At 36.9% G+C, this 142,789-nt stretch overlaps 3 protein-coding genes and 1 long non-coding RNA gene across 10 annotated transcripts; all 4 read left to right on the forward strand.

Annotated features, from left to right (window-relative positions):
• The first annotated feature begins 242 nt into the window (after positions 1-242).
• LOC100888960 lies at positions 243-12,367 on the forward strand. Of its 2 annotated transcripts, none has more exons than XM_031000461.1 (12): positions 243-485; positions 2,014-2,270; positions 2,840-3,262; positions 3,655-4,582; positions 5,496-5,622; positions 6,088-6,294; positions 6,624-6,921; positions 7,733-7,923; positions 8,684-8,815; positions 9,502-9,636; positions 10,504-10,623; positions 11,199-12,367. In XM_031000461.1, exons 2-12 carry the CDS (start codon positions 2,066-2,068, stop codon positions 11,328-11,330), a joined length of 2,898 nt encoding a protein of 965 aa, XP_030856321.1. In that variant the 5' UTR covers positions 243-485; positions 2,014-2,065; the 3' UTR covers positions 11,331-12,367. The 2 variants fall into 2 exon arrangements, with proteins under 2 accessions (XP_030856321.1, XP_030856322.1); XM_031000462.1 differs by having other exon boundaries at positions 244-373.
• Positions 12,368-13,867: 1,500 nt separating this feature from the next.
• LOC594694 (tRNA methyltransferase 10 homolog C) lies at positions 13,868-17,332 on the forward strand. Its single transcript, XM_003723982.3, has 2 exons — positions 13,868-14,655; positions 15,905-17,332. The coding sequence occupies exon 2, from the start codon at positions 15,945-15,947 to the stop codon at positions 17,256-17,258; it is 1,314 nt and encodes a 437-aa protein (XP_003724030.1). The 5' UTR covers positions 13,868-14,655; positions 15,905-15,944; the 3' UTR covers positions 17,259-17,332.
• A 4,171-nt stretch (positions 17,333-21,503) lies between these two features.
• Positions 21,504-47,489, forward strand: LOC593489 (protein bicaudal D homolog 1). Of its 6 annotated transcripts, XR_973971.2 has the most exons (6): positions 21,506-22,019; positions 28,440-28,781; positions 29,512-31,233; positions 39,578-39,655; positions 42,322-42,337; positions 45,537-47,489. XR_973971.2 is itself a non-coding variant. In XM_011684718.2 (5 exons), the coding sequence occupies exons 1-4, from the start codon at positions 21,783-21,785 to the stop codon at positions 39,608-39,610; spliced, it is 2,334 nt and encodes a 777-aa protein (XP_011683020.1). In that variant the 5' UTR covers positions 21,506-21,782; the 3' UTR covers positions 39,611-39,655; positions 45,537-47,489. The 6 variants fall into 6 exon arrangements, 5 of the variants coding, with proteins under 5 accessions (XP_030828895.1, XP_030828894.1, XP_011683020.1 ...); XM_011684718.2 differs by lacking the exon at positions 42,322-42,337; XM_792961.5 differs by lacking the exon at positions 39,578-39,655.
• A 7,608-nt stretch (positions 47,490-55,097) lies between these two features.
• On the forward strand, positions 55,098-113,364 carry LOC115919182. Its single transcript, XR_004061740.1, has 4 exons — positions 55,098-55,280; positions 83,153-83,253; positions 91,378-91,454; positions 113,201-113,364. It is a non-coding gene; the product is annotated as an uncharacterized LOC115919182 (long non-coding RNA).
• The last annotated feature ends 29,425 nt before the right edge of the window (positions 113,365-142,789 follow it).

Here is a 142,789-nt window from a genome sequence, read left to right on the forward strand (position 1 = left end):
GTTTTGGTTTTGATTTCTCTGTATAATAAATAATGAGTCATGACTTTTTTTCAGAAGAAATGGTTGCAAATAAGATTTTTCCAAATACATTTTATGCTGGAGAATTATTGATATTATTGCAAAGATATATTTTTAAAATAATTGCACCCCTGTAAATAATTGTCTACTCCGTATTTACGATGATGTCATTCTTAAATTAATACACGTGCATGCCCTCTACTTCCAACCGCGACAAGTCTCGACGGGATTGCACAACTCCATGAAACTGATCGAAGGGAGAAAATACTATAAATCATGGATGAAAATAGATATATCAACCACTTTACAGAACAGAGGCATAAGAGGCCCATGAGGAAAAAGGACGGACGGGAAGGTAAATCTTACAACATTGTAAGTTTAACGTGCAAGAAAGAATCTCGCCTGTCTTGAGAGCAGAACGGGACAACTCGGCGAAACCTTGCCAGCCCGAGGCCGAGAAGACCGAGGTAAGTGCCCAGAGATTAGGCTAGTGGAAGGGGGCGGGGATCAGTCAAGAAGTACACCATGGGCCATGTAGACGTAGGCATACCAATTTTCGTATGATCGTCTGTCACTGTGACATAATAAGTCATTTTGGGGAAGGGGAAATGTGTTTTCTCACATGTTTTGTCTGTACCTTGTACCTTGTGTTTGTCTCTTCCGAAAGGTCCGCTAGGAACTCTCACTGGAAGTATAACTTGGCGTGACGACATGATAGTCACTATACCCACGTATTTTGTCTTTCATGCATGTTTTATTATTAATATTAAGCTACCTGGTAGTATATTGAAGGCAAAATAACACACTTAAATTAAAACAAAATAATAATAATAATAATAAAATTTAATTTTTATATAGTGCTTAATTAATACAAATGTCTCTAAGCGCATTACAAAAGACTTCTTCCCTAACTCAGATCAGTTTAAATTCTAAATTCATTTTAGTTCTGATAGAAATCAAGTTATAAAAGAAACCCGTACCCGGTCAGATTCCCAGACATACAGCATAGATCTATAGTCTAATCACATAAACCCGTTAAAACAATTCGGTCTCTGACATCGACGGTGCATTGTTCCGCTTAGACCGAAAGCTTCAGTCTCTGATAATAATAATAATACTCAGTTCTTTTATAGCGCATAACACATTACAGGATAGCATGTCCCTATGCACTTCAAATAGAAAGGAAAGAATTACAAGAAAAAGTCATACACATTAGAAAATCCACTTAGAAACAAAGAAGTACATGTAGTGTTGGACGCTGAGTTCATGAGTGTACAATTTTAACATTGAATAAATACGTTTTAAGAGAAACCTTAAACTTGTTCAAATTATTGTGATTTTTCATGGAATCTGGAAGTGAATTCCATAAGACTGAGGAGGCGTGCATAAAAGAACGTTCACCGTATGTTTTTGTTGAGGTGGGAGGAACAATAAATAATGATTTTGAGCTTGATCTTAAAGTACGAGTAGGCCGATATAATGATAAAAGTTCACATAAATAAGAAGGGGCAATGTCATGAAAGCATTCGTATGCAAAAACTAATAGTTTAAACAAAATACGGGAGTGGACAGGAAGCCAATGCAGATTTCGTAGTACAGGAGTAATTGATTCGTATTTCCGAGTTCGGGTCACTAATCTTGCCGCTGAATTTTGAATAGTTTGCAATTTTTTGATTTGTCGCTGAGGAAGACCGAAAAGAAGACTGTTACAAAAATCAATGTGGCACAAAACAAATGCATAATGACGGTTGTAATTCCGCTGAGATTGCATCTGGCTCCTCTGACCGCCTCTATACAGATGGGGAAGTTTGACAAATGTCAGTTTTATTAAAGAATTTCCCATACCGCATTGTTATTTCTGTCTAATAATCGCAATTAACTCAACTTTCCCAAGTTATTGTATTTTATCCACCTCTCAAGTCTTGTGATTTACTTTATTATGAAATGACATGATTATACCCTATATTCAACCATTTTCTCTTTTTTTCCTTTCAGACTTTACTCTTAGGTACCTTTTGTCAAGAATTAGTTACCTTCATATCACATCATGGTGCGCCGAGAAGGGACCCGCTTTGGTATAAATACCAATCACAACATCAAGCGTCTGCCATTTCCATACAAGAATGTCTACGCACAACAGAATGTTGTTGTTGAGGCAAAGTTGGATGCAGAAGGTTGCCAGTCAAAGAAACAAGCTGAGATGACTCTCAAGAAACAGCTTCAGAAAGACACATTTAATACCCAACCTGGTGGTAAGATATGAATTTAGGATTGAAATACTTAATATTTACTTCCATTAATCATAAACAATCAAAATGATTCTTTTCATGTGACAACACTATCAGAAGGAAGTGGATACCTCGCTAGTGGGGTTTATACCTTGAATGTACTTTTCATTGATTGCCAGAACTAAAGTAAGAGTAATAGCTTCCACTTTTCTTTGGAAGAGCTTAAAGACATTTATTCAACAACAGAACATCATCATTATTGTTATACTTCTACTTCTACGACGATACTCAGCAGGATCCATAAGTCAGGATGTAGTGCTGAGGAATAAACTATCTAGTTCTTGGTCTAGATGCTTGGTGGAAGCGCTCCCTTGAAGCCCTCCAGTGAAGTAGCGTCAAGGGTGATCTTTGAAAGAACATATATATATATATACTGAAGGCACAGTAGAAGTCTGCTTATGGTGAACTCTGGTAAATATTGGTTATCTATGAAAGGCAATAAATTATAATTAAATGTTAAATCACAGGCAAGCAAAAAAGTTGCTTTATGCGTTTAATGTAATAATAACATTATGTTTTTTCAATTGAATTAGACAAGACATCAAGGACAATCCCGTTCTCTCTGAACAAGGCCAAGAGATGGGAAGTTATTGAAGATATCAAGGAAGAGAGTCACCATGGCAACCATTACATCATCCGAGAGCATCACATGCTTGAAAGGTCATCTCGTTGGTATGCTTCTCACGCCTGCGTCCAAGTCTTTGACTCCTCAGCTGAGACTCCGCTCAGATCACCCAAGAAGAAATATGCAAAGGCTACCGACCTCATCAAGATGGACAAGACTGAGGGAGTGGTCAAAGAGGAAGCAGATTTCGGAAAGAAGAACTGCAAGCGATCAAGAAAGAGGAAAGCACGTCAGGTTGAAGAGGAAGCTGGAAGTTTAATCCAATATGATGTCAGTCGGGCCGCACCAAGAGAAACCTATCAGGCCTGTGCTATATCTTCCTCTAATTCAGGTAGGTGTCATTACTGCTTCAATGTCATGCTGAATGTTCGACACATGCACTGGTCATAAGTGGTCATGGTCTAAAATGAACCCTGAACCTAAAACTACAACTACACCCAACTCTAACCCTAAACCTACCCTATAATTCATTCAATGCTTTGGCAATGTAAAAAAAATGACGTTAATATTGATATTGATATGAATTTCATTGACCTATGATACACAATACTTAAAAATCTAGTTTCCTCTAGCATACTCTCCTTAGTAGTAATGGGAAAAGAGTTGCTAGATCAATGTTGTTACCTTTGCAAAAATCTATGGATAGTTAAGAACTTATTATATAGAAGCTCGTACAAAAAATGTAAGCTCACCTTATCTCTATATTTTAACTTTTTTGTACAGGTTGCAGACATAGAAACAGCAGGAATCGATCAAAGAAGTTAGATCAGTGCAAAATGAATGACTCCTTCTGCGATGGTTTGTGGCAACTCTCTGATAATTTCATAGATGAAGAAGAGGAGGAGGAGTACTTCCAGGTGGAAAACGAGGATGTACCTTTTCAGATTACCATGGAAACCAAGGAGGCAGAGTCCTATGATGTTGCCATGGAAGCCTTGGTGAGTGGATCCATGAGTTTATCAGCTGTGTGTTACCTGGACCATGGAAGACCCTCACAGTGTAAGCCAGTGAAGTCTACCAAGAATCGGGTGTTCCTTGTTGATGAGAAGGATGCGTTGGCTGCTATCCAATACCAGATCCCAAATATAGAGAAGAGGAAAGAGACGAGAGCCGCGAAGAGAGCCGCTAAGAGGCGAGCAGCCAAGAATGCCAAGAAACATGCCGAGGTGGAGTCAGTGAAGGAACCAGTAGAACCACCACCACCACCACCACCACCACCACCACCACCACCTACTGTCCCAGTGAAACCAAGTGAAGTCATCACTGTACAGGCCGATGATGTCACTGAGGAAAACCTGAGAGGAAAGTTTGGGGATCGCTTCATAAAGGGTCAATGCATGCCTCCTCGTTTTGCCATCAACATCAGCGAGAGTGTCATCGAGCATCTAGCAACCAACCCTGGCAATCCTGCTCTATCTAAACTCCTCCAGCAGACTGGACACCACATCTTCACCATCCTGGAGTGTTCACTAGATCCCTGGCAAGTGATGAGACATGATGGGAGACTGGTGGAGAGCATCAGAATGAAGGTCTCTGGGGTCGATGAAGGACAGGAGACATTGACAGGTGCCTTGTCCCGACTGAAGAGTGATAGAATCACAGACGTGGTTGATGCTATAAGCCAGTCAGTGGCACTGCTACCAGCCGACAGGTAAGATTAAATTTCAGTTCAGGGGCCCGTTTCATAAAACTTATTACCGTATCTATAACAAATGCTTAATTTCTATGATTAATTTGCTCTCAGCCAATCAGATGCCTTAATTTCAGTAGCTTGTAACAGTAGCTAACTTGTTATTGATATCAAGTTTATGTAACAGGGCCCTGGTTGGTTACTGGTGAGGGCGGAACTAGATTAACAGAGCTGCCAACCATTCCGTTTTTGCCGGAATTACTCCGTTTTTCCCTCCAAATTACGGCATTACATTTTTTCTTCATAAAATACGTTTTTTAATTTTTTTTTTTTTTTTTTTACATACCGCCCGTCAAACAACTGCCCTAAAATGGTGATTTGATCACAAATTCAATAGAAAACTCAATTTAAAACATACCTGAAAAAGAAAAATATTCTCAAAAAGAATGAAATGCCGATAATACCAAAATAACCACCAAAAAAATTCCTCCTTGTATGGAAAAAACAGCATGATGATTGAACATTTCTTCATTGGAAGTGTGTCGCGCGTGGTTGTAACTTTCGTTTTTATGAATTCCTTTTTTTGGCTTGAAATTCCTTTTTTTTGCCATCATGATTCCTTTTTTTGGTCGCACAAGTTTGGCAGCTCTGGATTAAAAGCATTCTTTCAAACTCAAATTCTTTTTAACATGAACAAAAAAACTTCACATTTGGCACATGTTGTTGTGTTGTTGTTTTAGTTTTTATAGCATGTATCATTCATTTATGAATATTTACATGTGATATGTTGTGTTAGGTTTGGCGTCAAGATAATCCAAAATTCCAAATTGTGCAAAAGAAGTGAAAATCTACTCTAAATGTTTGCCATACAGTGAAACCATTCTATTTTGTAAAGTGCTTGCTGACATTTTTCAATTGTATTTATTTCTTTCAGCTACCTCATAGAAAAAGAAGTTTCCTGTTATAGCACCAAGCCTACCTTAGTTGTTGGTACTGTGCAGACTACGCTTGGCTGGCATTACCATACAACCAATGCTAATAAAGCTATTCAAACAGCACAGGTAAGAATCATATATGTTTGAATGTCATGAAAAGAAAAATTAACCCTCCATATATATTTTGTCTGATTTGAAAGTACAGAAAAGGTAGTAAATTGATTCACATAAATGTGGAGATTATTGTAAGAACAGGAAAAGAATAACATTTATTTGGAAATGTGAGACTACTGAATTATTTTCTCTCTTTGGCAATATAATCAAAATGTAAACAGGTATAAATATCACACAATGAGATATCTCCCATTTGTTGTGTATGAAAAAATATTTTAATTATCCATAGCTTTCTTAATGCTTGTCTGAATTTTCTGAAATGTATACTTATTTATTCTTTTATTGTTCCTGCTCTCATCCTGCTCAACTTTCAATTGGTTTATTCCTCTTGTCGCTAAGCGACTGAGTTTAGCATGGCATTTTGTATGAATAATCATTGTGAACTATATGCTTCTTTTCCATTGCCCTGACTTACAGATAAATGACGAGGAGCCTGAAGGTTGTTTGGTGTCTTGTGGGGCATCCAATTCTTGTGAGTCATGTAGCATCTGTTATGAGGAGCTGAATGAAGACTACCGGCATGGTACTGCTCTTGTTGCCTGTAATCATTGGTTCTGCGATGAATGTTGGAGGAGCCATCTAATTACTCAGATCAACCAAGGAAATATTCACATCACATGCCCTGTAAGTATTGCCACAGTTTCTGAAAAACTTTCACTGCAAATGGTGTAGAATCAAAAAGAACTTTGATGTAAAACACTGAGTTAGATGATTTTGTAGCCTTTGAAAATAGAAGATGTAGATTATGCTTCCTATACACTGCATTAGTATACAGGTACTGGTACTTGTGGCACGTGGTTCTTGGGTTAGTCCAATAGAAATTATTTTTTTTAGGTATTAAGTAATTTTCAACATTGACAATTTGATTTTTAAGATTAGAGGTCTTATTATAAGAATTTTTTTTTTTTTTTACACACTTTGTTGATGTTGATGTCTTTGTTATTCCGTTGTAGGAGTATAAATGCACCGCGTCTGTGGACAGGGTCACCTTGATGTCCTTGGTGCCTTCGAGACTCTTCTCTCGTCACCATACCAGCCGGATGAACAGTGCCCTCATGAGGCGATCTGAGCTGCATTGGTGCCCGAGTCCGTACTGCGGTCGATTACTGAGTCTGTCCCATCCAAACAGACTGGTTGCTGTAAACTGCGAATGCGGTACATTCTGGTGTTCCGGATGTAAAGAAGAGGCTCATTGGCCGGCTTCATGCAAACAGGCTAAGCTCTACAGACGCGAAGCAAAGAATTTGTTCAGTACGTATCATTAGACATTCTTCAGAAATCGGGTCATTTTGTTGCTTTTTTGGTAGACTAACTAGTATGATTAAAGGCAACTTTTTCAAATTGTGTAATCTTGGTACTAGATATAATTAAATGCTTTATTACAATTTCTTAACTTTATAGAACAAGGTCAATAATAACTTTTATAAATGTAATGCTTCCTGGGAGAAATTTCAATAGTTTAAATATATTTGTTGCTTACACCCAGTAAATATGATCGATTGATCAATAAAGGTCAATAATGTTATATGTTTTGACAGTGACTGATGATGAATACTATAAAGAGCGTTACATTAAAAGCATCATTTAACAATGTTAAACCTGAGATGCATGGCCCTACATGGTATCAGTGTCTGTGATATGGTGTAATATTGAAGCCCTAAAAAAATGCGCTTCAAAATGATCATGAAGTGCCTCAAAAAATACAACTTTTTGAGTGACCGGGTTTACCTACACATTTTTCCCAATAGACCGTAGTGTAATCAAAACTGTTCGGAAAACGCAAAATGAAATTTCGATTTTTAATCATGAATATTTTGATAATCAGACAGGGGATCGGCTTGTAAAAGTCATGGGGTTCCTGACTGACCTAAAGGTTTATTTTTATCATTGCCACATGAGCTAAATCCATGATTTTGTTTCAGAATCTGAGACAAAGTTACCAGATCCCTTTTTAAGGTTTGGACCTAAGACCAGTATGCCATTTCACCGAATCCATGATAATGCCAAACACTGTTGTCTTGAAAGTTAATTCATTGTTTTTGATATCATTTTGTTGATGCAGAGAAGAAAGTCGAAGATGGATGTATTCGTTACATCAGTGCTAAGCCTTGCCCTCGATGTGGTTACCCAATTGAGAAGTACTATGGCTGCAATGAAATGGTATGCAAGTGTGGACACTCTTTTTGCTGGGATTGCGGCAAAGCCTTTGATTCATCTCACTACAATTGTCAGTCAAGGAAATGGCTAAATAAGGTATGAATAAGCTAAGTGTATATTTTCCTTCGAAATAACACGATTTTGATCGTGCTTTACATCTGCAGATTCATATTTTCACTGTGTGTTTTAAAGGCTGTCTGTACTAGTTTGGCTAGGATGGATTAGACAGCCAGGGCGGTCACTCACAGGTGGCTATCTCACCAAGTCAGCTCTAAATTAACATAAGAAAGAGAGGATCATGGGGGACCAATGGTCACCGATTAAAGGCATTGTTTCTATATAGATGGAGCAAGTAGCTACAAGTAGTACATGTACAGTGGGGCTTTAAAATCTTTTTGATTTTTGTTTCCCTTTCTTTTAGGCATGCAACAGTAGAGTAGTCTGTAAATGTAACTTGAAATTTGGAGGTTGTGGGTTCAACTGAGCCTTGTATGGCACTCATGATCTTTCACAAGATGTAAATGTACATTTGTCACTTTGTCACTTATAATTTAGGTGTAATGAAGGTATATGCTGTGTGATGTGAGCACCACAAATGGTAGCCTAGCTAAAGTCATTGTAATGTAATGTGGGATGCCCCGAATGCTGCACAGGAGTCGTTAGTGACATCATTATTTTTCTTGGTTTTAATAGTATGATTTATAGCGTTTCCTTAGTACAATGCCCAATATTTAAAATGCTGATGATAATGAGTAATAATCAATATTATTTAACCTCTATGAAACTAATGTACCCATGTTTGTTATCAGGTTAACAAACTCACAAACCAAAGGACATTTCCTTTTTTTCGTTTCAGGTATATTCCATTCAGCCTGAAGACATTGTAGAAAAGACTGCCGTTGAGCTCGCTATGCTCCATCACAGAGAGAGGACCAGCGCTGCCTGCCATCGTCGTATCAGAAGTGCAAGGAAATTGGCAACCAAGATGGTGAGTTTAAAACCACTTTATCCATGTAGTGTGTAAATCAATCAATATCTCTAAAACTATGAAATTTGTGCCAAAATGTCTTCACCAGAAGCCAGAGGACATCTTTCATGTAATGTCTTTGGCTGATACGTTAGATTTTCAAAAAATAATATCTTCAATATCAACAATATTTAAAAGCTTATCACTAATCTATGCCATATGAAGAAGAAAAAAATCTCTCTCTTTGGTGTTTTTTTTTTTATTTGGTTTTCATGTTGTTGCTAAAATGCTTGTCATTAAAATGCTTGTCATTTGCCACTACTGTGGAATAGGAGAAAAGTCAATAATAATAATAAAATAAAAACATGCTTATAAAGCGCTTACCACCAAAGTCTCTAAGCGCTATAACAGATAAAATACAATGATAAACAATTACATATTAAACAAACCAAAAACTTACAAATAAACCTACAAATTACAATACATATAAAATATACACCAATGTGAACAGAGTGAGTTCATCATCAAAAGTGATTTTTGAATAAATGTGTCTTAAGACAAGTTTTGAATTGGTTGACAGTCTGACAGTGTTTGATATGTTAAGGTAGTTTGTTCCGAATTTCAGCAGAAGCTTTGCAATGATTTATAATTGATTTGTATTCTATAAGCAGAATGTTAATACTCTCTGATAATTAACTGCATTTCAGTTGAAGACTGAGAGAGACCAATCAGGGAAGGATTCAGAGAGTACCTCAACTGTGTCTATGACCACCAGTGAATCCTGTCGTCAACTCATAGAAATGAAGCAAACTCTTGTTGAGGTTGCCAACTTTGTCTCAGAGGTAGGTTGTCATAATTACTGAAAATATGAAGTTCTGGGGTGTTTCACAAAGATCCTAAATTTAACTTATCTCTAAGTTGGACTTAACAGTTATGGAAAGCCATTAGCATCTTTGAAAATATTTTGTAAAAATTATCTTAAAAGGCATAAAATGTTGATTCAAATCACTCATATTTTCTATTATCAAGGAGATTTCATGTTCTTGTTGTAGAATTTATGAAAAGTCTAAAATACTTCAATTTTTGCCTTTGAATATATTTTATTTTAAGGCTACAAATGGCTCTCCATAATGTTTAAGTCTAACTTAGAGTTAAGTTTGACTTAGGATCTTTGTGAAACACCCCCTGGTCTTTGTTGGACAAATTCAAAGAAAGCAGTTTGAAGAATAGAGATGAGTTAAAATAGTTGTAGGTATTTGATTTCATCACTGTTTTTTAGAGAGGTTCTTCAAATTTGTCATTTTACAAAGTACCGGTACAAGTTTATGAGATGCACAGAGAAATCCAAATCATATCCTGTCATATCCCCTTAAAAAAGTAACCTCAAGTTGTTATGATTTTACATTATTAAACTTTTTGATATGAACTTTTCAAACTTGGGATAAAATTTAATTTCATTCATTAAATAAGCAATAGACACACAAACAGCAATATTTTGTTTTATATCAAGAAAAGAAAGACAAAATAAGTAAAAGAGAATAAACTGCTCATATACAAATTATGTGAAAAATATAAAGATTGTAATAATAGGTCATCTGTACATATTGATTATTACTGATAGATTGAAATCACATAAGAACTCTCCCAATAATGGTATAAATGTTGCAAGACATTATGAATATGGTTTCTCCTCTGATTTGTCATTTTAGGCTGAATTTGTGTTGGAGCATCTTGAGATCTTGCTATCAGGTTCATCTCGTGATGGCTACAGGAGGGCACTCCTGGAACACAAGACTAGGCTTCTCTTTATTACAGAGAGACTTCAGAAGGTAATTGTTTTTTTCCTTTTACTTTTGTTATTATAATTTTGTATGGACAAAACGAAAAAGCTCTTGTTTTTTAAGTTGTGAAAATACTGTTTTTTCATTTCCTCCTTCATGACTGTTACACTGTTCTGACAAATAAGTTGATTTAATGTCATGAAATGCATCTAAAAATTGCAATTTTTTAAAAGGCAAATCATGTTTTCGACTATTTCTAGCTATTTTTTGAGGTTCTACTTCCTCTCTCCATTTTTACAACCGTTTAAAGAGTGCAGTGCTCATGGCATTCATGCACATTTTGTAGTTAATGATCAAATTATTTTACTAAAAGAGAGGAAGGTTGTTCTTTAGCGCTTGAAGAATATATTAACGATATTGTTGGTCATTGTTGCGTGCTCATTGACATAATTAATGATTTATTTGTTAAAATGTCATTTAAACTAGTTATGAAACAAAAATTTCAAGACAAGGACAACCAATTTTTACATTGTGTACTTATAACAGATAGAGATGCGATTGTAAAAATTTATTTCCATATTTTTATAACTTATCTTTTTCATTGTGACTTTTTTTCTATGCAGATTTTCAAGCAAGGGGTTACTGTTGATGTTGCAGATGTGGAGCATCTGTTAAACTGTGGGAAAGATTGCTTAAGATGGATTGCATTGTCAACCGCACAACTCACCAGAAGCATCGAATCAACTGAACAGTGAATGACAAGCAGTGAACACAATATTTCTTATACTCTCGCCTAGGTGAGGTTTTGAGGAGGCGAGTTGGCTCAGTCGGTAAAGCGTCTGCCTGTCGAACCAAAGGTCAAATCCAACCCAGGCAGATGACTGAAGCCTGCGTTGTGTGTTAACGTGCCCCATTCCTTCTTTTATAGCACAGGCTATCCTAAGTGGAAAACACAAACACTTCGTCTCTCGGATAGGATGTTAAATGGAGGCCCCGCGTAGAAGAGAGTCACCACCTTTGCACGTTAAGAACCCACGTATAAGAGTAGGGGAAACCCTGGTGTAGTGGTCCACTTGCAAACCTCCAATCAGTTACACTGGGAGGAGAGACCCAAGGGTTACAGTGATTCAGTTCGCATTTCGCCTTCCAGGCACAGGTGACGCCAAATACTTAATAATAATATAAATCATGCCTTATGAATTGTAACAACAGACAGAAAGATGTGACATTGAAGGCGCAATTTGTGCAATATTTGTTCTACATTGAGACATGATGAGATACAATGAATGTATTCAAATTATTTCAAAAATGTAAAACTTCAAGATACAAAATAAGCAATGAAATGTATATACTAGAAGAAACAAGAGAATTGTTATATGAATAAATGTATATAGTCAAACACCTTATTTAAATGCTTTAGAGATTGGACGATATATGAAAGAAACAGAATTGTGTAGCGTGTGACTGCATACAGTGATTCTTTACAGTTTTAATCTTGTAGCATTGGATTTGTTAAACTTTGTAACACTGTTCATACATGATGAAATCTATATTTCTTATATTTTTATATTGTACTTAAATGTCTTTCATAAATTCATATAAACATGTATATATGTATATTTGTATAGATATATAATGATTAAAACAATTGAAATACAACCCTTGAGAGTCACTCGTAGAAGATAACTCTCAAGGATTTTTATTTCAGTAGTTTTAATCGTTATTTGTATAGTACTATGATGGAAGATTATCCCAATTAAATTATTTTTTAATATATATATATATATATATATATATATATATATATATATATATATATATATATATATATACAGTTAACAATTAAATTATTAATACCACTTGTGAATTAGATGTTTTTTTTTTTTTTTTTTTGTAACTCAAGAATGGAATGGTTGAATTAATGCCTTTGTTGAATATCTTTAGATGTAAGCTTTTATATGTCACATGCTTAGGAAATGCAAAACAGGACGAATACATTTTATAAATGCAACTTTGTAATTCAAACAAGAAAGGAAAACTTTAGTCCCATGATAAATTGTGCTCAATACAAGCAGAAAAATCAGATTAAATAATGAAAACATTTCTAGTAAAACTCAGACAACTGTTTATGATATAATGAAATTGTATATCAAATGTATGTATCTACCAGGCACAGTAGTTGTAACATAATCATGAATTTGTGATGTCATTCCCTTGTACTACTCAACTGTTTTGTTTTTGCACATTTTATAGATATATATATTCCACTACTCTAGAAAATGATTTTTCAATGCCTTCACTGGAATTATGTCAACAATGACATATTTTGCTATTTGAGCTCAAAAAGAGAACATGTTTCAGAAAAAAAAATTATTAGCTTGTATATTTAGCCACACATTTGTATCTATATACAGAAGAAAATAATAGTGGATATACCAGATCATCAAAATATTTTTTCTTCATCATATTTTTGAGAGAAAATGCAATATTTGTATTACAACTTGGGCTAGAGATTAGGAAATTATTTTCTTTTGGACAAAAAGGGACAATTCATGGTTTGAAACGGGAAACTACTGAAAAAATGACATCACAAACTCAGGAATAAATCATAACTTCTCCATCAGACAGCAATCTTCATATCGTTCTAAAAGATTTAACTTTTTATTATCAGTTGTCAGTTGTTTGAGCATATCTAGCAATGTAACTTACCAATAAATTATTTTTTTATATGAAATGAATACATTCATTGTTGTCAATTTTCATCTTTGTTAAGCATTCATTGTCCTTATAATAATTGATATTAGAGAGTTATAGGCTGCTATCTCCTTGATTGAACCATGCCATTTCATGCTAACATGATTATTACACAGAGTACCTATTACTCAAGTTTGAGTGTGGTACGATCGAGTGCTGAACATGATAATCACAAAAGAGAGAGGGAGAGTCCTGTTCCCTAAAAAAAAAAAAAAATATCCATCATATTTATCATTTTCTTTGAGTTTGAAACTTAGTAGTGGCTGTGACGTGACAGTGGTAGTGGTTGTGGTAGTGGTAGTGGCAGTGGCAGTGGTAGAGGTAGTGGATAGTGGTAGTATCAGTGTAGCCTCCATTTAATTAATGCTCAGATGCAAATCAACTAAGTGTGTCCTTCTGCTTTGCAGAGGTTTCATAAACATCTTCGTCTTCCTCTTTTTTTTCTTCTTTTTTTTCCATTTTTTTTTTTTTTTTTTTTTTTGGGGGGGGGGGGGGGCACACAACCCCACGAAACATTGTTTTCAAGCCTGTATTTTCAAGAAATGACCTGGAGGGTCTTTACCTATGAAGATCATAGAAGTATAATATCCATTTGTATGTGTCGGTTTACTCTCACCTCCCTGGTTTATCCCATATTCTTGACGGGGGTATGCCTTTCATTTCACATGAGCAAAGAGCTTACATTTCGAAGGCTATGCGATGATCCACTAAACACGCGTAATACGAGTAGCAATCCATCGCAGTGTACCTTTTCTTTGGGGGTGGGAGGAGGGTTGACGGTATGGAGTCGATTGCTTGTGATCTTCCAGGGCCTTCAACATTTGTTCATAATTCTAAATTGCTAGATAAACCCAAGTCACAGCTTACATGATTCTACAAAAAGAAATACCAGGGAAATGATATACAATCAGTTTTCCTATTCACTTATGGGTCATTAATCGAACAGATGAATTTTGTTTTTCAGTGTACGTTTAGCACTTTAGGGTTTTTCCCACAGATCAAAAACATGAAGAGTCCTTGACATTTAAGGTGTTTTTTCGTGAAAATCATGCTCTTGAAATGGGTTCCAAACCATCCATCTCAGCTTGTATTTAGTAAAAGAAATATACTCGAAAAGAAGACACAGCTGTTCTACGGAAATAAGAAGAGTCATTTCTCTCTGACAAGTATGCTCTTATGCGATATGCACGCATGATAATTGCACGTGGGTAATGGATTGGAATGGCAGCCGTCTACGTCAGGCTGCATTGACCAAAAAAACAATTTCCAAGATCAGATCACTGAAAGAACATCAACTGTAACTGTAATTTCAGGATAGTACCATTGGTAAGTAACTCCATTATTTACCTCTTAACTTTGCATAGTTTATACTTAAAATAGATCCTCACTAACAGACTAAATAACTTGTTTTCCTCGCGTCATACTACTCGTATTGTCGTTCGGTAACTCGTCGGAGCTCCGCCAGAGCTTAGGCGCTTCATTGCAGCAGTGCTCCACTGATTCAACCGGGCAGGGAACCGGTGAGAGCTGAAGCTTGCAGCTGGACACCTTCAACTTCCAAGTTGGAACTGTGCTCCGATTTACATAAATTACATTGTCTGTGTAGTTGCAGCTGTATACTTTGTTTTAATACACTTTTCTTTATCAAAAAATTGTTTGTTTTTTCTTTTCAATTGTACGAAAGAATCTATACTATATTTAAGGCATATTTATTGCAAGTCTTGTCTCTTGACAGACTTGTCTTGAGATGAGACAGACTTGAGATAGAGATAGCATTTGCAACATGTTATGACATGAGTGAACCAACGAACTAGGAAATCACCATGTACTGTAATGAGTGTAAATAAGCTTGATATTATATCCCCTTCATTGAGCCTGCATAAGTGCTGCTTCTTTCATGAACTGAAGTTCGGCCATTTCATAATATAATTATATTTATAGCCAAATATGCACATTGCATAATTATTAACCTATACAGTGAAGTTAGGCAAAAGCATAAGGACGTCGTTTCTAGCTTGGGCATGACCATGAGATGGAAGAAAATGAGAGAATGGTGAACTGAGACTACTGAGTCTTGATAAAGTTGCAGATTTCTCTCTATTTAACAAATTCAGAGTAAATATGTGAACATCATATATGCATAACCCATTTTTGTTTCTTTTTAAATCTCTTTGTGACTCTGTTTAAGATTTTTGTTTAAAGCTTCTTATTTAGGGGTCAGAGTAAGGCCAAGTCAAGTCAATTCCCTTTCCTCCTGCTGCCTAATTTCTATTGTTTGTTATTTTTGTTTAGACATGATAAAAGATAAAAATCTGGAAATCTAGGCATTGAGGTACCAGTGTGACGAAGTTGGTGCAATTTGTAATAGTTTTTAATTGAATGTAGTGCCTGAGTGAATTGAATGAAATATGAAATAAAAATATTTGGATTAACCTGTGGTATTTGAAATGTACAAGTCAAATATTATGTATCAAATAAAATGGAACTTTACTGGGAGTATAATTATCATTGACCATTTTCTATATTTACAACATTACAAGATGTTATACATTTTCTTCTTCGTCAATTTTTTCAGGTACCAACTTTCCACTGAGACCTGATGAATTGCTTGAAAGATGTTGCGATTACTACTTTCACACTGCAACAAATTGAGAAGCACTCAATGCCGTATGCTGTACAAGACCAGTGAGTTCACAGGACCAACAAATCTCTTCTTCAAACGTGATGTATGTCTGCTACAGAGATTCATACATGGGGGAGTAGTGGCGAGGAATGAGACCCATAGCTTCATCGATGACAAGTCCTCTCAGGTTACAGATGGGCCGAGTGAAAGTGAGGACATCATAGAAAAGACGAGAAAGGAAGTTGCAGACCTTTTAGCCATAGGATGGCAAGCTCCAGAGAAGATTTCAGATCCAGACATTGAACATTTCTTGACTCTCACCTCAAAGAAAGGTCGGAAGAAATTTCTGAAGTTCCTGTGCAAGAAGGAACTTATGAAGAAGAAAGACAAGATGAAAAGGGAAGAGAAAGCAAGAGAGAGAGCTTTATTCAAAGAAACACAAGACCTTGATGACGACAACGATGCCTTTCCAAATCGCTTCTTGCTTCGCATCCATAACAACACAATCTCACAGTTTGATAAGTGGAGACTAGCTGCTGGTATGAAGTTTGGTCCTAAGATAGCATTTGATTTCAGCTATGAAGACCTGATGAAAAGACAAGAGGTGATCAGTCTTGTTCAGCAGCTTATGCATGCAGTGAATGCCAATAAGTATGCCAAAGACCCATTTGACATTCATTGGGTTGGCCTAACTCCCGAGACCCAGTCCTTACAAGAACTAAAGCGCTTGCATACAGTTGCATTGGAGAACGCCATGGTAAACGACACAGAGAAGGATCTCTTGGAAGTCTTTCCTAAAAAGGACATTATATACCTGAGTGCGGACTCTCCAAATGTCTTGAAGTCTTATGATAGTGACAAGGTGTACGTCATTGGAGCATTAGTGGACAGGAATATAATATACACAGGACAATCCTTAGCGAGAGCAAAGCGGTTCGGTCTAGATCACGCACGTCTTCCGCTGGACAGACATCTTCAGTGGGCGACAGGAGCCAAGAACCTGACCCTGGACCAGATGATGAAGATCATGATTGAGATGAATACGTCCGGTGACTGGGTCAAAGCCTTTCAGCATGTACCAATCAGGAAACATGCTGGTCTTCGATCAGGTCCACATTGGGACAAAGACCAGGAGAGCAAGCGTCCTACGAAACCGATGAACGGTGATGGCATTCAAAGGAATCCATCTCATTTTGTGTCTAGTCGAACGAGGCAGTTCAAGAGTTCAACAAGCAGATCTGGTGCTGAAAGCAGGCAAAAGAAAAATCTTGAGGCAGATGATGACACCAGTAGTACAATTTTTTGAAATAAAGAAACCTACATTATTAAAAACACTACATACTGAATGTTGTCTTCAACACATATCCATCTATCAATTATTTTAAAAAATAGTACTGAGAAAGTGTTGTATCATAACCATCAAGTTATTTACCATCACTGTCAATATCTGATTCCAGAGGTATCAACTGTCGCCACTCATAATGTTGGTTCCCATCTCACTATGGCTTGAATACCTATCGATTTAGTATTAAAGAATATTTGGTTGCTTAAGCCCCCCTTTCCCCTGCATCCTTCTGCTGTGCATATTTCTGTTATTGGTTCTCATCAATACTGTCCATATTATAATTTGTGTGAGAATCCTTTGTTCATATTTCATAGATATATGTTTCATATGTAATTTCTTTTTAGAATCCATTTGATAACCTATGTCAGGATTTTTCTCCAAATGTAGTATGAATCATCAATGCTTTTTTCCAGATTAAGTTGCTTTCTACTATTGTATATTTTTCTGCTGATCTGCTGCATTATGAGATTCCCTTCAAATACAATTTCATTGTCGGAAGTCGGAACTCTTATCATCTTTAACCTGAAATCTCGAGAACTATTTTAGACCTGAATTACAACCTGATAATTTTATATTGTTATGGAGAGATAGACAAATAGTCTTCTGTTTAACTCTCCTTCGTGACAAAAACTAGAGAATGTACCAATGTTGTAGGGACTTCATCTTCCTAAATTACATAAACACAGGGATTGGTTAAAATTTTGTGAGGTCAAGCTTCCGCACGTCACTGATATCCTTTGGCAAACACTAGTCTACATTTGCCACTTTCTACACAGGTGTATTAAGGGAGTACTAGCCCACAGGTAGCAAAGATGCGTTCAATAGTGGCAGAATCTAGAGTTGGGTTTATGAATTCCTGATTTCAATACAGTGTATATTGAAGCATGCAGATACTATACTAGATCAGTGGCGGATCCAGGGGGAGGGGGGCCTGGCCCCCCCCCCCCCCCCCCCCCCCCTCCCCTCCCTGGGAAAAAAATGCCTGCAGCCGGCAGTGGCGGATCCAGGCCCTTGTGGAAAAAAACGTGTAAAAATACATTAATTTTACCTTTTTTTGGAGATAGGCCCCCCTGGCACTCAAGGGGGGGTGCAATTTCAAATTTTCGAGGGCCCAAAACAAATAAGTGCTCTCTACCCCACCCCCCCCACCCCCACTGCGAATTTTCGGCCAGCGCCAAAAAAATGTTTAAAAATATTGCTCACTACCCCCCCCCCCCCCCCCCCCCCTACTGAGCAAAATATTGGCCGGCACGATTTTCATATTTCAGCACACTAAATTTCAAATTGATTTCAAATTTGGGCCCCCACCCCTAAGAAATCCTGGATCCGCGCCTGTACTAGATCATAATACAGTCAAACCTGGCTATAGCGACCGCCCAAGGGAAACACAAAAAGTGGTCTTTGTAGACGGATTCCTTTAGTAAAGTTTTCAATGAGAAACCATTTTCAAGGGAAACACAAAATGTGGTCTTTGTAGACAGGTGGTCACTTAAGCAGGTTCGACTGTATTGTTATTTTTGTAATTGTTTTATTACAGATCAGTGAAAATGATGCATAAGTTTCTGTTCAGAACATCAGATGGATTGGAATGCGATTTGCAAGTTTGAATAAATTAAATATTGTTATTATGCAAGTTTATGGTAGCTTACTTGTGATAATTTTTATCCTATTCTTTATCTTCATCAGAACAAGATTTGAAATGGAAACAAACCATGGTTGCTTTCATAAGTGTTGAATAATGAGTATTTGATGCAATTATGCATGTATGCACTGTGCACACTCTTTTCTTCTAACATCATTCAACCAATATTTAACTGTTCTCAGCCCATGTTCAGTTATGTAAATTAAAGGGAAATGTAACCTTAACAGACAACTACTCTAAAAAAAAGCGGAAAAATCAAGAGATGCGGACTGGTGAAAGTTTGAATTAAATCCTTCTCCTTCTCCTTTTCCTTCTTCTCATCCTTCTTCTCCTCCTTCTCCTTCTTCTCCTTCTCCTTCGTTATCCATAATATCACAAATACATGTTTGATGATGTGTTGCTGTTGGGCTACATCTGGTGAACAATAAGTATTTGGGCGAAGTCCCACACACACACACACACACACACTCCGGGGTCTGAAGGACCGCATTCGTGTTCCCTAAATCTCCGGTAAAGGGGTACTTTTCACACAACAAAGTCCAGCCCGAGATTTGTTTTTAAAAAGGGGATTTATTTGACTTTTCACCCGGTGATTTTTTTTATAAGGGGGTATTTTTTCTCCCGCTCTCTTTTGAATCCTGAGAAATTTAAAAAGAGGGTTATGAAATATTAAAAGGGGTGTGTTTTTTTTTTCTCTCTCTCTCTCTTTGGACTCCTGATTTTTTTCTTTAAGGGGGTTATAAAATATCTTGAATATCATAGAAAGGGGCGTACATTGAGCAGTGTTCCGGACTATTAATATTAACTAAACAAAATACTAAATACTTTAGTTTCAAAAAATTTTGCCAAGTTTTCACAGTTGCGAAATTAAATCAGAGCTTCATGTGATATGTGGAAATTGGCCATTTAACGCCTAGCTTTTAAAAAATGTAAAACTCAAAGTAACAGTTTTTAGATTTAAATGCCTTGTTGTAAAACATTTTATGACATTTCGTGAGATAAGACGTTTATCAAATTGAAGCTGAAACCTTGCTCTTTCCTCAAATATAAATTATGTCATATGCCGAAAGTTTTTTTTTAAAGTCTTACTGTTTGAGATTTAATTAAGGGCTCAAACCGGCAAATCGAGGGGGGGGGGGGGCTTAACCGCACAGATATATTGTACATTATACATATACATGCAATACTGGCCAAAATGCATTTGTTAGTTTCAAGGCCTTTAAAACTATCGTATGACATTACAACTAAATAATGACTTACACCATTTAAAAACTGTAAAGTTCGTTTTACTGTCGTAATTAAGAGGGAGATGCAAGGGGGGGGTAGAGCGAGAAGGTACAACCCATCCCATCCCCACATGCTGAGCCCACCTCTTAACTAGAAAAGTTTTCTTTTGGCATTACAACATTACAGTTTCGTATTTTGTAAGATCGTAAACTTTGGTTTAATTTCCACATCGTTTCTTCACTCAATCGGATAAGGCAGTGTCGGGTACAATCAGCTCGGGTGATTATATTTCGGAAGGGGAGGGGGAGGACATGCAGGACGATTTAAATAATCAAAAAGCGACTTCCTACCACATTGTGTATGATAATATCGAGATTTAAATACAAAATAAAGTTTTACACAAACTCTGTAATTATAAATTATCCGTTTATACCTATAGTATTACCATAATTGCTATAAAGTGATTTCAGTTTATAAAATATAAGAAATTTAAAACTCACTCGGGAATGGGACATCGGACCACAATGAAAGCAATATTTAGAACCATATACAAAATGATCCTTGATATTGTATTAATTATTATAGCGCCGTTTTATTCTAGGAACTTTTACCATTATCTGTAGATATACCACCATTAAGAATACCTTCTTTTTGTTGGTACCGCTCTCTGGCACCCCTTTCCTGTAATAATAATAATACTAATAAAGCGCACTTACCTAATAACTTGCTCAAGGCGCTATATCCAAAACAAACTACACAAATTATAAAAGCTGTTATGAATAAAGTCACACCCTTTAAGATATTACATTCTTGATATTAAATGTATATATATTTAATATCAAAATATTAACAGCGTCAGATTGATTCTATGAAATATGCCAGGCAAAAAGAAAGTATAGAAAGAGAAAACTGCATGGGGCAGAACCGTTATCTATGAGAGCCACGCCCATTCCACCAGGCTAGCCAACTTTTATGGTGCATCGGACATATACCATGGTGCTATGTAGCTTGCCAATTCTTAGGAGTGCCACATCTTTCCTGAATTGACAGGATTCAGCAAATTCCACACAAATGTTATTCCAATAAAAATACAAGGAGTCCATTCTATAGGAGCAGCATTGTCTCCTTGTGGGACACGCCCATTCCAGCAATACCCGTCTTCTTCGCATGCGGTGACCTCACGCCGATGCTAATTGACCTGTGTACGTGTGCGTGTATATTGTTGAAAAACGTACGGATACACTATGCGCAGTTTTCAAACGTGCGCTACATAGTTTTGTATCTGTGGACATAGATTGCTGCGGCTGTAATAAAACGTTTTGCGCTATTTATGCGCGCAGGAAATGTTCACGACGTTCCCGTATGTTAACGTTAATGAACATTGTCCCCATTGCAGAAATTTTAAAGAGCTAGAGAGCTTTAACCTTCGGCCTCGGATTACACTTTTTGGACACCGGTTTATTTGGAAAAGACAAACCTCAACCTCTGGATTTAAAGGATGAAAACAAACAGGGACAATTTACTACGCTGGAATCATCATTAACAGTGAGGATCAGCTGTGAGACCAAGACTGGATTTCCACTGCAGGCCGCCGTACCGGGCTTAGCCACTTGAAAATGCAGTCCAACACATTCGCCATGTTCGACTCAGACGATGGTTCGGAAACCATCGAAGAGTTGCGGGTTGAAATTGGCCGATTGAAAGAGGAACTTGCTTTGGCCAGCAAAGAGAAAATACAGGCTGCTGAATACGGTTTGGGTGTGCTAGAAGAAAAACAGTCGATTAAACAGCAATATGAAGATCTGGATTTACTCTATGAAACTTCTAAACAGGAGCTTCAGATGGCAAAAGAGGTAAACTTAAGTTAAAATAAAAAATGGATCATCAGATCATGAGGATTGGGATCGTGTGTCCGGACTCCTAATAATAATAAGATTAATTAAGAGTCCTACTCAGAGTCCTAAGTCCTAACCTATCAATTATCATGTTACTTTGTTAATGTAAAGTTGTATTGTGCCATGAGATTTTATGAAAAATATTAACCAAACAACATTGAATACTGTAATATTGTCAACATGGCTTGTGAAAGAATCGATGCAAACTTTACTTTTTACCTTTAGCTTTACCGCAAATACTGGAAGAATGCTGAGACAGCAGTGAATTCTCCAGGTCTATCTTATCTTGTTCAAACTAGCCTTGGCTTAAAGACCAAGTCCACTCCACTGAAAAGTTGAGCTGATTAGATAGACAAAAATGTAAGAAGCCCAAATATAACTTGGTTTTGGAAAATGGTGCTCGAACTTATTTTTAATTATTTTTAATAATTTTTTAATGAGCGAAGAACATGCTAATGATCGAGCCAGTTCTCCCCCACAATGGATTGTGGGACATTTTTTGTGACGTAGGGTCCTCACACAGACGCCCACGACTCGACTAATATACTAGATTATTTCTGTATACATGTACAGCACATGCACATTCGAACGTGTCGCGCGGCCAGTTTTTTTTTAACGGTGTCTTAAAATCGGCCCTACATGCTAGGAAAATCTTATCTTAAATTAGCGACTGTTTTTAACCATTTCTCAATGGCGGTGTGTGAGGAAATTTAATTAAAAAAGAAGTTGGAAGTTGCAATTGTCTTTTTTAGTAGACTCTTCTTTCTACAAAGCACTTTGAAATTGGTTAAAAGTATACACAAATACACTTTGGGCGACCTTCCACGCAAGCCGCCGTAAGTGGCGCTACAGTTGGGGGCAGCTGGGGGGCTTCTGGATAGCACCTGAATGGGAAAGTTGAATGAGCGAGAGCTCGTTCGTACTTATAGGCCCGCATCTACTGGCGGTGTGGTGAGAGTGCCTCCGTACCGTAAGATCGAACTCACAACTCTGCTCCAGCTAGCTAAAATTCCTTGAATTATTTATATTCTAACTCTAAATCATTCCGTCTCTCACTCTCTTCAATTCAATAAAATCATCTGCATGTTAACATACACGATAATGAATATGTGGGACACCGTTACAACGGCGTCTCCCAAACTTCGATTGCCGAAAACGCACGCAAAACTCGCCAATGACGGACATCATCTACCCATTCATCCATCGTAAATGAAATAAATTTAGACAAAATGAAGTTGAAATGTCCGAAAGCGGCAAGGAATAATAAGTGGTTTTTCTGTGAGAAAGCAATGATCGTTGCATGCAAGATGAAAGCGCAAGCTGATAGAAGCCCCCCAGCGTGTAATGATAAACGTAGAGGGCTCACATCCATGAAAATTCGCCCGTATCGGTGTAAAGTATAACCACAAGTTTTTAATTTGATATACACGTATGAGTGAATAGCAATTTGCTTACCTTCCATGTGTTTCTGATAATAATGAGCTACATGTACAGCATGCGATTTAAAATTACAAAAACACTGCCTCTGACCACACATAGGAGCATCACTATCCTGGCTGTGTAGTAAAAGCTGTGCTTTTGATTCTCAACATTTCAAACACCACTGTACAAAACTCAACTGATTTCACTCAAAATCGGTACTATAGAAAGCCATTTATGTAACTTCGGCAGACTCACAGTGCCGACGATCTCCGACCTGAGCGGAGGAAGGATACAAGAAAGAGAGAAAGAGAGTGACAATTGATGACACCTAAATAGCAGTAAAATACATTTTTGTCAACTTACAGATGTTTAAAAAAAAGAATAATTAAAAATTTAAATTGTAAGTCTACTGTCAAACTTTGATTACAGCCGCATCTGCAATATTGTGTGGTGTGTATATTTGTGTATAGGTCTAATAATACCTGCCTCACAGCAAGTATGCAGTGCTAGAGGCCAATACGCATTAGCATTGAGTCTCTATGCTTTGCTGGAGTGCCTCTGACTAGAGTTTGCAATTTTGGTTCTGCAGTAAACGCAAATACAATGTACATGCACATGCAGTGTCCACGAAAATGCCTGATTTTGCATTACCAATTTGATGCAGATTTTATATAATAGCAATAGTAGTATGCACAGCACTTTTAAAGGTGTTTGCATGGAGTTCACTGAATTTAGCAAACTCCTTGCGAATTGCCCGCACCTTTATACACTAATCGCAACTGTATTTTAAGGATTGACTACAGCAAAAATTTACACGTCCCCAAATATATATCTATGATTCTATGACTAGATCTACATCTAGGTACATGTAGGATTTAATTTAGATATGTACATGTAGTTTCACCTCTTTCCATTCTAAGAATTTCACAAATGTCCATTTTCTCCACAGAAATATCTTCCTTGCACCTTGTTAGGTAATAGTATTGGACACACATTATTTTATGTCTTCCTGTATGTAATACATACATTATACATGTAGATTCCTTCAACAACCAATACTTGGTACAAAACAAACTGAGTGTCAATCCAAGAGAAATCATATCTAGTGGTCACTTTGTTTTTTGATTGACCCTAACATATATCGCTTAGATGCATTGTGCAATCTTCATAGCAATCAGGGGCGGATCTAGGGGGGGGGGGGGGGGGGTGTTTTGGTGGTTTAAACCCCTCCCCCTCCCCCTTGGGCAGCCAAGTGACAAGGAAAACAAAAGTAAAACAGTAAAACAGCGCGATTTTAGGAAACAAATTTGGTCTACCCCCCCCCCCCCCCCCCCCCCCATTGGCAAAAAGCTAGATCCGACCCTGGCAATAAAACATAGTCTTATTAGTTTTTCTGAATTTCCACAAACCTTACATGTTTCTTCTGATTTTCAATTTCATTTGCTAATCATGTTTAAAAAGCTAATTTTTAGCTTTGGTATGGGTAACGTATTTTGAGAGAAAATCGCTATGATTTATTCTGGATTGTTTATCTTGCAATAGATTGGTTTTTTGAACCAGTGAAATATCCAGGGCAGAATCAAGGCATTATCTTTGATAAATACCACTACCGGTACTCCATTTGCACATACTGTAGGGAGTGTCTTTAGTGACCTGTGTTAAGCACATGGTGTCGGGCCTACTTGGTACTTACCCGGATTTCCTTATCTTTCTATGCTCATTATTCAGCCACCATACATTTTCTTTAACATACATTTATCATCTTCAGAATGAGGAAGTATTATTTGATGCAACATGGTTTTTGATAGTACTGAAATTAAGCTTCCTTGTCAAATGAAAGTGAGAGCTAATTTCTTTTATTTGGTTAGTTTTGCTAATTAAGATCCAATTTAACACTCAAATGAAAATGAGGGTGTAGGGTTTATTAAAATGGGAAGACAAATTTGATAAACGGGTCAGTGAAAATTTGAGCAAAAACTGATTATTTTTTATTTTTTTATTTTTTTTTTAAAGTTATGAATGAATGAGCAAGAATCCTCAAGTTAAAAATTGAATAAGACCCATAAGACTTTTCCTATTTACATGTAGGGACAAAGTTCATACAAATCTTCTCACTGGCTTATTCAAGTCATAAGTTTGAAAAGGTTAAAAATCAAATTATCCTCAAGTAGTGCAGTATACATGTAGGATGAATGTGTTCTTGCTGTGTGTACATGTGTGTGTGAAGGTCGATACACAGCACTTTAAGCTATAGGGATAAGATGAGTCATTCGCTTCTAATGAAAACGTTCTTAATTTTACATGCAAACTCATTTCTCTCCACAGCTGTATTACATGATTAGTGTAAAGGTTGCCATACACCTTATGACCTTCCTATGACTGGATTGAAGAAGAAAAAAAAAAAATTATTAGATGCTAAAAATGTATGAATTTTTTTGTATCGATGTCCCAAACTGTCGTATGAATAGTAAATGGTACATATGATATTAAAATTGCAGGGAGCTGTAAGCTCTCTTAGTGTGAGAAAAGGCCTTATTAGCTGTAAGTCATAGTGACATCAATGATCATTAGGTTAATGATCATAGTTCATACACATGAACCAGAACTTTGCAAGACACGCCATCAACGGAGTCGGGCTAACTTGGACCCGGGGACAGCTCGGACCCATTAAGAATACGGGGCTGAGTTGTCCCGGCATGATTGAATTTTTTAATGAAATTTTGTAGGGTTAGGATTAGGGAAAGGTTAGGGTAGAGTAGAGTTAGGGTAGGGTTTTAGCATTAGGGTTAAAGTCTGAGTCTAAGCTCGCAAAAAATAGAAACAAATATACCCGTAGGTTAGGGTGTTTGTGGTACTTGATAAGTTTTAGAGTAATGCACAAGTGATATTCTGTAATGAATTTGGGATTGGGGTGATGAAAAACCTTTTATTTCTGAAAAGGATGCAGTGACTGAAAAAAAGGTTAAAAAACGCTGTTCTACACAATTTATCTGAACCTCAATTATATAATTTATGAATACAATACCGTTGTTACATTATATTTAACAGAAGCCCATAGTGATGTGTGTAAGACATGTTGTATCAAATGGTTTGATACCTGCACAAATGACAATTGACTGACCACATGGACTGTACTGGTGACCAGTCCATTTTTAAAAACATGTTTCTAAGAAATAAAGTCAACTTTTGGTAAACACATTTATGTAGGATCTTGTAGTGCTCATTAAAGCCTGATCAAGGTTTGAAAGAATTATAATGGTATCATTCAGTGATGTTTACGTACATGTACATGTTGTACATCATGAATGGCCAATACCTTGTTCATTTAAATGTATATTTGGGAGCCCTGTGTCGGTGATCCAGCAGATTTTACTTGCAAATAAACAAGAAATACTTGTGTATCACCCTTGCTTCAAATTTTCACATAATTTATCAAAATTATACAAATGTGGCATCTGAAGTTTCTAAAGAAATGTGCATTATGTTTGGAAGAATCACAGTAAGTGTAATTTTTATATTAATCTATGTCCGATCCTTCTCAAAATGTGAGTCCATAAAATGTGAATATCAGGTCTTCACTTTATCATTAAATGTGAATTGCCCAGACCAGTAAAATCTTTTCATGTGTATTTCACGAATGTTACCCACTTTTGTCGACGAAAGAAATGGTCCTTGGTTAGGCTTGGGAAGCTGTAAAAGATTGCAGACTTGTCAACAGAAGTCCGCTCATTATATGATAATTACATCACACGCTTGACCTACTTGTCACATGGCTCGTAAATAGCTTTTGCGTTTGGAGCCCTAGCTGCGACCAAAAAGTTCAATTTTTAATGACAAATTGTTAACAAATACACAGAAGAATGGGAATAAATTCAAATGCATTTGATGTGTTCAGCATATATAAAAAATCTTTTTCTGATATTTAAAAACATAAAAATCCTGAAATATCAGCACATTAATATTGATTATTATTACCCGTATCAGACATCTGAGCTGGTCATTTACAAAACCGTATTTGCCCTAGTTTCCACTAGCAGTGGGAACGGAGGGGTATATTCTTTGTATTTTCCTTGGTCTCCCTGCGCGTATTGACTTTGCGTGTAGAGACGAGTGAAAATATACCTTGGTATTTTCCACGGTCTCGCATCCAGGCATCTCTTATTGACCGGGCCGTATTGTTTCATTTTCATTTCGCATCTATTATGCGTACGAGAACCTACGCACTTTGCGCGCACTCTATTGTGACGTAATAATCACACCAAATGCACACTGTTTGCAGTGTATCCAAAATTTTGTCAAGCACTGGATGCACAGTGCTGGTTTGACAAAGTTTGTTCAGTTCTTGAGATTGTCATGGTGGATTTCTGTATTTGCTCTAGATGTCTGATTTGGATAACAATAAAAATATTGACTGGCTTTACTTTCGGGGGATATCAGAAATATTGACCGCGCTAAGACCATATTGCCCTCGTCTTTCGACTCGGGGCAATATGATCTGAGCTTGGTCAATATATCTGATGTACCCCTCAAGGCCAGTCAATATTATATAAATATAGGTAAGACTGATGATTTACCGGTATGCTTATTATTAGTGTTTGTTCTATCTGACTTGCAGTTATGTGCATTTGGAGACTTCGCAAGCTCACAGACAGAGAATCTAGCCGTACATGTAGATGTAAAATTATAACAAAATAGAATTATGTTCTCTTTGAAGTTCACAACAAAACCTGTGCCATGGACCAATGATGGCCTGTTGGTAGAGTTGCTGCCCGGCAAGCAGTAGATGGCAGGTTCAAATCTTGCTGGCTCCAAGAATTTTTCTGACTTGTTTTCAATTACAGATCGATCAATCAAGCTTATTTACTGGGTGTAAGCCAATTGAAACAAAAATTGAAATTTCTCCCAGAAAGCATTACATTTATACCAAAAAACTGTTTTGTTTACACTATTTTGCAGGCCCTGGAATCGAAAGCTCAGTGGCAGCGGCGTTACTCAGAACAAGAAGTTAACCATGAACAGAGTCTCCTGCAAGAGAGTGCCACCCGTGAGGCGGACCTCACCGAACGGCTGGCTGAGCTGGAGACCGAGGGGCGTCACATGAGGCAGGAGGTGAGCCGGCTCCGGGTGGAGAAGGAGAGGCTTTACTCCAGGCACACTGAGATGAACACCTCCCTCGAGCAATCAGATAAAGAACGAAAGGAGGTGAAAGAAGAACTGAGGGAGATTAAGTTCAGGGAGAAGCGTCTTCTAAGAGACTACAGTGAGCTGGAAGAAGAGAATATTGCTATGCAGAAACAGGTCAGTATTGATTAACTCACATATTAAAATTCAAGGGGTCAGTGACACAAAGGCGTAATTCTGTTTTAGTCATTTTGGGAAAAAGTGGTTTATGTGTCACTGAGCACTTGGGCCTTAAGGAGTTACTGTAAGGCTATGTTTCACAAGCCATTCACTTCAATGGGGTGTTGGATGGAGTTAGGTCTTTGTGTTTCCTGGAAAGCCCACATTTTACTGAACATTTTGATATCAAATACTCATTTTGGCAAAATATGGAGTTACGTCTTTGTGTCACTGAACCCTCGAATTGTAAATTTCATGTGAAATGTATTTGAGATTAATAAAAATTAAACATTTGGCATATGAATATTGGAAAGTAGAAAGATGTTTAATAATTACAACTTCACTGGAATTTCCATCCATTGGAAGGAGTACAGTCTAGTTTGTACATAATATGTTGTTTTATGATTTAGGGGACCATTTTAAGATGGGTATGCTTTTGCTTTAATATGGTAGAAATGGGCAAAATGTTTCTAAGTTTAATCACCATAAATCAATCATTTCTAATATTGTTTCAGAGTAGGAAAATGTTTCTAGGTTGAAGAAAGTTTACCAGCAGAGCTGTATTGTAAAATTACATATGTGAACAAAGCAAAGCTGTTTTGTAGGTGTGAACACGAAACTGTCAAGAGGAAAGGGGACCATACTTGAATTAACACTCCTTTTTATTTTTATTTTCCATTTCTTACAGAATTCGTCTCTGAAGTCATCCCAGATAGAATACGAGTCTTTCAAACATGAGAATCGACGTCTTGCAGAGGAGATCCAGTACCTGAATTCCAACATTGAAGACCTGATGCGATTGCGAGACATCTCCGAGAAGCAGATTGAAGAAACCATGCAAGCCTTAGAGTGTGAAAGAGATCAGAAACATCAACTCAAGAAGCAACTAGATCAGGCTATGATCTCGGAACTGGAAGCTATTAATGTGGATCTGGAAAATAATTCTCAGTTCCATTACATGGAAGAGGACTATGAAGATGAAGAATGTGTTGGTCATCCTCTACTCCGGCGTTATGAACGACAGATGAGAGATGACAACGGAGGAGAAGAAGAAACCAATATTGGTCAAGAAGCATCGGATTTGTTCAGTGAACTGCAATCCATGGAGGTGCAGAATTTGGAGAAGCAGCTCAAACAAGTTGAAAGTGAAAAGAGTGAACTATCAAAGCACTTGGAGAAATCCAACTCAGAGCTGGAGACAACCCGCGATGCCCTCTCGAGCTTATCTGATCTCAACATATCCCCAACAGAAGGTGAAATAGATCACTCTCAGTATCAGCATCTTGATGAAGCCCATCAAAAACTCTACCAACTGGTGAGTCTTTACAAGATCCAAGAGAAGAAATACGCTGGTGTGCTAAGTAAGAACAAGGATTTGCAAAGTGAACTGGAGGCGTTGAGATCTAAAGTTAGTGATGCAGGGGCAAAGGTCGAGCTACAGAAGGAGGTTCAACTCATGACTGACAGGAACAGGAAACAACAAGATACAATAAGAGATCTCCAAGGACAGCTCAAAGGCATCCATGACATGGTAGGAGATGCGCACGGCCAACTTAACTTAACTCAAGATGAATTGGCTAAAGTAAGTGAAGACATTGCTCAGCTCTACCATCATGTGTGCATGGTAAATGGGGAGGCTCCTAATCGCATCATGCAAGATCACCTCAAGGTCACCAGGCAGAGCAGGAGAGACGGCTTCCGTGCTGAGATTGCTAACCAACTCAAAGAAGTATCAAACGAAAATGGCCAAGAGAAATCAGGAGACGGTTTGGGTGCCGCTTCTCCTTCCGGTAGTCCTTCCAAACGATCCAATGAACATGCCAAATTTAATGGAGACACTGTTACATGTACAACCCTGGTCTCAACCGTCAGAGACCAGATCAAATACCTGAAGCGATCTGTGGAGCAGTCAGTAGAAATGTCCAGGCAACATGGCACTGAAGGTAGTGGTGCTGAGAATGAAGATTTGCGTGACGAGGTTGTTCAACTGAAGGGTCTTCTCATGACCAAACGTGAGCAGGTGGTCACACTCAGGACTGTACTTAAAGCCAATAAAACGACTGCAGAAGTAGCTCTTGCAAACCTCAAAAGCAAATATGAGCATGAGAAAGCTATAATCGCAGAGACAATGAAAAAGTTGAGGAATGAACTGAAGGCCCTCAAAGAAGAAGCTGCTAGTTTTGCTAGCCTCCGTGCCATGTTTGCCAAGCGATGTGATGAGTATGTGACGCAACTAGATGACATGCATCGTCAGCTATCGTCTGCAGAGGAGGAGAAGAAGACCCTGAACTCACTCCTGAGGATGGCCATCCAGCAGAAGCTTGCCCTGACACAACGCCTTGAGGATCTAGAGTTCCAGAACGAGATGAGCAGCAATCGTAGAGGTCCTCGCAAACACAAATCCTCCAAAGTGAGTGATAATCAAATGGCTTGGGTGACTAGTATGGGTCTACCAATACCCCATCATCATATGGGTCCTATAAGGCATATGGGACCTCCTCTTGTTCAGGTCCCTTTTAGATCCATGAGGCCACCGCCTCCACCACCACCACCACACCATCAACATCTTCCTATGAGAATGCCTCGCTTTCCTTACTCTAACCAACCCCATTTCTTGTAGTGGTGAGTCCAAGGTTTACTCTATCCTCCTTCTTCTTCTAATAAACGATGGAAAAAATTGGAGTCATGTGAAAAAATTCAACAAAACCACTCAGAATTGTGAATACTCATTGGATCGACATTGAACTCTCATTCCTTTGATTAAATATGTTGATTCCAAATTGTTAAATAATTGCTATTCATTTTTTCTTGTTCAAAATGAAAGCAGCACAATTTTCAGATTATTTTGTGTCGGTTTTTGTTTTCCTGTGTATTTAAGCCTGGATCCAATTTTTTCCATAGCGACTATAACTGTACAGACTGTACCAACCAATTTCCTACAATTTACATGTATCAATATAATCTCTGACAAATAACAATGCATTCACTATTAAAACAAATTATGTAGTTACTCATTTCATTTGACATTTATTCACATTAAAAAAATGGGTATAACTTCCAAGTGTCAACTAACACACGCATGTACCGGTATTGTAAGGTTGATGGAATGTACTAACCTGTGATAAACATTATGTAACCAATCATCAATTCTCACTATATACCTGTAGTACCCATGTGGTTGTTTTTTAAATATATTTTTTACCCAATTAATATAGATGAATTTCATGACCGGTATGGATGCATGGCATGTACTTGTAGCCCGTATTGGAATGTTTTGTAACTGGATGTAACATTCAATTATTGATCAGTTTACAACATTTGTTGGCTATCCAGGAATTTTTTTAAATGATTTTTTATGTGAGAATGCTCTATATTCTTTTGAAATATTTACGACCCCTTCCCCCCCCCCCCCTTCCTTAAAAAAAAAGTAGAGGAGAAAAAAGATGATCTCCACCATTGGATAAGTATTATTTGCATTGAAAGAGACTTAAATATTGTCTATAACTCCAAGAGAGAGCTTTGTTATCATTTGGAATGTGCAAGAATTGAAAGTGTAATATTAAGCCAAACCCATACCCGTTAGTTTTCAACTTTTAGTGGAAGCATGATAAAAAAAAAAGCTTGACATAAAGAAAGTCAACCTTTGGACAGGGTTTTAAGTATGGGCTAAAATCAATGCACCATATAGCAATACTTGGTCAGTGTTATAGTATTTCCTGAATAGTAAAGGTATACATTTAAGCATAAACAGTGCCAGAGGCCTGGTTAATATTTGACCTAATTAGGCATAATCAAAACAACACCCATGCTTTTAAAGCAATGAGATGCCAAAGACGGCCTGCAATGTTTTTAAACTGATTAAACTCTCTCAGGAGGCAAGATTTGATAGGTCACATGACATCCATAAACCAATTAGAAATCTAGAATCCCATCAACCCAGGATACAACCCTTTGATATGGAATACAATAGTTTAGTGTGCATCAGTGTGTGTGTTTAGAAATTATGGCCTACTGTTCGGGTGCACACATCCACGTGTAAAAATCCTTAATTTGTAATCGGATTTAAGAAAATGATTGGTTTAAGTTGGTGAATGACCTTTCTATTGCTGATCGGCTGGCGAGATGAAGAAGAGGCAAGCCTGGCCGGAGGAGGAGGAGGATGAAGTAATCTAGTCTGAGACCTGGACCTCTACATGTACCTGTCGCCAGATACATCTACATTTATAACTCCACCTGATGTTATTGGTTTTTAGGGTCAGAATTACTACTGAGCATTTTCACGAGAATATGCACCTAAGGGCTCGTTCAGATATAGCGCGATAAACCAGGGCTGCAATAAAGCTGACACATGTTTTTTATTTACTACTGAACATTTTCATATGAATTAATGTTCAGATACGACACAGTGAACTGCGGCTGCAATAAAGCTGACACATTAATTGTTTTAATGCGCGCAGTAGAGGTCCTGCAATTATTCACTGAGCCCTGTTTTATCAGATACAGAAATGTGAGGCATTTTACTGTTACGTTATCATGAAAATACCGCTGCAGATTTTTATCGCGTCATATCTGAACGAGGCTTAAGATTGCAGGGTTCAACACTAGAGGTTGTGTCGTTACCTTGGTAACCAAGAGAGACCTTCGATCCCGGTATATGTGTATTTGCTTATTCTTCCATTGAAAGAATTTGAAGATACATCATGATACACATGTGCACATTGCTATAAAGTTGATGAATTGAAGTACTGTACCTACACAGATGCTTCAAGCTACTTTAAAGCAATATTTTGTATTGACCCTCACACTGAAGCCACAATAAGTAATGTTTAAAAAAGTCTATATTTGAAAATGAAATGAATGACTTTCATGGACCTCATTTCTAAAGGTCATACAGGAGGTTGTTCTTCTTGAAATAATAATCACAAAAGATGACAATTATTGTGGCAGATGGTGCCTCGTGCTAAACAAGTTATCCAATAATATATACTACGTACAGCCTTTTCACACACAGCTAAAATTCATCGTATCTAGAGATGATTAGAATCACTCAACATGTTTATAGACAAAATTTCCCAGTGTGAACATCGTTTATACGATGTTGGGATAGATACGAAGTCGCGATCCATACGCCCCTAAAAGCAGGCTGCAGATACGAAGTTCGTATCTAGACTAGAGAGCTTGACATTTTGTGTGTGAAAGGAAATTCGTGTTTAAACGTGTTTAAACTGGATGGAGCGTGCGCTTTGATTGACATGACATGACCTTCAATGCGCAATGGCACTACTGCGCATTTTACGAGCAGTAGTTAATCACGAAACTATTAACGATCGCAACGAAATTTCTGTGTGTGAAAGGCTCGTGATTAGTTTAAACACGTTCGAAACACGTTTATACTAATCATGTTTATAGAATTTTAGCTGTGTGTGAAAAGGCTGTATACTACTTCTACTATAAACATTTTTTTAAAGTAATTATGTCTATGCCGGTAACATAGTCCTATGATGCATACTTAGGAAGAACAGGGTATTAATAAGCAATTGACCTCGGATCACTTTTGGCCTATGCATATGAGTACAAATTCAATATGGAATCAATCAAAGAGGATGTTGCTTTTAAATAAATGATTTAATTTTTTTTTTATAACTGTCTTGCCAAAAAAATGGTTATCTCACGTATTTCATGACCAATTAAACTTTGAAACATCAGTTATACCCCCCGATTATACCTTTTATTTTTTGAGACTTAAATTTGATGAAAGGGTTAGATTTGAAAATGGCATCGAGACTACCGGTATAATGATTCAAAATTATAAGGCAAGCCACAATGATATATTTATACAAAAAAAAAACCTATTGACACTTTGCCATCTCTAGTCCTATTTATATTTTGTTTTTAACTTTGTAACACCAAAATTTAATCAAACTACAAGAAGAAGTAACTACAAAGAATTGAAAAGCATGGTACAACATTAAAGAGGAATTTAATGTGTTGATTGTATTGGTTGATTGGACTGCATGATTGCATGATATATTATTATTCTCTCTCTCTTACTGTTGAGGTTTATTAAGTTTGCATTCAATCTCTGTTGATATTATGATTTGAGTTTGACCCTTGTGGTTGTGTTGTGGCATGTATTGTCACTACTGTATTGGGAGCTGGAGCCTGGATATATTAAAGCAATCTTGGGTTCTCATCATCAATGTCCATTTTTATTTTGTTAAAGGATAAAAGTAAATCTTTATGATTTATCATTAAATATGTGAGTTTTTCTTACCAGAAAAAATGTAAAGAAATTTCTAAAATTACTTTGACCATGCACAAAAACATACATGTACTGTACATGTACCGGTACTTTTGATACCTCAAATTTTCTATGCACGTTACTTAAACACAGTCCATGTACATTTATTATGTAGATAGTACTTACACACTATTTTCTGCTTAAATATTTTAAATATTTTATTTATTTGTAGCCTTTTATATTTCTTCTATGAATTCAAGATAATAAATGTTTTTTCATTCATCAAAATCAAAGATAACCTTTAACTAGAGGCGTAAAAGTCCTCATTATACATTTTCTTAAATCACTTGAAGATCAGCTAATTAGCAGACTTGAGTACATTACTTAATTTTAAGTTGATGTAGATGAAACTTGAGAATCAAATTTGATAATTGAATAGGAGCATAACATGATTGTTGAGACCCTATAAAAGGGAATTCCGAAGTTGATCAATTGTTAATGAAAGATATTTCTTATAAATTTGTACATTGTCAACCATTTGCAGAGATTACTAATTGTTTTACTACTTTAATTGCTTTTATTTCCACCTCACATCAAGGACAAGATGAAGAATAGTGCTGAGTTTTCAGTGATATCACGCACAGGGGGTCGCACATTTGGGGAGTTTGTAGTTTAATCTCTGAAATTTCTTGGTACTCTTTCTAATTCATGCATTACTTTGTTTGATTGAATTTTTTTTTAAATTGAATCTTGAGACAATGTAAATGTGCTAAAAGGATTCAGGATCAATTTAAAAAGATTAAGTGCTCTAAAATAAGGGGTTTCATTAACAACTACACTGTAATGAAAATGAAATATTTTATTTGTGCCCTTGCATTTTTCACACATTTTGTGTAATTGAGGAAACCAATTTGAGTTGAGAATATGATTGTTTTAAGGAGAAATATCCTGCAGTGAAGTTTATGTCCAGAAATGATTCGGGGGATTTCTGTCACAATAGATTTTGATATAACAATGGATAATCCTTTTCACAGAAAAAAACGACATGTATGTGTGCTTGAAAACTGAACTTAATTTTCAATTTGTCATGTTTTCCATCTCAAAATTAGACAATCATTTCCTATTAAATTTTTATTCTAGTATTAACTGCAGAAAGTAAATTTTCAGAAGAAAAGAGTAAACCGGTACAAGGTAACCCGTTATACTGAAAAAAGGATTGAGGATTTTTGTTTGTGTGCAAAGAATTGTTGGTTCAGGGTGTTAAACAGGGTTTATCATCAGACCAAAATTGAGCTGTATTTATTAAAGCTAAATACACACTGTGCATCTTCCGTCATCATTCTTTAAATTGAGATGAGTGAATATTCTCATGTAATATATTGATTTGAATTTGTTCATGTGAATTGCTTTTATAGTATATTGTATTTATGTATCTTTTAACAAGTCTTCATCATTTGAGTGACGTGTAATGGCATTCTGCACATTTTCTTCCTCTTGCCTCATTGTGGACAGTGAATATATTTACATGTAATTTGCATACGATGAATTGCATCGTATTTATACCACTTTTTTTTAGCTTATCGAAGCATTTGCAAGTGATTTTTTTTGTTCAATTTGGGGGAGGGAGGAGGGAAAATCTTCCATCTCTTGTCATCTCATTCTCTAAAATCTTGCATTGATTCCAGAATTCCAAGATTTTATTAAACTTTGTTTTCATGGTCTTTATGTAAAAATGAAAGATTCCATATATTTCAGCTTTTGGATAGTTCCATATTTGCGTATGATTCATTATATATGACTTACCAATTAGAACATGTACAACCATTTGTCATACATGTACTCTCTGCTCAGAGCCAAAAGCTCGTTAAGATATTTAAGATATAATTAAGACCCTTCTAGCTAATTAGACAGATGATACATAGTGTGAAGAATTTGATTTCCACTAGTGTCATAGCATTTCAAATAATTCTTGTCAAAGTTTACAAAAAACGTGTCTGTTTAAACAAACAGAACATTTGAACAAAATGGATGTTATCAATTTTCATACATAATAACCAAGATTTGGAAGCCCTCCTCCTATCCCCCATCCTTGTTTAAATTATTTTACAAAAAGGAATGTATTGCAATTTTGTATATATGATATACTTTGTTTATAAAATGAAATTGTGAAAGTTGGACAGATAGTCAAAATTGACAAAATGTGACATGATTCTTGAGATGAGCGGATCAAGGCTTATCCAAGTGAGAGGCTGTGATTCTTGTATTAAAGCATATTGAGCAATATTTCTCTGTTAACAAATTGAATATCTTGTCATGTTTCATGCAACTGTAATACTATATAAGTCAATTTTATTTAACTCAAGTGATACTTACATGTAAGTGATAAAAGTATGTTAGCATTGTAGAGCTGTGTCATATGTGTTCATTTATGCAATCGATGTGTATTGAAGGTATTTGTAGATGAAAGATAAGTATTATTTATTTCCTCTAAGGAGAGTAATCAAGAAAACGATGTAGACCGGCTTTCAGTAATGATTGTGAGAAGGTAATTACTCTTTTTTTTTTTTATTGTAAAAGCAGTAATTGTTGTGAGTTTATACACATCTGGAGCACTTCCAGTGGACAAGCAATCATGCAGTGTGAAATTTTGAGAAAAAATTTGAGAAAAAAATAACGATATTATATGCTCAGCACATGAATAATAATTGCAAATCTACAGCGCCTTTTTCACCGGTAATAAAGCACTAAGGTAAATCGCAACTATCAGTTGTGTTAAGATTACAGCTTTTATGATACTTAAATTTGTAATACCCAGCATTTTGAGAAAGAGTCTTGTATTTGAAATGGTTAAAGAAGTAGTGATGAAACTTTAGTTGTCATTTAATGTACATGTAAGTTTGTAGTACCGGTAATCAATAAAAGGTCTCGAATCCAGGATGAAAAAAGTGCATAAATGTTGGGTCATTTTTGTGAGAGATCTCCCTAACATAGAATTGTACTGCATTAAGTGTTTGCTAACATCATACCATGTTTTATTTACTCACTAATTTCATACATTAGCTATTAATACAATATATCAATTGATTTACATGTATTACATCATCATTATCATCATCATCATGGGAATTTAACTTTTGTGTATTATAGGGGGTGTTTCTTAAAGCTGTGCGTAAAGTTACAAATTTACAAATGATTTGAATATGAAGAGCCAAATGGGATGCCCAAAGTTTTTCCTGACATTTTAGCAAAGTGTGACTGTATTTTTTCATAATCTCAATTAAATTGTAGCCAAAAATACATTTTGCTTTAAACTGTTTTGTTGATAATGATAAGGTTAATCTACATCTGTATATTTCAACTTTAGCTTATGCAATTAAGAGGATTTGAGAATCCCATTTAGCTCTTCATATTCAAGTTATGCGGAAAGTCATGCGTAACTTTACGCACAGCTTTATGAAATAACCCCCTGGTCTAGTTGCAATCAGGGGAAATTACATGAAATAATATTATAGGAATTATTTAGAGTCATTTGTACCATCAAAATTAGATACATTCTTCATTTACTTCAAACACAGATGTCTTCATTGTCCAGAAGCATCTTGGATATTTAACTAAAACAGACCCATTTTTTAACAAACTAGTCTTATTTATTACCATTGTGCTATGGGAAATATATACAGGGAAAATGGTTCAAAGCATATATAAACAAAATCTGTTCATTTCTCCTGTTATACATGTATTTCATATGTTTATATTCATTCAAATCATTCTCTCTTAGTAAATGGACCAGTAGATTAGTAGTATTCATTCATACTAAAAACAAGAGAAACCATTCATTACTGAATAAACATGGGCAAAAAAATCTGTGCAAATTATGTCTTTTGGGCAAAGTATTTACATTTATATCATTCATATCACACTATACTTCTTATTTATTCAAACTATTCAAATTAACAATTTGACCACAGTGTAGTATTGACATGAGTGAGTAATGAATAAATGTGGTTTTAACTTCTTTTGTTATCAGCCCACGTTTCCAATGTAATCAAAATACTTTTCAGATCTTTTGTCAGTAATAGTTAGTGAGCTTCATACAATTACATATCTGTTTCTATTTGCATAGTTGAATGTCAAAGCTCAAATGATTGGAGTACATTTACATTGTACAGATCTATTATCTCTTTTTTTCTGACCAGAATGAAACACATGCAAATAGTTTAAAGGCTACTCACTGTAGTAAATTCGGGTTGAATTTAAAACAAAATTATTCAAGATTTAAGATAATTTATTGTCATGTTAAAAATCCATAACATTTGTTTTTGGACATTTGTAAGTGCATACATGTAAATAAACGCAAAATAATTTGTGGCTGAGATAGTGTGGACACAAGAAAAAAACTCATATTTACATCAAACCCATGGTCATATCCTACATTGTGGTCTGCTTTTTATTATATACATACAAACTATACATTCTGTAACAAACTTCATTTCTAATTATCTTTCCTATCCAGCGTCATTCCAAGGGGAAACTACCGGTACTCTGAGGCTAAGTACCCACCAAAGACCTTTATCTTTTTAAATGACCAATAGTACGTCTGGCTCTCATTTTATACGAGTTATTCCCTTCTTCATTAAAACATTTTCAATAGGCCATTTTTGTAATGTATTCAAATTTAATGCACAAATCTTTATTAAGTGCCTCGTTACAAATCATTTAATTCACCCGTTGTACGTACAATTGTATTTCAATAGTCAGAATGTGAATTGCTTATATTACATGTTGTTAGGTAGGACAAGAAATAATGTTTGTCCTACCTAGCAACAATAATGTATGCAGTTGGCATTCTGACTATTGAAATACAATTGTTCGTACAACGGGTGAATAAATGATTTGTAAGAAGGCACTTAATAAAGATTTGTGGTTTAAATTTGATTACATTACGAAAATAGTCTATTGAGTATGGAGCATAAACCTCCTCTTTATAAACTGTACTTCTAATCACTCAATAGAAAGAGATTTGTGCGAATTAGTCTTATTGTTACTCACCTACGATGTATTACATTTAAAAAAGAAGGGGGGACATTTATTTTGAAAGCCAGGACTTATGTCTTATTTCCTTACTTTTGCTTTATGGGTACTCAGCTTAGATCTGTTTTTCCTTTAACAAATATTTTCCTTTCAAAATGCTTCCTGACTTAGCCAAATTTATTATTATTTATTTTGCGATGGTTTCCTATAAAAATGTGGATAGTAATGATGGTGGTGGTGGTGGTTAGAATCTTTGACCTATTTTCATATGTGCTTTTGGGTAGATTAGAAGCATTTTATTATTTAAAATTACTCAAAATTTGGGTGGATGGAGTCCACGTGGTATTCCTCGTCCCTGTGCTTGACTGTCTGTACTTGTGCTTTTCCCTTCCTCCAATCCTACTCCCAAAAGTCTTTATCAGATATGTTGTAGTAATCCACGGCAAAAAAAAACATGTAAATGGATGGCAACTGCGCACTACAAAGGTCCTGGGCATATATATATACCTTTAGCTCTGTAATATAAGATACAGATGAAGCGTATCACAATTTAAGTCATCGTTTTAAAAAACAGCAACATGGTTTTGGCGCATCATATCTGAACAAGCCTTTGTATCCCGATGTTCCTCCATCCTACATACATCTCCTATCCCAAGGTTTGAAATTGAGGAGGCACAGTTGGTAGAGCAGTGGTCTCGTAAAGCCGTCGGTCCTTTGATTGCTTACTAACAAGCATTTGTGCTTTCTTAGCAGTCAGGTAAAATAACCACTACTACTTCTACCCCAAGGTTTGAATTTAAAGGGTTAATGGTTGTTGGGAAATAAGGACCCATTCTAACCAAATCCATCCCATAGCTGAACCTGACTTCTAAAGGTCCTAAAAAGATGCAGCTCAATGAAAAAGTAATAGGGGACCACTGGGTTAAATTTACCTGGATCGGTCGAGGTTGAACAACGGAGGATGTGTTAAAGTTGTTGTGCGAAGATTTTAAAAACTAATTTTATTTTCATTATTGCAAAGGAACTGAAGAGCTTGATGACACACATCTCAGCAGCGTTCGGAGAGCTCTTCAGATGCTTTGCCGGGGCTGTATTTTAGCATTTTGTAATCGATAATGATCATTACTTCGAATATTTCCGAGCATTGAATCCTGATAAAATTGTCCAATCAAAGTTTTACCTTTGCAATAGTGAAAATTAATTTAGTTTTTTTTTTAAATCTTCGCACAGCTACTTCAAATTTCTATGGTGAGAAAGGTAAGGTGATTCATCGATAGTTCGATGGTGTTTCATCAAGACAGATTATCATACTGGAGTGTCTCAATGAAACACCTATGAACCCCACTGATGAATATTTGCTTTCCAGATATCGTTCATTTGTAGTCCTGAACATGAAGAGGTACCATTTCATTTTGATCAGAACGCAAGATTATCTTTGCTCTAATCTCTAGACTCTCTCTCCTCTCTTCCTTTCTTTCTCTCTCTCTCTCTAGTTCTCTCATTTTATCTGTCCACTTTCTATCTCGTTCTCTGTCTATCTGTCCACTATTTGTATCTCTCTCTCTCTCTCTGCTCACTATTTTAACCTCCTCTTTGTGTGAAAATATGAACCATGATTTCCGGTACTGGATATCTTCTAATGGACCACAGTGAAACCTGTATATTCTTAAGAAAGACAAGGAAATTACACTATGAATATGACTGACAAAGAAAGCGGACAAAATATACAGTTCCTCAGGTAGATAAAGGAACATCCCTTCACTGCTATCATGGAAAAATGTGTTGAACAGGCATATGCATGTGACACCTGTTCTACACATTTTTACATAATAGCAGTGAAGGGATGTTCCTTTGTCTACCTGAGGAACTGTATATTTTGTCCGCTTTCTTTGTCAGTCATTTTCATAGTGTTAGCAGGTGGTCTTTATGTGAAAGGTTTCTTAGGTACATGTTTCAACGAGAGTCCACATTCAAGGAAAACCAAAGGTGTGGTCTTTCTGTACAGGTGGTCACTACAGCAGATCGGACTGTATTAAGAAAAATACAAGTAATGCTTTTTAGACAATTGGTCTACATTCAATAGCCTAAGACACTAACTGAATTCTAAAAAAACGAAGCAAGGAGCAATGGTTGCCAGACCAAATATCCGAGCCACTAAAAGGTAGTATATGAAACAGATGTTTATTCATCAGCAAATGTATTTCTTTCTCCTTCTTTATTTTACAGCATCGTTAAATAAAATGTAAGTTTATGCAATATTATTTCAATATTATTAGCTCATTAACAAATATGCTACATGTGTCTCCATTGTATAAATCATATATTGTCATTAATCATATATCACTAATAAAGGAAAAAGAATAAGATGGGGGAGGGAGGGGGTTGAAGGACTGTAGTCTCTCCCATTCCCCTGAGAATTCTGAAAATTCCTATTTTGGGGTAACTATCCGCAGCAGCAAGGCAGTCTCTTTTTCTTATCACAAAATTAAGCTCAAAAGCTATTAATGAAGACACTCATGATGTCCTTTCAATGAAGTGCCAAAAATGTGTCAGTAGTTCTAGTTGGAACTTGGAAGTTTGAAGATATCAGCTATAATTGATGTCCCTTACAACCTTATAAAAGACAATGGGGTTTACTTTTTTCAAGGTATAGGCATAGAGGCACATTTTCTCAAGGGGGCTGACAGGCCTAAAAATGTCTTGCCAAAATATCACTTTTCTCAGTCTGTTGGCCTTGATTTTGCAAGCAAGCGAACCAAGTAAGCATTAGTCTAAATACCCTATTTTGGTAACATTGTAAATCTGTAACCAACATATTGATATCGTTTTGTAATAAACGTATTGATATCTGTTGAGAGCCAAAAATGATTTTGAGGATACTCTTCTTACTTTCATCAGATGACACAATATATAATGTTTAAAAAAATAGACAACCTTGCTTCCTCAACATGGGATAACATTTGTATGAATGTATTTGTATGAATTTCAAAATTATTGGATGGTTCCACCACCCCCATGTCAAAAGAATGTGTAAAGGGGAATCCCAACATTATACATCACACAGGTGGAGTTTCACATGACCATCATAAGTACAAGTTCAACAACAACCCACTAAAATATTTAATATAACATGCATTTTAAAGTAAAGTTGGTGATTTTGTAGTATGATGGTTTTGTGAAACGATGCCCTAATCTATCATAAACCATTGTTTTCATGATAATAGAATTCACCTATTCCTGAAATGCATGCAGCCAATGAAAATGTTTGTTCTTGAGATTAATTCCAGTAATATTAATTTTGACAGCAGTACTTACCATTTATTAGAACCATTATTTTGTCAATACAATCATTATTAACTGTATTCTATATGTACCATGCTTTATTCATATCTGGTTTAATTAATCAGGGATAACATCATCACATATACTTGCATTGCTTTAATTTACTATTATTTTAAGTAGACCACTCTTGAAAAGAAGTAAGGACACATTAATTAGGCTTTTAAAAAACTCTTAATTAATGATTCCCTTATACAGCTGTGTCTAGATTGGATTTATCAAGATTGGAATTATTTCATCTTAACATAAATGCATTTGTTTAATTAAACCATGAATTTTACTTCAGTAATTTGATCAAACCTACAGAGTCCAAATACATTGCGATAAACTTGGTTAAAAGGCAGTACCGGTAAGTCCCTTTTGCAGACTTGTACAAACTCCTTGAAACTTGGCGAATGTTTAAGATATATCTTTCTGATATTGTGCATGAAATTTTACAGTCATAGGTTCTGAAACTTCTTTGTTGGAATGAAAATCTAGAGCTGTATTCATATTGCCGCAGAGGGAGCTATTCTCAAATCAACAGATACATAGGTCAAATTAATTTTTAATTACGTACAAATATTGTTCAAGTTCAGGAAAGAAATATCTGGAATTAGACATTCAAAATTTATTGGTTGAAAGCCAGTTTTCTAATATTTATTTCTCATTTGGTGGGAGGTTTCTAATAATATATAGACCTCTTCAATAAACCACTGGATTCATAGAACTTCAGTTTGAAAAGGGGACAAACCATCTTTAAAGTGTGGTCTACTTAAAGGCATGTACTTGAATACTCAAGGAAATTGCTTGACTTGTTTCAATTGAGTAAGCAGTGATGTTTATGTGCATGGTTATGTGATAAATCAGTGATAAGATTCACTGGGATGCTGATTTGCTCTGGAAAGCTGAAAAGACACTTGTAAAAATTAACAGAATATTAACATCATAAAAAGATCACTTAAGAATAAAATAAATCGTTAAATGAAAATAAGAATAAATAAATGTATAGAATATATAATAAATGCTACTGTACACTAAAAAGGAGCTTTTTGTTCTTCAATGGATTATGGGGTATTTCAATGAACATTATAATTTTCGTTATATACCTTCATTGGTCAGAATTAGATAAAATCAATACAATTTAAATTTGGGCTGTCAAATTAGCTGAGATGTTGGTTTGTGTGTGTGGGGTGGGGGGAAGGGGGGTTTGTTCTAGAATGTTTAACACTGTCTCGTATTAGGATAGCTTAAAGCCCTTTTAAAGTGGTTGGAGCCCCAACAATTTGATGGCAAAAATTTCACTAAAATTGTATCAATGTGAAATAGGATGTCATTTAATACACATTTCTGCATGGATTTTCAAAACAAATGTTTATGAAGTCAAATATTGGTGAAAGAATACGAAATTTAGGTTTTCTGCATACAACAGAAAACCAAAATTATGTATTCTTTTATCAATATTTGTCTTCAGACACATTTTGGAGGGAAATCTTTGCAAAGGTGTGTCTTAAATGTCATCCTCTTTCACATTATGGTACAATTCAAGTGAAAATTTGCCATCAATTTGTTTGTGAACTTGGGGCTCCCAACACTTTAGAGGGGCTTTAAAGCTCACAGGACGTTCAGAACAGCTATACAGATATGAAGATGGTCATCTAGTTTCTTGTGTGAAGCATGGAATGCTATAGTGTTGTACTAACATGAATTCATCTTGTCAACATCATGTTTCCATGGTAAATTTATAGTGAATGTCCTAAATTTGGTGAAAGTCCTATTATTATTATTATATTAACGCATTAACAAAAATATTGATACTTCTTATGTGCACCTATATTTGGTCTCTTTATATATTGTATAGAGGATTCCTCATTTGAAATAATTATCATACCAGCAGATAAATCAATATCGATATGAACTTGAAGGTGTGGATACATGCTTCACGCCTTCAGATGAGGAATTGAGCCAATTACAAACTCGACTTTTATATACACTATGGTTTATAAAGATATCAAGATTTTAAAAATACAGGGAATTAATAATATATTACATTTATAAAGCGCTTACTACAATGTTTCTAAGCGCTTAATTAATATTTGACATGTACTTCTTGTTTCTTGAAGAGTTGAGGAAGGTGGAGCCCAGAGCCTACAAGGAGCTAGTGATAAGATAGGAGGAGTTTCTCAACCAAAGTCTACATGGAACCTGTAGCTGAGGGAGTTTGTTGTCAACAGTCTACATGGAACCCATTATGAGATAGAAGGAGCTCCTAAGCTGCAATCTACATGGAGCCACTTATGGTACAGAAGGAGGCCCTAACACAAATTCAACGTGGATCCTGTAACAAGAAATAATTAGCTTCAAAGCCAGTCTACATGGAGCTGGTAATAGAAGGAGCTTGTAGTCCACATGAAGCCCATTATGAGATAGAAGGAGCTCATAAGCTGCAAATCTACATGGAACCCCGTGTGATACAGAAGGAGGAGGCCTTCCAGTCTGCATGGAGCCTGCTATGAAATAAAAAAAAAGCTCTTTAACCAAAGTCTACTGAGACTCATTGTTATGGTCCATGGTCTTTGCAAACCTTGTGATCCAACTATAACTGGAATTTAAAGGAAATTTCAAAAGGATGAGATCTAATAATATTTCAATTTCTTAAAAATCCAGTAATAGTCAGCTTGTAAGGTTTTGTCTGTTAGCTGAGGAATAGATGGGATAATCTGTATTCATTTCTAGATTTTACATTGGTGCTAGTGCTTACATTTTTAAACTGTCATAAATTATATATTATTTATTCATTATTCACATTATTTATATAAACTATAAAGTCATAAAAGTGCAAACATGACACTTTTGGTAATTAAAAAAAAAAAATTACTGCTACATTTTCACATGCCTCTGACATGACCTCACAAAAAAAGAAAGATGAAACCTCAGAGCTAACTGACAGTTTTATTACATTTCTGTTGCACTATAAATTAAAGTGGATATTCACACATCATGATCTTGAAATTGGTATCATGTAGTCAAATACTTTCATTTTTGATCTCTAAAAACATTAATCAGTTGAACGAAAATAACTTACTCAATTACAAATCCCTGACACGAATGTTGTCTCACATACTCAGGAAAAAATGTTTATTTTCAAATGGAGTTCTTTTTCATAGATTATATTCTACTAACATTGATTTTCATCTTTTGGGGCTTTTTAAAATTCCAACTATACATGACCCTTATGAAATGAACTTGCATACCGGTATATGATTACCAAAAAAGTTCCTTTTATCACATAAGATGATATGATGAGATATTAACCATTTTTGCACATAGGGGTTTTTAAATATTTTATTTTATCCTCTCTTTACCCTTTTCATATAAAGTGTTTGCATATAGTCAATATTGATAAAGTGGGTAAAGTGATTTTGACTATGGTTGTGTAAATTTTGTATATTTTTATACCAAGATACACAAGCAGTGTGTAAAATTTTAATGCAAAAAATATTTTGGTTTGCTTAAAGGCTTTGGTAATCAAGAAAGCTTTAAAGTTAGGAAACAAAACAGGGTGTGAAGTGGTGTGTTTGATTGTTTCTGATGTGCTAGTGGAGCTTAGATTAATCCCAGTCACAAAAAGAAGGCAAAAATGTTGGAGGGGAGTTCTTTTTTGCCTTTTTTCTGCAATAAGACAAATGGCTCTTGTTCGAGTCAGCGCAGCAAGTTTATTATCTTTATTATTTTCAGAGTTTGACTGCAATGGAAATCTAGGGATGAGAAGTATCACATGATGTGATTTGTGTAATGGGAATGCTGGAAGGGACATAAAATTTGTCACTTCAACCAGCTCTCACTCTTCCTCTTTCTGATTGTGACATTGTGCTGTAATTAAAGGCCTACCCGTATGGTTTAAAATGTGCTATCACAGTCAGACAAACCTGTGACATTTTTGTGTTAATAATTTTATCCTCGCCATATTGTGCCTCATGTTTTTGTTTCCAAGAGCAGAATCCGTCTTGTAATTTTGTTTGTACACACGTCTAGCTGTTTGTAGTGTTTGTATTTGGTTTGAAGAAGGAGGAAACTCATAATCCAGTATAGTATACAGTTATTGTGCAATATAGTCTAGGTAAATCTCTTTTCTTTCTTAGATCTATATATTGTTTCTAACTTTCTATTTATAGAATATTTTGGAATTACACATTAATATTATTAGTAGTATGAGTAATTAGATATTTGAATATTTCCATATCATGTTATAGTGATGTCTAGTTTATGATGTGATGAACAAAATTTGGGTTAAATATATGACACTAATATAACTTTAGATATTGATATGCAGTGTAATGATAACAATCATCAGAACTTTAGCCCAACCTTGTATTCAATATCTGGCCTTTTATGGTTGTAATTAATGAACATGAAAATTGCTGTAAATATTCCATTTCGAACCAGTGACAATTGAACCCTTTTACAGCACACTATGCAGTAGAGGATAATTTCATTGATTTGGCTTTTCAGCCAGACTATTGCGACAGTGCTCACGGCAACAAATTTTTCTACCCTCACTACAACTACAGGGAGATAGCAAGAGCAGTACATACAGAGAGGGGGAGAGCCAAGATAGCAAGTGTGTGAGAGTAAGAGAGAGTGAGAGAGAGAGAGAGAGAGAGAGAGAGAGGGAGGGAGGGAGAGAGAGAGAGAGAGAAAGAGAGAGAGGGAGAGAAGGCGATTCAAACTCTCAACCTTTTTATTTAAAGTTCAATGTAATAAACCACGGCACAAGTCATGCTAAGGGCATTAGAATAACACGTTTCAGGCTTTCTTTATAGCCAAGCCTGAATAATTCACTGCATAGACATCATTCAACCATTTTGGTTCAATTCATCCACTATTCAGGAGTTCACATTTGTATAAACGTGCAGTCACTGCAGTAACTGTTTTTTAACTCTTCACTATTTTGTGCTGCAAAAAGTGTATATTTATATATAGTGGTAAATATTTATACTACACTTTGTTTTAATACAGTATATATTATATAACCATTCTCTTCCTCCCTCTGAACAGATGGTTTTTCTGCGTTTATTTTCAGATAAAGGAAAAAAATGCAAATTCTCAATTCAAATCAAAATTTTGTATCTAAATGTATCTTTGAATCAAATAGGCATTTTGTATTCTGATTTAACTGTTAAAGTAAAACTTGTATGTATCATTCTGCTAAATTGTGTCCTTGAAATCGATTGTTTTTTATTGGTCACAGAAATATCTGTCCAATATTTATCTAGTTCTTTTTTTATGAAGAAGAAAAAGGGAATAATTTTATATCTCTGGATGGTGGTTCATTAACATTTACAAGTTGATAGTACAGTAGTTTGATAACTGAAATAGATTTGGAAATATAGGAAAGGGGAGAGCATTAAATTGTTCCAAGCTTTTTGAAAATTAAAAGTATGATTAATCCTTGAGTCACAAAATTGAATGTTTTTTTTTAATGAATAATTCTAGTTGCAACATCTTTCTGAAATGATTCATTTAGATAGGAGTTATATCTTTTTTTTAAACAATACACATTATTGATTTCACATCCTTGTTGTTTGGGATCACAGTGATGCATCATAATCGCATATGATTTGTATTTGTCTCACATTTATGATTTTATTCAAACATTTATGATTTTATTCACACAAGCTGAAGTGATTTTGTTCTGGATGCTGTAATTTTTTGTTTTTTTAATTTGTTTTTATATACACTAAATTTATGGAGATATGCTGAGTTTGGCAATTATATATATTTAACATCACTTGATGATATATGGAGGAGTTTTGTTCATGCTATTTTTGCTGCCTATGCACATTTTGACATGAATAAACACCCTTCATAATCAAAGGATTGGCTTGAGTATTTTCTTTTCGATGTAAATTGGTTTTGGTTGCTCTTTTTGATGATTCTCTGCAGTGTGAATGCAGAGGATAATAATTGTTTGAAGATGGTGTGTTATTAGATCATAGTGTTTGTGATTGTATTTTTTATTAGTTCACAGACCTTCTGAAAAAACAGCCGTTTAGGCTGAAGCGAGTTACCATGATTAAATAAATAAATGCATGAAAATGATTAGCTGCTGATAACCCGCTTCACCCCAAGCTAAGATATTAATGTTTAGTACTCTCTTTAAAAAAAAGAGTGAATTTTCACTCTATTTTCACTTTCTTGGGAGTGACGTCCATGATCACTTGTTTAGGAGTGAAAATCGATTGATTTTAGAGTGCTCTCTAAGAAGAAAAGAGTGAATGTTCACTCTATTTTCACTACATTTTCACTCTCCAGAGGAGTGACGTCCGTGATCACTCAATTTTTTTTTTAGAGAGTATGTAATATGAATTGGGGGGGGGGGGGGGGGGGGGGGGGGGGTAGCATACATAATATTTTATTTGAAAGTAACAAAATTAGTAACATTCAGAGGAAAGAGTTATTTGTATAACATTCACCTCATAATATGGATAGGTTTCATACCCCATGGTGATGATGGTGAAGGTTTTGATTATGAATGGTACTAATGATGAGAATAATATGATGGTGGTGATGATGAAGGTAATAATAATAAAGAGAATGATGATGAACATTTTGCTGTTTATTAATGATGTTTACGATGGCCATGATGATGATGATAAAAATAGGGGAAAATACTAGATAAAATATTTAATGAGACACTAAGCAACATTACTAGGAATCTTGAAAGAATTGGGAAATAAACTTGATTTTAAAAAATAATTTAAAAAATTACCTTTATAATTCTTGGGCCATGTAGTTAGACATGATCAAGCTTGGTACAAATGTCACTGCCATGCCGCCATCTTCGTTCGAGTTGTCTCTTTCCTCAGTGGACACCACAGTGTCCCTTTATAACTGTTATTCGTGAATAGCGCCATCTATTGAAGTTCAAGTTTCATATTTCTTATTCAAAAAAAAAAAAATCGGGGGATTACAACCCAACATTAATTGCAACATCGGGCTTATTAATTCATTACAATGCATCACGTTGCGGTATGGAATCTTAAATAATATATATAAATTTTATAACTTATACAAAAGTTCGGAGATCAATACAATGTATAGAATTTTTTTAAATGAACATCAGTCAAAACAAGAGTTTGTTAAAGATAAATTATTCATGATTCATGACGATAACCTTGTTATACTATTTACTTGTAATTGCTACAATTTTCATCGATTTCACAAAATATTTTAAAAAAACGATCACATTGAAGTTGGAGGTATACTCATAGTCACCTAGGATCCAGTCGTCGGAAAGGAAGGGGTCGACTAGGGGGCCCAATTCGTGAGAAAATGTTGAGCGGCGAGTCAACACCCCCCCCCCCCCCCCCGCCCCTTACGCCAGGGGGAGGAGGCCCGTCTTCTATTTTTTTTAAAATTTTTTTTAAAGGTTAAATCTACCTGTTTTGGGGGGCAGGGCCTGTTTTGGGGATCCGCCAGTGACTTCTATAGGGGTAAGCTTCCCCTCGTCCTCATCTGTCTTCCTTTCCTCAGATTCTTTTCTCCCCCACCTCCTCCACCTCCCCTACGCATCACCTCCTATTTGTTCTATCTACCTATCTGTATCCTTTTAACTTTCTTTCCTGTTCTTCCTTCTCCCGGGCCGTGTTTCGATCACGTTCTCGATGTCAGCCAAGCTCGACGAAGACACGGTCCTGAGATTCGATAGAGAGTGGGAAAGACGGCACAGTGTGACAGTCTTACAAGTGATCACGAGATGGTCGACATCACGAGGTCAAGTCGATCCGGATCGATTGGGCTTCGATTTATTTACGGTGCCGATTTCAAAACAGACAGGTTTTTAATTGGGTAGCTTCAGTTCCACTTGCAGGACAAATGGACAAAATATGTGAGCCCCGGGCATAAGAAAAAGGCGTTTTGGGGTAATGATTTAAAGAACAATTTAATCATCGTGATTATCATCGTGCATGTCAAGTGCCATGTACTCAACTCGCGTAAAGACACATTACAAAAATTACATGTGTAATATGCTAAAACATGTTATTTTGTAAACAAAATACATTAGAATGATAATGTATGAAATTATATCTGCAGGCACCTCACTGCCCAATATAATTATGAATACAAAAACATTATTTGCTCACCTTGATGCTCTTTTTGTCAAGAATCATCCTTTTTCTAAATGTCCAGAGTGAGTGAAGCGAACGAGCGTGGTAACAAATTAATTTCGATATGAAAAATTATAAGATATGTTCGGGCACCTTGCTGTCCTAATCTGATAATATTTGGGCACTTTGCTGTCAAATAGATATTTTTGCACCTCGTTGCCTAATCATGTGGATATTCAGGCACTTCACTGCCTGAAATCATACCATTTCTAAATTGTGCGAGTGAGCAAAGCTGGAGCGCAAAAAGAGTCTTAATTATCTTTACAATGATTGTTCTTCATGACAATACATAGCGGTTTGTAATATCTATTTTTTCAACGAAATTGATGTTTATTTAATAATGGAAAAAAAAATGGATACAAAAATGGAAATCTCTCGCGGCACCCTCGTTAAAAACGCTGGTCTATACACTTTTCACAAGGTGACAATGTCAAAATTCCAGGCCTAGCTATACGTTTTGTTATTATGGTGCAGTAATGTCAAACGCATTAGCCTAACTATACAGCCGATATGACGATGGTTAACTAACTATACAAATGCTTTAAAAAAAAAAACTGGTTTGATGGTTTCATATTCCAATACCATTTCAACCGAGACTTAAACTGTTTGATGGTCCCATAATGACAAAGACACTAGTAAAAGCCTAATCTACACTGTTGGTTATAATGGTGGAATAATTATTTTTGCCCCAATTTATGGAATGATTTTGACAATGATTTATTTCTGATAGATAAAATCTGAGAATGTATATTATTTAGATCTATAAAGAATAAATCATGGTCCAAATCATTCCATAAATTGGGGTAAATTTTTGTTTCCACCATTATGACCAACAGTGTATATAACCCAGGATTTTAACAGCAAAAGGCCCACAATGACAATACCAGCCTAAATAAACAATAAACAAATAATTAAATGTGATGCCACCAGCCTAACTCTCGAGCCGAGGCTTTGCAAAAAAAAAAATATTTACAATTTTTCATGGAAAATTTAGTCCTGCTTTTCCTTTTGACTAGTTACGGACGTAAATCAATACACCAGTAGTGTATCCAGTCATTGGCTTCCATAGAAGGGGGGGGGGGTAGGGGAGGGTGGTGTCAAATGTTTTTTTACGATGCTTTGTAAAATGTTAAGGGCCCGTGAGAGATCTAACAATTATTTATACTTTAGCCCTATACATGTGTTTATTTTTTAACTAAATTATGGCGGTGCACTAATGCATCATACATTTTGCTCGTTTAAACTTTTTTTTAAAGACATGGATAAAGTACCCTGTTGGCTGTTACATGTTTTCTAATTTTTTGCTCCATTATTTTAATGTATGATTTATATTACAGAACTTTATGACCGAGAAGAAGAGTTTAGTAAAATGTCCATAATTTGTGGATTTCAAGAGCAACCTTATTGCCCTTGCCAACTGTACTGGAAAGTCGATTACATGTTTTTTCAAGGTTAAAAAAAAAAATCGTCAGACGAAGGAGGGGGTCGCCCCCTTGCCCTCTTTAATGCAAATACACCTTACATAGCTGTACCTGTAATGTATAGTCGATGTTTTCACATTGTCAGACACGCCCACAAAACCTTTTAACATGGCCTTTCCTGAAATTACTCCCATGCAATATCATCTGCATATCACGTTAATCAATCTCGTGAGTAATATTTTGTGAGGGAAAAGTATCGCCTTTCGTGACTTCAGACACGCTTTAGTAATTATTGAGATGGAGAAGCACCGCTCCAAACATGACGTAGCGGTAAACTCGGAGCTGTAATGGTATGGTATGGCTCGTTAAAAACAGCCAGCGCTTCCATTTCATTTTATCACAAAGGTACATAAATCCTAAATTTGATTTTCCTTGCATGGACCTTTAGAAAACTGAGTTAGCAGGTTTACTCGACTCGCGGAGGATATTTAATTTCTGAAATTTATTATTATGGATGGAAAAGAAAAAAATGGGACCAGAAAAGAAAAGGAAAAAAAACAGTGGTTTTATGTGTTACCAAAGTTGCCTCCTGACATTTATTTCGTTTCCCCATCATCCTGTTAAGACAATCTCTATTTGCAGAGGCGGTGGAGCGACTTTCAAAGGGGGGAGGGGGTGCACCAACAAAAAGAGCACTTTCTGGAGAAAAAAAAGGGCACATTCAAAGGGAAATCTCAAAGCGAAAATATACAATTTTTTAGACATTGGTATATACCCCTATATTGTGATTAGATTATCAGGGATGATTTCAATATTTGTTTCTCTGTATACATCATATAAGATATTACTTAAGCATCATACTTTGCAGTTGGATGCGATGGTATCTAAGTCGCTTGAAATTAGGGGCACGTTTAATGATGAGAGGAAGAGGGGACACTTATCGAAAGGGTTATTGGAAAAGAAAAGAAGCACGTGTCAAAGTACAAAGGATAATTATCAGAGGTGAAAATGGGGCACTTCTTACACCGAAAAAAGAGGCACGTTTACACCAGGGATGAAAAGGGGTTTTATGAGAATGGGAAATGGGCATTTGTCGACGGAAAAGAAGCACTCATCAGATTTTGATAGGGGCATTTATAAGAAGTGAAAAGGGGCATTTATGAAAAAAGGATAGGTTCCTTATTAGAAAAAAAAGGGGACACATTCTCATAAGTGCCTCTTTTCATGTATGGTCAATGCCCCTTTTCAGATGTGATAAGTGCCCCTTTTCACCTCTGATAATTACCCTTTTAACAATGATTGTTAAAAGGGTAATCATCAGAGGTGAAAAAGGGGCACTTATCACATCTGAAAAGGGGCATTGACCATACATGAAAAGAGGCACTTATGAGAATGAAAAAGGGGCACTAATGATAAAGGAAAAAGTGCATATGTTGAAAGAAGAGGGGCACCGATCAGATTTTAATAGGGGCATTTATTGGAGGTTAAAGGGGGCTTTTATGAGAAGGGGAAGTGGCTCTTATTAAAAAGAAAAAGAGGCACATGTTAAAATAAACGGGGCATTTATCAAAGATGAAAAGGGGGTAATTATGAGAAGGGGAAGGGGCACTTACAAGAAGAAAAAAAAGAGAGCATTCATTAGGAAGGAAAAGGGGCCGTGTCAAAATAAAAGGGGCATCTATAAGAGATGAAAAGAGCACTTATCAGGATCGAGGGGAAGGGGCACTTGTCAAAGCAAAAACGAGTATCTCTCAGAATTGAATAGGGTCATTTACAAGAGATGAAAGGGGCAATTATGAGAACGAAAAGGAACTTTTGACGTTTTGTATAGCCCATGAACCCATGATGAAGCAGAGGTGAGGGAAAAAAGAAAAAAAAAGAAAGAACACAAACTTGGTGAAGTCAGGATGAGGGCGAATTTACCGACAATCTTGAGTATCGGTAGGCCATCCCCCCCCCCCCCCCCCACTAAGTGACCAGAAGATCCCACAAGACGAAAATACCATTTTTGATGGGATGGTCTGGTAGACCCCACACGAGATGTTTACATTTCGCCAAATGATCAATGCATGTGTGGAATTATCTCCAGTACCGGCCATGCAAGTTATCCATGCGTTCACTCGTGCGGGGCCTTCTTACCAATTTGCAATATGCATGTACAATATGTACAGTCGCAGGTGCACTAACGTACCTCTGAAAATTACTGATTAGTCTGTGGACACATTTGTTGTGAATTCGGATCGAATATTTGTCAGAAGGGTGATGCTAACTTCAGGTAAGTGTTGGTAACATGTCCTGTTTAATCGTGTATTGTTGTCTAGGTCTAGAATTGCATGAATGTTGAATGATTTTGAACCGTACGAACGAAGAAGTTGAGAAAGTTTTGGGCTCCGAGTCGAGTGGTATGCATTACTACCCCCTCTGTGCACCCTCTGTGCAGCCGCGGAACACGCCCGTGCTTCGCACTGCACTCCACTGCGTGGTCTGTAGTGTAGTCGATTCTAAACGTGTAACGAGAGAGACCACCTGTTTTACGTTAATGGACTGAATTTGGCTTTTCTAGTGCTTGACTGCTTGCGAGTCAGTATGTGAGCTAAAGGGAGCTGAAGTGAGCTAACATTAATGCTTTTCCCAATGTCATAGATATGTAGTAGATGTCTATGTACTACAATTAGAGATCCAGATTTGTATTTAGACTAAGAATTGAGGTGTTGAGACCGAAAGCTCCAGACAGTCTCTGATATTGACGATTGTTCCAATGACCGCCTTTATTCCTCTACACCAGGCTGTACACATATGGGGAAGGTTGACAAATGTCAGTTCTATTAAAGAATTCCCCAGACCAGACGGATGATGGATATCTCCATCTAAGAGAGGTGTTCAGATTTTCAGGGGAAGACATTTATTATGTTAGATTAGAAAGAAATGAGAACCTGATAATAAAAAACCACTAGCCCATATCATATTATGGTCTGGGGATTAAAAAGGAGCACTTGTCAACCCTAGCCTAGCTCCCAGGCGCAGGCCAGCCTCTTGAATAGCAAGGAAGCAAAATAACGAACCTTGAATCCCTGAAGCAGGGATTCCAAATGAAAATGCTCGAGGTTCAGGTATTTTTCTTTTGTTGCCAAATTAATAAATTTAGTATGTGTTCAATTAGAGTAAAATTACAATAAAAATAATAAAAAATAATATTATAATGATAATAAAATTCTGTTTTTGTAATATATCATACTGTACCCATTTTCTGGAACACTTTCTTTCCTACAGTGTATGTGAGGAAGTTAGATTCCACTGAGCAATTTTAAACACAGCTGAAAACGTATCTGTTTATCTTAAAATTGGACTTTCACTACCTGCAGATTTTTTTTGTCGAGCTATTACAAAAAATCCAACAACTTTTCTCAACACATGGTACATTTTAGAGAAAAAATCCCACCAGATTTTGAGCCTACATCCTACACCTGGATCGAGAGTGGCAGATCAAAATGTGAGATCTTGCCAAGGGACATTTGTTGTCCTGCAACCATAGCGATATACTATATTTAGCATTCTGTTAATACATGTAGCTCCTTAATATGGGCCTTGGAAATAATGACAGACAGATTGCTTTGTACAGTACATACAACCCCAAGACAGTAAATAAGCTCAGTACACCCACCCCACCTTGAAACAAACAATTCTGTTTGATACACCTCAGGCAAAGCCTTGGGCACAATGTGAAGCATGCTTTCTCTCTCTCTGTCTGTCTTTCTCTGTCTCTGTCTTTCTCTGTCTCTGTTTTTCTCTGTCTCTGTCTCTGTCTCTCTCTCTTCGTCTCTCTCTGTGTCACTGTCTCTCTCTCTCTCTCTCTCCCTCTATCTCTCTGTCTCTGTCTCTCTCCCTCTCTCTCTCCCTCCCTCTCTCCCTCCCCCCCTCTCTCTCTCAAACATGAGCAGTCAGAGTGATTAATAGGGTATCTTCGTATCTTTGTACTGTCAAGTGGCTAACTAAAGTAGCTAACTATCATTAACGCAAATACCCTCTCATGTCTCAAGAAGGCCTAGAGCACAATATTAGATGAGAGTCATGAGACAAACAGTTATTTTGGGAGTTTGCAAGGACATACATGTACATGTAACCAGGTCATCCTAGATCGTCCTTCCTTTGTGTATTCTCACTTGTCTATAATCATCCATTTTTAATCTTTGATAATTTTTCATGATTGAAAGGCTGTTATAATAAAAGCAAAGAACAAATACTCATACATCAGAGTTTACATACTGACCTGGGGGAAAAGAAGTATTTCTGAATCTTGCATTCATATTCCACAAGCAATTGATTTCACTGAATAACGATGAAATAGATTGATAATAGATAAGTACCATTGTATATGATTGTGTGATGAGAAGGACATGCAAATAGGAGCACATGCCTGCCAACAATAAGTGCTCCTCAATTAGAAATGCATGCAGACCAACCGTAAGGACCTTTCTGGGACCTCATAAGCATAATCTATTGGTGGGGGAGCGTGCCTCTTTCTTTGGGCCATCTGTTTACTGTAATCACGTAATGGTGCTCTTGTAGCACTCTTTTCTTCCAATTGTGCGATGCTGAAAGGCGCTATTGATCACCCCGTGCCCTGCTTTTGTTGCCCACTTCTATCTATTGCAACCAACAGATCGATTCCAGGGGGCTGGCTTGTGGCTAGGAGATAGATAGGGGGGTGGAAGCAGGTTAGTTTCACGTGCAGACCTAGTGCGGTTGTACATCACACGTCATCGTCGGCTTGTATTACGATCAACTCTAGCCTAGATTCTTTGTGTTGCTCCTATTTGTACTTCAGTCCTAGAGGAAACAGGTCAACAAAGGATGTTATTGATAAGCATTGTTTTATTGCTCCTTAAAGGTATAGACATCGTCTATTGATCAGTTTCAAATACAATCTTTATATTTGAGGGAACTTGGCCATTACAGGTTTAGAAATAAAGACTACAATCAATGAATATATGTATGGTTTATGACTATATTATTAGCCACATAAGAGCCTCCCCTGCACTGAGTGTCTAGGGATGCTATCATTCCATGAACTTCATTTTTTTCAAGGACATCTAGAGAAAAAATAAGATTGCATCCATCAGTACTTGAATTCTCGCTATCGCCAATATATTGAAAATACCTGTGTGTTAAGTTCTGGCCCCATTTCAAATGCACTCTGGCATAGATTGGTGACCATGTCGCTTCCAGTCTTTTATGCGCAGTTACGCCATGTGTTTACTATTTTCTGACAGCATTCACAGGGATGGATTTTAAGAGTGGGTCATTACGAAAAAGGAAAAATGGATGAAAATATTGTTTAACATACCTAAAAATATATGGGCAAGAGCATGTACATGTAGAAGCATAGAAATAATTATTAGCTCAACTTTATTTTGTTGTGTTTGTGGGCAAGTGCGATTTTTTTAAAAAGTACTAAATGACAGGTTAGACGACCAATTGACATACCAGTACTTCTTTTTGGTGGGGTATTCTAAAGATAAGCCCAACATTTTCTTGAATTTTGGAGAAGGGCCTTCCATTGTTTCAATCTGGTCTTCGATTCGATTTAGAGTATCTTTCTGTTGTACATACAGAAATAACCTGAAACATCAAATGATAATACTATTTTTTCTCAAATGTCAACCTAATTATGTTCTAAAGAAACGCAGTACAAGGTATACCTGGTATATACTGTAGATGTACATGTATGTCATCGTTGCTTTGTAGATAGATTTTGACCAAACTGGTCACTTTAGAGATGGGTTTGTATTTCACAAACAGCGTGTTTCTTCCTCACTGTCATGAAAGAAGGGAGTCTGGCTACCTTGGACCCTGGGACAACTCGGCCTGCTGCAAAAACAGTAAGTTTTTGCAGGTTTAGGGTTAGGGTTAGGGTTAGAGTTGGGTTAGGGTAAAATGACAAAAAACTGCAGCGGGCCGAGTTGTCCCGGATCTGATAGAAGGCATGGCCTATATGTATACCCGTAATAGGAGGTTATGCTCTTTTCAGTTTGTGCTTCATGCATTTTCGCATCCATTGCATTTATGGACTGCTGGATGCTTCGCGTGCTGGATGCTTCGCGGTTGCTCCGTTAAACGGGCCCTTCTTTTACTTTTGCAATGCATTGGCACGAACTTAGATCAAAATCTATCGGCAAATGTTGTTTTTGGAAGTTTATTTTCGTCTTCATGTCAACAATGCAAGATAAAATTGTTGGTAAGATGTGTGTAAATGTATAGTTATTGTTCCGTTCGTAGATCTAGTCCCATATGTACAAATTTGTGCTGGTTTTGACTTTTTTTTTTTTTTTTTCCCTCTTTCGCCGTAAAGGCCGCACACCGACTTTTTGATATTTTCTCTTCCAAAAATACTGCGGCCTTTACGCCGGCAAATACGGTATACTTTTCTTTTTTCTACTAGTAATTAACTCTACAAAGAGACACTAGAGGCAATTTGTCTGTAAGTGGTACTTTCCAAATTTGAGCAATCCCACAAAATGGCTGACGCTAATAGTGCAGAGTTCACTGCTAATGGTTGCGAAAACTTTGTAAATGCTGAGAGAGAGAGTAGTACATCCATCAAAGTGATGTATCCTTTGGGAGTTATCTTCAAGGTATCCCAATACTTGATTATTCCCTTCTCTCTAATCCATTTGGAACAGCATGTTCCATCTAGCTATGCTGCGCCTGGGCGTGGCTAATGGATTAGTTTCTGACAATATTTGTAAATCTTCAAGGTGCATGTATTTGTCGTCCACGTTCAGACTCTTCAGAGTCAAAACTTTTGCTGCAATATTTTGTTTTGTGAAATGGTTGGGGTGTCCAAGAGCTCTTCCAGGGAAAAAATATTTTTTTCCCTGGGCGTGGCTAATGGATTAGTTTCTGACAATATTTGTAAATCTTCAAGGTGCATGTATTTGTCATCCATGTTCAGACTCTTCAGAGTCAAAACTTTTGCAGCATTATTTTGTTTTGTAAGTGATAAATGTGGTTGTGGTGTCCAAGAGCTGTTCCAGGGAAAAATATTTTTCCCAGGGCGTGGCTAATGGATTAGTTTCTGACAATATTTGTAAATCTTCAAGGTGCATGTATTTGTCATCCATGTTCAGACTCTTCAGAGTCAAAACTTTTGCAGCAATATTTTGTTTTGTAAGTGATAAATGTGGTTGTAGTGTCCAAGAGCTCTTCCAGGGAAAAAATTATTTAACAAATTTTGGGGGCTACTTTTGCTTGCTTTCATGAAAATAACACTTTTTAGTTTGTTTTGTGTTGAACTCCATGCACTTTTTTTTTTTTTGGGGGGGGGGGGGGCTCTTTTATGACTTTCGGGGGCTCTTTGTTGCATTTTGTTTTCCCTGAGCTCTTCAGTCTCTGTAAAAGAATAATCTGCCTGTTAATATGTATCTCCATAGTTGATGGTTGATGAATGAATGTTAATGTGATTACATCTATGTTCTGCACCTAATCAGTACATTTTACAAGCAAAAAGCCCTGCTATCCAGAAAACCTATTGTTTTAATTGTGTACATTAGCAGCTATGGAATTCACTTTATAATTATTTGATTAATGAGGGACTATTAGCAACATACATCAAAGATACAATTGCCATGTTACATAATCCTGTTTATTGATGAGAGGAAATAGATGATGGTGTGTATCTCAACTGTGCTGATAGCCAGATAGGTCTAAATTGTTGCCATATGATCGAGTACATGTACTTAAATCCATGTAATTAGTCTATGTTAAAGGGGAAGTCCACCCTGATGTGTATTGCGAATTTTTGTTTGATTGATCGCAACTTCAACAATTCACAAGTTTCTTACTTTTAATTAGAATTTGCTCAAACTCTCACTGACCTGTTTCTCTCATTTTCTGCTACTATGAAACCAACTTAATTTCCGGAAGACTTCCCCTTTAATAAAATGTTAGACCTTTTGCACAAATGTTCCAATCTTTGATGAGGCATGGAGTACAAATATGCTTAGCCTGGCAATGATGTGTGTGAGTTAAACTCATGGTCACAATGTAGATGACGGATGAAGAATGCAGAACTTTCGTTGCTAGGGGATGTTGATACTGTTTGTGGTAGGCAAAAAGTAAGACTTGTGATTCGATGATACATTCGCATTGAAATAAATCAGACTTATTGATTGCCTTGTGCATAATATCATTTGTTTATGACAGTTTTGTTGACAAAAAAAGGCAATCAGATGGGCAAATGAGATGAGCACAAAATCAAATCCAAACAAAACTGAATGCACCTGTATGCGAGCAAAGTGAGAGAAAGCACATCAAGTTCAAGTTCAAGTTCAAATAAGGTTTTATTCATTACTTGTCAACAAGTCCGAAGACTAAAAATGCAAGTTTACATCAATATAAAAAGCATTCAAAAACATAAAGATAACATAGCAAATGAGGACAAATATATAACAATGAATACATTTTTAAGTTAAAACATTAAAGTAATAACAAAAAAACAAAACAACAAAAAAAGATTTTAAAAAAAAATACAAGATATGAAATATTGCTAGCAAAAATGAATAAATGTTGACATATAAACAAATAAAATGTATACAGATACTAGAATTCAATTAACTGTAATATTGGAAAAATTGAAATTAAGTATTGAGTATTGAGTATTGAGTATTGAGTATTAAAAAGTATTAAAAAGTATTAAAAAGTATTACAATTGGAGTCTTGGCAGTGTGCTAATCACAAGCGTGATATGAGTACGGTGCTAATCATAATTGTGATATGAGTACAGTAAACAGTTTACAAGGAGAATTTCTATAAAATAGCATGTTTAATCTACTACAGATGGTTAGATTCTTCTATGTGATAACAATAAAATTTTGAAGTTTATTTCTTTGGCTTACGTACAGATGCGAACAAAAATGAAAAAGGTTTACGTTCAGCTTTGCTTACTGTTGATCAGGGATGTGCTAAGCTTATGTGTATGATTGATTAGAGACTGTGCCAGACAAAAACCAGCATACTACAATACCTGTACATCCCATTCAAGATTACCCCATGTGTTATTGTGTAGGTAATGGGGCTTATGATAGATCTCATTAGCAGCACCATTATGCTGTTATGAGGCACAAATCCTTGCTCATACCAATGGCTAGACTGAAGATAATCCCCTTCCTATTCACTTGAGCAAAATGTATGCTACATTACATGTAGGCTTAGGTATATGATAATTTATATTTTTTGTATGATTGTCCATAATTTGTCATTTATCAATACAAATAGGTTTGAGTAGCACAATTGCATCATAAAATTAACTTAGGCCAATTCAATAGCGTTGTCCATCAAGGCATCAACCTTGTAAAGTTTGTGAAGTTACAAACATGATTTATTATGTAATCTGAACGTAATTTCTGTGGAATGTACAAAAGGGCTTTGAAATTGCCCTGTACATGTAGCTGATATTTTGAAAGTCTTTGTGATATTACTGCGATGAGTATCGTTTTTCAAAAAAGGTTGATGACGATTCAGGGTCCACTGCCTACATGAACATTGTATTTACAAAGAGAGAAGGGAAAAATAACCTACAGGTGTATACATAGAATTCATTCATTGAAGAAGCCAAGCAACTCCACTCTCGGTTTGCTCTCTACGAGTCTACATGACACTAAACACACTCATATTTTACCAACCAAATTGGGATGCAAATAACTGACCATGTCTAAGTCGTGTGTTTACCAAACAGTGAACCCAGTAGCACTGTACAAGAAGGGGGGCAGGATGGTCAATATTGGCAGAAGGACTGAAGTACACAGACCCTAGTCTCTAGAGAAACAAACTGCACTTTTCGGGTGTCTCTTGGTTTTTAACGAGAAGATTGAATTCCAGTGGAGGTGAAGCATTATGTAAGCTTTCCCCTTTTTAAAAATTTGCATTTAGAAGAATATCAATATAAAAAAAAATGAAATCTATTCAAAATTTCAAATGCTCTACTATTTCAGAAATTTGACTAGAAATAGTTTTCACATTGAAGTTTGGGCAACATTCTGATGCCACATATTTGTGTAGCGTTGGACCCATATCTGTAATTGAAATAACTGTTATGATAACTTACAGGCTTAAACTTTTTAAGCTAAAAGCAAATTTATTTGAGAGATAAGAAGTAAACTAGCAATGATACCAGGACACTACTAATGCCACTGGTGTCCTGTAAACATATTCAATCCTGTAAGCACTGTAGGCCGGAGTAGTGGTATGTAGGTTTAATCTGCCCTTTTTTTCACTTTACATCATCATATTATTTTTGACAAAGAAAAGTTTGTGTCTTTTTTCTTGAAAGAAAAATATTGGTTGATGAAATGTGGAGTTTAATACCATTTATATCATGAGACGTTGTAGACTGACTGGATAGTGATTCCTTCGGTGTTATTCTAGCTTCACATACCCTTTTGGACTCATTATGATCACTTACCTGTTGTGGTTTTCAAGTGACTGATGTAATGCTTCCTATAAAATGTTCTGGACAGTGTCCTGTAAATCTTTTGACCTGTCTCATTGAGATTGACCATTGTCCAGTTTCAAAGTGAAAGGAGAGCTATTAGTCACAATGCAAGGATATACAATGATTCGCAATGAGGACTTTGTATTCGTGTTTGGGGTCGGTGATTCATAATTATGTAACTGCGCGAAAGAATAAGTGGAGTTGCATTGGTTTAATTTGTGTGTTTTTATATTGTTATGTATCTAGATATGGCTGAGGGCCAAATGTGGTACAATGTACATTCTTGGTGATGTGCAAAGAAATGATCCATAAAAGGCCTTTAAAGGTACTATGTCCCTTTTGCAGCCAACCTCAAATTCTGTAGAACTTTGCAGGAATTATGAATATGTCATGTATGTCCTATCTGTGAAATTTAAACGTTAGCAGTGTCCTCATATTCAAATTATGCAAGGAAACCTGTTTACTTGCTAGACTTCACTGTCAGACACTATTGAGTGACTGACTGGCTTTTTTTCTTCTTTGGTAATAACATACATGAAAAGAGTTGTAAAGGGTACATGAGCATTTGTCTACATCAATAACCCACTTCTTGTGATGGCCAAGATTAAACTGATTGAATCTTTGCGCAGCATAAAACGTATGACCATTCGGTACAATTGTCTGAAAATCAAGACTATTACTTTTGGGCTCTATAGCCCTAAAGTCGAATTGACAACTAATAGTCATTATTTTCCCACTTGAAGACATTTTCAAGCCCCACCTTTTTTAGGGAAGTTCTAAATAAGTATTAATTATCTTTCAAATGCAGTTGGAATTTAACTTTTTCATTTTTTTGGCCTGCAAATGGGACACAGTATCTTTAAAGAGAAGGTTGTGTTCTGAGAAGAGGTGAAAAGTAATTTGCAAGTGTTATCATTGTTATTATGCAAGTGTGGAAGACCATCAGATAAAAGGTGTTCCCTGAAAAGCATGGCTCTTCAAATGCCCTAATATTCCAAATATGGCAGGTAACAGCATAAAAATCGGGACAGATTTTTGTGCCACATGTTTGTGTAGTCCCATATACATATTTATGTGTACAGTGCTTGTTACTTTACCAAGACTGGGCCAAATTTCTTATCATTTTGATGATTCCAGAAGCTTGCAGTACACACCAATACTTATATGCTAGATGATCAACCTTTTCTGATCGCTTCCACACCGCTTCTTTCACAAAGCAATCACATGACCATAACTGGTCTTTATCTTTAAAAAAAATTATGGAGTGCACTTACAGAAGAGTACATGTAAGTACTTTACTGTCATTGTGATTTAATTGCATACCAATTACATTTTATGTGCCGTATTGATTTCAGCTCCCGCTTGATTACTCATTAAAGAAATGGATACCAGAGCTCGTGAGCATTTTCAACTCAATGCCATGACATCATGTCTTCATATTAGATCTAAAATAATGTAGAATATGAACAAAATATTGCTAAATGGCTAAAAGAGACTAGTTGACCTTGGAAGGTTTAAAAAAAAGTTTGTCATGAATTTCTGTTATATACTGCCATCTAGTGGTAACAATTGGATGAGTGCTTAGGCAGAGGATCTTCACGGTATATCTTTGATACGCCGATCTACACCTCAAATCATATGCCTGTATGAGTGCCTTGGATACGAAACTCTAATTACGATTCATTATTCATATCACATCTTCCTTAAAATCCCCCAGTAGACGGGTTCTCACTTATAGTTAGAATTGAAAATATTCAATTTTTTTTCTTCACTATTTTTGTTTAAATTTGCTGGAGTTTACATCCTGGATAATTCCCAGAAACATTCTGGAGACAGTTGAAAGACAAATGATTGCAGGGGTATTCCATTAAGAATAGATTTAATGAATCACTGCTTCTTTTTCTTGCCAGGGCTCCATCTCAGATTTGTGTTTGTGATTAATCAGTTATGATTCAACTTGAGTTTGATATTATAATGCAAGCTCGCAAATCATATTAGAAAACAAGTTCTAAAACATACATAATCTGTAATGTGAACATGGTTATTGTTGTTTTCTAAGCTCTAATTTTAATGATCTAGTCTTTCAACATCATTGAAGATGGGTTTTCACTAGCCTGAGAGTTGCATCTTTGCTGATAATTAGCCATTCGTTTGTGATCTGGCTATCTTCTCCCGTATCGGGGCCTGTTCCAATTTTGGGACTAGTGATGACATACTTGAAGTGACGGACCATGCCTAAGCTCTGCCATGTATGACCGTCGTACTCTGAGACTGCCTCGATCATGTGTGACGGTCTCACTCTCACACCCTAGCTCGCGTATGACTATACTCATTTGGAGAGCCAGCTCTTGAACATTGATCAATAGCAAACTCTTTTAAATCTTAACGGTAATCTTCTTTGTAATCCAGCTTATTGCAATTCTCTCTACTTTGCTTTTGATTATTGGATGTATTGCAATTGCAATGATTATAGGACATAGTGAAAGATTTGATTGGATAAGAAATTAGACTGAATAAATTTATTAATTAAATGTAAGAAAATAATTTTAAAGTAGGAAATCGTATCTGACATGTATGTTGAAACTTCTAAAGGGAAAAAAGAAATACAGAATATTTTATGGCAACACGTTGACTTTAATTTGGCTATATTTTGCCAATATATAAAATCTTTTTTCTGTTTTGAAATATCCGGTGTGAAACAGGATTCGGCAAGGGAAAAATGTGTGTTTAAAAGTTGAAATGTGCTCTTTTTTTTGTTTCTCCTGCTAATGTACTTTTATAAGTTTTAGTATTGAAATTAAATTGTCAAAATAATGAACTTTGGAACTTTGTCATTAGTGGGTCAAAGACAACTTTCTGTAAAGATCTTTAAAATTAGAGAATGCCAAATTCAAGAATATGTCCCAAAACAATTCTGTTTTGTTTGGAGATCAATAGTTGGAGAAAATGTCTTGTTATTTTGTCAAATTTGTCTCTTGTGTCTCATCTTGAATATTTAAGTATTTTACTTTCTAATGAGAACATCTTGAATGTCACCATAATGGCTGCATTGTGAAATGATACTTGAGCCTTTCCAGGTAAACCAATAGGGTTTCATCTAAAAATAATGAACAGCTCCCCAAGCATGATGGCTTTAAAGGGCAATCCAACTCTAATAATATGTTCATTTTTATGAAAGCAGAAAATATGATAATCAGAATGGCGAAAGTGTAAAATAACTCAGCACAATATAACAAGAAAATTTATGATTGATTATTGTGATATAACTAAGTGAATCTCAAATTGGAAGTTTAGTCAGTGATCGTGACATAGTTGCAGATATATAACTCTCCTGTTTGTCATGTACAAAAATATAGTTAATTTCTTTTTTTACTGCTAAAGTGCCTTTTCCCTTGGGGCACTACTCCAAATATATTATGGATTGCATATTATTATAGGTCCTCTAAAGAGAATGGACCCTTATGAGTCATAAACTCTTGAAAACTTGAAATTTTTGTAATTTTTTGTGTTGGAACAAATGGGAATGTTTTCCTCCACTACATCATAGAGAGATTACTGATTGGGCCCATTTGAAGTGCCCATACCTGTAGTGTTTGCCTTAAAAAAAAAAATCCCTTTTTATAATTTGTCCGATTTCATTCAAACTTTCACCAGTCTACTCCTTTGATTTTTTTGCTTTCCTCTAAGATTATTTTCCTCCAACGGGTCTTATTTCCCTTTAATGAAGACCGAGGGGAATAAACCAGTTCTGTATAAGGGCAGTATGGTTAGATTATGTGAGTCACCCTGAAGCCCACCAAGCGTAATCGGGAGTAACTTGTGGAAGAAATGAAGTGAAGCATGATGAAGACGCTAGACTTGATGGAGATGGAAGGAAGGATCCCTGTTGTGTCTGGCTTGCCCCCATACCATCCTCAAACGCTCTGCATCATCAAGGTCACTCGGCCAATCCTGGAATAATTCATTCAAAAATTCTGTATAGGCGCGTCTTCATCATCTCGAGATTGCCAAATAGCCCGCTATTTCTGATTTGGGACATAATGCCGAAGTAACAAATCGCGTCTTCACTATCTCGAGATTCGACCTGGAAACTTGAAACTCGACGTTGAGAAATTAGCTCGAGATATTTTGCTCAGCATTAGCGCGTATTGCGAATCTTTGGTCTAGTGAAGACGCACGGGACAAATGGCTGGATATTTTGCCAAATAGTGGGATATTTTGCGAACTATCCCAAGATATCTTGGGATGACAATCCTGACCAAATATCCTTCTAATTGCTACTTCGGTCTGATGAAGACGCAAATTAGCTGGATAGTTTGCGATCGGGATAGTTCAAAAAGCTGGATATTTGGCAATCTCGAGATAGTGAAGACAGGCCTTACGCCTCATTTGAATAGAGAGAGCATACCCACTGCGGGAGGTGGATCGAGGAAAAAATGGAGGTGAAATTAAGTGAAGAAAGAAACTAAATTCTGTGTCTTAATTTGCAAGTTACCCGAGAAATTTGTCATCTTGGGTGAAAGCTTTGTTCCTATTCAATCTGTTGCTATAAAAAACCCTGATAACTGAAGCGTCAGGAAAGGGACGTCTGTGAACTATTGGAGCGTACATGTACATTGTTGCAGTAATAATTGGTGGCAAGATCTTCACAACAGTCACTCCTTTTACAGCACCTTGTCTTTGTCTTCTTTGTCTACATGATTGTCTACATGTTTGATAATGAGTCTCTTTTGTCTTAGAAATGAATGAAGTTGCAAACATATTATTTCATACTATAATATAAAGCTCTTTATTAAAGGGATCCGGTAACTTTGTCTCAGATTTTCAAACAAAATCCCGGATTTTAGGTGATGCTGCAATGATAATTATAAACCTTTAGGTCAGTCAGGAACCTCATGACTTTTACAAGCTGATCGCCTGTCTGATTATCAAGATATTTATGATTGGAAACAGAAACCAAATTTTGCGTTTGTCTAACGGTTTTCATAACACTACAGTCTATTGGGGAAAATGAGTATGCTAAAACCGGTCACTCAAAGATTTTTACTTCTTTGAGGCACTTCTTGATCATTTTGAAGCGCGATTTTTTTTTAGGGCTTCAATATTACACTATATCACAGACACTGACAACACGTAGGCTCGTGCATCTCAGATTTAACATTATTAAACGATGCCTTTAATCAGTCGCTGTCGTAGTTTGTAAGGGACCAACTGAGTATATGTTAGAAAGTTGTTAGTTGTTAGTTGTAGAGAAATATCCTGAAGTGCAGTGTGCTGTGGATGTAAGTTCAACATCTTTAATTTGACAGTTGACTTTCAGCCTATATGTTCTATACCTCTGGTGTTTACTATATCAGAGTAGATACCTCATGAGATGTTTTTTCAGTCGCTACAATCAGATGGATTTTATTTGTCCACAGAAGATGAAAGAGGTAGGTAGCCAATAGAAGGAATTAACCTACAAATTAGTAGAGAGATAGGCCTACTCTGCTTGTACAGAAAGAACCGAAATACACATAAATGTGCATGTTGGCGTTTTAAAAGTTCATTATCACGTTTGGTATGTACATGTAGATATAGGGAGATGCTGTGACAAGAGAATATATATAGGCCTTTGTGAACCCCTAATTGTATTTCCTGGAACTTCTATACATGTAGATGGCCGTCATATGCCCAGGGTAGCCCTCTAGGAATAGTAGTATATGGACAGGGGAATGTGGAATTGTGCAATAGGGGAAAATGGAATGTTGGGACTAGACAAGTTGAAATGAAGGAATAGGGTAATTTATGGTGAACCTTCTCACCCAAGTGGAACTCATCATTTGGTAACAAAGAGCTACATTAGAATGATGATCCTAATTCCTATGTGCATGTTCAACAAATAACAATAGACCAGCTATCCTGTAAAACCAGAAACTCTAAGCAAATTTGGTTTTTGATTTGATACTATGATAAATCAACACAGCTGGAAAAAATGCTGAATAAAAAGAGTTGTACCCTGAGTGAAAACTGCCAGTGTTTACAATTATTGACAGTTTTCAACTCATTGTAACAAAATGTTATGTGGCTTATGCCATTTCAGTAGTTCAACCCCCCTTTTTATATTCTATTTATCTCTGAATATAAAAATGTAGGTTAAATGCTAAGCTCTGTGGTGATAATCATTGTATACTTGATTTTTTAATAGCAAACATAGGCAAGAAATTTTGGTTTAAAAGGTTGGCTTTCTCCAGCTTTGCTAAAGATGAATGAATGAATGAAGTCTGAAATGAGAGAATTGAATGCTGTCAATCTCTGTGGACCACACAGTAATGTTATGAAGAGGCAATTGTTTATGTGATTTAGATGTGGTATGGAATGCCACAGGAGATTAGCTGTTTGAGGTTATCTTGCGATAACAACTGCCTATCAGAGAGTGTGACATAATGACAGCTCATTTTAAAGGGAGATGTCTACCCTGATATTCAGTTGGTAATATTAGAAGCAGGAAAATTAGAAGAACAGGACAGGGATAGTTTGAGAAAAATCCTATTAAAAATAGGAAAGTTATGAATTTTTAGATTTGTCATCAATTAAACACAAATTGGCAACTCTGTGACGTATATTGTGAGGTTGCCTCCCATTTGCTCTGTTCTAAAAGAAAATTCCATCATGTTACCCTAAAAATAATTATTGCAAATATGTTTCTATACAACCTTGTTGCAATATCACATATTAACTAGTATAGTCAGTGCATGTGTGTATGACTGATAGTAGTGTCAAATTAAATGTTCTCTGCTTTGCAATAGAAAAGTAGTTATTTTGATAATAATAATGATGATAATAATAACAACAACAACAACAGCAACAACAATGATAACAACAAAAGCAATAATAATGATAGTAATCATATGATGTTTGTGTACCCAGGGTAGCCTCATAACAATGATAATAACAATATCAATTACAGTAATAATATCAATAATAATAACAATAGTAATAATATGTCTTGTTTATCTAGGGTAGCCTCATCAGTATCTTATTCCTAAAGGGCCCTGCAATCATATTATTACCCTGGTATTGTTACATTACTTCCTCATAAAATGTATACAGAAACTTGTTTTTATGTATCTTTGAATTGTATTGTGTATGAAGAGGGCATACAAGTACCCCCAGTCTTAGGGGGAAATCAGTTGGAACTAATATCATTACATATTTCTTACCTTCTATAAAATTGTATTACATAATTTTGATCTAAATGAATAGAGCTTTATTACAGGGGGAATGCTTTCTTTTTGTTGTAGTCTGAGACTAGAAAGCGTAAATATTCATTAATGAATGATACATGCCATAAAAAACTAAAACAACAATGTAGGCCCACATTATTTCTATTGTATTCATGCATCTGTTATATATTCCTTCTCTTAATCATCAGCCATTGTACAGTGTGATGCTCAATTTTACCTCCTCCCCCCTTCAAAACCCTACTAACACTGTAATAAAAGGGTGCAACTCAGATAATTAATGAGGCATAAACAACCAAGCAGGGTGAACATTAACATTGACACTGTGCATCTGCTCTGCATCCGTAATGAGAATGTGTGATAACATCAACGGCAAGTGATAATTGCTAGCCTCCAGCTCAAGAAATCATTGTCTGGATCGTCACATGATTCGGGAAAATGTCCCTGATTCTCTGTCGACCGTATGATTTTATCAAACATTATCATACTTGACTTCATAGTGGGTTAGAATCAGATTTGTGTCTGCGAGAAAATATATTCCCCTTTGTGTTATGTGCTAAAATTGATTTTGTTATTATTGAAACACTTTTCCCTCTCCTATCCTTGTTGTGTACATTACATGCCACATGCCAAACAGCCATAACGCTTTAAAAAAATTGTTGTACTGCCCTTTGCGACTGACCCAATAATCTTAAAATTTTATTAAAGGTTTAATTTTTTTAGAGATTAAAAAAAATGTTTAACAAATTAAAAGATATGTATTAAAGTATAAAAAGATGATGATATCAGCCAAAAAAAAAAGCAAAGAGAAAGAAACAAATTTGACCACTCACCGACCCAGGTGCTGGCACCTAAAGGGCAACACAACATCTTTTTTTGTTGGGTGGAATTAGACAAGGCTCAACATTAAACAGACACACAGAACACATAGCCACCCAAAGTAAAAGTTAGGACCCCAAATTTTATCATTGCATATTATCTTGAAGAAGAAGAATACCGACTGTGAAAAAGAAAATCAAAAGTGGACCCCCACCAAGAAAAAGCAACTAAGGAGCCCTGTGTAAGGCCTGTGATTGCAATGTTTTCATATACACTGTAGAGCTGACACCTTTCTTGAAGATAATGCATGATACTGCAGGTTTAACCTAAATTTTATGTTGACTTTGGTCATCAGTCCTTCCTTCACCTTCTCGCCATGGCTATGCATGGTTATGAGAGAGAGAGAGAGTGAGAGGGAAAGGGAGAGGGAGAAAGGGAAGAAGAGATAGAGGGAGAAAGAGAGAGAAAGAGAAAGAAAGGGAGAGAGAGAAAGAAAGGGAGAGAGAGAGAGAGAGAGAGGGGGGGGGGGCAGGTGTAGAAGAAAAACAATAAGAGATGTTTTTTAGAAAAGCACTATGATACTGGTTTTCTGTTTTTTAAACATGAAACCAAAAATTCTAAAAGCGTTTTCAGTCAAATCAAAATAGAATTTTCTTTGTAGAAATGATGGAAGCGTGCCATCAATTTGTATGTGTTGATGATCAGTTTATGCTGTGTTGTGCATACGTAATATTGCTTTGATTCCAAAGTTCATGAATTTATGCATGCATACAGCCGCCGGAGGGGGAAAGAATCCTCAAATCTTATGTTTAGGGCTTCTTTTAAATTTAAGCAGCTTTTATGTTATTGGCACATCACAATTAGAGCGAGAAACGGGGCAGTTTGTCACGATAATGGATTGGAAGTGTGTGTTGAGAGAGCTAATTTCCTGCTTTTCCATTATGACTTTATTCCAGTCTTATGGCCAAATGTCTGAAGGGAAGTGAAGTGTTCCCTCTCGTAACTGCTCTCCACTTGAAAGTTGAAGATGAATTACAAACAACTATTTCTCTATTGTTTAGCATAATAGCGTATTACTTCAGCTTCTACACGTACTGTATGTTTTCTTTTTGTTTGCATCACAATAAATAACACTTGTTTTGTATTCAGGTGGTAGTTTTTGCTCTTACAAAACAAAAAGGATTGGGTTCCTGTATTATGCTTTCACGCAATAATGTTAGCCTACTGTAATTTATAGGACTGCAGCCATGTTTAGACTTTTCACAGAAAACCATCAAAACAAAGCTACTGTAAACAAATGGCAAGTTGAAATATTATTTGGGGTAAAAAACATATTGTGTACTGTAGTGTATTGTGTGTAAGTTAAAAGGTTTCAAAACATATAGCATATACAACTTTTCTCATGCTATTTTGCTGCTGAAGATGTTTGAACTTTGAAGTGCTAAGGGGGGGGGGGAGGCTGGTGCAGGCTCATCATATGATGTTGTAAATAATACAGATTGTCTGTTTGATGAGATACATTGAAAGACATCTAGGAGTGTGACACAAAAGAAGAGGATAGCTGTGGTATGCAGTGTGTTAAACTTTGTAATTGACATGAATAGGATGAATGTTGCCCGCATGAAAAGCTGACAGGCTACTTCAACAGTCCGGACATACTGTGATTGTCTTCCATGTGATTTATGTGCTCATTATAGAGATACACATGGGTCCCTCGGATCAGTAATATCCCAAGTGCTTCATAGGTGCAATTATTAAAATTGAAGGATCAGCTAGCAGCAGTGCTGACTATAATCCAGGGTTTTTGTCAGTTACTCTATTACATCAATTAACGTGATGAAGAGTTTTTGCCATTTTCCTTGGTGGCATTTAACCATTTTCCTTGGTGGCATTTAACCATTTTTGTCTTCAGAGAGAAAGAGAGAGAGAGAGACTGAAAGAACACAGACAGAAGGTTGCAGAACGATAGAGCAAGAGAGAGAGATATATATATATAGAGAGAGAGACTGATAGAAAGAGACTGATAGAAAGAGACTGATAGAAAGAGACTGAAAGAACACAGGAAGTGGCATAACAATAGACTGACAGGCAGAGAGAGAGAGAGAGAGAGAGAGAGGGGGGGGGGGGGGGGGTAAAGAGGAAAAATAGCCAGCAGATTAATGAGAACTATATAAATGAAATTGATATTTTCATATTTTGATAGAAAGCAATATATAAAAAAAGATCATTGTCATATTCTTCATGTATAATTCTACTGCTGTATGCAATAGCATATTTTGATGATGCCAGAGACATTCTTATACTAGGTATACTCACAAAGAACGTCTATTTTGCTGCACATGGTTTATTTTCAGAAAGGTTGTTTATGCCATCATATCTGAGTTAGAGAGAACCATGTACGAATGAAGATTGATAGGCGCAAAACAGTTCGGATGAAAGGTGATGAAAGTGATATCTCAATGCCTCATTAAGTGATGAATTATACCTACACCATAACCTGAACTTCTCTCCATCTATATCCCTCTTTCTGATTTTCTCTTTCATTCCATCTCTATCTTTCTTTTTTTTTTTTTTTTACCTCTTTCTGTCAAAGGTCAATGTCTCATGAAAAGTGCAAGCAAGTATCTCACCATTTTTTATGGATCATTTTCAGCGCATCTCTTTATGTACTTTCAGATTATATTGATCAGGAAGATGTTCTTGTTTCTTTCGAGTGATTATTAGTACCGTATTTAATTCCCGAAACTATGGCTTTTGTGAACTCTCAACCACAATTTTCATGCATGCAAAAGTTTTTGGTTTTATGGTTAGCCAATAAGGATCAGGAAATATGTATTTGGCAATGTGAATATAGATTATGGGAAATTTGAACACTGGCAAGATGGTGAACTTAGTATTTTCTCACATTTTAGGTGGGCCTATACTTCCTTCATGTTGAAGATAACTTTATAAATGTAGATGATATTGAAGCATTCATTGAATTCAGTTTCTTATAAACACGGGTATCTTCTGAATGAAATACCAACGCCATTAACGTATGAGAAGAAACTCAAACTGTAAGGTGAGGATTAACACGTTACGATTGAGTGAATCGTCAGGGGCCATGCAGTCTTGCAGAGCCCAAGTGTTTACAGGAATTTCTTCAATGTTTCTGAATCATGGTGTGCTGTATGAGTGAGTCTATTTTCAAATGTGCTGTGTAATTGTGCAATATGATGAGGAAATTGGCACTTTTGGTCCATACTGCGACAAATCAGTCTTTCCTTGATAAATAACACATGCCTGTACTGTATGCAATATATGTAGCTTCACATAGATAATATGATACATGCTGTTGATGATAGTGAAAAAGACAAGCTTGTTTTACAAGTGCTCTTCATAAATTAAACTGATTGAATCTTTGCGCTGCTCAAAACGTCTGAAAAGGTCTAAAAATCGCTACAACTGAAATGATTGCAATCACTAAAGTCGATTCGACAACTGATACTCCTTATTCTCCCACTAAAAGACATTTACAAGCCCTTTTGTTTGAAGGAAGTTCTAAATTAGTACTATTCTTTCAAATGCTGTTGGAATTTAACCTTTTCATTGTTTGGCCTGCAAATAGGACATAGTATCTTTAAGAAGCAGTCCTTGACTGCTAGCCTGGGACATCTTTGTTTACAACAAATCGTCGCTGTTTTCACGAAGTGACGGTAGTGAAAAAAAATTGCATTCACTTTGCGTTACGATTTTCCTCACTACCGTCACTTCGTGAAAACAAGGACGAAATGTACTACTTGATAATGGTTAATTTTAACCCTACAATTCTGACTGTAATGATCACTTAAATTGTGTTCAATTTCTAGAATTAAAATCTAGTTAATTTGATAGTTTTTATTCCTAAGTTGACTTTTGTTCATGTGACAACCATCTTTTTACCGGTATCAAAACTCACTCACTTACCAGTATAATAATAGAATATGAAAAATGAAAAGTAAATTAAGTGGAATATTTTCATGAAGGCCTGTACTGCATATGTTTAAAGTACTAATTAAGCATGAGTAGTAGTAGGCCTTAAACAGTGTAAGCACAGCTGTTTCCTATACAGGTTCTGCAACCTCTTCATCTAAACCTAAAGACTTTAGTGTGTTTGTTAAAATATCAGGTAGCATAGTGGACTTCCTCTTTAAAATGGCCTTTCAGGAAGTCATTGTTTTCCTGTGCCAGACCATGGACCTAGACCATGGACCTACTACAAAGTAGGTCCATGGTCAGACCAGTCTGTAGACAAAAGAAAGCACTCATGAAGCACCTACTAATTGAAATAGCTAAATACTTTATCATCAGTTATTATTATTATTATGAGAAGAATACCCCAAGTACACATTCCAGAGATTTGGTGTGCTGGAAAAGGCCTTGAATAGCTGCACTTTCCCATTGAAGCACTTCCCTTTTCTTATGAAACTTTTCCCCTGTAAAGTTATACAACCCATTCATTGGTCAGCTATCTGATATGGTGTATCAATTTAACTTTATATAAATTGACACTTTGCAAAGACATTTTCTTCAGAATCTTGTCACTCCAGAATATCTTCTTTGGTTATTATCAGGATATCAGGATGATCCTTTCTTCTGTAAACTTTGAAAATGCACTTCTTGTACGGTCAGATTTTGAAATTATAACTCAAACTCCATTACACTTCTTGGCATTTTTCATAATTTCATCAGTGACTTGGCAATAAAAATCAATTTGCTACCTGGCAACAACACAAAAGCGGTCAATTTGTGTGATTAAGATCTTGCGATCCAATTTTGTGCTGTAAAATTGTCAAATCATTTCCAAAGATCTATTTCCCTGGCCTGAGAAGCTTGATAGACGAGAAGAAGAAGGGAAGAGAATTTCAATAGCTTCTCAGATTTCATTTGGGATTCCACCTCGGTGTGACCCCATTTAATATCTCACACCCGTTGGGACCATGATAATGGTTGTAGTAATCCCAGGCCGTGACAACGGTCAATGATCCAGCATGAAAGAGAACACATGGGACTAAGCCCCAACTGGTGTCTCCTAGAAATTGAAGACATTTGTAGCAGAGTTGGATGGAAGCGTCTTGTTGGGTACATTATCTGGGTCAGGTAGTGAGTTATATTGTACCCCTGTTCACATTTGCAATTTAAACGCTATTGCGAAACTTTTGTTAATTTTGAATTTGTTACGCATTGCTTCTTTTTAGACCAAGAATTCGTCCTTTTGCTTACTAAACCAACTGGGCCGCATTCTGAGATTTGTTTGTATCTCAGTGACATAAAATATCCTTAAATTCTTTAAGTCGGTGTACTGAGAATCCTTTTATCTTAATTTTATCTTGCCAAGACACGCCAATTCGTAATGCGATAACCATAAAAAAGGAATGTTGTCAGATTTCACTCTCATCATGTTCAACCAATAGAATCATTCTCTACCAGTCCTGCGGGGAAAGATAGTCTGTGCATTATTTTTACAATTTTCACTACTTTTTTAACACAGATTAGTTTCAAACGCTTTCAAACGCTTTCAAACGCTTTCAAACTCAATTACAAGCATCATTGGAAGTATGATATTATTATTAGTTAGCAAAAACCGTGAAACACAACTTGGAAATCCTTTGAGAAGGTTGCTTGAGAATTATAGTCAATAATCAGTATTTTTTTCTTTATTTTAATCACATGACTTTTTATACAAACTAAGCAAAACCTATGAAGTGAATCAAAGCAAAAGTAGCCCTCTACAGTTTGATTTGATTTTATAATTAATACACATGTATGCCATTAGCAGCCAAGGTGAAACTGCTCCCTTTATGTGGTCATTCTGATCACCACTTCACACCTCCGAGTGCAGTCTTCTGTCTGAATCTCTATCTGTAGGGTGCTCCTGTGGTATCCCACATTGTTATCCTGTTTAACCCGACTGAGGATGCTCTGAGTGATGGATGATTCTAGGTGTGAATGGGCCCAAAAGGCCTGTTTTCATCAGCTGGAGATTACCAAACAGCCCGCTATTTTCAGACTCGGGATATTATCCCAAAGGTCAAAATGGTGTCTTCACCAAACTGAAACGCTCATCACAAACTAGCTCAGATGGGCGCAAATTAGCCTGCTATTTGGGAAATAGCGGAATATTTTTTAAACAAGACCAAGATTTTTTAAGGATATTATCTCGACCAAATATCCAGCCAATTGCAACTGTGGGCTGATGAAGAGTCAGACTAGCTGAATAAAGAGTCATATGGTTTTGATGATATTTGCTGTTGTTTTGAGACGGGGGTATCCTGATTCACCAGCCAAAACTTATTCATTAGTATATCTGTCTAGGGTCAGCAAATGAATGAAAAACAGAGAAAGAAATTTGGTTGTAATTGTGAGATAAGACATTGATCATAGAAGTTTCGTTTACATAGCCCCAAAACCATTTTGAAGACCGATCTTTTTTTTTCAATTGCATCTACACTAATGGAAAAACCCATTAAAAAAGACCGTCTGTGTTTGCTCATTGTGGTTTTTTGGTGAGTAGTGCGCATACGCAACTTGTCGCTGCTCTGCATGCGATTGCACGGATGCGAGGAGAGTCATGTGACCACAAACTGGAATCATTCGCCAATGTTTTGAGAGCGAGCATTTACTCGACAAAAAAATGGTGAAAACTTCTGCTGGCGCTTCTAAAAACCCACGCTCCAGAGGTAGATCGATTTGATTTTGTTGTTGTTGTGTTTACCGGTAGTTCTTAGCTTCTTCCGACGAAACAACAGACTGGGGGAAAAATTAACTATATTTTGCTTGCAGTGTTAATGCAGCTAATGTATGGGAGAGGAGAGGCTTAATTAGTACAGAAGTTGAGCTGAGGTTGATTTGGGGGGGGGGGGGGTAAGAGGCGATGAGGCCAGACTAATTATTGGTGTGAAGGGCGGCCAGTCTTCTCTGAGATTGGTGTGAGAGAGAGGTAGACCTTGGTGTAAGATGCTGCATCCCTGGGGATTTTGCTCTTCTCACCCAATCTATCTTACTCACATCCTTCTTCAATTTCAGAAACAGACTCTCTTACCCTTTTCTAACTGCACCGATTTTCATCGGATGCATCCGGACGCATCCGATGAAAGTGCCAGTTAGAAAGCAACAGAGGAGAAAAAGGCGATTAAATAGCCGATGAAAAGAAGAGAAATAGGCGATTAAATTCTCCTGCTCTAGAGCAGGAGAAATTCTCATTCTATCGGTGTGACACCGATGAACCGTGCAGTTAGAAAACGTTCTGGAGAAAAGGGCGATTAAAAAAGCGATTAAAATGGTCAAAGGTCGCAGTATACGCGCGCTTTACCGTAACCAGCTGTGTTTGTTGACTTATGGTTAAACAAGCTGCATGCTAGCTAGATGGAGCGCGGGCTTAATAATTACGTAATAATTCTTCACTTCCGGCGAGGGCTCGCCACAGCGAGTGAATTTCACCGGCAGTTAGAAACCGACAGGGGGAAAACTGCGGTTTCACCTTTGTTTACATAAGGAAAATTCAATCGGTATTTTCATCGGTGTGACTCCGATAGAGTGCAGTTAGAAAAGGGTATCTGTGTCGCTGTGTGTGTATCTCTCTCCCTCCTCCTCTCCCTATCACCCTCCTTCCCTCTCTCTCCCTCCTTCCCTCTCTCTCCCTTTCTCCTTTTCTCTCTCTCTCTCTCCCTTTCTCCTCTCTCTCTCCCTTTCTCCTTCTGTCTCTCTCCCTTTCTCCTCTCCTTCTCTCCTTCGCTCTCTCTCTCTCACATAATCATGCTGCTTGTTTCTCTTTCCCACCTTCTCTCCTATCTTGCTTTATTCTTTCTCTTTTTCTCAGTCTTACTCTCTGTCTGTCTCTCCACTTTCTCTGTGCTAGCACGGTTGTGAAAGTTTATATGGGATATATATGCAAGTAGGCGTATACATGTACTCTCCCTCCTGACGCTCTTCGAATCAGTATGGAAATCTTTGGACAGAAATGGGGAAAGATGAAGAATTGCTTCCTCAATAATTTTAATGTTTATCAGGGATAGGAATTGTTTGAGTTACCTGGATGATATTCAAGTGGGAAAGAATGTTCTATCAAGCCATTTATTTCATGTTGCAAAACGTAATTGAAAGCGTTTTCAACGTACATCCTGGCTATCTGGTCGATCATGACCGTTTTTATTTTTCATTCTTCTCTAGCCCCGGAATCTGCTTAAAGGGTATTAATTACTAAAAACTGAGGTGAAATAACAGCCCTCGTAAATTTAAACAAGTGATGGTTTGCTTGACACCATTGCACAGATCTGCATTGTTTGGAATACAAAATGAAATCCAAATAGCCTGCTGAAAGTCAAACATGTATTTATGGAAGGTTTCAATCCGTGGAGAACTGGAAGAAGACCAAGTGATATGGATTTTATAGAGGAGATGCCTTTATTGGAATAATGATACTGAGAACAATGCTAAAGGCAACTGTTTGATGCAACTGGGTCGATAATATGGCTGTATAGGGATAGAATTACTGCTAAATAATAGACCAAGTTATGTAGGCTGAATACATCTGGTTTCCAATATCCTATCAGCGTGTGCGCTCTTTTCAATTTCTTTTTTAAATTTAAAATATACATGTTGGTGGTCTAATTTCATTATAAATGTATATAATTCATTTGATACAAAATAACACGAAAAAATCTTTGCACTGAAAATATTTGGCAAATTTTTTACTTCTTTTTGGTAAAATCATGTCTAATACTGCTTTCTCACTGGATTCTATCGTAGTCACACCAATGAAAATACTGATTGAATTTTCCTTATGTAAACAAAGGTGAAACTCCAGTTTTCCCCCTGTCGCTTTCTAACTGCCGGTGAAATTCTCTCACTGTGGTGAGCCCTTGCCGGAAGTGAAGAATTATTGCGTAATTATTAAGCCCGCGTTCCATCTAGCTAGCATGCAGCATGTCCAACCATAAGTCAACAAACACAGCTGGTTACGATAAAGCGCGTATACTGCGACCTTTGACCATTTTAATCGCTGTTTTAATTGCCTTTTTCTCCCGAACGTTTTCTAACTGGCCGTTTCATCGGTGTCACACCGATAGAATGAGAATTTAATCGCCTATTTCTCTTCTTTTCATCGGCTATTTAATCGCCCTTTTCTCCTCTGTTGCTTTCTAACTGGCCGTTTCATCGTCCAGAAGATGCGTCCGGATGCATCCGATGAAAATCAGTGCAGTTAGAAAAGGATATGATTTCCTCTTCGATATCTCATCAATATATCAGCCTTTTCACACACAGCTAAAATTCTATAAACATGATTAGTATAAACGTGTTTGAAACGTGTTTAAACTAATCATGAGCCTTTCACACACAGAAATTTCGGTGCGATCGTTAATCGTTTCGTGATTAACTACTGCTCGTAAAATGTGCAGTAGTGCCATTGCGCATTGAAGGTCATGTCATATCAATCAAAGCACACGCTCCATCCAGTTTAAACACGTCTGAAACAGTTTAAACACGAATAACCTTTCACACACAAAATGTCAAGCTCTTTAGATACGAACTTCGTAACTGCAGCCTGCTTTTAGGGGTGTATGGATCGCGACTTCGTATCTATCCCAACATCGTATAAACGATGTTCACACTGGAAAAATTTTCTATAAACATGTTTAAAACTGTTGAGTTAAACACGTTTATACTAATCATCTCTAGATACAATCAATTTTAGCTGTGTGTGAAAAGGCTGCTGCTCTAATCAGCTGACTGAGAGTGGAATGTGGTTTCACACAGTACCTGGTCATTCTAGTTCAGCTTTCATATTCTTAATGAATAGACACTAGAGTATTAGGTTATTATGTGATTAAGTCACTTTATTAATAATCATGATTATTAACAACGGAAGTAATAGTAAATACACTTGTATAGATACTACCAACTACAAAAAAAGGTATATAAAAGTAAATAAGAGAAAAAAATCCCAGGCCATCTTAGGTTTCATATTCTTAATAGATGAAGTATTTGGTTATTTATATGTGATCAAGTCACTTTATAAACAATCTTGATTATTAACAAAGGAAGTACCGGTAATAACACTTGTATAGATACTACCGATATCAACAACAAAAAAGTACCGGTATATAAAAGTAAATAAGAGAAAAAAATCCCAGGCCATCTTAGGTTTCATATTCTTAATAGATGAAGTATTTGGTTATTTATATGTGATCAAGTCACTTTATAAACAATCTTGATTATTAACAAAGGAAGTACCGGTAATAACACTTGTATAGATACTACCGATATCAACAACAAAAAAGTACCGGTATATAAAAGTGAAAAATGGGAAACAGAAAGAGGGAAAAAAAGCCCAGGTCATGTTTTATTATTAACAATGCAGGGCTAATACTAAATAGCATTCATAATGGAATATGTGATATATAATGTACACAAATATTAACGGACATGTTTAACATGTCGTCTGTTTGGGGTCACAAGGGCGTTAAATCCATGTCAAAGTAATATGGATCAATGTCTTTGTGGCTCCCAATAGACGATGTTACATAAAAGTTTGAAATGGATATATAGAATTTAGAAACAATGTATGTGACTGATGTGTAAGTAACATCATAGAGAAAACAAACTAATTTTATCTGAACTCTACATCCATACAAAAGCTGTTGAACGAGTATGAATGATGATTTAAGCATAAAAAGAAACGGGAGCGAGAGGAATGACAGGAAGCAGGAGGAGACAGAAAAAAGAGCAAGAAGAAGAGGAAGGAAAAGAAGGAGAGGGGAGCATTGGAAGGAAAAAAGAATAAGAGAGAGAAAAGGGGGCAAGGAAGGAAGAGAAGAAGAAAAGAAGAAAGAGGAAGAGAGAGAATAAGAAGATGGAGATGAAGAGAAGGCGAAAAAGAGAAGAAAAGAAAGAAAAGAATAGTGCTACAAAGATCTAGTAAATTGAATTTCAGATATCTTAATTAGTCATGGGAATTCGACTGACTTTATTCTATATCATAGTTCTTTCACATTTCTTTCATTTTTTGTCAGTTCTATCATACTCCCATTTCTTTGTTTATAATGCAAATACTTTTATGTGATCTCTTTTGCTCTTTTTGCATTTGTTTTCAAGTGGATTAAACTCATTAAAGGCTTATTAGTCCACTCCAAAATAATTTGCTTTCAATAGATGCAGAATGAACAAGAGAAACAGAGCAAAACAAGTTTGAGGAAAATCGTATCACTAATAAGGAACTAATGAACTTTTTAAAAGTATGAAAAACTATGGAAGAATGAAAATCATTTTCTTTTACTGGTTTGTCTGATTTTTCTGCTTCTATCGAAAGTATGTTATTATAGGAGTGGCCTTGCCATTTAAGTGCCTTACAAATCTCATATATTATTATTATTATTATTATTATTGTTATTATTATTATTATTATTATTATTCTTCCAGGTGGCATATATCTCCGGAAAGGACAATCATTTGACCTTTTAGAAAATTTCATTGGTAATACATGAACAAATGTCTTCTTGGTAATGACCTATCTCAAAAGAAATGTACTTATCTAAATGTATGTCCTTCAGCTGAAAGTTCTGGCATTACATTTTTTTCTTTCCATCTTTTTTTCTGTAGGTTTTTGCTGTGTATAGGAATCCACTTCCAGTCAACCCTGTGAAACATTCTTGCTGGGTCTTCGGAGAAATTGTAGACATTAATGTCCTCTGTGAAGGAAGGTAAGTGGTAGATGTCTTTTGTTCAATTGTTGCTATACTGATTTGTCAAGCCAAGACCTTATTATCATGGTGCTACATGTATGGATGGCAGTAGGCTTTTAGAACATTTTTTTTAGAAGTGTAAGAATATGGTGAGAATATTTTAGTTTTCATCTTCACTGGAGAAATCAAGATTATCTTTTGTAAAAAATTATCTTTTGTAATCTGTCCAGTTAACCTTTGCAGCTCATGTAAAGTTTCGGTAGCATAAGGAAATTGGAAAGAAAAATGTTAAATATAGTCTCATGTTGTATCAAAACAAATGTATGAGGTCACTTGATATTTTATCAATGATTTCTGGTGAATTGTATAAACATCTGCAAGGAATGCTAGATAATATCGGCTTCTTTGTAGAGACAGTGTGCGTAGACCGTAGCATATACAGACAGTTCTTGTAGGTTTTATACGCCTGTAGTGCAGGTTTTCATTGTTAGAAATAGAATTTACATCCCAGGATGGTATCTGAATTACGATCTACCTTTCATTTGTTAAATATATTTCACTTGACGAGGGGAAACTTCACGGCAACTAGTATCTTCATATTCAGCATCTAAAATTACAGAAATTTGACAAAAAGTTTTTGAGGGCTAAGCAGAACTGTACGTACATGACCTTTTACAGTCATTGACGCTGACAACAAAAGGTAAAAGTTATTTTTTTAGCTTCAGAACGTAATAAAATGCAAATTGAAATACAGGAGAGCAGTTACGTATTATAATGAATGTCTGAGGCCTATTTATGGACACGGTAATGGCAATGGTAATGGCAGCCATTGGTAGACGGAGAGTACTTCAGCTTGAATCTGTGAGAGTTTTAACACCTCCCAATGGTGTCTTTTAGTACAGCACTACTTCTATTGTATGCTATATTGCTATAATGGGTAGTGCCCTGAGAGCTCTATAAATAATTTATTTCCCACCCTGTTTTCCAAAACTTTTAAAGAAAATCATTAAAGAAATCTTCTTTAACTTAGTGTATTTTCCTGATTTTATTATTTTATTATTATTTTAATTGGATTACTGATTCAGATTCCAAATCTCTTGTTCCTCAGGTGTCATTGACCCACCATGTAATATATACAGTACATAGTGATCAGTGTTTAGAGCACGAATGAGAAGCTTTCCAAATATCTGGTGCTATTAGTATTTTTTCTGATGATTGTAGTTTGGAGATTTTTTTTAAAAACTTTATATTTTCTCAGTTTGACTTTGAACATTGTGAATCAGAGTGTTAGAAACGGAAGCATTGTTTGTGCTTCATATAAGTTCAAGTTATTATTTTATTAATCATTGAAGTTATCATGCCAAATTAAAAAGAAAACTGAACTATTGAGAAAAAGGATACATCTGATTATAGTGAATGAATACAATTTTGAGTTGCGATAAATTATTGATAGAAAAGCATCCCCAAGAAAAATATGGAAGAAAGTATCCCTAATGTTGACTACAAATAATGGGATTTCTGCAAGATTAATTTGGTAGAATTTTACAAAAAACTACCCGGTAATGATTTTTAGATGGCAGAAAAAATATTATATCACAGGGATAAGTACTGGAAAGAAGAGGAAATCCAGCCAGTCTGCCCAAGCAAGCACACCGTATTACTTCATAATAATGGGGTTTGCCTGTAAAATATTCTGCTAATGATCTCCCTCTTCCTGTGTAAATGGTTGATATTAACACTGCTAACCTACATTAGTGATACCAACTATACATGGATTGATGATCAATACATAATCACTTTCAATTTATTCCCCCCGCTCAGTCTCTCGATCCTCTCAATGGAGAGATGAATGAATGAATGGAAGCTAGGATGATGCTGATAATGGTGCATTCACACATGTGTAAAGATTACACTGCTTGGAGATTGTATTGATCATTTGATGCAATTCATCATAATATTATATACATTTTTTAATGCTGTGCATCACCTATGCAGAATTGGTCGTGTGAAGAAATATTATGTGATTAAACATGGCCTCCAATTCAACCTCTAACGAAATAGCACTAATAGAGTTGATTAAATATTTCCTAAACAGGTACTTTTCACGACTTTCTACAATCTTTATTTTCATACCTGTATATGAATATCATATACATTTTGTAAATGCTGTGCATCACCTATGCAGAATTGGATGGGTGAAGGAATATGTGTGATTAAAATTGGCCTCCATTTAATTCAACCTCTAAAGAAATAGCTCTGATAGAGTTAATTGAATATTTCTGAAACAGGTACTCTTTGTATCTTTCTACAATCTTTAAGTGAAAAAATAGTACTTCTTGAATAGATGTACAGTTTCCCCATTACATGTAGCTGTATGATTAGTTTTGTAGGTCTGTCCGGGTGGGGGGGGGGGGGCAGTATAATCATGGACTTGATCTTGTTCTGTATGACACAAGTCATATTGTAGCTGTGACGTCTTTGTTTCTCCATCTCTCTGTCTTTGAATCACCACGAGAGCAGCCTGTTCCAGAAATGGAACAGAAATGGACCGATGTAATCATCTCCAAAATGCCCAATCTGGGGATTCGGATTGTAGAAAGGATTAACCTAAATAGTAATGTCTGAACATTAGATTGGGTTATAAGGGCACTGTCTGAACACAATGAAATGTATCAGAGCATGGTCTAAGAGCAGAAATATATGTAAAGTTATGAACACACACTCATGCACCAGAACACTATCTTTGAGTATTCATTTACACGTACGTGTATGAACAGTACCTGAAGCACTGTCTGAACGCAAGTATGTGTGCACATGTACAAGGGCTCTAGTGGACTGTCTGAACGCAAGTATGTGTGCACATGTATAAGGGCTCCAGTGGACTGTCTGAACGCAATTATGTGTGCACAGGTACAAGGGCTCCAGTGGACTGTCTAAACACAACTACTCATACACCTCCATACCTACTTACATGTATGAAGGGCACCAGGGCTGTAATCAATAAAGTGAGGCAGTTTGTCCGCTAATTGGCGGGATATAAAGGCATAATGATGAGCAGTCATGAGCTGATTCAAGGCTAGTACATATCTATTCTCTCGGGTTATGAATAAATGAGCGAGCGGGTCTTTTTACCTTGTTCATTTCATTAACCCTTCGCATGCCATTTTAGATTAGTTTGTAACACGTGTTAGTGAGCGCATGCAAAGAGACCTTAAGAAATCCCTCGTTATGTAATGTTAATGTCAACAGGATGATTGTTGATAATTAGTTTAACGAGGTAAGCTACTCCTGTGAGTGATCACATGGTACTCTAACTTTAGTTGGGATTGCCATATCGTCTCTACAGAGCCAGTAGGGCGTTAACTTGTCTAACATAACAAACCATATGAGTTAAAATCCTCTTGGCTACAAGCAGACGGTATCATAAAGTACATCACAGAAAGGATTATTGTCTGTTTAGAGCAGTAAGGGTATAAACTCGGATTTGATATATATATATATATATATATATATATATATGGTTGCAACCATGCTCCATTAGTCTGCCTTATCCAATATATATTTTGCTCTGCCCATTAGCATTGAGCACTGTACGGAGGAATAGACCAAATCTAAGTATATATATATATATATATATATATATATATACATACATGTGTATATTCTGCCTATAGTATAGTATGTCCTTGCCAGGATGAGAAGGTAAGTCTGTGACCATTTATAATTGTTATGATAAAGCTGAACACTGGTGAAAGTAGATTAATTATACATTTGAAAATGCCAAACACTGCAAATTTTAGCAAATTTGTTAATTACTAAAATTTAGTATAATTGTTCCAAAAATAATGTTACTTTTCCCTATAACTAAATTTAAATATATGTAGACAAATATGGCAGTAATTATCTTTGGATTTGATTTCAAGAGAATACTTCTCTTGGGATTTGTTCTTGCTGTCTATACCACTGGATAGATTTTGCAGCTCAGTCCTGAAAATGTCAGCTCTCTTTGTGTCATCATGAAAAGCACACGTATGAGCAAATTGTTTTTATCTGGAAATTTTGTTGTTGTAATTAAAGCCCTTTACTATAAATCCATTGTGTAATCATTCGACAAACATTTCAATTTTATGTTATACAAGATGTAGGAGATGATATTAAAAACATCATTTTTATTAATTCCTTTTGAGACAAAGCTATGCAATTATTAATTATTTAGAATCTAGTATTGTGGATTCCACATTCTTTGTCATCTAAAAGCAAAAGTAAATGAAAATTACCCCTTTCTCCTCCCGTCCGTCCGACATGAAAAGCTCATAATATATGCCTGCATGTAATTAAACAGTGTATACCTCGCACATGAACTGAGGGGCCTCCTACGCTTCGATTTGCCGAGCATAGAAAAATGGCATTAATTTGTTTTTAGTGTAGACAGGTGCAATATCCATTATCTATGATAAGTTCATTGATGAGCGTACGGAAGAATGTGAACCATTTACCAATCACCATCCTATCTGTTACATTTATCTTCATCATGCCATGTAGCTTGCGGCCTGTTCACACGCGGAAAGCTATAATAACATTTAGGATGATAACTTGATCAAGCTTTATGTTATATGTTTTTATTTTCTCCAGTGTGAACTGTGCACTTACATGTATCTTCACCATGTCAGATAGCTTACACCCTGTTCACACGTGGAAAGCTATATAACGTTTAGGATAACGTACTATATGTTACATGTATTTATTTTTCTCCTGTGTGAACTGCATTTATCTTCATCGTGTCGGATAGCTCATAGCCTGTTCACATGCGGAAAGCTATAATAACATTCAGGACGGTAACTCGAACTCTATATAAATTGTGTTACATGTATATATTTTTCTCCTGTGTAAACTGTGCATCGTGAAACATGGTACATAATTTGTACTCAAATAAAGCTTTAGGTGTGGTTTTGTAAGAGATGTCGATTAAAAAGGAAATTAGGGTCAGCTGACTCAACTCAATTTGGGAATATTATGATATCTACTATACAAACATGGACAAATATCTGGTACAAGTGAGCAGTTCCCTTCCAAAAAGGGTTTGATGTTTTTCTCATGTACCGTATGCCTCTGCATTAAAGACTTTCAAAAGTAGAATCATGAACAAAAGAGTAATTCATGTTTTGGAAAACTAGTAGAAAGCCTCACAAGCATTGGACTCAAATTAGAATGTATTATGAGGCCCTACAGTATGTACTGTACATTTTGATGTGTGAGATAGAGATCATTACTTTAACTGATTGACATTGTTTCCATGGCGACACAAATCTTCTAAAAAAAGTTGCTGTCATGTCTTGAAAGGATCATTAAAGTACAGCCAGGATAAATGGTAAATACTAGCTGATCCAGCCTAATTCACTTCTAATCTTCTTTACTAGATACCAATATTACAAGTCATCATTTGGTAAAGCAGAAAGGAAGTTTCATTGATCTACATGAATTATTCTCTGACCTGTTTCTGCTCTCTTTCTGCTTTCATTGGATTTAAAGGGAATCTCGACTTCTAGTAATGGCAGAAAATAAAATGTCACAGATTCACACCAAACTTGCAGTTACACTGAATGTACTGCAATTAGTGATAATTTCCACATGGATTTGGTAGAAAATGTACAATTGCCAAGTAGTAATGATCAAACGAAAGAGAGAATAGTTTAGCTAATTGTCCTGACCAAAGAGAGAGAGCAATTATATAGGCCCAACAATGGTTTTAACATATCTTGCATGGTAAACTATTAAAGAAAGCCAAGATTCTTTAAAAAATGCAAAAAAAAATTAACTGTAGTCAACAAAGCTTCAGGTCAGTTTTTACGCTGATAAACTGCTGAAAACCTTGTTGTTTTGAAAAATTGGTTTGTTATCTTGTTGTGCTTTATTGAAAAGCACTGTGTGTTGACAAGAAACTTCAAGAAAAGCATAGATTTGGATAATTGCCTTAAAACTACTACCTGAAAATCTATTTAATATTTATTTTGGGGTTTTCCCACAAGAAATTATAGAGTCTGTAGGGGGGACTACACAATGTCTCTCTGCAAAATGTGATTTTTCTTTTCAGTCTTGTTGGCACAGGAAAAAAAAAAGATGACCTATTATTTCTTGAGTCAGAAAAACTGAGTAGTCCTTAAAAGGACTGATCACCTGGGTATTCTTTTGTGGCAGGCTGTTTTGTGGAGAGATGTGTTCGTTCTTAAAAGAACTGTTGACTAATTCTTTCATGGGTATATAGTTCTGACAAGAACTTGTACATGTAGATCTTTCAAGAAGATCTTGTCAGAAAGTTTTTGACTAACTTGACTAAAATTTAATAAGCAATGTATTTTGATGCCCCCCTTATTGCCAATAATATCCTTTGTACCACTTAAGTAACTGAATGCAAGTAACTTTCTGATTACAATAAAGAATATGTTCAGGCTTATTATTTGTCTCTCTTGATCTGCCGATGACAATGGTTACTCGTCATCTTCATGTGTTCATAAACACTATCAATCCAAAGACTTCATGACAGTTGATGTTCATGCCGCTTGTCTGCATACCTTCATGTTTCAACCATCCATGCATACATGTAGGTCTCTGTCTGTGTCTATCTTTGCCAGTGATTATGAGTTGGATGGGTGCGGTGAGCCTGATGGAAGTGGGGGGGGGGGGGACTTCCTGACCCCACGGTTCCCCCTCCCTACACGTCGCGCTCGCTGCTAGGCAGTTGTAACCGTCATGTATCCCCTCACGTAGGGTCCAGGAAATGAGAGAAGTGTAGAGCTGTCAGCACTGTGGCTCTCTGTTAGACTCTAGTCCCAGCCGTAAACAGTTCCTAGACCCTGATTCAGATATCCATGTTCATGTACTTATTTGAGTCACTTGATGGCACCATGGACCTACTAGGTCCATGATTGCACAGAGACGTGTTACTCAATATGTGCTCCAAAGACATTTCATCAAAGATGTTGGAATAGGGTTAGGACTTGGGTTTTAGGTAGTTTGTGTTCAGTGTGTTTTAGGAATGAATGGAGCGTTGGGTCCAGGAATAGATTTAATCTCTCTATTTATTACTTTTAAAGGTAACTGTACTCTTCATCATGTTGAATTGTTGATGTTGTTGTAAAACTAGTTGAATTGTTTTTTGATGTGATAGAATGTATGAAAATATATCCCTAGAAAGTTTGAAGAAAAATGATTGGAGTTTAATAATATTGAAAGTAAGGGAAAAATCAAGTTGGTTTTTGTATCTGATATTATGTCGTTGTCAGTTGTCACTACCAGCTTAAAGTCAAAGAAATAGCTTGAGAATGTCCTTATCAATTTTGCTTCCAATTTTCTCTCTGGTCAAATTCTTCAATATCTATTTTGAAATAGTATAGGCCTACCTCCAAATTGTAACTATTTGTGGTTCTTATTGAACTTAAAGGGATCGTTTAACAATGTTAAATCTGAGATACACGGCCCTACGTGTTATCAGTGTCTGTGATATGGTGTAATATCGAAGCCCTAAAAAAATTGCGCTTCAAAATGATCAAGAAGTGCCTGAAAAAAGTAAAAATCTTTGAGTGACTGGTTTTACCATACCTGTTTTCCCCAATAGACTGTACTGTTATGAAAACCGTTTGGTAAACGGTTTTCAAAATTTGTAATTCCAATCATAAATATCTTGATAATCGGACAGGCGATCGGCTTGTTAAAGTCATGGGGTTCCTGACTGACCTTTAGGTTTATAATTATCATTGCAACATGAGCTAAATCCAGAATTTCGTTTCAGAATCTGAGACAAAGTTACCGGATCCCTTTAAAGGGAAATCAGTTATTATTCATGCATTGGTTACATGTAGGTGTTAATAACTGGCCCGGCCGCTCAAGGAAGGCACCCTCCAGTCCTTTAATCTGATTATTTAGTTTACCGTCTGTCACATTCCAAGCTTGTTGCGCAAGTGACTGTTGTTGAAGACTAGTTCACTCCACAAACTGTGTCCCAAGTTGAGATAGGCAGGGAGGACTAGCTAGCCTAAATCATATCCCAGTTATACTTCTATACATGACCCACACAGAGTGCTATAGTTCTCATACAAGTTTGACTCCCTTCTACAACTTTCCAATGGTGTTATCTTTCTCCTGCAGTATAAAGCCTTTGGACATTTAATTCTGGACTACCATCTGATGTAGATTGACTGAATTTGGTGCAAAGAAGAAACAAGGTAAGATATTTCAACGCAGCCTATTTTGCCTATAGTATGAGTCAGTGATTACTGCCGATTTGGTTTTTCTTTAGTAGTAGGTAATAGTGTTTTGTGGCTGTCTGCCTGAGTTGGCCAGCCAATCCGTCACATACAGAAAGAACCCATGATTCAATCATTGTAGGTTGTATTAAAGTTGAATGCCTTATGGTCAATGCAGACTAGTAATAGTGTAAGCAAACATATATATACTTTGAAATAGAATACTGAAATAGAGCTCCTGAAATAAGATATGTTTTTTTGCTGCTAGGAGGGATTTAAAAAAGAGAGTAATTCATAGAGTTAAAAAAAGACTGAACATTATTTGAAAATATGTATGACAGGAAGTGAAGTTGATATGTTTCCTATCAGACCAGATTTCTGAAATCTAAGCCTATATGAACATTCCTTTTTGTAATGAACTTTAATATTTGCATGAGTTAGAACAGGAGTCCAACTAGTAGCATATACAGTGAATTTACATTGAAGGTACTATGTTAACTTGGTCATGAAATTATTGAAAAAATGAAAATGTTCCAGAGTACCAATAGACTTGCAATGTAAAGAAAGAAAGGGGGAACATGAGGGGGAAAATGAGGGGAAAACTGAGGGGAAAAATGAAAGAAAAAACCCTGAAAGATTAATTAAAATGATTAACAATCTGTGAGGAAATAACTTCACTTTAGTCATATCCTTAGTTCTGTTTATCCTGTCTTTTCTACATGCGTTGAATAGTACCTTCAATGCGATCCTCACTAAAATAGCCATACAATCATATACTAATAATATATATTTGGGACATCTCAACCTGAGGACATTGAACCTTGCATGTATTTCAGTGTCCTTGACCATGTTTGCAGGGGATAAATGTTGGCAAACCAGTCAGCTAGATAAACAACTGTCAGTGTTTTGTATTTAGTTGAGTATTTTGTTTACACACAAGATCTACCTCCTGAATTTGTCACTGAGCTTAGGAATAAACATCTAGACAGCATGCCTACTGGTAATTCAGTACCTACAGCATTCATACATCATTATACTTACCAGGACAAAGAAAGTGAAGGGTTACTTGAAACGATAATATGAGTTCTTGGAATTTTGGTTTTCATTGACTTCAGTGGGAGAAGTCTTGTTGAATGAACGTAATGTAGTTTCAAGGACCTCCTGTTCTTGTGGAACATTACTTCAGCATAAAATGATGATGTCATCTTATCAAACCAAACCTATTATAAAAGAAGAATACCATTTAATTTTTTAAATCATTAGAATATTTTAGAAACTTTCCTTGAAAAATGATGTCATCTTATTTTGATCAGTCAAACCAAATCTATCATAAATAAGAAATACCATTGAATTTTTCAATTCATAAGTATCTTTTTTAACTTTCCTTGAAAAAAGCAATTTTACAGCAGAATATCAGACACAATAAAGGAAGAGATGAACTACTATCTTTCTTGCCCCGGTGTGACATTGATCTTGTAATGAAGACATGGTTTGATCTCTCAGCTTTAGAGACAATATCTGTCAGGTCGACCGTTCGGTGCCACCTCTTGTAATTGATGCTAACATTCTTCTTTTCTGCTCTATATTCAAAGGGCAATCCAATCCTTGTAATAAGTTGATTTGAATGAAAGCAGAAAAATAAAAGAAACAGAAGGCCAAAAGTTTGAAATGAATCGGACCAATCGTAAGGAAGTTATGAACGTTTGAAATGGGAGATCACTAAGGGCGCGTTCATGCTTGATGTTGACGGCCAGAATCAGGCATCTGTTACGCGTTTAGTTTAAAACACGCTTGCGTTCATGCTCACTTTTTTAGAATCACAGAAAAACGGCGATCACGATCACCGATCGTAAACTCACAAAAAGATGCGTTTACAATTTGTAAACACGTTTAAATGGGGTCAACGCACTGACCTCTAGTGGGTCTACGTAGCATGCGCACACAGGTTTGCGAATCCAGCTGAAGGCCACCCAAGGAGAATTGCCTGGAGAAGTAAGCATGAACACTACATCGTGGAACTGCGATCACGATGAGCGTTTACGAAGAGCGTTTCAGATCGCTCATTCTGCCTTCAAAATTTAAGCATGAACGCAGCCTAAGTCTATGCGAATCTCAAATTGGTAGTTTGGTCAGTGGATTGTGACGTAGGACGTGGATAACTCTCCCATTTGCTGTGTACAAATATTGCAAGTCATTTTCTAAGTTCCTTCTCCCTTGGGACACTACTCAAAATGTTTTATAGATAGTATATTATCATAGGTCCTCTAAAAAGAACAGATCCTCCTGAGACATAAATTTTTGTATTTTCTATAAGAGAGATATTTGTCAGTTGTCACTTTTCAAAAATGAAAATATGAAAATAACCCTCCTTTGTTGTAATGCAACTGCTAATATATCCCTAATACAAATTTGTAATCAACAGATATTCTCACATTATGAAATCTGACACAGGTAGATTTTGCTACACAATTAGAAATAAACCATATTCTTGTGAAAGTGAGAAAAAAGAGAAGAACTCACTTTCAGGTTCTACAAGGAATCTTCATTAGTGTATACATGTGTATCACTTTCAGTTTTGCATTACAAAATTGTTAATTAGAATTTTGAGGAATATAGAAATCGCTAGATCAGTTATTTTTCCTTCTTCTCTTTCATGTTTGGTTTGTGTTGGAAGGCTTGTTTGCAGATTCTTTTGTCCAGCATGGATTCATTACCATTCATTTATTTAAAACGTACAGATAGACATATCAGATATCTAATTGGAGAAGTAAAGCTATAGGAACAGTTGAAATACTATTCCATTTCTCCATATAGTTTTGTTGCCATGAAAGAAGATTTGATTTCATGCTTCACCGTCATTTCTCTTGTATGGATGTGTGGTTTCATTTTTCAGCGGAATGAGTGAGGGAGAGTGAGATATCAGATGTCTTGAAGATAGTTGAATGTGGTAAGAAGTATGATAGAAATGATATATTCAGTGGGGTTTCATGGAAAGCAGTGCATGAATAATGTAGGTAGGATGATATTACATATATATGGAGCTCCCCAAAGTAACTGCTGATGAATATGAGGTCCTTGACATCATATTTGTGGACTATCTTTCAAGATTTGGAGAAATGTGTTGTTTCTCAAATTGAATCATTAAATTGACATGAAAAGGGTTTGATAAGGAAAGAGATTTGATAGGGAAGGAGATAATTAACCCTTTAATTTTGTTTGTCTATGAGTATTTGAATGTTGTTGTTGTTATTGTCTAAGGAAGGATGTTGATCGGGGATACTGTTTCAAATGATGTGTATAGTGAGTAGCATATTGATGTACATTGTGTTATGGTCAATATCAACATGGAACAAGGGCAGTTTGGCTTCTTTTAAGTTTTAAACAAGTAATGAATTTTCATATCAGCTTTCCAGAAGGGCCTTAAAGGTAAAGACCAGTTCTGGTTATGCGATTGCATTGTGAAAGAAACGTTGTGGAATCGATCAGAAAATGTTGATCATCTAGCATATAAGTATTGGTGTGTACTGCAAGGTTCTGGAATCATCAAAATGATAAGAAATTTGGCGCAGTCTTGGTATAGTTACAAGCACTGTACACAGAAAGATGTATATGGGACTATACGCACACGTGCGCGACACTTGCGCGACACGTGCGTTTATCTCTCACAGACCATGTAGATAAACTAATTTACCAAATATATCAATTAGTAGGCGGTTTCCTGGCAACATTGTTATCATCGTGTATAAGTCAAAACATATTCTTTCACATGATTGGTAATAAGAGCTTCCATTTCATTTTTTGAAATTGGGGCGTTTCCAATACTGGTCTTTACCTTTAACTCTGGGTTAAAATGTATTAGTTAATACCCTTTTAGCTCTTGGCAGATAAAATATTAATTTACTATAGAAAGAAATGTTTTGTTGAGAACCAGAAGGGCGTTAAGCCTGATACCGGTAGTTGTTAATGCGCTCTACTCAATAGATGATAATATATACAGGTATATGAAAAGAAACTCCTTAATGCACTGAACATGATATCCTCTTTCACATTATGATACAATGTTGATACAATGTGAAATGTTGCCATCAAATTTTTGGCAAATTTGGGGCTCCCAACTCTTTAGAGGGCCTTTAAGCGCTTATTTTCTTCTCAACATTTTCTCTCTAGAAATACCGTCCCCCGGTCTAAAGGGGGGGGGGGGTGGGGGTGATGGTGGAGAGGGTAGAGCCTTCAATTGTCAATATGTTGTGCTTGATGCATCATCATGACAGGGTTTATGTCAGTTGGTTACCTGAACCTTTCATACTGATTGATTGAAAGCACACACAGAAAGGAAGCGTGAAAGGGGTCAGTGAATATTCGGAACGAACGGAAGACCGAGAGCTTAAGAACCTGCATGGATTTACCAACTCGAATTGAGCAAATACTAGATCACGGGGCATTGTAGTTTATCCCAAGGAAATACTTCCACAATAATATTGTGAGAAAAAGGGTTGGCTTCCTCTCCCAAAGTCATGACAGTTGTAACCTAAAGGGTTTTATATCTCTGTATATGATCATATGCTCTGAACAATTTCAGCTCATATATACTGTGTCAGTGAATCTATGGTGGCTGGGAAATGTATTCCAATATACATAAACTTGGCTCTTTTATATATGTAGCTCATTGAATGATGATTAAAGTGGGCGTTTTTATGTTATCACTACATGTATCTATGATCATCTTCAACCATCAGAGAATGAATAAAGCACTTAAGGCTTGTCCTCATCAGACCGAAGTTGCAAAATAACCTGCTATTCTAACTATCTTGATCTCAAATTAGCCAGCTAATTTGCGTCATCATCACCCCGCAGCTGCAATTAGCGGGCTATTAGGTCGAGAACATATCCAGAGAAATGTTGGTCTTGTTTCCAAAATAGTCCGCTATTTGCGCCCGTCCGAGCTATTTTGTGATAAGCGTATCGGTCTGGTGATGACGCAATTTTGAGCTTTGGGTAATTATCCCGAGTCTGAAAAAAATGCTTTATTTCGCAACTTCGGCCTGATAGAGACATGCCTTCAGTAAGCTTTGATAATATATGAAGGCCATGAACCTACCTTGTCTATCATGTTCGATTCAGCAATTAATAAACCTAATGAATCTATTTCAATGCCTTCTCATATTGTTGAATGATTCTTTTCTTCACGGAGCCATAGAAATCAAGTATCAGCAAGGATGATGAATAATCCATCATGTAACTCCAATCTTTCAGCCAAGGCCAGTTTATAATTATTCCTATCTTTCTTATAAATTATGAACAAGCTGTATACAGCATTGAGCGTGTATTCCATGGACAATACCATGGACCTATTTTCATCAACACCCGGCCTTGATCTTTAGAAATATGGAACTCTTTATTATAACAATTCTCTGCTAAACATGATCGTAATGTTGGTCGCTGTGGAAGCACTGCAACTTTTAATTGTTGACTGATCAAACCACGAAATATCATCTCTTATTTTTCTTCTAAAAATTCATAGGGAAGCTGCGATCTTTTGTTCGCCAAGGTCACGGGGCGCTCAGCTCATTAGAAAGTGAACAATATGTTTGAAGTGATCACAAAACAAGGAATCATATATCTGAACATGCATGTGGGTGGCTTTCACTCAATCAATAAAGGTATAATTACAGTGTTCAAAATGACATAATACAAAGTGGTACAAACAGCAAGAAAGCCATCAAAAGCACATCCTAGAAGAATAGAATCGATTATTGTCTGATCGCTACATGTAAAAATGAGCAATCATTTTCTTTCAGTGGTGTAATGAGTATTTATAGGGTGATCAATCATTTTCTCTCAGTGGCGTAATGAGTATTTATAGGTTTTTCATAAAGCTTTTGATTTGTTTGGGTTTCTTGTTGTCATGGAAATGATTATCTGTTTTGCTAGACTGCATTCAACAGGTGAAAGCCAACTTTTCTGTGTTCAGCCCACATCCAGACAACCGTTCCTACAGCTCTTGAGAGAATTCTATAGCACAGAATTTCTGTGAACAATCGAAATGTTCAGCAACTATGATTGTAATGATGAAAAATTAAGTTGTTAGTATGATCGTGATAGAACAAACCTCTGTGTTGTAAACCAAGTACTCATTAGTAAGGTTGAGCTTAAAGTGCTTTAATTGAATTAAGATGGTTGATTGATTGATTGATTTCTATTTCATTTCATATAACAATTTGTCGCTGTTTTCATGAAGTGACGGTAGTGAAAAAAAATTGCATTCACTTTGCGTTACGATTTTCCTCACTACCGTCACTTCGTGAAAACAAGGACGAATTGTTTGCACAATAAAGAACATAGTTGACAAAGTAAGATCAAAATTATGAAATGAAACAGGAACCTCACTGGAAAGCATAGCTTGTTTTTGTAGGTTCCCAAGAAAGAATATAATCAATATAGAAAGAAAACTAAGATTACATGTGTGGTGTTGGGATGTACATGTAATTTAATGGCTATTAAATGGGCAGTACAGCACATGCGTTCAATATCGTACTCTAACCCTCTGAACAAATCCTGGACCAAAAAACAAACCCCAACCAAAAACATATCCTAAAGACCCAATGGCAACCCCAATCCAAATCTTATTCATGTATCTGTGACAAAATAAATCCAAGAGCAATGTGGAAAGAGCATTATTTTGTTGGCGCACTGTCAAAAACATGATTATAGAGTTGGGTGTTTAGAAATAGAAGGGCATTTTATCTATGTGTATTTTGCACCCTTTTTGCTCGCAACGGACGCATCTCTTGTTTTTCTGATTAGCATGAGTAGGTTGAGTTGGGTCGTATGATACAAGAGATAATGAGAGACATCCATACTTTAACCTTGATTCAAACTATATACATGATACATGTATCAGCAAGGCTATCATTAGGCATGTCCTCATCAGACCGAAGTTTCAAAATAACCTGATGTCAAATTAGCCAGCTAACTTGTGTCTTCATCAGCCCGCAGTTGCAATTAGCGGGCTATTTGGTCAAGAAAATATCCCGAGAAATATTGGTCTTGTTTCCAAAATAGCCTGCCATTTGGAAAAAAGTGGGCTGATTTGTGCCCGTCAAAGCTAGTTTGTGAAGAACGTATCGGTCTGGTGAAGACGCAATTTCAAGCTTCAGGGAAATATCCCAAGTCTGAAAATGGCGGGTTATTTTGCAACGTCGGTCTGGCTTGCAACAGACATAGCTGTAGAGATGTCGTGGTCAAGTTGATACGTCACCGAACTGTAGATCACAAGGTCTGCGGTTCGAGTCCCGCCGGGCACTAATGTCGTTTGGCAAGACATTGATCTACATTGGCCACACTCGACCCAGGTGATGTAAATGGGTACCTGGCAGAAATTAATTTCTTGAAATGCCAGAGCGCCGTAATGGCAGCCATGCTAAAGCTGAGGTATAAATCGCGCAGTGCCAGTGGTGTCATATATGACAGATATGAGCGTTTTACAAGAACCCATTACACTGTATTACATTCTCTTGTTTTTTTGATTAGCGTGAGTTGGGTTGTATGATACAAGAGATAATGAGAGACATCCATACTTTAACCTTGATTCAAACTATATGCATGATCCATGTATCAGCAAGGTTATCATGGAGAGACTAGTCACTCCCTGGATGCAGCATCCATAAGGAGATGCTTATCAGTCTCTAGCTCTCTATTCCTCTTTGATGTCTGATTGACTTTCACATTTTTATTCCATGACGTTAATGGAATGACATTAATGGAATGCATTCAAATATTGTGGGCATGAAATGTGTGTTATGAAGTAGTTGTTTTGTACCTAAAACTTATATGGCTGTAGAGTGTGCAAACTGTGATACATCTAACATCAAATGGACCTTTTTTTTTTAACTCTAAAATTAGTTGCACGGTAAAGGGAAGAAAACAAAACTGTTGCTTTGTTTATATATCTGCAGGTTTTGGCTGAGATCACACACAGTAGATTCTAAATCATTGCAAATGGTAATTTCTAGTCAAATATTTGGGTTGAAATTTGACATTCAGTGTAGATGTGGAGATAAGAAGGTAAACTATTAAAAGGAATTCCATACAATGGTAACCACTCATATAATATTACTTCCCATAAATCACACAACACACGCTGGTTCATACCCACCATGATCATACACTTGCTTTGTGCCCTTACCAGGAGGGGGTGTATTGACCTTGACTCACAGGGGACGGGGTCATGGATGTACCCCTGTAACCGGCTTAGGTCTCTCTTCAAACACACGCTGGACAGGACCTGTCTGCCTCCCCATCCTAAAATGTGCTTAAGCTGGTGCAGCGGTATTTTGATTAGTGTCACGCATGCCACTATCGAATGTACACCTAGGAGCGTGTCTCTGAATTGATTTAAGTCGGCAGCTGAGGCAACGTTGTTAGTGTGTGCAACCTCGTTTGGATCTCGTCGGCCGATCGGATATATATGTGCATGCGCCGTGCCCCCCAGCAATTGTCGGTTCAATTCGTGTTAACGCGGGCAAAGTAGGTATGTTTGATCTTCCTAAGAGTTTATGCGTTTCCTTCTGTATTGTAATGGACACATACCCGGGAGTACGCGAGCAATTTGCTCTTCGTGAGTCTTCGCTGCTTCATCTGTTGGCATTGCTACCATAGATAGGTGCCGATAAGACCCCCAGATATTGGCAGATAATCGATGGAATTGGGATCTCTCCGGTTACTTTCCGTTTTTAGGATCGGCTGGGAGAAGGGAACTGGTTTCATATTGGATGAGAGATTAGGAGGCAATGCAACCTGAATATCTCATTCTCTAGTTTTGTTTGAAACTTGAGGATTTGTAGATCAGAGTCGGTGTGGCATGCTTACTCTGGTATGAGTCATGTGATAGTTCATTTAGGTCAGGATAAGACTTCTTTATTACGTCTGTATTAGATGAAACTTTTTATTCTATCAGGTTGCTATCTGTATAGTTTCCATCTTTAGTTGGGTGTTAGATTCTGTAAGTAGACAGGGTCACAAATGCCTTATTTTCCTTGCTGTTGTGATCAAAGGAATAAGATTCTGACTGATACAACCACCTCAACATGAAGGATCTTCAGTCAATCTTCTTCAAAATTTTCTTTGCAGTACACCACCTTTTTGATAAATTTCAGGCTTAAAGAGTGAAATATTTCTGAGTTTTGCAAATGATTAAGATTCACCAACATTTTAACGTTGCGAAATAATATGATCACCAGTGACCCAACATACAATCTTGGGAACGTGTGAAAGTTTCTTGTCGTGATTGATCATTTGTTTTTAATTCATGTTAATTTCTTGAAGCAGCAATTTCTGGCTTTAAAGAAGGTAGAAAGATAGATAGAAAGCAGGATTTGATACAAACTTATCTAGATGAGGGAGGATAAATATAAAGCAGGATTTGGTACAAACTTAAGTTCGGTCATGTGGTCGTGTTTCTCAGACTATACAATACATTCAGGTAGAAACACTGTATACAGGTACTTATAAAGATAGATACTGTACATTAATATAGATAGATAGTAGATAGTTTAATAGATGATAGATGAATAGAAATATAGAGTGGTGTAGATAGATTGATATACAATATATGAATGTAGGAGGTAGATAGTTGGATAGATAAATAGAAATAAAGAGTGGTGTAGATATGTAGATATATAGGAAGATTGATTGATGTAGACAGATAGGTAGATAGATTGAAATATTGAGTGGGGTAGATAGATTGATAGGTATATAGATTGATAGGTAGATAAAAAGATAAATTGATGTACATATAGATAGATAGATCCAGTATATGAATAGGTACATTGTAGATAGGTATATAGATAGATAGATAGATAGATAAAAAGGTAGTTAGATTGATAGATCAATAGAATTATAGATATAGATACAAAGAAAGACAGACAGCTAGGTAGACAGATGGTAGGCAAGCACATAGGGGGTATATAGTAGCAGGTGTGTAGGTGTATGAGTGGGAGTGGAGAACATGGACCGTAACTGCTTCACATTCATTATCAGGAACAAGTATGTAGATCTATACCAAACATTCTTTTGAAAACAAAAGTTTGCATTAGATGCAAGATCAATACCAAAATGACTCAGTCACTTGACTTTCATTATCTCTTATATTCTTTTTTTTTGTCCATTTGAGACACATTTTTGTACAGCATGGTGTCAGTGAAGCACTCTTCACTTCAGGCATTTTTGTACCTTTACTCAAGGATTTCAGTATTACAGAGAATCTTAGAGACCATATTTTTGATACACAAGTTGGAAAATGTTTGTAATGAAGTTAAAACAATGATTTGGAGAGTAAGAAAAAAAGAAGAAAAGAGGTAAGTGAATTGGTAACGGGAGTGAGAGAGAGAGGGGTAGAGAGGGAAAATAGAGAGAGAGAGAGAGTGAGAAAGAGAGAGAAAGAGAGAGAAAGAAGAGAGAGATAGAGGGAGAGAGGTGCTGAATAGCTTGCTGTCATATCCTGATCTTGAGGTTTCGCACATAATTGTTCTAAATATTTCATTATATGAATAACAAAAGTGAGACAGTGACAAAACGAAAGGTCTCATTCCTTGTTGTCTAAAGAGACTGAAATGGTATGTGTCTTCCTCCTGCTCATGCAGTCTGCTAAAGCCCCAGTCCCATATAAAGCCGGACCAGCACGTACGAGCACGGACCACTCCGGACCATCCCGGACCATGGTCTGGGGTGATCCGGGATGGTCCGGGACGTTTTGTTAAAAAAAGTGTGATGCCTTAAGCTACAGTCCCATATACGTTCCGGACCGTCCCGGACCATCCCGGACCCCATCCGGGGTGATCCGGGATTCGGTCCGTGTTGACACCGTGTTGGCACCGGGGTGGTCCTGGATGGTCCTGGATGGTCCTGGATGGTCCTGGATGGTCCTGGGCGGTCAATAACTCACTCCCGGACTGCCACGGATCAACACGGACCGCCCCGGCGCCACTACGGATGACCCCGGACCCAGCACGGTGGCTACACGGATCACCCCGGATCAAACTATTGTCCCGGACCACCCCGGCAGTTTTTGACCGTCAAAAACATCCGGGGTCGACTCCCGGACCGCCCAGGACCATCCAGGACCATCCAGGACCATCCAGGACCACCCCGGTGCCAACACGGTGTCAACACGGACCGAATCCCGGATCACCCCGGATGGGGTCCGGGATGGTCCGGGACGGTCCGGGACGTATATGGGACTGTAGCTTAACCCTAATAAGGCCGGGGGGGGGGGCCATTATGGCCCCCCCCTCCACAATTTTTCCGATTGCTCGGGAACGCATATGGATGGCGCCCCGCCGCTCGCTGACTTTTTTCTTTCGAGTCTTGCGCAACTTTTAAAATAATTTTTTTGAAAATCGGAGCTACGGTTACAAGGTCACGTGACCTTTTGTCTTCGCATGTCAGCCTGAAAATCGCTCATTTTCGTGATTTGTGTACAAAACGTATGGCAAAGTCATTTTTCCTAAAAACAGATCGAACATGGGTTATTGGGTCTTGTCTAAAGTTTAGGTGGTTGTTTTGGGGGTCAAAATAGTTTAATTGTAGTAAAAGAAGAAATAAAACAACAAAAACAATGAAATACATAAGTTAAAAAAACAAAGAAATACATAAGAAATTATCAAAACAAGGGATAACATAAGAAATAAGCTGGCCATTCCAAATTTTTTGTTATATTATTATTCAGAATGGTCTAATGAATATATCTAGTGAAAAAGAATGCTTAAATATGAATAATATATGATTTATTGGTAAAAATGTAATTTTTATGACTTTATTTGCATAAATTACCATAAATATGCAAATGAGTGAATTTTTCAAAAAATTGAAATTATCATATTATTCGTTACACTTCACTTGACATGCGTGCAAATTTTCGCGGCGATCGGCCGCTTTGCGGCCGAGATCTTGAGGGGGGGCCATAATGGCCCCCCCCCGGCCCTACTAAGACTTCAAATAGCCCGGCCTTATTAGGGTTAAAGGGGCAGTCTACCCTGATACTGAGTTGGTTTTGATAGAAGCAGAAAAGTGTAACAGATTAGTGAAAGTTGGAGCAATATCCGATTAAAGGTAGGAAAGATATGAATTCCAAAAGTTGTTTAGTGAAATACATATTAGCACTTTGATATATCTTGTGACATATCTTGTGAGGTCCTTTCCAATTTGCTCTGTACAGAAATTTCATAAACTTCCATTTTCTTAGTTATTGATGATGGAATAGATTTGTTATATTGAAAAGGAATTTTTCTCATTTTTTTTAATACAAAGTGAATGGTAAGAAACCCTTTGCAAGATACGTCTCAGAGGTGCCAATTTGTGTTTGATAATCATTGATCACAACTTCAAAAATGTATAACTTTCTTAATTTTTGCATCTGTTTTCGCACATATTTTCGCACATATTTTTGCACATATTTTTACTGACCTTATTCTCTCATTTTTCTGCCTCTAATTAAAACCAACTTAATATCAGGGTGGACTTCCCCTTGTGGTTTTTAATTCCAACGGCATTCTGTGTATTGTTTCAGGTTCTATAAATTTTGAAAACACATATACTGGAAAATATTTTACACAAGCATCTTTTGAACTTGGACTTAAATTACACTATTATTTATAAAAATTGATAGAAGACTGCCCCAAATCCTACCCCCCCCCCTTTTGCTCTAGTACTGAGAGGCTCAAGGAACAAGGTTCCCTAAAGTACAGAGAGAGGGTAGTACTCTCCAAGACCAGTAGGGTCATGGTATGGCATTGGTGAATAGTCCTGAAAGTTGGGAGTGACAAAGTTCAAAAGGCTCTATTAGATTCTGTCATTTCATCAAACCATCAAAGTGGAGCCCCCTCCCTAAACGACGAGGCCATTTCCACGGTCATTCAAGTTCTGCAGAAACGGTTATGATTAAAACGCCAGTACCTTTATTTAGGAAGTCTAATCACGTACCTCTGAACTTATGATTGAAAGATTGAGAAATGAAACGAAACTCGATATTTACCTCTCAATAAAGAGCCTGTCATATTTTGAGCATTTGGTCATTTCTGATTGGAATACCATTAGATGGGACAGTCGCTCAATCACGTTCCTCTCTAAACCTCACCCCCTTCACAATTGAAAAGTCCGTCACCACACACCCATATAGAGTTGTGACCTACAAGCCAACCTTGGTGGGGAGCCGTGGGAAGTTCATCTGGTATACTCATCATCAGATAGGAAAGTGCAGAGACAAAGCACAAAATATTACTCATATATTACTTCAAAAGAAACTTAGAAATAATGTTAAAGAACCTGATTGTGTTGTTCATTGTTAATATGTAATTCAAATATTGTGCAGGACGTGGTTGAACTTTGCTTCAAATGTAAACATTTGATAGAACATCAGACATTTCCAAGAATAATTCAAGATTGGAATGAATGTTGAACCATCATATCCGGTCATTGTTACACTTACATATATGATTATTGAGTGAAAGTACAAAAGAGGGTGAGTGCACTTTCTTTATCAAATTTGTGCCCGATCTCTGTTAGGAGGTGTGGCATATTTCTGAGATACCATACTCCAGTCCTGCTTAGTACCCACTTTCAGGTTGTACTTTCAGGTTTCCTGGCTGATGGTAACAATTCACTCCAATTGTTTCCTCTAAAGATGGATAACATCTGTGAAGCTTGCCAGTAAAAAATCAAACCAAGAATATATAACTAACACTTCAACATTATCATTCAGGCACATTTCTATAACCCATCTATCTAGAAATTCTATTCCGAGGCATACTAATTATTACTCTGGCTTTAGCCTAGCTGCCATTATAGCGCTCTAGCATTTCAATAAACTCATTCCTGCCAGGTACCCATTTACCTCACCTGGGTCGAGTGAGGCAAATGAAGATTAATGCCTTGCCAAAGGACATAAGTGCTGTGTCGAGGATCGAACCACGACCTTGAATTTCAAGTCAAGTGCTTAAACTACTCGACTATGACACTTCTACCATTATATCCTTCCTTCAGCCTTTTCACACACAGCTAAAATTCATCGTATCTAGTGATGATTAGAATCATCGTAAAATTTTAAACATGTTTATAGACAAAATTTCCCAGTGTGAACATCGTTTATACGATGTTGGGATAGATACGAAGTCGCGATCCATACGCCCCTAAAAGCAGGCTGCAGATACGAAGTTCGTATCTAGAGAGCTTGGCATTTTGTGTGTGAAAGGAAATTCTTGTTTAAACGTGTTTAAACTGGATGGAGCGTGCGCTTTGATTGACATGACACTATATCTCTATGACATGACATGACCTTCAATGCGCAATGGCAATACTGCGCATTTTACGAGCAGTAGTTAATCACGAAACAATTAACGATCGCACCGAAATTTCTGTGTGTGAAAGGCTCGTGATTAGTTTAAACACGTTCGAAACACGTTTATACTAGTCATGTTTATAGAATTTTAGCTGTGTGTGAAAAGGCTGCTCACCCTCTGGATGATTCTACTTTAATAGGAACTCTTTCTCTCCTTTTGTTATTGTTGAGAAAAGGCAAGATTGGAACCATTAGTAGATGTTGAAAAAAGAAAAGTAAACAAAGAAAGTAAACCTTTTGATAATATTGTTTGAATTTGTTTCACTTCCTGTACTTGCTTTCAAAATGTATTGTTAATTTCTTTTTCAAATACGTGCCTGGACTCTTTTAGGAGGTGTGGCATATTTCTGAGATACCATCCTGCTTATAGTACCCATTTTCGGTTGTACTTTCAGGTTTCCTGGCTGATGATAAATATTCACTCCAATTGTTTCCTCTAAAGATGGATATCATCTGTAATTCAGCCAGTAAACAATCATTCTAACAGTTCAAGATTATCATTCAGGCACAATTGGTTTCCCATCGTAATCACCATTATATCCTTCCTCGCCCTGTGGATGTTTCCTCTCAGGAACTCCTTTCTCTCTAGGAAAGATTGGAACCACTAGTAGATATTAGAAGATGAAAAATGACAAAGAGAGTAAACATTTTGATAATCTGCTTTCATTTCCTGTCCTTACTTTCAGAATGTATTGTATATTTCTTGATAATAAAGAAATTTTGATACATTTGTATCAGTCTTGATGATCCGATCACATTTCTCGCCTTATTCCACTCTTTGATAAATGTCTCCCTCTGACAAGTCAAACTTTAGAAAATATCCAGTTTAAGTCCTTCCCCACTCTTATTTGTGATGGGGTTATACGACACATACTCCTACTTACTAAATTCCTATTAAAGATCATCCCTGGAATGAATACTATACCTAATCCTAACCCCAGCCCTAAACCTACCCTAAAACCCTAATTTAACCCTAACCCTAACCCTGTATTTTGGGCAAAATAAAGTCCAGAGAAAATGTCACATCTCATTTTTTAAAGCATGAGTCTACACTAACAGATGACCGGCACTCATGGGCATCCCAAATTTAAATCTGGACCCCTAAATTCAAATCTTAGCAAAGGGATCATGCATACAAGCACTAAAAATGCCAGTTCTGACCCCCCCCCCCCCCAAACCCATCAACAAATTGTAGCGTGAAACCCTGTTAAAAGGTATGGCTAAACATTACAAAGTCAATCCTAAGGTCTATTTAAAGTGGTGTCAATTTATATGTAAATATATTTATTCCATGAAAATTACTGAATGGTAGTAAAGGAGAGAGAGAGAGAGAGAGAGGGGGAGGGGGGGGGGAAGGAAAAGGAGAACAGACAATTAAAGAGGGAGCTTACATTTTACAGGAGATAGATGGAATCCCTTTTTCCTCAATTGGGAAAGGGAAATGAACTTCCTTGCCATCTGTTACCCAAACTCCAAAGTCTTAACACTCGCAATTAGTTGTCAGAGGAGAAAATTGGCTTTGTTGCTGTCCGTAGGATTAGGAAGAGGAAGCCGGTAAAATTAGTTTAGGGTACGTCCATCTTGATTACCTGGGATTAGCTAATGTATGAACCATTACGGGGATGTCTCGCATTATCAACTAAGAGGATCTTGTCTTGTCTATGTAAGGTGAAAGAGTTATTTTCTTGGTGTGTGTAACCCCATTAGAAGATTATGATGATACCCATCAATCATATTGTCAGCATGTAGGAATGATGTCTATTCGCAAGCTTCTCTTACAAGGATAATTACAACCAATATCATCTAGGTAGTTTTCTTTAAATTTTGCATACCGGTAGATAATAACAAATTGAAAGGGTCACTATATGCATGTAATTTATGTTCATGAGGTCCACTTTCGATAAAAAGATCTTGCCTCTGAAACCTAAATTATTTAAGTACTGAACTGCCAAACTTATTTCTTTCACTTGTTAACGATCAAAATTGGGGACTATGTACCTGTTTCACGTAACTGGTTTATCAGCCTGTGCAAAAGTGTATCTTGTTTTATCATTGCATGTTATGATGTGGACTGGTTTGCAGGTAGGCAGTCATCTGACTTATATGTTAGGCTAAATAAAAAAAAAAAACATGTTTAGCGTTCTGTTTTTTTGAAAAATAGGAAGGAGGAGGCCCTTTTTATTTTTTATTTTTATTACAAAATGGCCGCTCAAAATGGCCACTCGGTACATTTTCCCTGACAGTCGAGGCTATTTTTTTTCAAGATGGCTGCCGACAATTTTTTTTTTTTTAAATCAGAAATAGAGCCATTTTAGCAGTGTTTTTCATGTTTTTTTTTCTTTTAAATTTCAAAATTTCAAAAAAAAGAAAAAAAAAAATAGGAGGCGGCCCCCCAAAAGGAAGCGGGCGGGGACACTAAATATGTATATTTTTTTAAATGGCCTTACATAGTGTGAGATACTCAGAACATGAAATGCATTCTATTTAATATGCTAAAGTTAGATAAGAATTATATAGCCTCTTCTCAGTCTTGTTGAGCCCATGAAGTACGGTAGGTATTCAGACTTCTCAATCCACATTTTGATCCACACATACTCTTGATAGACGTTGTCTGAAATGGATGGAATGAACGACAAGAGTCACTGATTCAAACCACATTTCGAAAGTATCGTTCAAAGTAAAGATTTGTTTCATCTCCCCAGCCTCATCTGGACCCACTTTCAAGAGACAGCATGTGACATCGAACAAACAATGTTTGGTTCCAAATGCAATTGAAATGCCTCTATGGATACACCCACACAAATTTTAGGGGGAAGAAATTCTCTTGTTCAAAGACACATCACAAGTTCTCATTATATTTGCATTGAATGAACAGGTAGATCTCATTTCAGATGGCAAATCTTCTGTATATGCATCTGTATGGTTTGGTCAGCGAAATGTCCTCTCCAGACACATCCACGCTAACTTTGTGATGAGAGAAGCACATTATCTTAGAAGACACATTCCTTCAATCTCTTCAGGTTCTTTAGGTTCTTTTGGAGGACTGTGTGGCCCAGAGTGGTGTCGGTTAGATGAAGTGTTGAGTGTATGAACACGTCCAAAGACGGATACTTTCCGTAGAAGATGGAGAACGAGAAGCACTTAGTTGTAGAAAGCCATGAATCAAAGTGGTTCCATGGTAAGGGGGTGATCGCTGTAAACACACTCTCCCTTTCTGATGGATCGATTTGATCTTGACATTCAGTAGTCAATCACAGGTAGACACTTTTCTTGTATTCCTCTTGTCTTCTTTTGTTACATCATGGAAGGGATTGATTTGCGATGGATCCTAGAGGGAAAGAGGGGGAGAGATAGGAGTGAAAGATGAGAGGAGACGAGACTTAAGGAGGTAGAAAGGAGTAGAGAAATTAAGGAGAGAGAGCAAGAGAGAAATTGGAGAGTGAGTGTGTGTATGTGACAGAGAGAGAGAGAAAGAGAGAGAGAGAGAGAGTGAGAGAAGAGAGGAGAGATGAGAAAGAATTGAAAGAGAGAGAGAGAGATTTGAAAAGAGGAACAGAGAGGGTTATAGTATTTGAAATAAACTTTCATTTTTTAAAGATAATGAATTAAGTGATTTTACTAAAAAGAATGCTTGCAGAAACTTGAGTGAAGGTGTAGACATTTTGAAAAACAAAGGAAGAGATAATTATTTCTTGGCAAGTGTATTCATCAATTATGCGTTACATCCTACTAACAACCCCCTCATTTATTCATGGGGGGGGGGGGGTCTCCTTAACCTTACCTCGAGCCCCTAAATTTTTGTTTAACCTGAAGAACTTTTTTAATATAAAAAAAGCACCTCCAAGGTAGAGATATTCCTGCAATAATAACAGTTTTGTGACGTGCGTCAAAAATCTTTGAGATTTTATCCGTCCATCAGAGTGGGCTTGTGTACTCTTTGTAGAATCGGCCAGAGGGTTTGTGACATTTTAGATGCTCTTTTCAATTCTCTCAAGAGACTTCAAGAAACCCACATGAAACATCCAAAATGCATCATCTTACTTGATGGGAGCCAACCTTTATCCCGGACTGATAGCTCCCTTAAATTATTTAGTCGAGTAGACGTCTTCTCGGCAAACCTGTCCATAATGAATTACCTGACAATGTCCATGGAGAATATTAGCTCATGTCCTGATCATTACATCGCACTCCAACCTACCTACCGCATGTACAGCAATAGGAGGAATTATTCAAGGTTTCTTTTTAACCGTCCGCAAGTTCTATCTAGGCTTTCCTGTCTGTGTATTTTGTATTTGGCAAATACAACAGGTTTTATAGAAGATTTTTTTATCAGAAAACAGTCTTGCTCTGAATACTGAGGAGAATATGTTTTTTTCTGGATCAAATATGATTCAAATTGCAATAATCAGGCATGTACACATGTAATCAACTGATAGAAAAAAGAACATTTATAGTAATGACTGTAGAACGCTACAAGGCATTGTATCACTTCAGTTGAAATACTGCCCAAACATGTCTTTCTCTTCCCTACAACTTAAAGCCACACTGTCCTACTTGTAGCTATTTGCTCCCTCTATATAGAAAACAATGCCTAATCGGTGACCATTGGTCCCCCATGATCCTCTTTTTCTTATGTTAATTGAGAGCTGAGTTGATGAGATAACCACCTGTCCAGTGACCTTGCAGGGTGGTCTCATCTCTTCTATAAATTAGTACAGATAAGCATTAAAAGAAGTAATTGAAATATTTTGCATGCTTATGATTATGTAATATCAAAACTAATGACTATTTCCAAGAAACTCTGTACTGCCATTATATTTCGGTTCTTTCTAGGCATTGGGCAACAGAATTTGGTGCGGTCTGGACAGGGTCCAATTTTGATGATCGCAAACATGTTTTGAGCAGAGTTCTTTATTGAAAGCCTGATTTCATCTGAAGTAAACATCTTAGAATGCAGCTAGAAATGAGATAAAGACGGACAGACAGATGAGAGGGTGGTTTTGATGATATCACTGGTGCGTTTTGAGATGGTAGTGTGATTTACGATGAGGAACGTGATGGAGCACAGATTAAAATTCACACCGTAATCGAGTTGGCAAATAATAGGAAGAACACACACATTTTCTTCTCGTGTGTGGGCTGACGGAGAGTGAGACAGAGAATTGAAGAGGGAGAGAGACGGAGAGAGAGAGACAGAGACAGAAAGAGACAGAGAGAAAAGAGAGACAGAAAGGTAGGGAGGGGGTTGATCAAGAAAGGGGAGAGACAGAGAGACAGAGAGAGAGACAGACAGACAGACAGAGAGAGATAGACAGAGACAGAAACATATGAGAGATAGACGGAGAGAAAGAGAGACAGAGACAGAGAGAGACACACACAGAGACAGACAGACAGAGAAACATAGAAGGAGAGAGAGACAGACAGAAAGTTAGGGAGGGGGTTGATCAAGAAAGGGAAGAGACACAGACAGAGAGAGAGAGAGAGAGAGAGCCAGACAGAGACAGAGAGAGATAGACAGAAACAGAATATTTAAGAGAGACCGACAGAGAGAGAGACAGAGAGAGAGAGAGAGAGAGACAGAGACAGAGAAACATTGAAGGAGAGACGGACAGAGCGAAAGGGGCACAGAAAGGTAGGGAGGGGGTTGATCAAGAAAGGGGAGAAGAAAACAGACAGACAGAGAAAGACAGACAGAGCGAAAAGGGAGACAAAAAGGTAGGGAGGGGGTTGATCAAGAAATGGAAGAAGAAAACAGAGAGGATAAAGAGAGAGAGAGAGAGAGAGAGAGAGAGAGAGAGAGAGAGAGAGAGGGGGGGGGGGGGGCTACATATCGTTCATTGAGAGGTAGAAGGATATTAATCCATAGTGTATTACACAAGTTAAGACCCTTCTGGCTCTCAGCAGACAGGTGATAATAGAATGGAATGTTACAACTTGCAACTCCAGAATGTGGGATGGGGGTGAAAAGTTTGCACCTGAGTATGATGGATAAATGTAAACAATGATAATGACTGCCTTGGCACGAGGACACTGTAAGGACAAAGGTCATCAAGGTGAAATGATTCTATTTATAGACTGGTGTCAGCCGTTGGGCTGTCTAGTCTCGTTCAACGATCCCCCTGTCCACACACAACATTTTCCGTGACTAATCATGATTAGCTATACCGTTTCGCGATAGTGATACCGTTTCGCGATAGTTTTACGACCAAAATTGTAGGTGTGGACGCTCACTAACGATACGTCGTATAACGAAACTAGTCTAACGAAACGCAGGTTTGGGCATCGTTTCGAACTGAAACTCAATAAAGAATCACGCCTAATCACGGAAATGTTGTGTGTGGACAGGGGGACCCCCTGGGGGGAGTGTAACTAGTGTAACTAACTGGGCGGGGCTTAACGTGACCTCGAGCGAAATGAGACCAGACCTCTTATCACTATCGCGAAACTCTATAAAGAATCACGGAAAATGTTGTGTGTGGACAGGGGGCATTTTATACGATGATTCTTTAGTGACGACGTTTCTTGTGTGTGGACATCCTGGAATTTATACGATGATTCTTTATACGACGTATCGTTATAGAGTTTCGCGATAAATTGTTTTGTGTGTGGACACGCTGTAGGTCCTCTTCATATCAATACCTGGGACCCGTTTCACAAAGCCTTTTTTTCAAGGACAAATGATTAAGATCAGTGACAAATCCCACTATTAACCAATCAGAAGCAAGGATTTCTCTAGCTTACAACAAAACTGTCATTTGTCACCGATGACAAATTTTGTGAATGGGGCCCAGGTTATTTGCAGAAATAGATCATCAAATTTTGCTGTTTTTAATCGAGAGCAGTGTTGGATGGGTCTGGATTGCCTTTGATTAAAACAAATTTAACCAGCCTTCTGCATGATAGAAGAGATTTTATTGGTGTTGCTGGTGCTCATTTTTATCACAGGGTTTACTTTTAACGGCTCAATCTGCACAGGTCAGAAAGCTAGACTATAGCAGTTTGTCAAAGTGAAAATAGTTCCTTGTTCTTGGAGACGAGTTGGAGACAAGTTGGTCTGTTATTGCAGGCCGACCCATCTCCTCGTCAACTGCTTCATTGTACTAAATGGTGCATTATCCAAATAACCACTCGGCAGCGTAGGAATGCGGCTTCACCACAATGAGTCGACACACTTGACTTTCTGGCTTCATACTGCTCTCATCTCTCGGTAGAACTAGAAGGTCTTCTTTGTATGAATTATTTGTTTGTACAAGAGCAATTTGCGAAGCAGTGAATTGATCAGAACGCTGACACTTGACAACATTTTTTATATCTTTATTCTATTCCGGTACAGATTGTAACCTTGTGGTGTTGTTGAAACACCTAGAATAGGATTCTTAATTTGGGAGGACTGACGATCTACATTCTGGAGAATCTAGTACGTGCCTACGAGACATTTTGATTTTGTGTTGGAATACTTCATATGGTGAGTTATGTTTTTTTTTTTCATGGTGATATGAATAAGGGAAGGCAACTTTATTATCACTCGCGTTCGTCCGGGTTCGGGACGCCTACTTATCTCTTAATCCCCCGTTCCCGGACGCGTATTGTACGCTGGCGGTCCCTTGGCGTCCCTTGCTCGCGTCTATTGTTGTCTGTTGGACAATAGAGCAGGCAGCCAGAAAAGAAGCCATCCCGTCCGCTAGGACCGCTGTCAATCAACCTCACCGCTATCCAGCCCCTCTCTAATCCTTTCTAATCTGGCGTCCCCTGACAATAGCTGACCCGTCTAGAACGCGTTAATCTGGTGTTCCCTGACAATAGTAGCACCCGTCTAGCTCGCGTTTAGAATACGATAGTAGATTTTCATAGATGAATTTTCAGTCTTGAAAGCAGACCTAGAGCTGCAATCCCCCGGGTTGATTGATAATAATTTGTCCCAAAAATGTGTCGCGCGCTGAAATAATAAACCTAACCAGCAACGCCTCAAGTCTTTCTACATACAGCTGCATATGAGTAAAAGCTTCTGCGACACTGCAAATATATAAATCATATTTAGTAGTGTCTGTATTCCCCAACCTATTAATCAGTACTGCATTGCGTGGATTAGCAATTCGCGCAAATCACAACATGTGGATAGCCCCCTAAAATGCGGTCACGTGATCTGAGCCCGACAGCGCTGGTAAAGACGCAGCACACTCGAAGGCCCTCGAAGGGCGCTTGCGATAAGCCAAAAAAATCGTTACAAAATCTCTGATTTCTTGATTTTAAGCGCTTTTTTTGGCGAAGCCGTTTTTAAAATTTGGCTAAGCCACCGCATGCTTTGGAAATATGGCTCCGATTCCGCACTTTTGACAGCAAAATTTGGCTTTTGGGGTGGATTTTTGGAAGTGACATCGGGATTTCCTTGTACTAGTGAGTGACGCTGTGTGTAGTGCAGTGCACTGATATGTAATTTGCGTGTGTTGTGGATGCTGGTTTGATATCACGATCGGATGCATGTATGTGTGTATGCATAGCCTGGGGTGATGCGCACGTCTTTGAGTGGTGTACATCCCCTGTGTTGTGTGTAATGTGCATGCGTGCGCGCCACAGGAATTGCCAACACGAAACATTGGCACAACTATGCATACGCTCGTTCTCACAGCCAACCTGTAGCCACGTTCGCACAGCCAAACCTAAAAAACCCGTATAAATACGTTAAAAACGTTCTGCTTGGCAGCTCTGTGAAGTCTGAGTTTTATGTAAAATCACAGCAGAAAATTCAGTGTTTTTACAAAATAAATATAGAAATCAAAATTAGGATTTACATTGCATGTACTACCTACAAGTGAAGATGTAGATGTAACTTTGCCTCCCTGTTGTTTTACTTTTCCCTTTTGTTGATTTTTTTTTATTCTATGCATAATCAGGCCTCTCGCCAAGAAATTAAAAAGGCGTGGCGCGACACTAGGGAAAATTTGACCCCGCCCCCCTAAAAAAAAAAAAAAAAAAAAAACGTTTACAAGTATTAAGAGTAATTTGATTAATTGTTATCCCTTTATTATGTTCCGGGTCATTGTCATATTTACCCTTGCACTAAATAATCTCAATTATCAATATTTATAGTATGTTGGAATTTGTGAAATTTGTTATCCAATGTTACGAAGAAAAAAAAATGAATATGATCATAGTTGTTTGATTTTTATCGAGCTAGACCAAGTCATGTATTTAAAGCTGTAATTATTTTCCTTATATTAAAAACAATATTGCATTTTCTTATTTTCACAAAATTGCGGTACTCAAATTCTCTGCCTCAAAATGACATATACACCCGTCGACTCCGAGACACCAAAAATAAGAAGAGCTGTCGACGTGTTTGTACGCCCGCGTCATTAACATGGCCAGTTCATATTTTTAATTTGCTGGAAATTGTTCTTTAAAAATGAGAAATTCACGAGTTTGAGTAGGATCTCACTATATGATTGTTAAATATCAAAATTTTGAGCTTTTTTTATTGCCCGATATAAAAACATGCAGCCACAAATGAATTTGAACATTTTGATTGACTGCATAGTTGCTTAGTAACCAGACATACTAGTCAGTTCATTCATGACTCATGAAGCCGCCTCTGAGCTAATGTAAACAAAAACAAAGCCATTTATGGGCCAAGTGAATGAACTCAAGTGAATGTGACAGAGAAGAGAGCGTGAGAGAGGTTTTCCCACGCTCATCTTTTCAGGGGAAAGGGGGGGGGGGGGAGGAGGAGATAACTTCACGAAAGAGACAGCGCAAGAGAGAGAGATAGAGAAAGAGAGGGAAATGTATGATGGAGAGCGCGCAAACATGAAAGGGCTAGGCCGCATGGCATTGCTCTTTATCGTAGTCTAGTCACAACGGGAAACAAAGAATGACAGATTTATTATGACATTCCCGCTCTCAGAACAAAGGCGCGTAACGATGTTAAATATACGCGATGTTTTGGAACTTTGGTGTTGATTGACATGACGCCTCATTTCAGATAAGCAATCGACAATAGTTATAATGAATAAATGACACATATTTGTAAAGCTTAGATCCTCTTCTTTCATTTGATGCAACTCATATAATGCATATTTCACGAATGAGCGATTAAAAAACAATTTGAAGACATGATCCTTTGGTAAGTTCACTTTCTGCCCTTTCATAAATTAAACCTCGGCTCAATCAGGAAAAATGAGCCAGGAATAACAAATTTCTGTTTGTTTAAAGTAATGCTTGCACTTTCATAATTTGATTAAACGAATTCGTTTTCACTGGCTGCCTGCCGTAGCAACAGAGTTATGGAAATTATGGAAATGCAAGCATTACTTTAAACAAACGGAACTTTGTTATTCCTGTACAAATATGTGTCTTATATTTATTATGATTTTGATTAAGTTATCATAAAACATCGATAATTCTCCGTTTCGTTTTCTCATGGGACGCACTAGCTAAAGAAAGTGTTGATTAAAGAAAGAGAGATAGTGGTAAGAGGTAGAGAGATAGTGGTAGAGAGAGATTAGAAAGGTGACTGGATGAGAGAGAGGGAGAGAGGGCTAACAAAAAAGGGTCGTAGAGAGGGCCTGGAGAGAAAGATAACAGATAAGAAAGGAAATAGTAGGCCCGTCTTCACTATCTCGAGATTGCCAAATATCCAGCTATTTGAACTATCCCGATCGCAAACTATCCAGCTATTTGCGTCTTCATTAGAACGAAGTAGCAAATTAGCTGGATAGTTGGTCGGGATAATATCCCAAGATATTTCGGTCTAGTTTGCAAAATATCCCACTATTTCCGAACTAGCGGGATAGTTTGCGACCGTTTTCATTAGACCGAAGTCCGGAGTCAAATATCCCGATCCCATCATGCACAACGATTTCCGGTTCGCACATGCGATCTATACCGCTCAGCGCGCTAGTACAACCACTGACCACGAGTAAACACGGAAAACCGCAAACTAGACTGAGATATCTTGGCATATTATCCCGACCAACTATCCAGCTAATTTGCTACTTCGTTCTAATGAAGACGCAAATTAGCTGGATAGTTTGCGATCGGGATAGTTCAAATAGCTGGATATTTGGCAATCTCGAGATAGTGCAGACACGCCTAGTGTTGATTTGAGATACAGATGGATTTACTACTATCGAGAGAGAGAGAGTTTCAAGGTGTATTCCCGAATTAAAAAGGGGAATTGTTGGATCTGTTTTTGTTATCGGAACAAAAATTCTCCTCACCATTGTCCAGTCGCAACAACGACATACAAATAATGACAGATTTATTATGACATTCCCGCCACAAGTCGGCGCTCTCAGAACAAAGGCGTAGGCTGACAATCTTAAATATCGCGGTCTGTCTGAACTTGGGTGTTGATTACAACATTTCCAAGATACGGTTATCAATCCAACTTTCTACTTCATTTGTGCCTTTTCATTGCACCTTTTCATTGCACCCACGAAAAGATCGATAGAAATGTCAGAATGTCTATTATCTTCCCAGCTCAATGGGCGGCACAGGGTATGCAAATTAGAAATTGTTCTAGCGCTGCTGGTCGCTACAAGGCGGCCGCGGCGTAGTATCATTCATTCAAAATCAGTTTTCATAAGACCAAACGTCCAAAATGATGACAAAAGATGACATATAAAAATACATAACAGTCTCGTAGAGTAAATATTTCAAAGAACAAAACATGCATGTCTACGTCCCTCTACCTCTCTCTCCCTCTCTCTCTCAACCTCAAACAACGGACCTCTGCATCGATTGCGATTCACACAATTTTCATTTCATTTACATTTCATTTAAAATGGGGAAAGCCTTCCGATCGCTAGAAGGAAGGAATTTTACTGGCAAGGTGATTAAACGAGTTCTTGCCCCTCTTAGCGCGACAAATAGAAACCCTATTCCTCTCAAGAATTATGTAATATTATGTAAGATAATCCCCCCATTCTTGCCCCTTTCATTGGGTACGCGTTTGGGACGCTCGCGTTCTCTAAACAAAGGAGGGTACGCGATGAATGGAGAAGGTTTTAATCCACCATACCTTACGCGTTAAGGACAGTCGCGTTCTGCTAACAAAGGAGGGGACGCGATCGTCCTGAACCCGGACGAACGCGAGTGATAATAAAGTTGCCTTCCCTAACTTGTGTATCACTTTATACGCTATTGATAACGTGCAGTCAAGAGTGTGTCAACATGTTTTCCTGACGAGGAATTTTAAAGATGTATACAGTATTTTTTTTTTTAACTGTCAAAAAGCCTTTTCATAAGAATCGTAATAATTAATGGAATGAAGGCAGCATCAAATCTTACATATTGTGACCTTTTCCAGAATTGGCTATATTTCATTTAATAATTTGCCAACTTAAATGATTTGACATTGGTCAATTATAAATATGCTCTGATATCCTTTATGGGTGATATTAATATTGTGCTTGAAAATGATAGGACCTTAATATGCCATGACAGTGACTTCATTCATTCTTAGTGCACAATGAACACAGTTCTACATTAAACTGCTGTGTTTGTATGTCTGGCATGAATTATTGACAGAAGACATTTCAGTAAGCTAAAGGGATTACTGGGATCCTATATTTGAGACATGCTGGTACAGGTTCATATTATGAAGCTATGAAGTTTGAATGTGCAGACGATTTAATGGATCAGACGCAGCTTGTGAAACTCACATACTCTTCCAAACTTGCTACATCATGTACGCTGTTCTTCCAACCAACTGGTTTTCATTTATCACTCCAGAATGCTGATGATATATCCCTCCTGCTTTTTATAAAGTTGATTGAGTTTAGCCTTCTGTACTTTTTTGGGCTTGACCTTATTAGGTATTAAGAAGTGCATTTCATATAGCCACCGATGATAGATATGGCAGAACACTTCCACCTGTTCCAAAATTTACCCCCACCCCAACAAAAAGAAGAAAATAAAATGACAGGAGAAATCATGATGAGATCGCTGATTCTATGTTGCTGCTTGTGAATGACTTTTATATTCTCTCAAATTTTGTTGTTGTTGTTGGTGTTTCTGTTCATGTTTCACCTGATATTTATGTTTGAAAGTGCCATAATACAAATGATGAGCAAAAGAAATTACCAATATCACCTTCAGTTTCACAAACTCCTTTGGGGTAGCTAGAGCAAGTTTAGTTTTGATTGTAAAGCAGCTTTCTATCTCATCATTCAGTTGATCCCAGGAGGACACTTTGGAAAATTTACGCTCGTAAAAAAAATGGATGACGCATGTTGTCTTGTTCACAATGGCCACTATTGTCTGGACTGTGTGCCTCTTGTGTGTAGCGAAAATAGAGATGGTTAAAGTGCATGTACAAGCTCCTGACCAAAAAAGAAAAGTTTTAATTAGCGTTCGCTGAGATTCATCCGTGAGCGGTTTGTATTGCCGATTTTCCAGGACATCCACCTAACAGTAACATCTACAGGTTCCCTATTGATCATCCACGCTTGAGTGGTGGGAAATTAATTCTCCTTGTGTTACATGGCATTCCTCTGTTATTATTATCTTTAGGATAGAAAGAGTAATATTAAACTGCCATGTCCCTCCGGGTAACCTCCAAACTAGCAGAGGCTTCTTCCTGGTCACCCACTGGTCATCTTTCCGTCTTTCGCTTCCAAAATAACAAGAGTATGTGATTTAATTTAGCAATCCGTAAACTTGTTGTCATCTAGATAGGTCCAAGTAGAAAGGATGCTTGTACCCCTTCACAGAGGGTTGCGCTACCTCTGCCGAATTTAGAACGAGACAGAAAATTCCTTGGACAGCCATTTCCTGTTTATATGATCGTCACATCCCCGTCTGTTGAAGGGAAAGTAGGGGACCACCGTTGAGGCAAGCAATTGGTAGCCTCCGTTTTGGAACATGCTATTATTTTGAGTAGGATCGTCTACAGGCTAGCTAGCATTCTCATACTGGATGGATTTAATTTGATACGGTGTTCTCTTACATCGTTTTGTTGCTAGTGTGTTGGAATATGTATGTAAGCCAGGCTGCTGCTGGCCGACTAATGATTTGACATTTTGATAACTTGGATTTCTGTGCTCGATCTGATTGGTGGTGAGTAAGTTTTAATGTGTAGATTGATTTGAGAGTCGTGGCTTATGCTTAATCTGTTGAATGTGACCAATTTCTACCATGGGGCATCCACTAGGATCGACTGAGTTGAACACCAACTAATGATGAAGGTATTTCTCTCTAAATATTGTGGATTACAGTCTAGGAGAATGAAAGCCTAGCAAGGACATTGCCTGAGCTATCCATTATCTATTTTATAGCGAAACAAAATAATTAAACTGATGGTTTCTCTTTATTCAAATTACAATAAACAATGATAAATTCCATACTCATTTAAAAGAATCATCATTTTGGTTGAAAACAACAGATCACAGTTGCTAGAGCGTAGATGGGAGAAAGAAAAACAAAATGTTTACTTAATTTTGACCTTGACTAACTGTGTGACCTGCAATTACTCAGATCAGTGGCCCAGGGTATAATACAGATCTAATGATCTGAGTCATTGAACAACAATGGAGATGTAATTGTATTAACAACAATTAAAACAGAAATATTATTCATTCCCTATTCATACAAGCAAAACTGTTATTGGTGTATGATAAGTAATTATTATCTTCTTATCTGAATGTGAAATGTCATGAAACTAAGTGGAGGTTTATTCTTCATAAATAATTAGATAATCTGGGTTCATTGCCATTATGCATTTCATTTAATGATAGGTGTTTACCTTGGCAACCCTATCAACTGCTCATTTTGATATACCATGGCCATGGCATCACGTATCAGTAATAACAATAACAGTTATGATAATTATGATTATAAATTATTGTAAATGTATAATGGTATTTTGGTCGCAGAAAACGGATGCTGATGGTATGCTAGTTCTCAATTTTATTTAATCATGTTCATACAACATTCTTATTTCTGACGTAGCCGATGAACATTTCTCCATATAGTTCTTAGAAAACAAAGTTGCTTCCTATGAATTCTGTACAAAGTTCCTCTATCTGGGTATGACAGTTGAATCTGTTGTTCCCATAGCAATTTTTCACCCTCCCCCGTTTATATAGGCCCGGCACCTGTTGAACTTGCACTTAATTCCTGCTGGGTTTCAACTTCCTTCAAATCATCTCCCTTATAACCGGTTTGATATGAAAAATTCCTATCAAAGGATGTCAATTAATACCTTAATCGGATTTCACAGCCAGTTAAGCGGTGGTCATTCTCTAGCTGCAGGCTTTTTGTCTGAGTTATTGACTATTCACCTGTTTTGGCGGCACGATTGTTTGAACTGGGAAATTAGGTTTGATACACAGAGTGTCAAAACTAGCGCTCTTTTTTCCTCCTTTCCAGGGAAGTGCCATATTTTTCTTATCAAACTGCGAGGTTCAAACAAAATTACTCAAATTCCATTTTCGAGATTTATTTTAAAGGGGGTGCCATTTATTTGTACTGCCAGAAAAACAACCCAGAGTATATTGCTGTTTTAGATTGTATTGGGCCTTGGAATTTTTGCCTGTCATGTGTCGGGCAAAGAAGAACAGATAAGGAAATAAGAATATGGTCATATAATATATGTGAGAATGATGAAATTGTAAGCAAATGCGATCAAGGTTCTTGTTGTTTGAATTGTTTCAAATATTCTTTACTGCTTTTTATAAAATGTTATTGCAGAATAGTGTGAAAAGGTCTATTTGCTTTTAAAAATGCAGAATTGTATGGAAAGAAAGGATATGAAACCGTGAATCTACTGAGCTCATTGCTCATACTTCTATATGACATTACTAATTTAAATCAAAGTCACCAACTTGAAGACAAGTGAAGACATATTAATCCTTCCCTTGCGACTGTGTCTTATTTTGAAGTTCATTCTTTTGAAGAGTTGTCAGGAATTTAACCTTGGGATAAGTGTGAAATCCACTCCAGGTAAACTGAGAAGGGATGACACATCATCAAGATATGGCTCAAAAAAGAATGATTAGAATTGTTTCCAGAGCAATGAAACTTGATTGATTCAGTACGGGGCTGAGCTCTAGAGAGTCGAGATGACCAAAGTCTGGAAAAATAACCACTTCCTTTGGGGCATGGCTATTTTTTCCCCCTCGTCTTTCCTTGTGGAGCACAAAAGCCCCTATTCTTTGTGTTAGTGGAAAGAGCAGGTATCATGGATTTTGAAGAAAACAAATCAAGAATTCGTTTCCAAGTTTTTACAGGATTAATATTGAAATGTTTTCATAGGCTTGAGCATTTTTGTTATTGTTGAAACGAATATATTAGTAAGGTACCCTGTTTATTAGTATTATGATGGAAGTAAAATACATCTGTTGTGATTTTGCATGAAAGGAATTTCTTTGCAGGCATTGTACTTTGTTCTTCTTAAAATATCATTAGAAGGGAAAGGTATATATGCAGGGAATAAAAACCTATACCTTTGTACTATTTTGTTATGCAGACTTTCTTAATATAAAAATTCTTTTGCTTTTCAGTTTTGTGCAGACTTTGTTGAAAACATTCATAATTTCTTCCATGCTGTGATAGATCCAAATAGATATTCATTCCGCCCTTCACAGAAATCTATACCAGATGTAGTTTGCAAAATCAATTGGATATAAGCTTTCTGGAAAAAATTGGGATATTTTGTACAATGAAACTTGCAAAACCATTAAAAAATTGCATCGTTTCTACAGGAAGCTAACTCTAAATAACTTTTAGCTATGCCCTACTAACCCTTTCATCTACCCCCCTTTAAAAAAACAACTTGTAAACAACCTCTACCAACCTTACTATCATCTACCAAGCCCCTATATACTCTACGCATACCAAGCCCCTCACCTCCTGTTATTCCCTCACTTACCCCATTACACCTACATGTACCATAACTTTTACCTACTGTCAGTACCAGTAACTCCCTTCACCAACCCCATGCGCACCTAGTTTGCAGGCACAAACCCTGGTCAGTCGTAAAAGAGAGTCTGCACTATAAGACTACCATAGGCCATGTACTATAGCTGCTCCTAATACAGGCACAACCAGTAGGTAGCTGGGCTAGGCTTCTCTCAAGGCACAATGATTTTTTGATAAAGTGTCAAATTAGGGTCTGTGCTTGCACACTAATCCGCACATACCAACTCTCTAACTTACTACACCTGTACCTGCATCAACCCCTCATCTCCTTGTAGCCCGTCACTTACCCACTACATCCTACCAAACTCCTGGCGGTGGAACTAAGTTTTTTTCAACCTTCTCACTCTCTGCTACCAATCTCCACACCCACCCCTACCAATTTTCTCACCTATCCACATCAGCCCCCTCACCTCCACTTACCCCTTCACTTATCCGTTTACCACCCAACAGCCCTCCTCACAACCCCTACCAATTTCTCACCTGCCCATACCAACCCCACACCTCCCCCTATCAACCCCACACCTCCCCCTATCAATCCCTTCTCCTACCCCTATCTCATCAATTCTCACCTCATCATGTGCTCCTCCTTCCTGCCCATGAGCTAGTGAACAATGATGTCTCTGTATCATCATGTATGAGATGTGTGCAATTAAAACATGTGCAAATGTAGTTCTTTCATCTCATATGATGGAATATTTAATGCAATGAATATCATCTGTTTTCACACCTATCAAAAAGACCACTGTTTTCGAAGATTGAAAAGACATAACCCTTGGGCCCCATATAATTTTTGTAGAGTACTAGGGATGTCGATCATGTATGTAAAGCTGCCTTATATATTAAAGTCATCCTGTAACTTCAAGGAAGATGGAAGTAGCACCATTGCACTTAATTGTGCATTTAATTGGGTTGTCAGGTCGCCAAAGGAACCTTAAATGCTAGTTAAACAAGTTGGAATGGAAATGGCAGTAATTGACAGAGTCTTGAGACAATTGTGTCTTGGAAGATAACAAACTCCCAAATTATAACTTCCCATTTTTTTAAATCCTCCTAGTCTAAATCATTTCCTGACCTCTTCAATGCTATATCCTCAATCCGATCACTTGGAATAGTTTAATTTGATCTGACATCCATAAAACCATTTCCTTCCTTCCATCAGGGTTTCTTCTTTTCCTAAACTTGACCTATGATGAAAGATGTTTGGTTATGCAGGGTGTCCCTGTATGATTAGTGTGGTCATGATAGCAATGCCTATTAAAGCTATTCCAGAACTTTAAAATCTGTTAGCCAGTACTGTTCTGATCTGATCCACAATATTTTTATAGAAACAATTATAATTTTGTCTATAAAATAATGCGGATCAGTTCAGGGCAGCACTGGCTAAATCTGAAGGAAAAAATGTAATAGCTTAGAAATAGCACTGCTAGGCATTTCTCTCATGAACACAGCAATCATACAGGCGAATCATAACCAAATGATCGTAGGAGTTCTAGATTCTGAATAATCAAAAGAGGCTGTGTTGTGTTGTTGAAGGGGAAGGCTATAATTCATTAGGAAAAAACACCTGAATTTGAAACAAGTAGGCCTACCCTATCATGCCTAAAGCTGAACTATACTCTTTCAACTACAGTACACGCTGAACGTGAAAGGTAATACAAAGTTTTGGGATGGGATCATGAATTTGGTTCAAATTAACATATTGAAAGCCTATGCGATTTTACAATATTCAGGGATCGTTGTCACGGTTGAAATCGAGCCAAAGTTATGAAATTGTAAATAATAAACTATTTATGTTATATAGCTCCCTCTCAAGGTCAAGATACTAATTAAGCTATAAAACAATGTGTCTTGACTAAAATCGGCCAATTAGCTATTACCGTTTGGAAATTGTATATCAGAACTACATATTCTGAAATTTTCATGGTCACAGCTACCAGTGTACGGCCGTAGACGCTATTTGAAATTTATCAAAATTTACCGGGAGAACCGGTAAATTTTTATATTCCATTTTTCTCGAAATGAAAAGTATTTTAGGGGCAAATTTTTCTTGTGCTTATAATACATCTACAGGGGCATCCAAATATATCAAAATTGTAAAGAATCACTTTCCACCCAATTTTCAAATTTCCTAAAACTTTGTATTTCCTTTAACATCATTGAAACCCTTCAACTATAAAAAGAATTACGACAAATGCATATTGCACAATGTAAGCCATCAATAATATATTGATAATTATTATTGATGAAAAAATTGTGCGACAAGCATTCTGTATTAATTCCTTATTTGATTTCAGGGTTTCAATGATGTAAACATTCAATATGTAGAGTAGTTGAAAGAGTATAGTTCAGCTTTAGGCTTGATTGATAGGGTAGGCCTACTTATTTCAAATTCAGGTGGTTATTTGTGATAAACGATAGCCTCCCCCTTCAACAACACAACACAGCCTCTATTGATTATTCTTGAATCTAGAACTCTTAGATTAGAAGCTTCTTACTTTCCATCTGCCGAGAAAGTATTATTAATGCAGTACATCTGTCTGTCTCTAAGCAGTTACACAAGTTTATTGGTATGGAAATTGTGAATAAAAAGTTATAAAACTTGTTTAGATTGTCCTTTCAGTAAAAGCTGTAAATGTAATATAAGTACTTATTTATTGTTGGATATTATCGTACTGACCCTTGAAGGGAAAGGCCGCCCTGATATTAATTTGGTTTTGATAGAAGTTAGAAAGGAGAGGTACAGGTCAGTGAAAATTTGAAGAATATCTGATTAGAAATAAGAATGTAATTAATTATTAGTAGTATTTAATTGATAAAATCATTCTTAACTTTCTTATTTTTTATCAGATTTTGCTCAAACTTTCACTGACCTGTTATTCTCATTGTCTGCATCTATTATAACCAACTTTATATCAGGGTAGATTTCCCATTTAAAGCTTCTCTGTACTAGTGTAACCACGAGGGATTAGACCACCCAGCGTGGTCACTGACAGGTAGTCAACTCGTCAACTCGGCTCTCAATTAACATAAGAAAAAGAGGATCATGGGGGACCAATGGGCACCACTTAGGCATCGTTTTCTATATAGAGGGAGCAAGTAGCGACAAGTAGTACAGTGGGACTTTAAGATTCTATTATGTCTTTGACAGCAACCCCTGTAGGTACAGATTATCTGTCCCCCCCTGGAAAATATCTTCAACAGCAGGTGGAATGAAGGGGTATGTCTTTATAGCTTTAAGTATCTGCAATAAACATTTGCCAAGTAGGAGAAATATTATGTGGGGCAGGTGGGTTATAAACAGATCAATAAAATGCTTCATAAATCATGGTGAAATCCTTCTGTATAAAGAATATATTTTCATTGGGATCAAGAAAAAGGATGTGGAGATATGTAGATCTATTTATTGTTTGCTCTGTGTGTATGGAACTCTCATTATTTGCATAAACACAAGTGATTCAGTTTCATGTGGAAAAATTTAAATTTATGATTTTACAAATCAAATCGTGACTACTATTAGGCCATGACAATGTAGCCACATCACCCAAGATGCAAATATACTTGATGTTTTTTTTTTTAATCGCTGAAGAAGAAAAAAAGGAAAAAAAACTTAACAAATTAAAAACACCAAGTTTCCTCTTTGCGTCCGTCCAACAGCAATCTGTCAATCATAGAAAGATTAATAAATTCCTTACTATTTTGTTTTATTTCCTCATAATTGTTTGGTTAGTTTCTCTGCCTTTTCTTCTTTGATTAAAAACAGCTATGCATAGAGAGGGTTGACCTTTCAAACTGTAGCACCTTTGGCTTTGCATTGGCCTAAAATAGACACCTGTCATAAATCAAATATTAGGGGATGACAAGAATATAAACTTCCATAAATCTTAGCATAAACATGCTCAATATTGCTTGTGGAGTCATTGGTAATGGAACTCTTGGAGGAAGTTTGTGTCACTTTTTTAATAGTTAAAAATTACGCTTTATGTTTCCATGTTTGATTATCATGAAGCCACTATTTTGCAGCAGCATAGTCAGTTTTTTTTAGGAGGAGGAGGGGATATTGGAGAATTTACTGTTAAAAAATTGTGGTTTGAAGGCAAGTTAACCAAGTCAAAGAAATTCCAATTTGAAGAATTCAATCTTGACATTCCGATGTATATTACATTGCTTCTGCAGTGCTACTGAGCATTATCATATTTTCCCCCACCTCAATCAAAATGTTGTGGTCAAGCACATGAGGGCACAATAAATTGGTGGGGGGGGGGGCGGCGGCACAATGCCCCATGACTTCCTTGGCTACGCACTATGCTGTGTGTTTGATTTCAGAGGGAAGGCATATTTCATTTAATAGTCCTACAAACATCCTCTGAGGAAAAAAATCAGTGCATGTAGCTCCTTGATATTATTTATCTGGAGATAACTGATATGAGAACTGTCAAGAGTCAAGGTAGAAGAAGAGAGAGTAGGGAGAGAAAGAGGAAGTTATTATGTTTGGCCAGTCATGACCTCAATGACCTGGTGTTGCTAGGGTGGAAGTATGGACAAAGAAGTCGTGCAGGATGGACAGATGGATTCATTACACAGTGCTTTGTATTGTAGGACCACATGGTCATTTAGAGGAAATCTATGCTGAATGTCATAAACATTTCATGGAAGTTTGCGGTAGAAAGTACTTGAGTTTGATAATGGACTGTCTAGATCTTAAGTGACAAACCTGAAATACAATCCCCCCTCTCTGCAAGCTCCTCCTACATTTTTAACAGCTAAATTGAAATCTAGAAGGAAACTATAAAGGCAGAGAAGAGTTGGGTAGGCACTATTGTAATAATAATGATAATGATGATATGTGAGATTCCTAAGGTACTGAATTAACTTGAAATCAAATGCTCAAGACTCAAGAGGCACTTGTGAAACAAAAACAAAAAAGGGATCACATGAAATTGAAAAGGATCTACATTATAAACAGGAAGTTAGGAACAGAAGTAAGAAAGAACTTACAAAATGACAGAACAATTGATTGTTTATATGCCAAATTAAACAGATATGTTTTAATATTATTTTTAAACACTTCAACTGATCTGCTATAACAAATCTCTTGAAGGAGAGCATTTCACACAGCGAAGGCCCTGTATGAGCAAAGGTTCTTTTCCCTCACTTTTATTTAGTATTGAGCATTTCATAATTTCTTGGTGCAAGATCACATGTGGCATCCATGTAGTTGTATATCTCTATGATATAATGCAATGTTAGATCTCTTGAAAGCAAAAAAAGAAACTTGTCACAAGAATGACATTAATCCACCACAGGACCAGGAAGACTTAGGTGCCCCCTACAAGGCATGAATCCAAACAAGTTGAGCTTGTAATGGGATCCCTAAGACTAACCTTGACAGCTAGCTAGGTGAGACCCTCTGTGATTTCAACCTTTCCTTTTGATTATGAGATTGATTTCACATAGATCAACACAGATTAGGGATTGGATTGCATACCTGTGTGAGATGGGGACGATCGGATACATAGCAGTCACAATACAAGTCAACTTCTCCCAATACTCTTAGCCCACAGGTGTGTACAAAGGATAGATTGCACCGCTGTCTATTAGATTATGGCAACCTTGCTCGCCAAGTCTATCCAGTTTGAATTTCAGTCTAAACTCCGAGATTTAATTTGGAAAGGACAATTTAGGAAAGCGTGCACTTTTAGATATGTGTGTCTCTACCCTCTAGTATCTACATGTTTAAAAAGATTTGTATGGCCAACTTTTAGTGTGAATCCTAGGCTTTGGCAGCCAACAATATTGTGCTGGATGTATTAAATTGAAAGGTCTTGAATAGTCAAGGCCATAATTATGAATGCTTTATTGAATTAAAAGCTAGATCAGTGTCTCGATCACTCTGCTATATTCCTAGAATTATTGAGCTCCTTTTAGTTTTCTCCCTTCAACTGATAAATTATAGATTTTTAAAAAAGTAATATATGATGGAAAGGAAACATGATTGAGGCTGGCTCAAGATACACATGGTATATAGGCCCATTTACACTCCCCCCAAAACAAACAAACCATTTTGAAAAACCCTTGTTTTGATTTTGTTTTTTTACTTTTATTTAAACTACTGGTAAAACCCATAAGAAACCATTGGTGTTTGATAATTCTGTTTTGTTTGTTGGACAGTTGAAGAAAAAAGCAAATTAGAGAAGTCGATTTTTTAATTTTTTGTTTTTTGTTTTTTGTTGTTGTGTTTAAGATTAGTTGCTTAGCAACTTCCGACGAAACACCAGAATGTTAGAGAAACCAACATTTTTGATTGCAGTGAAAATGCAACTAGTATTAGAACATTCTCAGGAGAGGCATATTTATTGACTCCAAACTAAAGGTTGATGTTTGTCCTGGTTTGATGATCGGGTCGCACCAGGCTAGATTTGGAATTCTACTGAAAAGAATCATATAGTTCCTTTACAGATCAATTAGGCAATTAAAAAAAAAAATCATGTTTAGCGTCCCGCCCACTTTTTTGGGGGGGGGGGCTGCCGCCTCTTTTATTTTCTCTTTTTTTTCAATGAACACAAACATGAAAATCATACTGCTAAAATGATAAATTTCTGATTAAAAAAAAAAATGCTGGCGGCCATCTTGAAAAATAGCCAGACTGTCAAGGAAAATGTACCGAGCGGCCATTTTGGAAGAAAAAAAAAGGGCCTCCTCCTTCCTATTTTTCAAAAAGGCAGGACGCTAAACATGTTTTTTTAAATAAATAGCCTAATTTCTTGAGAGAGGAAAAAGTATCCTGAGCACCATAGAGTTTCAATCATAGATGCATTCGTCCTGCACAAGATACCATTGCATATACACTTCTATCCATTGCAGCACAATTTGAATGCATTAGAGCCTTGGTTTAGCCTCGAGCAAGACATGTAATGTGATGGAGCTAACCAAGTAAAACTGACGTAAAGGAAGATGCTGAGAAAGGTCAGGAGTTACCGGACATAACAAATCTCAAACTGTAACAGCTTGTTTAAGATGCCATCATTTGCAGATTAGGAATCTTCTATTCTGCTCCTATCTCTCTCTGTTGGGATAGGTTAGAATGATTTAAAGGTACTGTTTAACATAGGAGATGAATAACATGGCACATCTCAAATTGAAAATTATTACAAGGATGAGAAATATCCTAAGATCAAAATCATATTAACATGTTGAGACTCGAGACAGACTTAAAAAGATAATTTTGATGTACATGTTCCTTTGTCAAGTTATGAAAATCATAATGAATTATACATGAATTGACTCATACATTGCAACAAATCAACTACACGAACACATTATTCCAACTCCCAAAGTAACATCCTGTTTAGTGCGTCATAATTATGCTTATGATAAACTTTGCACATCTAATACTTAAAAAGCTAACAGCGTAGCATTCCTTCAAACAAGATTCCTGTGAAAGAGAGAGAGAGAATAGGTATGTCCTCATCAGCTCGAGATTGCCAAATAGCCGCTATTTCTGATTTGGGAAATGATAAGTTACAAATTGCGTCTTCATCAGCTGAGACTCGACATCGAAACCTGAAACTCGAGCTCGAGAAATTAGCTCGAGATATTTTACTCAGCGTTCGCGCATAGTGCAAACTTCTGGCTGGTAAAGACGGACAAATAGCAGGATATTTTGCAAACTAGTCCAAGATATCATGGGATGATTATCTTGACCAAATATCCCGCTAGTTGCAACTTCGGGCTGATGAAGAAGACACAAATTAATTGTATAATTTGCGATCGGGATAGTTAAAAAAGTGGGATATTTGGCAATCTCAAGCTGATGAAAACAGGCCTAGAGAGAGAGAGAGAGATGATCTTCATGAAGATAAAACCACTTCAACCACTCACTCCAGAGGCAGATGAATATTTAATGAATCAATATTCCTGAATCATAATCACCCATTTTCAGCAGTGTGATTACCACAAGCCAAACAATATATATCCTCTCTGCCTCTACTGGCATTTCACCCATGGAGAGTCTGTATCAATAATGCAATGCCTACAGTTACTTTGTCATATTCTTTCAAATATATGATATCATATATGAAAATGGTAGTCAGTTTGTCACAGATTGTGTGCATTATATTCCCTTTTTGCTCTTCTGATAAGTATGCAAATGTTATGAAGGTGTCTGGCATTGCAAAAGCTAGAAAATATTTGATGGTAACTTGCCTTGCGATATTCTGACTTATTCCTAATTATTCCCAATTATTATTATGTCAGGTATATGTTTTTTTCTTCTTGTTTGGACTGCAATAAGAGAAACAAACCCTACTTTCAGGCAAATCATTATGCAGTTTGTGACTACTTTTCTTCAAGAGTTAAATAAGAGTAATTGCAAAGAAGGTGATATACTTTCCATCCTCCCAACATTGAAAATCAACGTCGAGCATTCTACTTCTTCTTTTTTCTCCGCATTATTTCATAAATAAAGTGGGCAATTTTTGAAAAGAAAGAAAGGAGAACAAATTTGTAATTTTGAAATTACACCTCATTATGGGTTTGGGGTTTGATAATTTAATTATGCACATTGATAAATGTCCAATTAGTCATAATATCTGAATTCACAAATAATGCATTTCTCCATTTTGCAAGGTTGTAGAAAGGGGAACTACAAAAGTTAATTATTTTTTCACACCAGAGAATACTTGTCAAGTTGTAATGATGTTCCAATTGAGGAATGATATGTATTTTAAGGAAAGAATTTATAGAAAGAATGAATAGAATACCTAGGAATGAGGACTAAGTTATTTTCAAGAAGAGGAATCACTTAGGCATTGTCAAGTGTTCTTCAGTGTTTTAGTTGAGAACTAAGTCATATTTAAGAGGAGGAATCATTTAGGCATTGTCAAGCGCTCTTCAATGTTTTAGGTGAGATCTTAGTTGTATTTAAGAAGAAGAATCACTAAGGCATTGTCAAGCGCCCTGCAAGGTTACTGGACAGGTGGTTATCTCATCAACTCAGCTCTCAGTTAACATAAGAAAAAGAGGATCATGGGGGACCAATGATCACCGATTAGGCATTGTGTGTTATATAGAGGGCGCAAGTAGCTACAAGTAGTGCAGTGGGCCTTTAAGAAGAGGAATCATTTAGGCATTGTCAAGTGCTCTTCAATGTTTTAGGTGAGGACTAAGTTGTATTTAAGAAAAGGACTCACTTATGTATTGCTGAGTGTTCCTCAATGTTTTAGGTGAGATCTTAGTTGTATTTAAGAAGACAAATCGCTTGTATTGTTGAGTGTTCTTCAATGTTTTAGGTGAGGACTAAGTTGTATTTAAGACGAGGAATCACTTAGGTCTTGTTGAGTGATCCACCCCTTGAAGTCTGTTTACAGACTTCAGTGAGTGGGACCTGCTCATCGTTGCCAGCGGCCAATCTGAGGATGAAGTTTCTCCAAAGTTGAGCGACCCCACGGTAACGACAGAAACCCAAGAAGCTGTCGGTTATCACCGCCAAGAAAACGGGGCATTGGGTGTGCGATCTGCAAGCCGCTAATTCTAAAGGTGATTTTGTTTGTGGGCCGCTCTCTCCTCTCTCGTCATTCGATTGAAAGAGATACAGTGTTGAACCTGAAGTCATTCTAGGACTCGATTAAGAAGGACATTACGATTCGTAATAGCCAGTGGAATGGGGTAAATGTAGCCAGAGGCTGGGCGAGAAACTGGGCGAGAAACTGGACCTATCGATTTAGGATTCAAGCTCGATATAGCCATCTTAAGTTTTTGCTACAAGCTTTATTTAGTTTCCACTGGTCATTATAATTGTATAATCAACACTTAAAAGGTGTCGAGTTCTGATAATTTGAGTATGTAGTGTATGGTGGTTAATTAAACAACTTACCATCTTAAACATAAAAGAGTGATTGCTACACACTTTGTTTAGTTTCTAGGGGTCATTATATACATCATAAACACACATAATGTGTCTAGTTCTGATAATTTAGAAGCATAGTGTATATATAATGATGGTTATTACAAAAAACTGTAGCAAAATATATTGTCTAAAGCGTAGCACATACCACAAAGCTGTATATTAATAGCAAAGAGATGACAAACCACGCATGGCCAAATGTTGCACCCAGCTATTTCTCAGTCCTTTCCCTCCCTCCCCCTCCCTCCTCCATTTGTCATTCATTACATGTTTAGTGAGTTTTCTGCATTGTGTCTGATTTGGACAATAGGTTCATGATATAACTCTGTTCTTTGGGAAGATGATTCATGATTAGAACGTACCTGGATGCCTAATGATTAAGTGACTAGGCGTACGATTGTTTGCAAGGTCACTATTCTTCACAAATAGAAATGAGATCAATTCAATCTCGACCTTTCTCCAACCTTACTAGCTCCATGCTCAAACCGTACTCCCTGGGTATATGAGAACATCTAGCACTTCGTATTCTTGCTTGTTCTCTCTTGTCATGCCAATATTTCTTGCGACACTTTTATAAAAAAACATTAAATATATTAGGTGTAATCTATCTGTTTAGAGCCAGGAAAGCATTCACTCGTATAATTTAACACAGAGTTAACGCCCTTCTGGCCAGTGAAAAAAAATACACGGGGGCTTGGGGCACATTAGCCCCCCAAAATGCCCAAAAGAGCCCCCGAAAGTCATAAAAGAGCCCCCAAAATTTGCATAGAGTTCAATGCAAAACAAATTAAGGGAGTGTTATTTTCATGCAAGCAAGCTTGAAAAGTAGCTCCCCAAATTTTTAAAGTATTTTTTTCTCTGCTTCTGGCTCCGATCGTACTATACAAAGGTTATAAACGGGTTAAAAGAGAAAGTAAATTTTGATTTGATTGGGAGCTAGTTTGATGGGAGTACATCTCAGGTGAGATGGGGGTGAAATGTCTTCATAGGAAGACTATTTGCCGGCTGGCTGTCATTAGGACATAGTAAACATACCTAGCCCGTATACCCCAATCTTGTTAGCCGAGAGATAGCCTAGTCGCTGCGTCCGTCATGATACATTTCATCTCTCTGCGCACACATACCTCTGATTGTTTCTTACCCCCTCATTCAAGCCCATGTCAAACATGGAGATTGGCCCAAGCGTCGGTGATGATTGAATTTCAGCGATTAGATTTCATATTTCTGTATTCTGCCTCCTCCTACCATGTTCTCCCCCTCTCTCTCTCTCTGTCTCTCGGTCCCCCGCCTCCTTTATTACCAGTTGGGCAGGGGTGAGGAGAAATTTGGTGGTTAATTGCATTTGCGGGGAAAGCCCCAAAGTACAGATGGCACTGGGAGTGATGTTGTACACCTTGTATTGGGTATTGATTGGACCAGGTGTAAAGACTTGTCGGGTCCAGCGTCTTCGTCCTCGATGTAGGTTAAGAACAGGCAGCTAGATTGAGATAACCTGGTAAGAAGAGTTCTAGAAGACACCCTGAACGGGGGGACCCTGATGCACTGGTCTTGCCACCTTTCAGCTGTTTGGCTGTAGTTCAATTGACAAATCTCAGTACTCCACTTCTTGCAAATGTACTCGCTCAGTTATTATCCAATTATTGACAGCATCAAATAGATCATGCCAGTACATGTAGGCAGGTCATGGTAAAGGCATCCATAAAAGTTTTTAGGATCTAAAATAGGATCAGAAATTTTCATCAATTTTATGAGTGTTTGAGAAATACGAAGGTTTCATGCCATGGAATAAATGAATCACTATAGCGTCATGTAATCTATTAAATTGGTAAAAGTTTCATGCATCGAAAAATGACATCCATTAACAATTCATGAGTGCATAAGGTTTGATGGATACCTTATTCTGATAGTACATAGCGTTCATATGTCAGAATGAAACTGTAATACCCACAAGCAAGCCCATTAGCCTAATTAGTTCTGAAATAGTCCTTCATTCGAACAAAGTAACAATCCACCCATTTCTTATGTCTTTGAGTCCTCTCTGCTTATATATATATATCTCCCTCTCTATATCTCTTACGACCTCTTTCTTTCTTGTCTATCTATCTTGATCTATCTATCTTGATCTCTTTCTCTGTCTCTATAGGCCTATCCTCATCAGCTCAAGTTTGCCAATTAACTGCTATTTTGAGACTCAAGATATTATCCTGAAGCTTGAGATTGCTTCTTCATCAGACCGATACTCTCATCACAAACTAGCTCGGACAGGTGCAAATTAGCCTGCTATTTCCTAAATAGCGGGATATTTTGGAAACAAGACCAATATTTCTTGGGATATTTTCTTGACCAAATATCCTGCTAATTGCAACTGCAGACTGATGAAGACGTAAATTAGCTGGATAATTTACAATCGGGATAGTTAACATAGCGGGTTATTTGGCAAACTCAAGCTGATGTGGACAGACCCTATGTTATAGTTTATACCCTTTTCTCTGTCTTTAAATACTCTACTGTTTTTTCTCTCTCCTTATGTCCAACTCTACCTCTCACTTAACTCTTTTTCTTTTGCTCATTCCATTTACAAGTATCCTTCATCCATTTCTTGCTTCATTTGATTTTCAATCGAGCTTTTTATCTCGGTGTCTCTCCGTTTCTCTGATTCCCCTTCACTATCCTCATATTTTAGCACTTGTGCACGACTCTCCACTCGGGCTGAAAGCAGAGCCTTGAGTGTTGTATTTTTCGGGGTGTCAAATTACAGGCAGAAGAATGGGAGCGCATCCGCTAACAAGTATAGTAAGAGCTTAAAGGCTGAATGAGAAATGCTGCACAAGTGCTAAAAACTAAAGAAAGTTAAAGGCAGAATGTAATATAATAAAGAACCGATTGAGGTCATCTATTTTAAGAGAATATTGAGATGTGCTGAATGAGAAATGCTGTGCAAGTGCCAAAAATTAAAGAAATTTAAAGGCAGAATGTAATATAATAAAGAACTGATTGAGGTCATTTATTGAGATGTGCTGAGTATAAGTCTCTTACAGACTGCCATTTCTGTTCTTATCCTCTTTTATGGAATTCTTAAATCAAAAAGAAATTAATGTTGAAATAAAATAAAATTGAGTTCATGGCGTTGGTTACTGGCTTTAGTCACGTAGGGTAGAAAGGTGACATGTCTTATTGCATATAATTTGAGTTTTCCTCAGCAGAAAACAAGAAAAGAATAAAGAACATTTTAATGTTTGAAATAATTCATAAACTTTGTAAATCTTTGAGTGTCATCTATAAATATAAGATTGTGAAAAGGATGAATATTAATGAGATGAATAATCATTTCAATTACTGCATTGTATTCTGAGGAAATATGTGTAAATCCTGTTCAGAGCTAAAAGGGCGTTATTTCACTCAATTACTCGAACAAATAGTTAACGTCCTTTTGGCTCCGAATAGATAAGATGATAACAGAAATATGATAAGTGTTAAGATTCCAGATCCCTTTACTTTTGGGTCATGGAGATATGATTTGCATACAATCAGTTAGAGTGATCTCAGTGCTTTTAGATGGTGAGTAGTGCTTTGTGGAAATGAAATGGAGACAGGATGCAGGCTGTTTGATGCTGAGATTGAGATCTGAACTTGAGATGAAGGGAAGTCTCAGAAATATGACTATTGGCCACTGAATATCCACATTTCCAACAAAAATACTGCATTCCCTCTTTAATATTGCCTTAGTTCAGTAATGTATGCTTTTAGGAGATAAATGCTATGATGTTTCGATATTCAAGCTTTCTTCTGTCTCCATAGTCCTCAAGATACAGTATTCAATATGCTAGGTTTATCGCATCTGCCACCTCCTCTCTGTTGTATTGATTATTTTTGTGTTTGAATCAAATTAGACGTTACAGATATGAACAATGATCAAAATGTTAATTATTCTCCTTGTCTACCTACTGAGAGCTAGAAGGGATTTAAAGGGGAAGTCCACCCTGATATTAAGTTGGTTTTAATAGAAGGAGAAAAATGAGAAAAAGAAAGTTATGATTTTTTTGCAGTTGCGATCGATCAAACACAAATTGGCAACTTTCTGATGTATTTTGTGAGGTCCCCTCCCATTTGCTCTGTACTGAGAAGAAGAAAAAAAAATCAGAAATTTATTTTCCCTCAAGTAAATTGTCAATCTTACATACACCCTAAATTTAATACAACCCCTATATGGAGAAGAAAAAAAATCTTTTCCGTCATCAAGTACGAAGAAAAATTAAAGTTTATGAAATTTTAACTACAGAGTCGACACTTTTCTTGCTCTCATCTACTCACATCTACAGGTTACCTTTGTCATATTCAAAAAAGCAATTTATGTTAGACCTTCACCCGTTATATAATGCAGTTATCATCTGCTCTCCGATGCAGATTCACTTTATATCAAAGCTACATATATAATGAAGATTAGATCCTTTAGAATTGGCAAGTCTAGTCGCACAATTATCATAAAGCAGCAAGGTTATCGAAAATTGATTTTCTTGGAGGGTGAGATATTCTGGTGGAAGGGGTTAATTTAGATGAGGTATTATGTTGCTGATGGATTTCTGTACAAAATACACAGGGAGAGCTGACCTTCTTGGATGCCGCTAACTCTCAGGGGGTATTTATACCATCTTGGTTTTCAAAATAAGTACTGGTAGGGAGAAAAAAAAGAGTGTAGAGTTAAGGAAGTGAGGCCCCTATTCACACTCACAAATTAAGATCAATCCTTTCTGCAGTGCTCTTTTTTGTAAAGGGCTTGCTATGAGAGTGTGATTGTATGAATGCACATCTGAACGGATGATTATTTGTGGATATTGCCTGACACTAACGGAAGGAGGTAATTCAGCTACAGTGTATGCATTAAGATGTGTGTTGGAAAACTAAAAACTGAAATTGAAACAAATTGAAGAAGAAAAAAAAGGACCCCTATGAAGGCAAATGAAGTACCCTTCTCGGAGTGATATTAAGTGTTCTTTTTCTTTCTTTATATGAGAGAACTCTAATTCAGAAGGTTGTACCAGAGCATGTTTTTGCAAACGTTTGAATAATGCCTACTTCAGGTTTTGAAAGGAGGGATCTCATGCTTTCCCAAACTTATACGTAGCAAACATTTACATCATGTACAGTAGCAAAACATGGTTTGCAGGGAGTTATTAATGTAGGCCCACAGGAGTAAAGGTACACTTGTCACGATTGGGTGATAATGTTTTATGGCATGGGGATTTTTAGGTGACGATGTGATAAATGTGAATGCACCCTGAGCTGAGCGTCTTGAGGTGTGAGTCAGTGTGGTAAAGGAGTTTCCTTGAAACACCTCATCTACCTTTCCTTACTCACAGCTAGCCAGACATGCAGGTCACACACCATGCATGCTTGCATTCAGTTGTTATTACTTTCGTTATTTATGCACAGGGCATATTTGTGTGTAGGAATACTGAGCTTTTTGCATGCTGCTGCTGTTTATCACTTGTATTGTAAGAATATCATTTGGTGTGTGTTCTTCATTGTGGATATGATCTTGTTCATTTTGTTTGTTGAGAAATGTCATTGTGATAATAATCACCAACATTGTCATCCTGCATCATTTGCATCATTTTATCACCAATTTCAACATCATCATCATCATCGTCGTCGTCGTCGTCGTCGTCGTCGTCGTCGTCGTCGTCGTCGTCGTCGTCGTCGTCGTCGTCGTCGTCGTCGTCGTCGTCGTCGTCATCATCATCATCATCACCCTCCTCCTCCTCCTCCTCCTCCTCCTCCTCCTGCAAATTTTCATTACTATTTCATTTCTAATATCACCATCATCATCATTACCATCTCCATCACCATCACCACCATCACCACCACCCTCATCACCACCATCATCACCACCTATTCCTGTTTTCAGAAAAGGTTTCATGAACTCTTCATTTGTGTACTACAGAACATTTGCCAATCGTTCTTGACATTACAAACCCATATTAGAAGATTCTTATTTGCACTAGTGACCTCCCCCAATAGTATCAAATTATTGGCTCAAAATAGGTATGGAATTGATAGGTTGTCATGCAAACTCAATATGAAACTCATTACTGAATATTATGATCTAGGGTAATTTGCTCACATTTTTCATACAAAAGGAATGGAAAAATTGCTGTAACCAGGGTGGTGAATGAGTGGAGAGAGAGAGGGAGATGGAAGGGAGCGGGAGAGGAGAAGACAGAAAGAGGGATAGAAATGGAGGTAGGGATATTAGTTCCAACCACTGCGCACAGTTTTTGTTCAAAACAAATAAGGTGCAGAGTATATCATTCACTTAAAATACGTGAAATTCAAAATGCATTTTAAAAAACATAATTTTTTTAATAATTTGTGCACTCAACCCAGGTGATGTAAATGGGTACCTGGCAGGAATTAATTCCTTGAAAAGCTAGAGCGCCTTAATGGCAGCCTTGCTAAAGCCAGGGTAGTAATCAGGAGCGCCAGGAGTGTCAAGTATGACAGACAAGAGTGCTATACAAGAACCCAATATTCTCGAAAACTATAGTGTGTTCTGTGATGTGAAAAATGTGGATGAGGTAGAGTTTTGAAAGCACTCTCAGATGTAACCATTATCCTTTTCAAGAATTTTGGACCAAAAGGACTCGAGACTTTGACTGGAAAAAATGAAATATCATAGTTGGCACAATTGTTCTTGGAGATTTTTCAAGACCAGAATGATAACCAATTTCCTTCAAATAGCCTTGAACAATATATTTAATAGGACATAAAATAGTGTCTGAGTTATCTCTCTAGCCAGGCAGGCAGAAATGCTTCCCCCCCCCCAATAAAGACATTGTTGTTTTCCTTGTTTCCTTAGAGAATTTCAAATTATTTTTTATTTTGTTTACACGCTAGGTAGACAGAATTGTGAATTGTAAATTAAGAATCACTCTATTCATAAAACAAGTAAAAAGCCTAGCGGTTTTCCTTGAAGTTCAGTACTATGTCATTTCTTAATGTTTTAGTATGAGTGACAGTGATAGATGCATAGTGTCAATGATGCACCAACATCCATGGTTATAATATGGACGAGCTCCGTTAGAGCGTGAGAGAGTGTTCTTGCTTAGCTAATGGTATGAGGTTACTGGGTTCAGAGACAGAAAGACTAGAAAATGAAGTTCGACCCACAATCTGCTATACTCATTACACTCCTCGTGCTCTCAATAAATCAGTGAACTTTAAAGAAACTACAAACCAGAAAGGCAACGTCCTGAAGTAAGAGATATCACACTATCTACTGGAGGAAAAGTACCTGTAGTTCAGCGTGTCCACACACAAAACAATTTATCGCGAAACTCAATAACGATACGTCGTATAAAGAATCATCGTATAAATTCCAGGATGTCCACACACAAGAAACGTCGTCACTAAAGAATCATCGTATAAAATGCCCCCTGTCCACACACAACATTTTCCGTAATTCTTTATAGAGTTTCGCGATAGTGATAAGAGGTCTGGTCTCATTTCGCTCGAGGTCACGTTAAGCCCCGCCCAGTTAGTTACACTAGTTACACTCCCCCAGGGGGTCCCCCTGTCCACACACAACATTTCCGTGATTAGGCGTGATTCTTTATTGAGTTTCAGTTCGAAACGATGCCCAAACCTGCGTTTCGTTAGACTAGTTTCGTTATACGACGTATCGTTAGTGAGCGTCCACACCTACAATTTTGGTCGTAAAACTATCGCGAAACGGTATCACTATCGCGAAACGGTATAGCTAATCATGATTAGTCACGGAAAATGTTGTGTGTGGACAGGGGGGTTGTCAGGTAGATCGGCCACTTGTTTAGATTCAGAGTTAGAAATACAGCCTCGATAATCAGAGAATCATGTCTAACAGCCTCAACAACAGAATCTCAGGATATCATGTATTTCTGACTTTTTCTTTTATTCTTTTTTGCACTGCATCAAGCTTTCCAAGAAGATCGCTTAAAGCAGCTGCAAAGTTCTACTAATGGTTCTCCACACTGCTCGTTTGATTTCCCAATAGATATTACCCTGAATCTGCTGAACATGCTCTTAGTTTGGGAAAGTACCTACTTGGGTTGAGGGATAAAATTTCAATGATTTATCGACTAATTTCCATTCACGTCTTGTATTACAGTAGTGAGGATCACCTCTGAATCAGGGAAAAGAATACACGGGGGTTCAGGGTGAAGTAGCCACCGAAATGCCCAAAAGAGCCCCCAAAAGTCATAAAAAAAGCATAGCAACTGATCTATTGATTACATAGGGCGTAATTACAACAACAAAATATCACTCACTTACTTATTTTGTGTTATGGGGCTCTGCTAAGGGTACCTACCCCCACGTTAGTTACCCCATTCAAACTAATGGTCATTTTTTTATATTAGGAAACTTGAAAAGACACATATGAATGGCAATATTTGCTTATCTTCTCTTATCAGTCATTTGCAGTGATTACAATTCTCCATTCATAGAAATCTTTCCAAGACTTGCTATCGCTTGCTATAATCATTTTGGCACCTGTATCAGATGAAATACAGTATATACATGTACAGGAGAGCAGGGTTCTTGTTAATAGCCGGCAACCGGCTATTTTTTCCGGCTGTAACGGCAATCGTAGCCGGCTGTAAGCCTCTCCAAAAAAAAAAAATAATAATACAAAAATCACATCATATTCGGTCAAGTCGCTATCTCAAATTTCTGTTATCACAAGCTTCACGAAGACACGCTTTCATAGCGCGGGGTTGTGAAAACGGTCGTAAAGAAATGAGATGAAACGTCTCCGAAACGATCGTAAAATAAAACCCTATTAAACATGTGTCACATTTAAGCCTGAGTCATTACGGTTTTTGTGCTAAACGGTTAACCGTTAAAATACGGGCGGTTTTGTTTAACCGTTTAATAATAATCTGAAAAAGTGAAAATACAGTATTTGTAATAGTGCTGTAGCTCGGAACCCTGCTGGTCTTCAGACTGTTGGGCTGAGCATTCCCAGCCCCGGACTATGGCACAAATTGGGTCATCCTGATAAACAGAGACCAGTAATAAACAACATAAAACATGTCTTATTATTCCTCATCTGAATTTGATATCATGATTAAACTTGCAAAGTTACTCTGTGAAGATAGCTGATCTGTGACGTGTTTATATATGCCTTTGCAATGCAATGTTTGCACATGGTCAGGGAGAGAGCTCCCTGCATGTATCATTGCCATATGAAATTATGTGGAAGTGTGTATCACACACACCCAAGACACACCCTGCAATGAGCTGATCCAAGTTAGTGACCAATCAGGAAGGTTCTCTAGCTATGTGGGTGGAGTTTGATACCAGCATAAATTACAGGTTGGTGACCGCGCGTGCTTTCACTGTACCCAGTTCAGTGGGAGGTCAAGAAGCCACGCCCACATGTGTGCATGTGACAAGCATGAGCTCTCCATCTGTGTGTATGTACAGTGTATTTGGGCGCCGGAGGTTTGTGTGTACATGTGTGTACATGTGTGTGTGACTGAGAGAGCATGCATGGGCTAGCATGTCCCTGCATGTCCCTGCATGGACCAGGCAGGGACATAAGAGAGTGAAGAAGTAAAGACAAGTGAGACTAGATAGAAAGGGTGGCTGTGTTAATCGGCTGAATTGAAGAATGATCAAAAACTTAAATTACTCACAATATCCAAGACTTTGTTGATTGATATTTCTAAAACTTCAATTATTATTGTTATCAATATTTTTGTATTTTATTTATATATGAACATTATTTTAGGGGGCGAGTCGGCAAGGGATGGATATTAATATTGAGAGAGAGAGAGAGAGAGAGAGACTCGGGGGAGAAGGGATGTGAGAGGAACTGACCATCGAATGTGTAAACATTTAGAAAGTTGTGAGCTGAGAGTGCAGTAATAAGAAAAGGTACATGAGCGATGAACACATTGCAGAGAGAAGGGAATAAAGAGGGTGAGAAAAGAGAGAAGGGGGCTGGTTGTTTTATTGTTTACAAATTCATTCATGGGGATTACTGCTGCCAGAAAGCTGGCGCTCAGCGGCCAGAGTGTAACATTACACTGCGGTTTCTTTGATTATCTTTATCATCGGCTA

This window comes from Strongylocentrotus purpuratus, unplaced genomic scaffold, assembly GCF_000002235.5.
Source record: "Strongylocentrotus purpuratus isolate Spur 01 unplaced genomic scaffold, Spur_5.0 spur5_scaffold_6, whole genome shotgun sequence".
Lineage (NCBI taxonomy): Eukaryota > Metazoa > Echinodermata > Echinoidea > Camarodonta > Strongylocentrotidae > Strongylocentrotus > Strongylocentrotus purpuratus.

Coding starts and splice junctions, on each gene's coding strand:
- LOC594694 (XM_003723982.3), top strand. CDS start 15,945: ATGTTGCGATTACTACTTTCACACTGCAACAAATTGAGAAGCACTCAA.
- LOC593489 (XM_030973035.1), top strand. CDS start 21,783: ATGCAGTCCAACACATTCGCCATGTTCGACTCAGACGATGGTTCGGAA. Junction 22,020..28,439: donor AGCTTCAGATGGCAAAAGAG/GTAAACTTAAGT, acceptor ACTATTTTGCAG/GCCCTGGAATCGAAAGCTCA. Junction 28,782..29,511: donor ATATTGCTATGCAGAAACAG/GTCAGTATTGAT, acceptor CATTTCTTACAG/AATTCGTCTCTGAAGTCATC.
- LOC100888960 (XM_031000461.1), top strand. CDS start 2,066: ATGGTGCGCCGAGAAGGGACCCGCTTTGGTATAAATACCAATCACAAC. Junction 8,816..9,501: donor GGAAATTGGCAACCAAGATG/GTGAGTTTAAAA, acceptor ACTGCATTTCAG/TTGAAGACTGAGAGAGACCA. Junction 9,637..10,503: donor TTGCCAACTTTGTCTCAGAG/GTAGGTTGTCAT, acceptor TTGTCATTTTAG/GCTGAATTTGTGTTGGAGCA.